At 36.8% G+C, this 144,179-nt stretch overlaps 1 long non-coding RNA gene across 1 annotated transcript; it reads right to left on the minus strand.

Moving 5' to 3' along the window:
• Positions 1-29,476: 29,476 nt before the first annotated feature.
• LOC141543145 (uncharacterized) lies at positions 29,477-92,135 on the minus strand. Its single transcript, XR_012482350.1, has 3 exons — positions 91,999-92,135; positions 36,480-36,687; positions 29,477-30,262 (listed from the first exon to the last, which is right to left on the minus strand). It is a non-coding gene; the product is annotated as an uncharacterized LOC141543145 (long non-coding RNA).
• Between the last annotated feature and the right edge of the window lie 52,044 nt (positions 92,136-144,179).

Below are 144,179 nucleotides of genomic sequence, written 5' to 3' on the forward strand. Positions count from 1 at the left end.
ATTACAGATTGAGGAAATGAATCGGTGAAAATTAAACAACTTTGTCAGGATCCCATAGTTAGTATATGGGATGGGATTTGAACCCACGTCCTCTGGATTCCAGTTCATTATTCATGACTTCATGATATGTTTCAATTGGCCACTATCAATAAGAATATCTCTTCCCTCCTTTTCAACTTTGAAGGCATAACAGCTTCCAAGATTTCATGCTAACATAAAGCACTGTTATCCAGCACAATGAAAAGTGAATAGACTCAATCTATTCCAGACTGTGACAAAGGTATCAAAAAATGAGTGAAGTCCAAGAACTCAGATCTCTGACATTTGTTATCTGTTTAACTTTGGGCAAGTAACTCAGCCTTTGGACACCAAACTTCTTCATCTATAAAGATAGTCTCTAAATATCCTTTCAGCTGTAAACCTATGAACCTAAAACTCCCAAATGGGGACAAGAACTAGATTAAATGCTTAACAAAATAAATAAAATATACTACAATAAAAATAATATTAATTTTTTATCTATAATCCAATATGCTACTGGCAGAAATCCATTCCTTGTGAGACTGACACCACTTTTACTATATTCCCCAGGATTTCACCTGACTTGTTCAGAAGAATTGGTGCAACTATGCCCAAAGGGCTATAAAACTGTCCATACTCTTTGATTCAGCAGTATCTGTATCCCAAAGAGATCATAGAAGAGGGAAAAGGACCCATATATGCAAAGCTGTTTGTAGCAGTTCTTTTTGTAGTGTCAGGGAAATGGAAATTGAGTGGATGTCCATCAGTTGGGGAATGACTGAATAAATTATGGCATATGAATGTTATAAAATGTTATTGTTCTATAAGAAACGACCAGCAGAATGATTTCAGAAAGGCCTGGAGAGATTTTCATGAACTGATGCTAAGTGAAGTGAATAGAATCAAGAAAATATCATACATAGCAACAACAAAATGTGGTAGCTCTCTTCAACAATGAGATAACTAAAAAAAAAATTAAATAATGTTTTTATTTTGAATATAACTGAGGAAAATTATTAAATAAATAAAAAATTTGTAAAACCACAGTAAGATGATTCAAGCCAATTCCAATAGACTTGTGATGAAGGGAGCCATCTGCATTGAGAGAGAACTGAGGACTGAATGTGAATCACAACATAGTATTTTCACCTTTTGTTGTTGTAGTTTGCTTGCTTGCTTTTTTTTTTCTTTTTGATCTGATTTTTCTCATCAATGTTTACAGTTTTAAAAAAAACTGTACATGTTTAACTTACATTGGATTACTTTCCCTACCTTTGCATATATTTTAAAAAATAAAAAGTTATTGTAAAAAAATAAAAATAAATAAAAGGAAGGGGATAAGCATTTATAAAGTACCAACTGTGTTCCAGGCTATGTGCCAAATGCTTTGCAAATATTATCTCATTTCATTCTCACAAAAGTCCTTCAAGGTAGGGCTGTTATGACCCCAAAGGGAACCATTAAACTTTCATTTCAGGAAAATTTCATATCATCTCCATTCACTTCCTTCCCTGGCTCCTTGACTATAAAGATGCCATTATAACAGAGCCAGAAGAAAGAGTTAAGATCTGTGTTTGGTACTTTCCTCTGGAAGTTGTTAGGCCCTTGCAATAGCTTAACTAGAGTTGTGGCTGGTGTTTTTCCAACTCCTGAAAATGCTGACAGACTGACTTAACTAAGGAGTCATCTTAAATCCTATGGCAGGCTAATTAAATCCTACACATTGACATATTTTGGCTAAAAATGCTAACTATGCTAATTAGCGCGTTAGAAACCTGTTCGTATCTCATTGTGCCAAATGAGAGGGAATTCCTCATAATTATTCCTCGAGGATCACATGTGACTGGCATGGAGGTGACTGGATTGCCAGCATCCACCAGCTTCATCCAAATCCCTTCACTCTACTTAAAGATCCCAATGCTGAGAGTACAGTGAGGATGGAGGAGGTGGAAGAGGATCTGTCTCCCAGCATCCAAGCTCATTATCCCTCCACTCTCAACTTTTAGGAACTTAATGAGTTTTTGGAAGCGATAATGCTGTGGCCCCTGACTTCTTACCCATTCTGCACTGTCTGGGGAGGGAAGGATGCCAAAACTGTGGCAATGAGCATGCTGCGCAGACAATTAAAAACATCGTGAGCCTTTATATTAAGAAGTTGTTAAAGCTATACGATTTTATTTGCATGCAAGGAAATAGAGCCCATTAAGGGCTTTCAAGAAATCATTGACGCAGATGAAATCAGTAAGGATTTGCTAAATGTCAGGCAGTGAAATTAAAATGTCATCGTATGACATGGAGGTCAAAATAGACTTGATCAAATGAAACTAAATTAACTCCATGATTGTGATCCTCCAAAACCCCTCAACTTTTGCATCTGAGGCAGGATGGGGGATGGGGTAGGCAAAGGTTAAAAATAAGGTGTGGTTTCCTGACTATGAGTGACAAAAGTCATTTAAATGAAGCTTTTGTGCATTTTATTCCTTCTGAAAGAGTAATAACTTATTCCCATAGCCTATTGAGTTCTAAAGAGTAATACCACTAGCAATACCAATATCAGTACCAATTGCCAAAGGGTAATAATACGTATTACAAGCTGCCAAGATAGCTCAAAAATAACTATCTTCCTTTTACAGAAGGGAAAATTGAGGTTCAGAGAATGACTTGTCCAATGAGTGTTAGGACCAGAATCTGAATAGAAATCTCTCTCGATTCCTGTCTAGAATATTGTCCATGATCTCATACTGCTTCTCAACCACAGAAAACAAAGTGGCTCATCTCTGGTAGTTGAAACATATAGTCTCCCCCCCCTCCCCATCACACCCTCTGCCTCTTCTCTGGACCTTGTTGTTCTTCCCTAATTTCTTCCTTTTAAAATTTTACTTATTCTTCAAAATCCTACTCTACTATCAATCTCATCCTCAAGTTTTCTCTTATCAATCCAAGAAAGAGCATATCTCTGTCTCTTTAAATCTATAATAGTGTTTTGTTTTTCTCCATCCTTATTTCACTTCCTGCCATAATTATTTACATATAACTTTTGTCTCTGCTATAAGATTGTAAGTTATATAAAAGCAGGATTGTTATTTCATCTTTATATCCTCCAGAACCTAGACTATTGGGCACTGAATAAATACCTATCAAATTCAGTCATGGTCATAGTATACATTACAATCGTTGTCATATTACATAATACATATGTACAAGACCAAAAGAAAAATAATAACTTTGTTTGGCCTGTGCTGTTTAACATAACTATCAATTGCTTGGATGAAAGCATTAATAGAATGCTTATCCAATCTGCAAATGATTCAGAGCCAAGCAAGCTAGCTAATACATTTGAATGACATGATCAGGAAACAAAGAGATCTTCAAAGGCTAGAACAATGAGCCAAATTTAATAAGATGAAATTTATTAAATATGAATGGTATGTCTGACATAGCCTTAAAAATTAATTTCTTGTGAGCAAAAGCAAGAGAACAGAGTAACAACAAGATTATATAATGTTCAACTATAATGGACTTGGCTCTTTTTAACATTGAGGTGATTCAATACAATTCCAATAGATTTGTGATGGAAAGTACCATCCACATTCAGAGAGGGAACTATGGAGAGTGAATGTGGATCAAAGCAGAGTATTTTCACCTTTTGTTGTTTGTTGGTTTTGTTAGCTTATTTTTTTTCTTTCTTGTGTTTTTTTTCCTTTTTGATTAGATATTTTTGTACAACATCATAAATATGGAACTATGGTTTGAAGGATTGCATGTTTAGCCAGTATCAGATTGCTTGCTCTCTTGGGGAGTGAAGAGGGGGAAGGAGAGGAAGAAAAATTTGGAACACGAGGTTTTTCAAGGGTGAATGTTGAAAACTATCTTTGTTTGTATTTGAAAAAATAAAATGCTATTTGAAAATTCATTTCTCAAGCACAAAATGGATGAGATGTGACTACACAAGAGTCTTCATGAAAAAGATGTAGATAGATGAGTAGACAGCAAGCTCAAGATGACTCAAAACTGTGATATGATACTCCAAAAAGAAAGTGCAACCTTGGGCAGAAGATGGAAGATGATCCATCTTCCTATGCCCCATCCTAGGCAGATTACATCTGGAATTTATTGTGTTCATTTCTTAGTGCCACATTTTAGGAAGGACATTGAGAGAATATGAAAAGGAGGACAAGCAGGGTGGTCAAAGGCTTGGACACAATGATATACAAAGATGAGTTGAAAAAAATGAGCACATTTTAGCTCAGAAAAGAGAAAGCTGGAGTTGGAGAGTGAGGGAGGGGAATGGAATAATAGTGACCTTCAATGTTTAAATTGTTATGAAGAAGAGGGATCACAACCATCTGGAGAGCAATATGGAACTATGCCCAAAGGGCTATCAAACTGTGCATATCTTCTGATCCAGCAGTTCATAAAAGAGGGGAGAGGAAGAAGGAGGAGGAGGAGGAGGAAGAAAAAGAGAAGGAAGAGGAGGAAGAAGAAAAGCAGGAGGAAGAGGAGCAGGAGAAGGATGAGAAAAAGGATGAAGAGGAGGACAAGGAGGAAGAGAAAGTTGTATCTAGCACTTCAAGGTTTTTACAATATTTTTCATCTGTAATCTCATTTTATCCTTATAACAATCCTAAGAGATAAGTGCTACTATTATCTCTATTTTACAAATGAGGAAATTGACAACTAGAGAGGTTTACTAAGGTCCTCTGAGACAAGATTTAAACGCAGGTCTTCCTGACTCCAAGTTAATTACTCCTAGATGCCACCTAGCTCTCTTGATGCATCCATTTTTTAAGATCATAGCCTTAGAAGTCTTCACAGACCATCTAACCAAATCTCATCTTTTTACAGATGGGGAAACTGAGGCTGAAATGTTAAGTGACTTGCCCAACATTCCATCGGTATTAAACAATAGAATCAAGGTTCAAAGTCAACTCTCCTGAGTTCAAGGATCCTTTCCATAGTTCTATATTTCCAGCGGTCCTTTTCTCTATGCTTACTATAACTACTACAAAGCAAGATGACCAAATATTCCATAAAAACACTATGAATGACCCAAAGAGCAGGAACCCTTCATTATCTCCCAATTTGGATGTTGCAGATCAGATTCTGTATTTGGGAAGAGAGTTTTGCTAGGTGTATATTTCAACATTGGCTAAGATCACTGGATATTGTCATATGAATTTTCTACTTTGGTGATTTAATTTCACATTTTTATTTTTAAAGAGAAGAAATCTGGATGAATGTTCTAATGTGGTAATTAGCAGTTGCATTAATAGAATTGATTTCACATTACTCTAATCATATTTCTCTTTAAATAATTTTTCAGACCATAATCTCCTACTCAGACAACTTTGATATCCTGAACAACCTCTCCTCCCTATGAAACACCCTAAATTAGCGATGTTGTCAAGTCTTTTTTTAACCAGGCAATCACAGCTAAAGAACACTCCAAAGAGTCTGGTGTCAGTTTGTTCCCTCCAATTCAATCAGCAAAAGAACAAAACAGCTTTGCAGACCAACTTTAGGAGCAGCCGTATGACGTGTCCTATATGGTGGGTTTGGGATGGAGGGAATGCTTGGCAGACCTCTTAGCTTAAAAAGATTTTCCCCCAACAGTAATCAAGATGGTACCTGAAATTCACCATTAAAGTAAGCAGGTGCAGAGGGAAGAACAATGCATTTGGAGCTATAAGACTGATTTAAGCTGGGAGATTATTGGCCAGTCCTTATCCTTTTATGTACCTCATTTTTCTCATCTGCATTACAAGAGAGTTAAACAGGTTATCTCTAAAATGAGGGGTTAGGCTAGTTGGGCCTCTGAGGTCCCATCAACTAACATCCCTTGAGCTCTAAATTCTATGAGAAGTCATTAATTAAAACGTAAATTATTTTTATTTTAAAGTTTTACTAAAATTAAGTAACTAGGGAGCATAGTGGATAAAGTGTTGAACCTCAAATGAGAAAGATCAAAGTTTGAATCTAGCCTCAGACAATTACTAGCTCTGTGACTTGGGGTAATTTCCCATAGAGGGACATCTCTGGTCATCCTGATTTTTATCTTGCCACTAGACCTGGATAAATCCAAAGGAGAAAGTGGGGTTGGTGACTTTGCACAGCTTTCCCTCACTTAAATCCAATTCATTTGCAAGTTATGACATCACCTCCAATAATAACCTCCTTTAGCCTTAATTTCCTCCGCTGAAAAAAGGGGATAATAATAGCACCTACCTCCCTAGGTTGTTGTAATGATCATATGAGATAACAGATGGAAAGCTTTTGTACACCTTAAAGTGCGATCTAAATGCTAGTCATTATTTGATAAACTAATGGACTGAAAATGAGAACTCCCATAGTCTGCTATCCCAAAAATCACCGGATGCTTATCAACAAATTACTTATCTTTCTCCATCCCTAAAATGAGCTTGATGAAGATGAGACCTGCCCTCAAACCCATCCCTGAGCAAAAATAAATTCCACAGTATCAATTAATATACTCTGAATTTCTTGCCTGTGTGCTGTAAGCCTCAAATACTACAGATTCACTGCCAAATCTTCTCTTTCTCAAATCAGCCAAGTTTAAATGATGATTTTCTCTTCTTTGACATGAAGAGTGGAAGTTTTATCTCATTTTAGAATAAATGAAATAACAGTCATTGTTTAGATGAGAGTTTTGGCTGGGACTCTTGGGCTGAGGTCTTACTCCCATGTCCACTGGAATGCTTTCCCCCAAGAAACATTTATGAGCAACTTAGGCAGGTAAGGACATTATTATTGATCTCAGAAGAGCTTGTCAAAAAAAAGGAAAGTGATAAATATTGGAAAGGATGTGGGAAATTTGGGATATTAACACATTATTGGTGGAGCTGAGAACTTATCCAATCTTTCTGGAGAGCAATTTAGAACTAATCCCACAAGGCAACTAAACATGCACAGGTAAAGACTATGCAATGGTCAGTTGACAATCGTTTACAAAACCCATTCGCCCGGACCCTTTATGCTCCTATATGGTTCCCCAATAACCAAGACCTCCCAGAAAGAAAGGGCAGATTACCCAGAGCCACCAAAGCCAAGTATCAAACCAAGTCCTCTAAACCCAAATTTAATGTTCTTTCCATGATACCATATAGGAACCAGTTTGACAAGGTAGATTGGAGCCATGTTGCTATGGGGTTAAATGCCACGCTGAATTTATTTTATAAACTAAAGTTTATAGTAGTAAAGTAGTAAAGAACCACTGAAGATTTTTGAGTAAGGAGAAGACATGGAAGAAATCTGGCAACCATCAAGTTCAACCTCCTCATTTTATAGATAAAGACCCTCAGAGATTAGATCACTGGCTCAGGCTCACACAGATGATCCATATGTGAGGTAGTACATGAACCTATAACTTCCTAACTTCAAATCCAGTGCCCTTTAGACTATATCTTGAAGCACAAGTTTCTCTTCCTAAGGTGAGGGAATTTGAAAGAAAATCAAGTGGTAAAGAAAGGGAAGGACAATATTCCAGGCATAAAGAACCTTTGCATGGGCAAAGGCAGAAAGATGGCAAAGTCCAGGGAGTGTTTGGGGCAAAAGGAATAAGTAACTAGAACAATTTGGTGGAACCTAGAGTATGTTGAGAGAGTTCTTCTTCCTCTGTGGAAAAGCTCTCATATCTATTACTTCCTTCCAAATGTTTGGTTGTTCTCTTTTCTTCCCATTCACTTTCTACATCACATTCTTTTCATTGTCCAACCTCATACTTTCATTTTGTGTTAAAAACAAAACAATGAGTTTCAAACTATTAAGTTCCCTTACTCAGGGGGACTATTGACAGACCTAAGTCTCAAACCCAGGTTTTGTAGTTGCTGCTTTTAATTGTATATTATTGCTACTCTTTGTTTTTATATCACCTTCCTTCCCAATTATATCTTTCCTTCCCTCCTCTACTGAGTGAGATACCTTTATAATAAAGGTTAGAAAGGAAAGTGCTGGAGGGGCAAAACTTTGCAAAGCTAATCAACACATCATTCAACCAACAGGCATTTATCAAGTACGTATAATGTGCTAAACATCATACTAAGCTCTATCAGTTGTGTCTGATCATATAAATTGTGTCTGACAGTATATGTAACAATTCACACCCTAATTCTGAAGAAAAAAAAAGAAAAGAAAGGAAATATAAGAAAGAAAGGAAATGCATTTTTTTTTTGGAGCCAAAGTTAAGGATTATTTCATTTTTTACACTTGTATCCCCAAAGTTTAGTGCAATACCTAGTACAGAGTAGGTCCTTAATAAATAAATGTTGATTGTTTGATCTTCAGACTCAAAGTCCAAGCTCCCATCCCTAACACTATGCCCTTTTTCCTAAGTATTTCAATTTGTTACCATAAAAGCTGTTATTTTACAATATTAAGAATGGAACAGGAAGAGGGAACATCCATTATTTATAGTAGACATGTTAAGAGGAAGCTCTCTTAAGTTAGTATTCAGATGTCACATGCATTTGTTGATCATCAAAATGCTCTCTGGAAGGGGCAGAGAGTGAGAAAGCAAAAATGGGATGCCCACTGCGTTTCTGTTTACTGATGATCATTTAAAGGTAGAGCTTGCTGTTATTGAAATAAGTTAAACTGGGGAGAAAAATATCAAAATAAGCCTATTACTTTGGGCCTCAGCCATTATAGGCAATAGAATCATACAATAAATCCTTTGAAATGAAGAAATATAGCGAGAGGCCCTCAAAGACTGAGAGGTTTTGTCACCAAATTGCAGCATTAATAGCATTTGGACACTTCCCGCTAAATTGTCTATTTCTGACACTGAAAACGAAGATTAGAAAAAATCATCCTTATTTTATGGTGACTCGTTAGCAGGAAGCCTGCAAATAAAATGGTATTTTAAAACCATAAATTCCTTTTATAACTAACTGTGAATCTGATAACATGAGTAGAAGGAAATGAATCAAAAGGGAAGAGGTGATTTGTAAACTGGTTTTTGTTTTGTTTTGTTTTGTTTTCTAATCAGGAACTCAAATGAAGCACTATCTTATCAACGGTGGGATTAATCCCATTTAGAACATTAAATAGAACACTGAATTCTGGTGACATGACTCCTCTAATAACGAGGGGAAGCTGGAACTCATAAGAAAACAAGTTATTCCTTTTTTCATTATCAGCAAGGTCGCAGTACCAATTTCCATATGCTTACCATTTTGTATCATTTTTTGTGTTTGACAGATGTATTGAGTTATACCTTTTTAATGAGATTCCATTATTCCCATTAAATACCTAGTTCATATTACTTCCCACACATTGTACATTTCGGGCAACCTTGAATTTACTGGATAATACCAATACCTGATAATTCATTTCCCTTCTTCAAGAATTTGCACATTGAAGTGTTCTTTCTCATCTGTACCTCTTGGAATTCTTGGAATCCTGTCTCCAAAATTCAGCTCAAATGTAGCCTTGTACAGTAAAAAAAAAAAAATCCTTTTCTGCTTCCCCCTAATTATTAGTGTCCTTTGCAAAAATTGTCTCTTGTGTATGTGAGACAATAGAGTTAGAAATGAAAGGGGACTATCTAGTCTAACCATTTCATTTTACAATTAAGGAAAATGAAGGCCAAATAGGTTAAGTGCCTTAATTAAAGTCATATAACTATTAAATGGCAGAGCCAAGACTCCAACTTAAGTCTTTAGATGATGTATTCTCTTCCCACTAATCCATACTACCTCCTTTATTTATTGTTTACATGTTTAGAAAGTCAATCTTAGAGTTGGAAAAACCCAGATCATGTACTGGTTCTGTCATTCAGAACAAATCACTTAACTTTTCAGTGGCTCCAAGCAAAAGTCTAAATTAGGATTCTTGACTTTTCATTATGAATCCTAAGGATTCCTTCTCGAAATTAAATAGGATAAAATACATAGGATTACAGAGAAAAAAACAATTAAATTAAAATAAAGATTGAAAAAATTTAAAATTTTTCTCATCTAATATTAATCAATCATGAATTGTATCCATGAAACTTAAGTTTTATAAAAGCAGGTCTAAAAATTGCAAATTGCAGAGATGATGTAATTTTCAATAGTAAAGGGAATTTCCTCATTGGATGCATCTCACACTGATGATTGAAAGACAGACAGACAGTTAGAAAGATAGAGAAAGATATGAGAGAGAGAGAGAGAGAGAGAGAGAGAGAGAGAGAGAGAGAGAGAGAGAGAGAGAGAGAGAGAGAGAGAGAGAGAGAGAGAGAGAGAGAGAGAGAGAGAGAGAGAGAGAGAGAGAGAGAGAGAGAGAGAGAGAGAGAAGGAAAGAGGGAAGAAGACCTAGGGGAAGGAAGAGAGAGAGAGAGATTACTTCTTCCTGACAGAGAGTTCCTTGAGGAGAGACAGACTGTTTGATTTTTTTCTTTGTATCCCCAGTGCCATCCATAGTGCTAAAATACAGTCATGTGCTTAATTCTATTGAATTGAGTCAAACACTACAAATTTACAGAAGGAAACTGAAGGAATTTGTCAATATAGAGGCAGTTGACTCCCTTGGAAAGGCCTTAAGGATTTCTAGTTCAGGTTCAAGCTCTTACTCTCCTGTCTCTGTTGCCCAGTTTAAGATGCCTGTTTATTACCTAATCTTCTTTAATTTGTAAGCAGAAATCAAAGTCATGACTCATCTGAAACATGGAAGCATTTGAGTACTATGTGGATTTGCAGATATACTAAGTGATGCTCTAATGAGATATATCAAACTCATTTTTCTTCCTGTTAGTTCTAATTCAAGCTCATTGCACCCAAGTATTTCTATAGAATGTGTGTCTATGTGAAAACTTTATTTTATAATTATTGCATTGCTAGTGCAGTGGAAAGAGTGCCGTGTTTGGTTTCCAAGGACTTGAATTTGCACTTTTGCTCTGTGATTCTGGGCAGGTTATTTCATCTCTGTTTCATTTTCCTCATCAGTAAAAAAGAAGGACATGGATTAGAATAGAGTTTCACTAAGTACCTTTTTTTAGCTCTCAATCTTTGGCCCCCTGACCTTGCTATATCCAGTTGGGCTTCTCAGAGTCAGACCTTATAGAGGAGATTATCATAAACAAATACTAGGAAATCTTGTAGGAATATATGTTTGGAGGCTGCAACAGCAGGGAATTGTGGACATAAGAATGGATTGAAAATAAAAGAGAGAGATTGAAATACTCTCTCATCATCAACTCTCACTTCTCTGGACTTTGATTGCATTTGTAAAATGGAAGGGTTGGACTAGATTCCTTTGAACGTCCTGTTCATTCTTGAGCCTCCAGTCTTCCCATCAAGCAGAAGGCAGCAAGCCTCTTACAGGGCCCTACCTTTCTTACTATGAATATATTTAGAAAGATGTTTCCTACAGGCAGAGCCATAGGGAATTTTTATATATATTTTACAGCATTCTTTCTTCTCATTCCCTACTCCTAGACTCTCTTCTTAACTCCGCAGGATACGCTGGTCCAAATCAAACCCATTAGCAAGAAGTAAGCTGATTATGTCTCCATGCTATAGACAGAGAACCACTGACTATTGAAGGGAGAAAAAAAACCTGACTGTAATTTCTATGTATTATAAAGCAATGATTAATCTTCCAGGAACCCTAGGGGGTCATCTTGATGAAACTTTGTGAGACTCTCCATTATTTGTCCATCCATCAAGTCTACCATTCTCTTTAACTGTTGGTTTCATACTTAGTAATACTAGGTGTCTTTGTCCAAATCCCCAGAGAGTGATCCTTACAATGGCAGAGTTGCTATTACTGCACACTTAGTTGGATATAGGTAGAGGGAAAAGCATGCCATTGTCATTTTCTAGTGGGTGGCTATAAGCTTGAGATTTTTTTGTGGTTAGCTTAGTGTTAGACTTTCTAGTCCCTACTAATTTTCTTGTCCCCCTCAATGTCAAAAGGAAAAAAAGAAGGATAAAAAAAATAAGATTTTGATCCCAAGCTTATTCTGTAGCCCAGCTAAAGCTCCCATCTTCTGGGTGGGTATTGCTCCCATCACCCATGCTCAGATAAAAGTCCTAGTTTCCCCAAACCCAAGAGAGATATTGTCCCTGTTCCTCTTATTACCTATGTGGCTTAGTGCTCTATCCCTGAACTACTTCCAGCTGTTTCCTTAGAAACAAATGTCTCTGAGAAGAATACAGAATATGTGCAAGACACTCTCCTCTGTCTGCATTTATGCCCTGCTCCCCACTCTGTCCTCCATGGACCAAAGGGATGAGGGACAGTGTCATCCATAAATTTATAGCCCTCCACATTGATATGCATTAAGCCAACCATTTCCAGTCACATCAGCTCTTTAAATAATATACCTTCCTTGAAGGAAAATGCTTGAAGCTGATTCCCACCAAGACCCAGTTTGAGGAATTAATTGTATTGGGCATCTTCCCCAGGCTACACTTAAGGAAAATAAATGGTTAATGAAATTCTCCTCACTTGGTGAATTTTCCATATCTCATTCTGATGGAGCTACATGTCTCTATTATAAGTAGTCGATGCTTTCTGGCTTGATGTGGTAGCAATTAATGAACTGCCAATTTCATAAACTTTTTTCAGACATATATAGGGCTGGGGAACTGGCCCAATTAAAAAGTTTTTATCCATTTGGCTGATCTGCACAAAGGACCCTCTACAGGGAGATAAATATCTCTGACTCAGTGAGCCTTTAAAAAAGGTCCAAATGGCTTTGTAATGTCGTTTATAAATATTATAGTAATAGCATTTATAGAGATGGTTAAAGTTTGCAAAGCAGTTTAAATGTGCTATCTCATTTGATCCTCACAACAACCCTATGAAATAGGAGCTTTTATAATCCCCATTTTATAGACAAGGGAACTAGACCTTTATTGGAACCTGGATAATAGAAGCAAATTTGAGGAGATTAAATGACTATTATATGGTCCTATTGTTAGTAAGGGAGTTTAGATTTGAACACAGGTCTTCCTGACTGTGCCAATGAGCATTTGTCAAGCATCTGCTTGTTCCAGACATTATCATAGGTCCTGGGGAATACATTAAAAAAAACATAAAATAGTTCCTCAAAGAGCCGATATGTTATTGAGGGAGACAATATATTGTTTAGTAACATTTCAATTGTGTTCAACTATTCATGACCCCATTTGGTTTTGGTTTTGGTTTGTTTAGCAAAAATACTGGGATGGTTTACCATTTCCTTCTCTGGCTCATTTTACAAATGAGGAAGCTGAAGCAAAAGGGATTAAGTTTAAGACTTGTTTAGGGTTACACAACCAGTAAGTGTCTGAGGTCCCATTTGAACTCAAGATGAGTGTTCACAATTCCAGCCCCAGTGCTCTGTATACTGTGGTTCTCTAAAACAACATGTTCACATTCAAAATATAGGCTAGAGACCAGGCCTTTAAATTCATTGGCACAGGGAACTCCCAAATGAAGAAATCCACTTTACCAAAATGGTGGCCGGTTGTTGCTCTTATCACCTACTTGACAGGTAGTGGTCAATTTTCTCTGCAACTTCTAGTCTTACAGAGTTGCCCAGGCTCTGAAAGATTATTTGATTTGCCCAGAGTCTTACAGACAATATGTGACAATGGAAGGACATTAAACCAGATTTTACTGACTTTTGCTGACTTTTTCTGTTGGAAATAAGGCAATTGGAAGGTGGAACCAAGATGGCAGAGAGAGGACACATCTTTATCTGAGCCCTTCCTGACGTCCCTCAGATGAGCACCAAATCAAGCCTCTGAACTTGTTTTGGAGTGACAGAAAATAAAGCAATTATGAAAGGTAAGGAAATTGTAGCTTCAAGATTACAATTCTCTTGATATTGCAAGTAAACCACTGGATTATACAAGGTGTCTGTTACTTATCCCTCACTCTTACCACTTGACTAGCTCATCTTAGCATCCTGGATCTAAAGCTAGATATAAGGGACATCACAAGATATCTAGTATCCTTCTTACTATATTAAGCTAGTCTTTAAAGCCTCTGCTATCTAACTCAGATCTACTTCTCCAATCTTATTTCTGATCACTCTCCTTCATACACTCTATATTCTGGCTAAATAGCTATACTGGCTACATCTGGATTAGACACATCTGCTCCTGCCTTTGTACATTGGCTGGCTAAAGGCAGGCAAAATTTCAAATGCATTTCAAATAAGGAATTACAATGGGAAATAGTATAAGGATGTCACCAAGGAAATATGTGATCAAGGAAGTAAGATCGTATGGCAAAAAGAGCATCGACTTTGGATTCAAAATTCCATTCCTGATATTCACTACATGAGTGATCTTGGGTTAGTAAACTCTCCAAATAATGGGGATATTACCAAAAAAACATTGTAGTGAAAAATCAAATGTATATAATTCTCTTTGAGGAAATTATAACCCCCAAATAATTATACAAGCATAGTTTTCCACTATAGTCTTTATTAAATTAGTCCTCAGATATAGTATTTTTAAATAGCCTACCAAATTTAATAAAATGAGATTTCTAGACAATCTTTAAAGATCCACCAAACAAGTTTGGAGGTGAGGAATAGAGGTTCAGGGGCTTATTTTTTAAGTTATTTTTAGACCTAAATCTTCTTCTCTGACCTCCTTGGCACTACTGCAAAGAAACTCTTTAAGAAAGAGCTGAGAATTATGTTTCAGAGAAGCCAAAGTTCGAACAAATGAGGATTCCATTCCACTTAACTGCACATAAAGAAAATCGGCTTTGGAAAATTACCTTAGCCCTCAGGACTATGTTGCCTCTTGCCAGTCAACCTTGTTTCTTTAATGTGTATTTGTAAGCAGACATCTTCGGTTTTAACTTACACTGGACTGAACAAATTCTCATTAATAAAACTGGCCTCAAGCTGCTCTTGAGGAGACCACTAACCATTTTCTATGCGATGAGAGATGTTGCACAGCATCTAAAATGCTGGTGTTTCTGCCGGAGTACTTCCACCCCGGGATCATGGCCTATTGGAGCCAAAAGATTCATTGGAATCAGTCAGAACCTCTCTTCAGACTAATTCCAATTCAGGAATCTCATCCTCAGGTTATTAAATAGAGCAGGACTTTAGACCTCATTATGCAATAAAAGAAAGGCATTTTTCCAGGATTTCTAGTTTGTATCCCAGAGAGATTAAAGAAAGAGGGAAAGGATGCAAACATACACACAAAAAAAACAAACAAACAAACAAAAAAAAACCATTTATAATAGCGTTTACATATATGGGCAAAGTCTAAAAACTAAGGAATTGTCCATTATCTGAGAAATGGCTAAATAAATCACGGTATATAAATATGATGAGAATGTCATTGTTCCATAAGGAATTATGAAATCATGAACATGGAGAAAATAAATATATTTGAAAAAATAAGTCCATGAATTCTAAATGTCTTTCTAAGTCCTTGAATTTCTCTTAATTCTAGTTCTTCATTTCTGGCTGTCATTGGAACTCTGTTCCTCAAAGTACTGATAATTTTTCCAAATTAATATGGCCAAAACTGATAAAAATAATAATACAAAATTAAGGACTTGAATGAAATTTTTTTAATTAGGTGTGATAAACTATTAAAATTTTTTAAAAATTAGGTGTGATAGACCTTTTGTGATTAATAAATGGGAATAAAAAAAGTATACAAATATCTTAGTTATGCATGGCAACTTGACAAAAGCTGATCATGTATCAGGACATAAAAATCTCACAAATACAGAAAAACAGAAATATTATACATATTTTTTTACAAGTACAATGTTCCAAAAGTAAAGTAAAGGAGCACTGAAAGTATGAAAAACAATTGGTAGATCAAAGAACAAAGCCTAGAAATGGGAGCTTTTTCCATTAAAAGTAATAACAAAAATGAGACAACATACCAAATTTGGGAGGATGCAATGAAAGTAATACTTAGGGAGAAATGTATATCCCTTAGAAAAAACTATCAAGAAGAACAAAAAAAGAAAAAAGAAAGAAAGATCAATGAACTGGGAATGCAACTAAAAATACTCAAAAAATATATTTTTTAAAACCTAGTTAATTACTAAAATAGAAATCCTTTTTTTTCCCTCAGTAGTATTGTATTTTTTAAACTAAATGTAGATAACCTTCAACATTCATTTCCAAAAGATTTTGAGCTCCAAATCCTTTTTCTCTCCCAAGACAGCAAGCAATCTAGATTATACATATGCAATCTTTTTTTTTTTTTTTTTTTTTAAATCTGAGACAACTGGGGTTAAGTGACTTGCCCAGGATCACCCAGGTAGGAAGTATTAAGTGTCCAAGACCAGATTTCAACTCAAGTCCTCCTGACTTCAGGTCTTTATCCACTGTGCCACCTAGCTAATCCATATGCAATCATTTTAAACATATTTCCATATTTATTGTGTTGTGAAAGAAAAATCAGAACAAAAGGGGAAAAAAATCCGTGAGAAGGAAAAAGCAAACAAAGGCAAAAAATAATGTGTTTTAATCCACATTTAGTTTCCATAGTTCTCCTTCTGTATGTGGATGGAATTTTCTATCCCAAGTCTATTGGAACTGTCTTGCATCACCACATTGCTGAGAAGAGTTAAGTCTCATAGTTGATTATCACATAATTCTTGCTGTTACTGTATGCAATGTTCTCCTGGTTCTGTTCACATCACCCCACATCAGTTTATATAAATCTCTTCAGGCTTTTCTGAAATTAGCCTGCTCATCATTTCTTATAAAACTTATAATTTATTATTATCATATTTCATTATTTTCATATAGCAAACTTATTTAGCCATTCCCCAATTGATGGACATTCACTCAATTGTCAAATTCCTACCACTACAAAAAGAGCTGCTACAAATATTTTTGCCTATGTGGATCCTTTTCCCTCTTTTATGATCTCTTTGGAATACTATGGTAATACTATTGAATTAAAGGATATGCACAATTTGATAGCCCTTTGGGAAATAGTTCCAGATTGCTCTCCAAAATGGTTGAATCAGTTCACAACTCCATCAACAATGCATTAGTATCCTAATTTTCCCTCATCCCCTCCAACATTTATTATCTTTTCCTGTCATCTTACTCAATCTGATAGATGTGAGGTGGTACCTTAGAGTTGTTTTAATTTACATTTCTCTAATCAATAGTTATTTAGAGCATTTTTTCATTTGAGTATAATTGGGAAAGGGAAAATTAGTGAGAAATGAAAAAGAAATAAAGGATATTTTAATAAACCATTTTGCCCAACTATTTATGTCAACAAAACCAACAATTTTAATGAAATAAATATTTACAAAAAATAAAGATATACAATCACCAGAACAAGAAATAGAAGTTTCAGAGGAAGAAATTAAATAAGCCAAAGTGAATTTCCCAAAAGAAAAAAATTTCTGGGCTAGGTATATTCAGAAGTCAATTTTATCAAACATTCAAAACAGTTTATTTCCCATATGCTACATAAGCTGTTTGCAAGAATAGCAAAAGAAGCAAATGCCTTTTGTGACATAGATATAGTCATGACACATAATCCAGGTGGTGTCTATAGAAAAAATATATATAGAAAAAATGTTCCTAAAGAACATTGATGACAAAAAAAATTGAAATAAAATAATAGCAAAAAAGCTATACTGTTGCTAGTTTAAATTTCTTCCAGGAATTCAAATTTCCAGATCAAGGATAAAATACTACAAGCAACCAGAAAGACAAAACTTAAATGTTGTAAAGCTACAGTCAAGATTACACAAGATCTAGCAGCTATTACATTAAAAGACCAAAGAGAATGAACATTATATTACAAAGAGCAAAGGAGCTGGATTTATAACCAAGAATAACTTACCCAGCAGAGCTGGATGTCATACATTGGAGAGGGGGGAGAAAGAATAGATATTTTAATGAATTAAATAATTTTCAGGTGTTTACGAGGAAAAATACCAAAACCAAACAGAAAATATGATCTATGAAAATCAGGAGAAACAAAAGAATGCAAACATGAAAGAACAATTATAAGGGATAATACGGTCTGTTCATTTCTTATGTGGGTAAAATGTTATCTGTAACTCTTGAGAATATTATCATTATTACATTAATTTGGAAAAACATATATAGATAAAAGGCATGAAAATGAAATAAGTATGATGACATGATCCTAAAAAACAAATTGGATAGGTAAAAGTAAAATGAAGAAATTATCTCATGCAAATGGTAGTAAGGAAATACAGCTACAGTGAAGGGCAGGAGGAAGTGGAGGGCTGATAGTGCTAAAACCTTATTCTTATCAAAACTGGGTTAAAAATGGAAGAACGTCGTTATCTAGAAGGGCATAAAAGTTTTAACTTACAGAGAATTAAGAGGAGTAAAGGATAGAATAAGGGAGTAATTCTTAGAGGGACATGCAGATTAAGAAATAAGAAGCAGGGAGATAAGATAAGGGAAGAACTAATAAACAATGAGGAAAAATAGGATGAATGGAAACAAACATCCAACTAATAATTATAATTTATGGAGCAGCTAGGTGGAAGAGTTCTATAGATAATGAAATAATACCAATACTAAATCTATATACTTCAAACATTATAACAACCAAACTTTTAAAGGAAAAGTTAAATGAATTTACAGGTAGAAATAGATCACAAAACTATAATAATGGAAAACTTCAGCCTTCTCCTCTCAGAAATAGATAATTCTAACCACAAATAAATAAGAAGTCAAGGAAATGAATAGAATCTTAGGTAAGCTAAATATGACAAAAACCTAGAGAAAATTGAATGGGAATAGAAAGGAATAAATCTTTTTCTCAGTGGCATATGGTGCCTTTACAAAAATTGACCATATATTGGAGCATTAAAAACTTTATAATTAAATGCAAAAAAATATTGAATTCATCTTTTCCAGATCAGGATGCAGTAAAAATGATATTTAATTAGGGATCATAAAAAACATTAAAAATTAACTGGAGACTATGTAGCCTAATATTAAAAGAATGAATGGGTTAAAAAAAAACAAGTCAAAAAGACCCTTGCAAAACCTTTTGTTCCAAATTTTTCCCTCTTTCCCCCCAACCCCTCCCCTAACTGGCAGGTAGACAAATATGTGTTCAATATGTTGAAATACATGTTAGATCCAATATATTTATACATATTTATACAGTTATCTTGTTGCACAAGAAAGATCAAATCAAAAAGGAAGAAAAAGAAAAACTGAGAAAGAAAAAATAATGCAAGCAAATAATAACAAAAAGAGTGAGAATCCTATGTTGTGGTCCACATTCAGTTTTCACAGTCCTCTCTCTGGGTGTAGATGGCTCTCTTCATCACAAGATCAATGGAACTGGTTTGAATCATCTCATTGTTGAAGAGAACCATGTCCATCAAAATTGATCATTGTTTAGTCTTCTTGTTGCCTTGTACAATGATCTCCTGGTTCTGCTCATTTCATTCAGCATCAGTTCATGCAGGTCTCTCCAAGCCTCTCTGAAATCATTCTGCTGATCGTTTCTCACAAAACAATAATATTCCATAACATTCATATGCCATATTCAGCCATTCCCCAGCTGATGGACATCTACTCAGTTTCCAGTTTCTTGCCACTACAAAGAGGGCTTCCACAAACATTTTTCCACATATGGGTCCCTTTCCCTTCTTTAAGATCTCTTTGGGATATAAGCCCAGTAGAAACACTGCTGGGTCAAAGGGTATGCACAATTTAATAACTTTTTGAGCATAGTTCCAAATTGCTCTCCAGAATGGTTGGATGCATTCACAGTTCCACTAACAATGACAGTGTCCCAATTTTCCCACATCTTGAGTTGTTTAATTAAAAAAAATAAATAAATCAGATAAACCATTGCTTTATACGATTTTTAAAAGAGACAACAAAACCAAATCATTGTTATTAACAATAAAAAAATACTAACATACCACTATGGTATGGAGGGGAAATCAATTATTAGGAGTTATATTGCCCAAATACATGCCAGAAAGTTTAATGATTTAAATAAAAGAGAAAAATATATATATATAAACTGCCTAAATTAACAAAACAGAACAGGCCATAAATGAGTTTCTAAAAAAAAAAAGACAGTAGGACCAGATGGATATACAATTCTATAAAAATTTTAAGATCAATTAATTCCAAAACAAAATAAATTATTTAGAACAACAGGCAAAAAAGGAGTCCTACCAAACTCCTTTTATGAAACAAATGTGGTGCTAATATCTAAACCAGTAAAAGCAAAATCAGAGAAAGAAAATAGTGGAGCAATTTCATTAATGAATATGAATGCCAAAATTCTAAATAAAACTAGGTAGGAAATTACAATATATCAAAAGGATCATATGTTGTGATCAAGTGGGACTTATACCAGAAATATAGGAATAGTTTCACATAAGGGAAACTATTAATATCATTAATTTAAGAACACGAATCATCCCCAATTGACAACTGGTGAAAAGATATGAATAGGCAGTTTATCAAAGAAGAAATTATAGTTATATGTAATCATATGAAAAAAATGTTCTAGATCATTATTGATTATAAATACAAACTAAAATAACTTTGGGATATCATCTCATACCCATAAGAATGGATAAAATGGTTAAAGAGGAAAATATCCAATGTTAGAGAGGATATGGGAAAATTGGGAAACTAATATATGCTTGGTGGAACTAGAACTGATCCAATCATTTTGGAGAGCATTCTGGAATTATACTCAAAGAGTTATAAAACTATATACCTAGTAATATCACCATTGGGTCAATTTTCCAAAATGATCAGGAAAAAAGGAAAATAATATTTATAGTAGTTCTCTTTGTGGTGGCAAGGAGCTGGAAATTGAGGAAATGCCTGCCTATTAGGGAATGTCAAACAAATTGGGGAATATAATTGTGATGGAATATTACTGTGTTGTAATAAATGAGGAAGAGGATGATTTTAGAAAAATAATGAAGAGTGAAATGAACAGAGCCAAGAGGACCTTATATACAGTAACAGCAATTTTGCTAGAAGAATAACTTAATGACTGAGCTATTCTAAGTATTAAAAATTTAAAATTAACTTATAAAGGAAGATCTTTTGTTGTTGAGTTTTCAGTCATGTTTTCACAAATCCAATTAAAGATATTATGGGAGTATAATTGTTATTCAGTCATTTCAGTAATGTCTAATTCTTCATGATTCTTTTGGGGATTTTTTTTTTTTTTTGACAAAGATATTGGAATGGTTGGCCATTTCCTTCTCCAGCTCATTTTTGCAGATAAGAAATCGGAAGCTAATAGGGTCAAGTGACTTGTGAAGGTCACACAGCTAATAAATATCTAAGGCAAAATTTTAACTCAGAAAGAGTCTTCTTACTGATTCCAGGCCCAGTGTCCACTGATTGGATATCTACCTCTAGGGGAAAAAAAAAATAGCTGTTAAATAGCAGTAGGCATAGTATGGTTTTGCTTATATATGTATGTGTGTGTGCACATGCACATGTGAAATGGCCTTTTTTAATGGGAGTGGGGAATGAGAGGAGACAATTTGGAACATAACATGTAACCCAAAATATATTTAATTTAATTTTTAAAATAAAATCAAAAGATGTAGATTTGAGTGCTGGCCCTCTTATTTCCTGACAGACATTTGGACAAGCCACTTGAGTTCCTTACCCATAGATTCTCTGTTCAAATCCCAGAATAAAACATTTTGAAAAGTTTGGATTATTCTATTTTCCAGGGAACAAAAGCTTTCTGGAATAACCAGAGTCTCACCTCACGAACCCAGAAATTCACTTGGCAAAGAACTAAGGTCTTAATGGCCCACCAGTTTAATATTAATCACTATGATATGATTCCTTATCTTTAAAATAAGATATTAAACGCAAAGGTTTCTAAAGTCTCTTCCCACTCTAAATCTAGATCTATGAATGAATGCATGAATGAATGAATGAGCATTTAATATAAGCAAATTCTGGGCAAATGAGGGAGGGTTTTATGAAATTCCTTGTTCTATTTTTTCTTATTTATGCACATAACTAAATTATAACAAAGATATGAACTCTAATCAGAGAATTATACCAGATATTTTGCTCACTGGACCATAAGAGAAAAGATTTAGATATGGATTGAAGACCTTGGAAGAGAAAAATTACTAGTAAAATGTTTTAAAACACATTGAAGCAAACAAAAATGACATTTAGAAAGAGAAATAAAGAAATGGAGCAGTTTTGGTACCTTGTTAAATTTAATTTATGCTTTTTAAATTTTTTTAGGTTAAACATGAAATTCTTCTAAATATATGCCCATATTCCTCATGTTGCACAAGAAAAATCAGATCAAAACTGAAATAAAAATACAAAATAGAAAAAACAAACAACAAAAGTGAAAATACTATGCTTTGATCCACATTCAGTCCTATAATTCTCTCTGGATGCGATTGTTACTTTCACAAGTTTATTGGAATTGCCTTAAATCACCTCATTGTTGAAAAGAACCTAGTTCATCATAGTTGATCATCAATAATCTTGTTGTTGCTGTATACACTTTTTAAAATAAGACAAATTATATAACAAAAGTTGGTAGTTTCACATACAGGCTTCTTTTGGTCTATTGGTATACAGATATATATGGAATTCTTTAAGGTCTTAAATTAAAAAAAAAAAAAAAGATTTTAGATAGCATCAAATCCAATCCTGCTATTTTTGTAGATGAGAAAATTTAATTCCAGGAGATTGAGTGACTTGCTCTAAGACACACAAGTTGGTGAATCTCAGAGATGACATTTGAACTCACACCTTCTGACTTTTCATCCTGTGATCTCTCTACTAAGTAATACTGCATACAGAAATGACTGTACTTGCCCATTCTCATGAGTCTTGAGGAGAAAAAAGTAAAAACAGGATTTTTAATGGAGAAGTGTAATGGATGACCAATATAAGCTGTAATCTTTTTAGATCTTCAATAATAAAGCAGGTGGGTGCTCAGTGGAGGGAACTCTCTTTTTAGGGTCACTTAGAACTGAAATCAATTCTTGAATTAGACACTTCTTAGCTAAGTGATCCTGGGCAAGTCATTTAATCTATTTAACCACTCTGGACTTCAGAGTCCTCATCTCTAAAAAAGATTTGAGTGTCAGACCCAATGACCTTAAGAGACCTTTCTAATTCTAAATTTATAATACTATGCCTTCTCACTTCTAAAAACTTCCACAACGGAGACTCAAAGAATGGTCAAGTGATAAGACCATAGTCATATAGTTGACAAGACCAAAGTCATATAGTTATTTAGGGTTAGAACGAGGGTTAGAGTCCATTTCCTTTTATTCTTTGAACAAGGATTTTCCAACTCAATGATTTTGTTTCCCCAATTCTCCTTTGCTAGGATTTGGAAATAAGACATATATGAGATGCGATATAAAATACAGAGAGAAGATCATGGCTCTGAAATCAGAAATCTTGGATTCCAACCTTGCTTATTTCCTCATCTGTAAAATGAGGGAGTTGTACTTAATGGCCTCTGAACCTCTGATTCTTTTTTTTTTTTTGCAATAATATTTTATTTTTTAAATAAATATGAAATAATTTTCAACATTTATTTTTGCAAGACTTTGCATTCCAAATTTTTCTCCCTTCCCCAAGATATCAAGTAATCTGATATAGGTTAAATGTGTACAATTCTTTTAAACATAATTCCATGTTAGTCATATTTGGCAACAGAAATTAGACCAACAGGGAAAAAACCACAAAAAATAAAACAACAAAAAGGTGAAAATACTTTGTTTCCATCCATACTTAGTCTCCATAATTCTCTCTCTAGCTTCAGATAGCATTTTCCAGCCCAAGTTTAATAGAAATTTCCCAGAATCACCACATGGTTGAGAAGAACCAAGTCCCTCAATATTGATCACCACATTATCTTGTTGTTGCTGTGTACTTGTTCTCTTAGTTCTGTTCAGTTCATTTGTTATCAGTTTATGTAAATCTTTCCAGGATTTTCTGAAATCAGCCTAGAGCCTCTGATTTTTTCCCCTTCTATAACTATAATCCTTTCTTATTAGTCAATCAAAGATTATTTCTTTATTAAGGGTTTACTCCATGCCCTTCCTCCTCTAAATCTCTGAATAGACAAGTAAGACCTTCCTGAAAGCCAGACAGAAGGGTAGAAATTATTTACTCCAAATTGGAAATATACCTAATGCATACTGACTTTCTGTGTGGGGTACACAATAGCTGTAACATTATCAGGCCTGTCTGATACACAACAGTCTAAAGTGATGAACAATGGGATGTAACCTTTGGTAATGTCGACACTCAACAGACACCAGATCTCTCATTTTAGGTTCATACCATAGTATACTTTCTAGAATCCAGCTAAAACAGCAAGTTTGCAATTTCATTGACTAGGAATGCTAATTAGAAGCGTTTTAAAGATTTCTCTCATCCACTGAGGCTGCTAAATAATCTCCACATGTTTAAGGCTCTATAATCACACCATTGTCTCATTGACTATAAAAGTCAGGGGATGGAGCCAGGTTAGAAGAGCTATGGAGAGCCATGTGAGAGAGCTTAATAGAATCCCAAATCAAGCATGTACCTGAGCCCACTCAGCTTTTTTATCATGACAGAAACTCACCCTTTCTGATCATTAAATAATAAAAAGCATTTTCTTGACCAGCATCCCCCTCTCATCCCCTTCCCCACCATCTGCTTTTAAATACATCTTTTGTTAGATATTAAAGCTTATAAAATATTCATCAATGCAAGCCACTGTAATTTTTTTCTGCTGACCTAACCCCAGAGCTTCTCAAGTGGAAATTAGATTTCTTCTTTTTTTTGTTGTTAACTTGGTGAAACTGCATTTGCTGGATTTCCTAAGGAGCAGAGGAAAGTAATTCTGTGGGATTAATAAGGGCAGTGAACATTTTTATTCCAAAAAGGACACAGAAAGGAAGGGGGAAATGCCATTCATTTAGAATAATTGTATTGTAACCAAGAGTTCTGACTAAGCTCATTGTGTTTGGAACTGGCCCACGGGTTCTTTGAATCTCTGAAGAGAAAGGCCTGTGTATCATTAACTCCTTACCTGGAATTAACTAAGAGTTTCAGGGACCTTGTGAAATGTAAGAGGCTTGGAATGATAATCAGCAAACACTGTTTGATTGAACTGGGAGAAGAGGAAAAAAGACTGAATAGCACTGAGTCTTTGTGAGGGATCTATCAGAATAGCTGTGTCTGAATCCAATCTCTTCTATGTATGACCTTGGACAAGTCATTAAGCCTTTATTAAAATGATGGTTTAGACAGGGTAAGCTTTAAGACTTTTTCCATCTCTATGACCTATGATCTTTTCTCTTTCAGTCAACAAAGGAGTATTGATTAAGGGCTTACTATGTTCCCAGTACTGGAAACAAAAGAGAAAACTTCAAGAAGCTTTTCTTTTATCAGAGAAGTTAATATGAATATATCCTAAGTCTATTATCTCATCATTTCATCAATCAGCAAGCATTTATAAAGGCTCTGTGCTCTCTATACTACACTGCCTAAAAATGAAAAGGTATCATAAACCATGGCAGACTTTCTGAAGGAAAGTTTGGAGCCAGCATTCCTAGGCTTAAAGGATTTCCAACTGGAAGAAAAAAACAAAAGCGAGAAAAAGAGGAAGAAGACATGTATAGGAACCAAAGCTAATAGGTGAGTGATTTTTTTTTTGGAAGGGGAGGAGTTAGGTTCTGTTTTATCCAGCAGAGGAAAGACTTCAGTGTTATTCAGTGTTTTTTCCTCTTCTCCCAGCCCAATGATCATCCCAAGCTTCTTGCAAGGCTAGGGATGCAAAGAAAGGAAAAAAATAATCCCTGTCCTTAAGGATCATACATTCTAATGTCTATTATACAAGTGAATTTGTTGTTCAATCATTTCTCTTGTGTGTTCAAATTTCCATAACCCCATTTGGTGATTTCCTGACAAAGATACCAAAGTGGTTTGCCATTCCTTCTCTAGCTCATTTTACAAATAAGGAAACTGAAATAAACAGGGCTAAGTGACCAACCTAGTGTCTAAGGCCAGATTTGAACTCAGGAAAATGCCAAGTCTGGCCCTCTGCACTGTGGGACCATCTAGTGAATAAAGAATATATACCAATGGATTGGAAAGGTTGCCATAGAGGAGAATAAACTCAGTGGCAACCAGTATAGTGCAGAGATTCAAGATCATGTCCCATAAAGTAGATGGAACTCAAGTTTAACATGTAGCAGAGACTGCTTAGGGTGAAGACGGCTGTCTTCAAGAATTAAAAGTGGCAACATGGCCTGTTTTTAGCCAATTGCTCAATTATTAAGCATCTATTATGTGTTAGACACTGGGCTAAATGTGTGGTCCCAATGGATGGGAGTAACAGAGACAAATATTGGCTTGACCTAAGGGAAAATGTCCTAATGAGAAGAGCAATCCCCACATAAAAAGGAGATATCATAGGATCATAATTTTAAGGGACTCTAAAGGACATCTAGTCCAATCCCCTCATTTTAGAAAGGAGGAAACTACTAATTTTTGTTTGTTTTTTGTTGAGGCAATTAGGGTTAAGTGACTTATCCAGGGTCACACAACTAGGAAGTATTGAGTTTGAGTTCAGATTTGAACTCAGGTCCTCCTGACTTAAGGGCTGGTGCTCCATCCATGGAAACTACTAGTTTCAAGAAGGTTAAGGCATGATTTTATTCTATTCCATAGTTGGGATCTATTCCACAGTTGTGAATACTTGAAGAGTTCATCAGAGCTCTTAAAAGAAAGGTGGGATGACCACTTCTTAGGAATACTGTAGAAGGATTTGCCTTCAGGTACAGATCTGAGATCTAGGGTTCTGAGATTCTATGACAGTGAAAGTTTCTAATACCAATGTAGTTATCACTAGCACCCTTCTCTTCATTCATAAAGCTTCTCCCCTAGACCAAGACCTCACTAAGCTCAGCAAAACTCTTAATTCATCTCCCTGCCTTAGCTTCTTCTCTCTTTAATCAATTGTAAGACAATCATAAGCATTGTACCAAGAAAGAACATAACAGCTCAAAGGATCATAAGTTAAGCAGCTTATTACTCACAGGCATGTAAATGGGGTCAGTGTCTATAGAGCAAGTCTGGAGTCAGGAAGACCACTCTTGCTCAATTCAAAACTGGCCTCAAATACTTACTAGCTATGGGATCTTGCTCAAGTCATTTAATCCAGTTTGTCTCACTTTCCTGATCTGTAAAATGAACTGGAGAAGGAAACAGGAAACCATTCTAGTATCTTTGCCAAGAAAATGGGATCCTGGGGCAGCTAGGTAATACAATAGTTAGAGCACTAGCCCTGAAGTCAGGAGGAGTTGAGTTCAAATCTGGTCTTGGACACATAACACTTCCTAGCTGTGTGACCCTGGGCAAGTCACTTAACCCCAATTGCAAAAGAAAGGAAGGAAGGAAGGAAGGAAGGAAGGAAGGAAGGAAGGAAGGAAGGAAGGAAGGAAGGAAGGAAGGAAGGAAGGAAGGAAGGAAAGGAAGAAAAGGAAAGAAAAAGAAAGAAAGAAAGAAAGAAAGAAAGAAAGAAAGAAAGAAAGAAAGAAAGAAAGAAAGAAAGAAAGAAAGAAAGAAAGAAAGAAAGAAAGAAAGAAAGAAAGAAAGAAAGAAAGAAAGAAAGAAAGAAAGAAAGAAAGAAAGAAAGAAAGAAAAGGGAGGGAGGGAGGGAGGGAGGGAGGGAGGGAGGGAGGGAGGGAGGGAGGGAGAAAGAAGATCCTAAAGAGTTGAACAGGGCTGAAAAATTACTGACCACAATGTAAATGTGCAACATCTAGCTCTGTATAAATGAATGCTATAGATTGGACATACAGTAGGATGTGTTCCCCAAAGGAAAGTTCAGACACCTGAGTTTCTGCCCTTATGTCTGATTATTGTTGCTGGGCAGATTCATACACACTAAGAGGGACCTGCAATGCAGTCTGGACTGTGACCTTGTCTTATGACTCCATGTGCATTGTGATTAGGAAAGTCTGCTACTTGGATCTGATGAAGTTTGCTAAGTTGATTATAACCAAGAGAACCTTATATTCCTTGCTTACATAAAGCTGATTAAGCCAATATTTTGAGTATAATATGGGAACTTCCTGCTGAATAGGCAGGTCAATTAGTGATCAAATATAGAGTCACTTCTGTCAGGTGGAGTCTACCAAGAGGTCAGTCCTCACATTGATGTTCCACATAACTCTCAAACTGAAGTTCCTAAAATATAATTATGGGAGAGGCAATGGGACTATGTCTATAGCCCATAAGATGCTGGCTATGGAGTCAGCAAATCCCACCCCAGATACATAATAGCTATGTGGTCCTGAGTAAATCTTTCTGGGGTTCAGTTTCTTCATCTGTAAAATGACAAGGTTGCCTTTGACCCTAAGATTCCTTCAAGCTCTAAATCAGCCTTTCCTCAAAAATCTTCAGTGGCTCTGTTGGGCCATCATTCAGTGGTCTTCACTTTGTTCTTGCCACTGGACTCTGATGGTTCTGGAGGAAAGAGTGAGACTAAGAACTGCACAGCACTTAGATTCAAAGCACTTGAAAATCAATTCCTCACCATCTTGATGCCATGAGTTCTCTCTTTTCTATATAGAGCTTTTCATTTACAAGATATATTCATGGGTAATTTTTTTCAGCATTGACAATTGCCAAACCTTTTGTTCCAATTTTTCCCCTTCTTCCCCCTACCCCCTCCCCCAGATGGCAGGTTGACCAATACATGTTAAATACGTTAAAGTATATGCTAAATACACTATATGTATACATATCCACACAGTTGCTTTGCTGCACAAGAAGAATCAGACTTTGAAATAATGAACAATTAACCTGTGAAGGAAATCAAAAATGCAAGTGGACCAAAACAGAAGGATTGGAAATGCTATGTAGTGGTTCACACTCATTTCCATGGGTTCTCTCAAAGGTCGAACAATAACGATGGTTTTCTGTTGCTTTTAGGATAAAATACAAAATCCTTAGCCTAGGATTTCAAGCCCCCAATCTGGACCCTCTTTTACCTTCCAACTTCCATTTCCTATTTCACCAAACTCCATGTATCTTTCATCTTAGTTAAATGGCTCTTCCTGCTCTTGCCTATTCCCAGCCTTCCTCTCTTGCCTTTCACTTTTGTGCATGTACTTTTTCCTATCAGAAATCTACTCCCTCTTCACCTCTATCTCACTGAATTTCTAGTTTCCTTCAAGGCACCTCTAGAATTCCCAGCTTCCTTCTCAGGGAAGATTCAGCTCAATCATTATCCCTATATAACAATTTCTTTGATCACTTCTCCATTTATTAAACCTGTCTCTTTGTATTTTTATATTACTTACTTACAACTACATGTTTCCTTCATGCCTAACCCAGAAGAATGTAAGCTTTTTGAGGGAAACACTGTTTCCCTTTTTGACCTTTGCATCCCTAGCCTTATCATGGTGTCCAACACAGAGGATTATGAGACCATAAATATAAGGTAAGGACCTCAGAGGCCATCTAATCCAACTCCCTCATTTTACAGATGAGAAAATGGAGGCGAGTCTATAAAGGTTACGACTTGACCAAAGTGATAAGAGCAGTAAGTGGCAAAGATAGAATTTGCATCCAGATCCTCCAATTCCAAATCTGGAGAATTCTCTCCATTGTCTCTCATCTCTATCGTTAAAAGACACTTAACAAATTTTTGTTCAATTGAATTAATTGAAAGGAATGAAATACATCAGAAACCAAAGTCAATCTAGGTAGTCCTCATCTATTCCTCCACCCCTAGCATCCCAGTGAGGTGAATTTTTCAGGCAGATGGCAAGGGGAGAATATAACTGCACAGGCAAAGGACTTTGCTGATACCCTGGCAATGTCAGAAAAAGCTAAGGAGGTTGGAAGGACCTCCAGGAGTTGAATAGGATGGGATATATGGACAGATTGTGACCTCTCTCTTTGGAGAAAACAACCACATGGATGAGATCACAGATTCAGTGATGTATTTGAGTACTTGTTGACAACACTTTTCCTGATCTGTGCTAAAATCAATCAAACTGTCTTCTCTGCCCCTCACAGCAAGTACTCTATCTCTCCTTTCTGTCCTTCTGCATCAGCTGTCTCCCCATCATGCACTGTACTTCCAATTCTTCTTAAAAAAAAAACTTTCAACAAAAACTCTTTCCTGATCCCTCCCCCAACTTCTAGTGCCCTTTTCCCCAAACTACCTTGTATTACTTACTGTGTGGCCCTGGACACGTCAGTTAACTCAGCTTGCCTCAGTTTCCTCATCTGCAAAATGAACTGCAAAAGGAAATGGCAGGTCACTTAGTATCTTTGCCAAGATAACTCCAAATGGAATCAAAGATCAATCATGACTAAAGAATATCTGAACAACATTTATCTTTATACTACCTATACTTACATATATAGTAGCTGTCTTAAGACATGTAATTAATTGGAATGATTTCATCTGCATCTGGCATATTACTGGACATATAGTCGGAGCTTAATAAATACTTACTTGTATATGTATTAAGTGATCAGAGGATGGGGGGAAAGGCTGAGTAAATTGTCCAAAATGCCCAAAGCAAATCCTGCTAGAGCTGGGGAAGAGATCTGGTTCCCGTGACTCTTGGTTGTATGTCTCCAGTATGCAGCCCGGCTGCCTTTTGTCTTCTCATTTTAATGAGATTTTAATTTTCTCTCATTAGAAGAGAAAGAAAACAGCTCAGCATTTAAGTCAGAGAAGAGATGGCAACTTTAGGCTATGAAAGAAAAAGGGGTTGGGGATGAAGAGTGCTTTTCTATTACCAGCAGTTGCGTGTTTCCCACTTGCCCAGGACCTAATTCTACAAGGATTGAGATTTATGTTATTGATTATTAAGAAAACTGTGCTGGGTCATCTGAAAATACAGTGTGGTCTGCCCCTGATGCTGAGGGGTTCTGGTTTAGCTTTGGAGGTCCTCAAGGACATTTGTGACACCTGCTCAAAACCTTCTCCATCCCTGTGGTAACCTTAGCAACAGGGGAGGGACAGCCTGTGGTTATTTTTGCTGACATCTTGTCAGATTGACAAAGATGTTTACATTTGTCTGGTGACGTGGGACAAGGAGGAATATTGTGAAACCCTCTCACTGATGGCTTAACCTTGTTCCTTTCCTTTTTTTTTTTTTTTTTTTTTTTTTAAATCTCCTGCTCTCACTCAATTCCCACCTCCTGTTTGGAATTCCCAAAAATGGAGTCTGTACTCTACTGATTGGGCACAGTGAAGAGAAATCCGGGCCTAAGTTTGAATTCCACTTCAGATACTTATCAGCTGATTGAATGAACAACTTGTTTTTACCTTTTCAGGACCTCCATTTTCTCATCTATAAAATGGGGGCAATGAAGGTGCTTCCCTGTCAAGGTCATTATGAGCATCCAGCGAACACTAAAAGTTGCAAAATTTCTTGGCAATCAAACCACTTTCTAAATATAAGTTATTATAATATGTTTAATCAAGCTCAAACCCAGTGCTTCCTAAACTCTAGTAACACATTTATCTGGACTCCTCAAATATTTGACCTAAACATCTACTCCTTGCTTTCTCTCTTTTTGCCAAACTGTGATTTAATTGTTGTAGAAAACCCCAAATTTGGAAACAAACTCCATCAATACAGATTTGTCCTCCCCTCTAGAATGGGTGTTGTGTAATATGGCCTAAGAGATCTGGACCTGGAAAAATAATTTGCCCAGGGTCATAATAGGAGGTACCACATGAAAGGTGGGATCTGAGTGAGTGTTCAAGATTGGTTTTTCATACAATATAACATGTTGTCTCTGTCATGTAATTTGGAAGGGGTTTGTGTGAGAGAAAGACAAATAGACAGAGACAGACAGAGAAACAAAGAGAGAGACAGAGATTGGATCTTAAAACTGGAAATGACCTCCATGGGTATCCAACTCAACTCTAATCTATAGTATGAATGTGTATCTTCTGAATGTATATCTTCTTAGACCAGTTTCTGCAGTCATCACACATTAAAAAACACATTAAACCAAGCCCATAATTGCTATTAAATCACAGAGTTTTGGACCAACTGCTAGCAATGTTCCTAAAGTGATCATGTCACTTCCCTACTCAATAGTGAACTTCGATAATTCCCTATTTTCCATACAGCATCAGCTATAAACTTTTATTTTGGGGCATTTAAAACTTCTCACAACCTGGGTGCAACCTATCTCTCCAGCCTTATTATCCAAAGATCATTTATTAAATACTTACTATCATCCGGGCACATGCCAGACGTGGAAATACAAATAATAGAACAATCCCAACTCTCAAAGGGTTTATAGTCCACTCACAATGACCCTCTTACTTTGCCACACATACAACACTCTTCTATCTCCAAGTCTTTGTACAGGCTGCTCCCCATGCCTAGCATCTACTTTGTCCTTACTTCTTAGAATCCTGAGTTTCCTTCAAGCTCAGCTCAGTCTATATTACCTTCATGAGATCTCTCTGTCTCTCTCTGTCTCTCTCTATCTTTCTGTCTGTCTCTCTGTTTCTCTGTCTCTGTCTCTCTGTCTGTCTCTCTCGTTCAGTCAGTAATTATTTTTTAAGCACTTACTACATGCTTGACACTATGCAAAGTGCTAAGAATATGAATACAAGCTGAAATATGGTCCCCTCCTTCAAGGAGATTGCATTCTAATGGAGAAAAAAAGGACTCCTAAAGAGAACTTGAAACATAGACCACTGCAATAGTCTAGTCCAGCAGTGGAGAGGGCCTGAACTGAGGTAGCTGGGTGAGGAAGATCAAAGGTCACATGTGAAAACTGTATGGAGCAATGGCTAGATCCAGAATGTCTGGGATGAGGGAGAGTGAGGAGTCCAGCATGACTCCAAGTTGATACAACTGAGAGAGTGGAAGAATTGTCGTATCTTTGATAGAAATGGAAACAGTGAGGGAGAGCTGGATGGCACAGCATCATCAGAATGCACCTGAAATAATCCAAGGTAATTTTAGGGAGGAGATAATAACAGCTGGGAGAAGAGATTCTCTCTCTCTCTCTCTCTCTCTCTCTCTCTCTCTCTCTCTCTCTCTCTCTCTCTCTCTCTCTCTCTCTCTCTCTCTCTCTCTCTCTCTCTTTCTCTCCCTTCCTCCCTCCCTTCCTCCCTCCTTCTCTCCCTCCCTCTTTCTCTCTCTGTCTCTCCCTTTCTCTCTCTGTCTCTCTCTTTCTCTCTCTGTCTCTCTCTGGTCTTTCTCTGTCTGTCTGTCTCTGTCTCTGTCTGTCTGTCTCTCTGGCTTTTGCCCTTTCCTTCTCCCCTCTAATACCTTCCTCACTTGTTTGGGGAGTAACCAATGAGGAAACGCCTTCTCCCTAAAAAGGTCTCCACTTCCCTTGCAATTTTCAGTCTCAGAAAGCCACCTGGAGGGGTTAAGTAACTTGCTTAAGGAATCATGCCCAAGATATATCAGAGGCAAGAACCTAAGTCTTCCTTACTTTGAGACTAGTTCTCTACCCACCGCACCATGCTACTGCTTTGATTCTAGTTATTTGGGTTTGTATCTTATTTCCTTAAAGAAAATACAAAGTTCTGAGGGACAGAGTCTGTCTCATCTACATGATCTCTCTCATATAATACTTCAGAACTATAAAGTTCCAGGATACATTGATATAATCACTCCCCTGGCCTACACTGATCCCAATCCCTCTTCAACTCATCATGGAAGTCTGCAAACACTATTGGGTACGCCAAGCTCATCCCCATATGGTCCACCTGGTCCTGAACCTCTCTAAATTCACATGTACTGGTCCTTGGACAAAATCCTCAGCCCAGAGTCTAACACCTTTCCAGATTGGAAGGACCTGTCCTTTGAAGCACCCCCTGACCCAGACTTAGGAGCCATCTAGAACCTACCCTTATGCCAAAATGGGCCACCAGAGTAGAAGTCTCTTAGAGATTACCTGTAATAACTTCTCCCTAAATATTTATTGAATTCATTTGTTGACTAAGCTCGCTTTCTTGGGTCTAACTACATTTCCTCTTGCAGCAAACTGTAACATCTGGGGGAGTATCATCATTAAGTCTTCCCATGCTCCAAGGGAATAATTGTTGCTATTTAGCCTTAATATTCTTTTTTTTTTTAACTTACTAAGACGTTCATAGGTTCTAAAGAAGTCGGGCCTCCCAAGGAAACCCCCCAAATGATCATGAAGTTCTCTAACAAAATCTTTCTTGTTTCTGTCTGCCTTTGTATACAAGCATTTACTTAATTCAGTTCCTGGAACAGAATACAAGCTTAACAAAGGCTTGTTGACTGTCTGATTACAGGATAGTGCACTCTGGAATAAGTAAGCCCTAATGGAATTAAAGCATTTTTGATTATGGGTAATAATAACAGGCATTTCCATAATGTCTTTGGGTTTGCAAAGTGTTTTAAATAAGAAAATGGCTTTAGAGCTCAAAGGGACTTTCAAAGTCATGGAATGGAATTCAATGTCATCCTTTTACAGATGAATAAATTGAGGTTCAGGGAGGTTGTGAACTTGTTCAAGGTCAAGACAATAAATAGCTTGGACAAGATTTGAATCCAGGCAGGACTTCCTGATGCTCTGCCCAGAACTATTTCCCATTATGCCATGCTAAGGCCAAATAGATGGCAAGTATCTGGAGCATAATTCAAACTCAGATGAAAAGGGAGCATGCAAAGAAAATTAGCCCCCAAAATTACCAAGAGTCCACGGTCCAATGGCCAGCATGTCACAATTATAATAAGAAAGATATGGGTTCAAGTCCTGCCCTGATACTTGTTAGCTGTACAAGTTCTTTATGACCTCAATTTCTTCCAGGAACACTGTATCTATGATCCTATAACTTCCAAGTATAATGCAAGAATTTCCAAAAGTTTTAGTGGCAGTTGAAGCTTTTTGTTGTTTTTCAGTGTTTCAGTCATGTTGTACCCCTACTTGGGATTTTCTCGGCAAAGATACTGGATAGATTTGCCATTTCCTTCTCTAGATCATTTGTCAGACAAGGAAACAGAGGCAAGTAGGATTAAGGAACTTGCCCAAAGTCACACAGCTAATCTATGTCTGAGGGTGGATTTGAACTCAGGAAGAAGAATCTTTCGGACTCCATCCTGGCACTCTACTATACTACCTGGCTGCCCCTTTTAAGGCTATTATAGCTTAATATTTAAGCCATAATAAACAATGTTAATATTTCATCTAAAATACCATAAAATAGCACTAAGGGTTTTGGAACATCCTATATAGTGAAAGCCCCAAAGTTCAAGAGACCAGTCCCTGATAGTCTACAGTTCTGGCAGAGTAACATCTGGTCAGATGGCAAATGGGCAATAACATATTCTGAATTTGAATCAAAGGGCCAGAAGAGGAGCAGAAATTGGTTATAAGATGACAGAGGAACTCCCTTAGTGGTATAACACTTCATCCTCACAATAAAAGCTAATACACTAAATCCCTTTTCTGAAAGAGCTGTTTCTGTGTGTGTGTCTCTTTCTGTCTCTGTGTGTCTCTATCTGTGTCGCTGTGCCTCTGTCTCTCAGTCTCTGTGTGCCTCTCTGTGTGTCTCTCTTTGTCTCTGTTTCTGTCTCTGTTTGTATTTCTGTCTCTCTGTGTGTGTCTGTCTGTCTGATGAGGTTAGTGGCATTGAAGAGAATTGTAGGAATCCCCCTTTTGGTCACCACAGGTCCTTTGTGAAAGAATTCATGAACCCAAAATATTGAATGGCAAAAGGGAAATTTATTGTTGGATGAGAAGTCAGCTTTGCTAGGAAGACTGACTTCTGAGTGGCAAAGTCCTATTAGGGAAATGGAGGCTGGCACTGAGAAGAGAAAGTCTTCTCAGCGGGCAGGAGTCCTGGCAGGCAGTATGCCCTACTCCAGACTTCTGCAAGGATCAGGAGTTTAGAAATATCCTTTAATAGGAAAATCTGAGGTCCCCAGGCCTAGATATTTATGAATATCAGGCCCAGAGCTCCAATTGAATGGAAATCACTTTTAAGGCTTCCGGAATGAGAATCAGGCTATCAATGTGTGAGGAAGGATTTGCCTTAGGAAAGGCCAGCCAGGAGGATATGCTCTTTCTCATAGACTCTCTGGAGTCAGGGAGGCCAGAAATCAAAGGGACAGAATTTCAGAGATTTAATTTTACAGATCAAAAGGGGACAGTTGTTTTACAGGGTTTACCGGCATTATGTCTGTCTTCATCTCTGTGTGTCTCTATCTGTCTTTCTCGGTCTCTGTCTCTGAATATGTCTGTGTGTGTGTGTCTTTTCTCTCTGTCTCTGTCTCTCTCTGTCTCTATCTCTGTATCTCTCTCTTTCTCTGTGTGTGTGTGTCTCTCTTCCTCTGTCTCTGAGTCTGTCTCTCTCAATCTCTCTCCCTCTCTCCCTTCTTCTCCCTTTCCTTGCCTCTCCTTCTCTCTCTGTCTCTGTTTTTTCTCTGTGTCTCTCATCTCTCTGTCTCTGTCTCTCTCTCTTTCTCTCTCTCTCTCTGCTGAACCCTACCTGAATCCAGGTGAGCTGCTTGATTCAAAAGTTCTCCAATCTCACACACCCCCATCAGAAAGGTGGGGGTTCAAAGGTCACAGGGGTGAGACCCAAATTCTCTCTGCAGAAATCCTTCCAGCCTCAGAGGGTCAGCACCTACGGGCTCTCAGGCATTCCTGAAGACTTTAGGGAAATTTGGTGATTCTGCCCCCACCAAACTGCATCCCTGGAGGAAAAGAAGAGATTGGAAAGCTTTAGCAAGTCAGCCCCACTTCTATTACAGTTTCCTTATTCATTGCTTCGCAAATGAGTTGCAAGAATTTGCCCTGGAGACAAGGGGATGCAAATACAAACTACCCAGAATGGTAATAACATAAACTGTTATGAAACAATGCAAACCAGTTGGGCCCCCCATAGAGAAATAATCCCCAAGCTCCTTTCCGGAATTGTCTTTATGGAAATTTCTTTAAAATTTGCCATTATTAAAACTGAGTAGCAATTATTTCACTCTTTGGTTCACCAGTTATGAAAAAAATTAATTGTTTTCTTCCCTGTTTCCTATTGTAGGTTTTCTTCTTCTTTTCCTCCCCTTTTTCTTCTTGCTTTCCCCAAGAAACAATACAAACCCAGTTGGGTTTGGAGCCTGTGTTGACGGCACCAGGTGGGGAGGCGGAAGGACCTGTGAACATTAGCACAGATGTGGCCTTTGGAGGTAGAAGTAGTTAAGTGAGTGGTAGAAGCAGATGCGCCCACAGCTAACAAGTCGCCTGTAGCCAGCCAAAGCTATTAAGGTATGTTGACATAACATTTGCAAGCTTCACATGGGGCCATCATTGTAAATTAGATATAATATTGATCAGTCAGTTCACAATCAGGGCCAGAAGAAAATTGGACACAGAGTTCTTAGTGAAAATTGGCTCACAGGCTTCTGCCATCTAATTAACATAGAACAGAAAATCTAGGGCCTGCCTGGCTGACCTCATGGGGCAGGACCGCTTCCCCGGTCCCCAGGGCCATCTGGGAAGCTACAGCAATGTGCACTGAGGTTCCCTTTTCTCTCCCAGAAAAAAAAGAAAAAAAGAACTCCTGTTTCTGGGCTTAGGCTAAGGGAGAGAGAAGGGGTGAAAGGCTTGTCAGGGAAGAAATGGCCACCTAAGTGAAGGGTGCCTCATTCCTAATCATTATATCTAAGAGCATACGACCTTTGGGTTCATGCTCTGTACCTAGCTTGGTTTTTTGAAACAAAGGAACCGTTTGCTTTCAGTAACAAGAATGAGCCTGGGAGACAGCATTAAAAATTGCTCCAGCAAGCTGTCCAGGTGCCAGGGTAGAATTACCCTGCAGGTTCCTTCTACAGGCAAAAAGAAAGATCCACTCTAAAGGGGCAGCAAGAAAATGCCATCCCAGTTGCAAGTCTGTATGTCTGTCTCTGTTTTTCTGTCTCTCTCTCTCATCACTCTGTCCCTGTCTCTGTCCTCTCCATCTCTTTCTCTCTGTCTCTGTCTCTGTTTCTCTTTGTCTGTGTCTGTCTCTCTGTATCTCCATCTCTGTCTCTCTCTGTCTCTGTCTTTTTGTTGTCTCTGTCTCTTCATCGCTTTCACTCTGTCTCTATCTCTCTGTTTCTCTCCATCTCTGTTTCTCTGTCTGTCTCTGTGTGTGTCTCCTGGAAACCAGATGCAAGAAGAAATGCTGTGTTTTTTTTTAATTATTATTATAGCTTCTTATTTACCAGATACATGCATGGGTAATTTTTCAGCATTGACAGTTGCAAAACCTTTTGTTCCAATTTTCCCTGCCTTCCTCCCACCCCCTTCCTGAGATGGCAGGTTGATCAATACGTGTTAAATATGGTAAAGTATATGTTAAATACAATATATGTATACATGTCCATACAGTTGTTTTGCTGTACAAGAAGAATCAGACTTTAAAATAATGTGCAATTAGCCTATGAAGGAAATAAAAATGCAGGTGGACAAAAACAGAGGGACTGAAAATGCTATGTTGTGGTTCACACTCATTTCCCAGAGTTCTTTCTCTGGGTGTAGCTGTTTCTGTTCATTATTGAACAAATGGAACTGATTTGGTTCATCTCATTGTTGAAGAGAGGGCCACTTCCATCAGAATTGTTCATCATATAGTATTGTTGAAGTATATAATGATCTCCTGGTCCTGCTCACTTCATTCAGCATCAGTTCATGTAAGTCTCTCCAGGCCTCTCTAAAGTCATCTTGCTGGTCATTTCTTACAGAACAATAATATTCCATAATATTCATATACTACAATTTATTCAGCCAATTGGAGAATTGATGGGCATCCATTAATTTTCCAGTTTCTAGCCACTACAAAGAGGGCTGCCACAAACATTTTGGCACATACAGGTCCCTTTTCCATCTTTAGTATTTCTTTGAGACATAAGTCCAGTAATAACCCTGCTGGATCAAAGGATGTGCACAGTTGGATAATTTTTTGAGCATAGTTCCAAATTGCTCTCCAGAATGGCTGGATGTATTCACAATTCCACCAACAATGTATCAGTGTCCCTGTTTTCCCACATCCCTTCCAACATTCAGCATTATCTTTTCCTGTCATCCTAGCCAATCTGACAGGTGTGTAGTGGTATCTCAGAATTGTCTTAATTTACATTTCTCTGATTAATAATGACTTGGAGCATCTTTTCATATAGCTAGAAATAGTTCCAATTTCTTCATCTGAAAATTATCCTTTGACCATTTACCAATTAGAGAATGGCTTGATTTCTTATAAATTAGAGTCAGTTCTCAATATATTTTGGAAATGAGGCCTTTATCAGAACCTTTGATTGTAAAAATGCTTTTCCAGTTTATTGCTTCCCTTCTAATTTTGTCTGCATTAGTTTTGTTTGTACAAAAACTTTTCAATTTGATATAATCAAAATTTTCTATTTGTGATCAATAATGATGTCTAGTTCTTCTTTGGTCACAAATTCCTTCCTGCTCCACAGGCCTGAGAGGTAAACTATCCTATGTTCTTCTAATTTATTTATTCTTTATGCCTAAATCATGACCCATTTTGACCTTATCTTAGTGTTAAGTGTGGGTCAATTTCCAATTTTCCCAGCAGCTTTTGTCAAACAGTGAGTTCTTATCCCAAAAGCTGGGGTCTTTGGGTTTGTCAAACACTAGATAATTAAGGTTATTTACTATTTTGTCTTTTGAATCTAACCTATTCCACTGATCAACTAGTCTATTTCTTAGCCATTCCAAATGGATTTGATGACAGCTGTTTTATAATATAGTTTTAGATCTGGTACAGCTAGGACACCAAGAAGAAATACTGTTAAGGAAAATTTATTAATTGATCATGGGGATTCATAAGCATAGACAGAACATTCCCAGATCTTTGCCTCACCCCCATCCAAACCATGAATCTTCTCAGCAACATTCCTAGCAAAGATTTATCCAACTTCTGTAGGGTTATTTAAGTAGTTTAGTGGTAAAAGCTTGAAGCCAGAAAAACTGGGTTTCAATCTTGCCTCCAAGCAATGACCACCAAGCATTTATTAAGTACCTAGTATATGCTGTTGGACTGTGGACAGAGATAAAAAATGAAACAATCATTTGCTCTCAAATAGCTTGAACCTGTGAAGTGAATACACTGCTGGGACTGGCATCTGGAAGACCTGTATTCTACTTTACTTGTGTGATCTTGAGCACCTCATTTAATCTTTTTCTGTCTCAGTTTTTTCAACTGTAAACTAGTACCTTCCTTTCTGGATTATTGTAAGGATCAAATGAGATTATACAGGCAAAATGTGATTTTTAAAATGCTATTATTATTCATAGGAGAGACAATTATATACACTAGATGTTCAAAAAATCAGTTCCATTTTGAGCTGCTGAAGCTATAAAAGCTTAAAAACTGCACTAAGACTTTTGGGATGTTCAATATGCTTAATATAAATATAAATTCATATATGATAGTTGAGACAGTAACTAAGTGGCAGAGATTAGAGCACTGGACCTAGACCCAGAAAGACCAGAATTCAAATCTAATAAATACTTACTACCTCTGTGACTTAATCCTGCCTTCATAAAACTGAAGAAGGAAATGGTAAACTACTCCAGTCTCTTTGCCAAGAAAATCCCTAATGGGGTCACAAAGAGACAGACACAACTGAACAAAACTACTTCTGAACAGGTAGTTGGAGAGGAAGACCCCTGACAATTAAAGGAATAGGAGAGGGTTCATGGAGAAGTTAGTACTTGAGTACAGTTTTAAAGGAAGACTCTCTCAGGAAGAAATGAGGAGGAAGTACCTTAAAAGTATGAGTAACAGCATAGGCCAAGGCAGGGAGACAGGCAATGTGGGACCATGTGCAAGGAATGAAACTTATTCAAGACTGTAGAATATGGAAGGAGGAACAATATGCAATATGTATGGAAGTGTAGTTTGGAGTCTGGTTGTGAAAGATTTTAAAAGATTTAAAGAAGAAGAATATTTATTCCTATAGAAAATAAAGAATCTACTACAGTTTAATGAATCAGGGTAGACCTACATTTAAGCCAAAGCACTACCGATAGATTGATTCCAGTGGGTAGAGACTTGAGGGAGACACTAGGTAAGAAATCTTTACAACATTCTAGGTAAGAGATGATTAGGGCCTGAATTGAAGTAGAAATGTGAAGAGAGAGAAGAGATCAAATTCAAAAAAATATTATAGATAGAGGTAGAGTAGCCAGAATACATTAAAGAGCTGGAGTTGACAAATTACAGCCTGACAGTCAAATCCCATTGCTGCCTGTTTTTACAGGTATAAACTAAGAATTTTCATGCATGTCTGTATGGATATGTATAGATAGATATAGATATATAGATATTATTTGTTTTTAGCTTTGGGGTTTTTTTAGGTAATCAGATTAAGTGACTTGCCCAGGATAAGAGAACTAGTAAATGTCTGAGGTCAGATTTTAATTCAGATCCTCCTGACTCCAGGGCCAGTACTCTATACACTATACCACCTAGCTGCCCCTATATTTTATTTATTTTTTCTTACTGAGGCAATTGGGATTAAGTGATTTGCCCAGGATCACACAGCCAGAATGTGTTAAATGTCTGAGGCCAGATTTGAACTCAGGTCCTCCTGACTTCAGGGCTGGTACTCTATCCATTGCATCACCTAGCTGCCCCTACCCCCATATTTTAAAGAAAATAAAGCATTACTTTAAAATATAAAAACTATTTTTAGTCCCCTTATAGTAAAAAAAAAATGAGATCTGATATGGCCTATAGGAATAGTTTGCTGACCCCTGTGATAGAGACAAAAAATGGCAAGATTTTACAATTGATAGAATCTCTGAGATGAGAGAGACTAGGGAGTTGGGGCAAGCAAGAGGCTCTAAGAATTGTAGTGCCTTTGATTAGAAATGGGAAACATCAGGAGAAACTTGGAGTTGGGGCAAAAAAGAGTACATTCTGGTTTTGCCTCAGTAAGTTTGGGCTATCAATGGGACATCCAGTCTGAAAAGTCCAATAGACAATTGGTGATGTGGGAATACAGTTCAGGACTAAGGAGAGACCAGTGATGGGTAGATAGATAGATAGATAGATAGATAGATAGATAGATAGATAGATAGATAGACAGACAGACAGACAAATGGATAAATGGGTAAATAGGACAGATGGATAAATGGGTAAATAGATGGATGGATAGATATGTAGATGGATAGATGGGAGATAGATGGATGGATGGATGGATGGATGGATGGATGGATGGACAGATAGATAAATAGGTAGATAGATAGCTGGATAGGTGGTTGGATGAATGGATAGAGAGATATGTTTCACAGTTAGAAACAATAGTTAATCCCATAAGAAGTAACTGATGAAGTCACCAAGAGAGAAGAGAAATGAACCCCAAACAGAGTCCTGGCAAACACTCTCACTTGAGGGCATGAGATGAAGATCCAACGAAGGAGGCTGAGAAAGAAAAGTTAGACAAGTAGAAGGAGAAGGAATCCCAGGACAGCCCAGAAAGGAGAGAGCATGTCTTCAGGAAGAAAAGATGAATAAGAATGATAAATGTTACATAGGTCAAAAAAAAATGAGCATAGGCCATCTGATTTAGCTTAAGTTGTTTCATCTCAGTAAAGGGTCAAGGAGGAAGATGAGAATTTGGAAGAATTATTGTATATAATATGCTTCCAGTTCTCTATATCACACTGTCTCCCCATTGGTTGTGTAGTTCTGGACAAATCCCTTCCCCTCTGGATATGTGTTCTTGTCCCACCACTCATGGCTAATACTTGTAGGACCTTGAAGAAATGATATAATATCCCTGAGTTTGGGGTTCTTCATCTGTAAAATGAGCAGGTTAATCTAGATTGTCCCTAAAATCTCTTCCAGTTTTGAATGTGTGATCCAATCATTGGCCTGGATGACCTATTTTGTCTCAGATTCTTCATCTATAAAGTGAAGAAGTTTAGACTAGATGGTCCCTGAGGCCCCTTCTTATTCTTAATATGGGATCCTACAATGCTATTTCAGACTTCTTAATTGTCTTTCAATAGAGGGGTCGAGAAAGGTCCCTTTCCTTATTCTCCCTTCCAGAGTAACTGGCCAGCATCTCCAGCCACTGCTGCCTTTGTTCATTTCTCTCTAAGCAGGGAAGTAGAGAGAGAATTTTGAGGTGAGAAAAGCATTAGACATCTGAAGCCACTAACAATTATCACTAAAAATAGATCCAGAATCCTCTCCTCCAGAAAACTTTCTCAGTCCCAGCTCCTGCAGGCTGATGGGACTGCCTTCTAAACTAATTGCACAGCTCCTAGTCTCTGACCAGGGCCACCGAGCCGCAGTTCTCCATAGGAAGGAAGAAGCAGGGAAGCAGGAGGAAAAGAACAAGTCCTAGGGTGAATCTGACTGTCCTATTTATTATTTAGGAAATGTCTTCCTTCTGAGTCCCCTGAGTGCCTTTCAGGAAGGGATCAGCGTGCTGTGTTACTGCAGGGCTTACTGTGTCTGTGTTCTGAGCTCTCCTTCAGGGGCAGCCATCACCTTCCCTTCTGAAAAGCTGACATTCTGCTGTGAGTGCAGTTTTCTTCTTCAAATAACAGTGATTTTCCTCAGCCTTCCCTGCAGCTTCAGTTCCCCTTGCCTCGTTCTGACCGTTTGTCATTTTCTTCTCTCATCCATCATACAGCCATAATATAGAACTGAAGGGGACTTTCAAAGTCATCTAGTTTAAGACCCCTCATTTTCCAGATGAGGAAACTGAGGCCCAAAGAGGTCATAGAACCAAGTCTCAGGCTGAAAGGAATCTTCAAGGTCATCTAGTTAAATCTCTTCATTTCAAAGATGAGGAGGTTAAAATCCAGAGAAATCTAAAACTTCGAGGGGTCTAGGAGGCTTTCTAGTCCAATCCCCTAATTTTCCACATGGAAAACTGAAGTCCAGAGAGGTAAAAGACTTGCCCAAAATTATACATTTAACAAATAGCGAAACAAGGACCCTTCATGCAATTCTCCCAAAGCAGATTTTGTTCATAATTAAAACTACACATTTCAATTTTCTTCTAACCCAGTACATATTCATGACAGTTTCAGTTAATATCTATAAAGTGAGTAATTCTAGGTGTTCATCAGTGACCAGAAAATTAAATAGGTTGGACCAGTTTGACCCATCCTTCTAAATCTAATGCTTTGGTTATTTATCTGCCCTAATTAGGACTCAATCACCTTTTTTTTTAATTGCCTTGGGAACACATGAATAAACACAAGTACGGGACAGCAGTTTTTCAAAAGCATGAAGCACCATTTAAAGTAATCACAGCCTGTAGCAGAGATAAAAATCATCAGATAATAAGTAAATTGGGAACAGAAGCATGAGAACAGGTACCATCTACTACTTCACTGATAATAGATACTAGTTACAGGGTAATCACTCAATTTTTATTCTCCCAATATCAGACTGTTAGTTTTGCTCTTGATTTAATATGTACTTGGAAGGGAACATTATATCAACCAAAAGAATTACATTGCTTTGATTCTCAGCACTTTGATTCAAGACACATGTACATCATCATAGAAACTCTGCTATATGAAAGCCTGGAAAGACTTACATGAACTGATATTAAGTGAAATGAGCAGAATCAGGAGAACATTGTACACAGTAATAACAAAATTATATGATAATCAACCATGACAGACTTAGCTCTTCTCAGCAATACAGTGATCCAAGACAGTTCTGATAGACTTGCAATAGAAAATATCATCCGCATCCAGAAAGAGAACTATGGAGATTGAATGAGGATCAAAGCACACTATATTCACCTTTCTTTTGTTAGCTTTTTCTTTCTCATGGTTCTTTCTTTTATTCTGATTTTTCGTGGAAATATTTCTAAAATGATTGTACATATATAATCTAATCTATATCAGATTGCTTGCAGTCTTGGGGAGGGAGGAGATAAGAAATGGGCAGAAAGAAATTTGGAACTCAAAATCTTGCAAAAGTGAATGAAAACTATCTTTACATGTAATTGGAAAAAATAAATTGATTAAAATTAAAAATTGATAAAATTAAATTTAATTAAAAATTTAAAAATAAATTAAAAATTAAAAATAAATTGATTAGAAAACACTGTTGTGCTTAAAGAGATCTGAGTTCAAATGCCTCTCATCTGGAAAATGAGGGAGTTGAATTAGATGGTCTCGAATTTCTCTTCCAGCTCTAACTCTATGATACTATGATTCTACATTTATCCCTGGCCCTAAATAATGAGGGTATTTCATTATATCTTGCTTTCAATGTTCTAGAGAGATCATAAGATTCCAGAATCTCAGAATTCATCCAGCTCAACTTATACCTCAACAAAGAATCTCATTCATAGCAGCCCCAACAAGTAGGTCTTCTAGTCTCTTCTTGAAGTCCCCCAGTGAGTAGAACATTCTTCTTCATTTTTCTCATTCACAAAATAAGAGAATATCTCAAATACTGAGCAAAGGGTCCCACACTCTGCCAGACACTGAAGAGACTTATTCTTTCTTCATTTTTGAAGATGATCAATAACTTCAGAGGATGATGTCTTGACTTGCTCACAAATTGAATTTAAATGAAGCAAAATTGCACAGTCATCAACCTCATTCTCTCTCCTGTAGGCACTGAAGTTCAGTGACAAGACAAAGTCAGGACAACTGATGATGGCCCAAGATGAAATAGATGCTCTTTGCATCTATGATAGTTGACCAAGCTCTAAGCACTCCCTACATGACCATTGGAACAAATTGTTCTCATCTGCCCATTCTGCTGGAGGAAGTTTTTGCATGCTTGGGATAGACATCCCCCTAATTTGCTGACAGATTTGAGGCCCATTAGTTACCCTCAACATCTATGGAGATAGTTTTACTGGTTGGAGCCACAGGTAAGAGTTAGATGAAAGGTAGATACCAAAGGTGGATGAGCAGCCCTGAAAGGGCTTGGTAAATCCTCACACCACAGGTGCTGAGGATACTATGCTGCAGAATAAAGCAACTCCCTGCTTTCAGGGAAATTATCTTTTCTACTTGGGGTTACAATATTTGGACACAAACCTATTGCCTTTTTATATGTTATAAACATATAAATATATATGTTATAAACAAAGAAAGCAAATGGATCATAGGATTTGGAAGAAGGCTCTGAGGTCATCTTGAGTCCCCTTGGATTTGATGTGTTTAGTAGATCATGGAACATGCATGCCTTTGGAAATCTTCAGTAGGCAACTGATGATGTGGGACTCATCTCATCAAATCTCCTTTCACAAATAAGGAAACTGATGTTAGGGAAGAAAAATGAACACATCCAAAATCACACAGGCAAGTAAGTGACAGAGTTAGAATATGGCTTATAAATCCAGTGGTATGGATTGTCCTGAACCATCTTGCCTCCTTCAATATGAAAATAGGCTGTCTTTTTCAATACTTGGATCATTCTTTTCTAATTTTGTCTTTGGACAGCTAGGTGGCGTGATGAATAGGCACTAGGCTTAGAGACAGGAAAACTCATCTTCATGAGTTCAAATCTGGCCTTAGACACTTGGTCGACATTTAGACACCCAGACCCTGGGTAAGTCACTTAATCTTATTTGCCTCTGTTTCCTCGTCTGCAAAAATAAGTTGGAGAAGGAAATGGCAAAATGTTCCAGAATCTTTGCCAAGAAAACCCCAAATTATGTCACAAAAGTCAGACACTACTGAAAAAGAACTTAACAATTAATTTTGTTTTGTTCTCACACTATACATTTTGTATACATCTTATTGAAAGTTATGCTGACTCATTAACCTAAAGTTCTCAGATCTGATTATCAGTGTTGGGAGAGGTATCTCTCACTCTACAACTTTGTTGTACCTGATAACTGTCACATAGTAAGTCATGCTTTCACTTGTCTGTATCTGGAAATGATCACATACTTGATTCCTTGGAAAACTGAGGTGCAATGTTTCCTCCCCTTTTGCTGATGTCAACCTGATTTGTCTTTATCTCATTACAAAAGTTATCTCTATCTTGAAGCTGTTGCTGATCTCCTGGGATCAGCCTATCAACATGTTACTACCTTGACATATTTAATAAACTCCTTTTAATTTTCTGAGTTTTGTCTCCTTAATTGAGATGAAAGTCTGAACAAAATTTTCTTAACAAATTTCCTTCCAACAATTATAAATACTTACATTTTATGTCCATCTACATTGTAAATATAAATATTTTATATACATCCATAATGTAAACACCTTATCACATTTACATTTGTATGTTATTTTCTCCTGTAGAATGGAAGCTCCTTGAAAGCAGAAACTGTTTCCTTTCTTAATTTGTATATTCAGCACCTAGGACAGCAGCTAGGCCATATTCAATGCTTTTTGATTGAATGATTATTATACTTAGAAATTTTTCCTTTTTCAGTAGAGAAAGGAAGGAAATAGTATTTATCCATTCTGTCTTGCTAAGGGCTTTAGTAGATCTGCTCCACCTGATAGAAAGATTACTTCAGTATCTGATTTTCTTTTCTATTTTTTAAGATAAACAAAATTTATTAATTATATTAATAAATATGAATAAAAACATTGTGTTTGATGCATACATACATAGCTAGACTACATCAAAGTTGGGGTTTTTCTCTATTATTAATCCTCTGTATATATTTGTGTGACAGAGAAATAAAGAAAAAAAGAGAAAGTTCAGATTTGTTTTATATTCCTATGTATTTTCTTAGGTATGAACACTCTAATTGTTCTTTCCCCTACTAGTAAGCAGGCCCAAACTTCATCTAAAAGCATGTGTATGGTCTGGTGAGAATTAGTATCCACTTGGACCTAATTTTCCTCTTACAAAATCTTCCTCTGAATTTCCAATGAATGCCCTGTCCCTTTTTCCTTCCTGGAAAGGCTCTCTGACCTTAGGCACTTCTAAAAAAGACCTAGATTGGCCTCTTCACTTTGATCCTCAGAACCACTTCCCCATTTCTCGTGAAGATGGGCTGACTCTTTGGAGTGAATAAACAGAAACTTGCTGAGGACAAATGGGACTAACTACTGGCTCTATAACTCAAGCCTTAAAAATTTCTGGGCCTTTCTCTATAAGCTCTTAATTAGTTTTTTCCATAATTTCATTTCTGAAGTCTTATAAAAAGGTTTAAACTGATACAGAAGGTATTTTCATACTCACTACATTTATGAGGTTTTTCTCAAGGGTGAATCAGCTGATGTTGCATAAAGTATGAGAAGAAACTGAATTCTATTTAAGTATAGGATTATTCTCCAGTATGACTCCTCTGGTGGTTCATGACACAAAAAGATCTCCCCATATTCATCATATTTATAAGGATGAATTGTATGATGTACTTTAAGGACTGAGCTCTGAATGAAGCCTTTCAGTAAACTGACAAAGTAAATATCCAGTTTGAATTCTCCGACATATAATAAAGCTTAAATTATGAGCAATGCTTTCTGACATTCATTATGCTTATTCATCCTGAAGAATATGACCCAACTGATGCAGGATAAGTCTCACCTTTCTAGAGAATACTTTCTCACATAAATGACATTTATGCAGTTTCTCTTTAGCATAAATCTTCTGATATCATGTCAAGTTGGATTTTTATAAATTGATAGAACTTTGCAAAAAAAAAAAAAAAAAGGTGGGTATTGAGGAGAGCCATCAAGCCTGAGTAAACTATCAGGCTCTGTAAAGAATCGGGAAATGTAAAAATAAAGACAGGAAACTTTGAGAAGACATTTAAGTGAACAGCTAGGTGTTGCAGTGGATAGAATACCTTGCCTTAGAGACAGGATTACCTAAATTCAAATCTGGCCTTAGACACTTAACACTTAACTAGTTCTATGGGCAAGTCACTCAAGCCTTGTCAAAAAGGGTCCAGGGAATCTTGAAAGAACTAAGAAAAATGGTGGAATCTGGTAGAAATTGGGTATAGACTGGTCAGGGGTTTTTTGAAAAAGAGAAGATTTAAAGTGAATTGGGTATCTGAAAGACTGTCAGAAGAATCAGGGTATAAATAGATTCAGCTCTTCATAAGGAAAAACTCACCAATATTCAGAATTGTCCAGAAATATTCTCTTCAGTTTTATTTGAGGAAGTCCTATGGATTGATGAGTGTAGAGAACTCCTAGTATGAAATTTTCCTCTACCAATGCAAATTGGCACATTCTGAAAATTATAGTTTTATAAAGTTGCCTGAATCACTGAGGCTTTCTGTCTAGAATCATACAGCCAAAATGTATCAGAGGTAAGATTTGAACTCAGGTCTTCCTAGCTTGGAAGCCAACTCATTTCTATATCAATCTGTCTTTTACTAAAACCATATTAGGCACAAGAATAGAGATAGGGCTTAGACTTCTGAATTTACTGGTAGAGGAAAATCCCAAGAGAAGAAAATTCCTCTACTGATACAGAAAGGTAACTTCTCAGTAACTTTTGCGTCTTACACCTGTAAAATTCAATGACTTACCCAGGGATAGCCAAACACTAGCTGTGTGACCTTGGACAAGCCATTTAACCTCTGTTTATCTCAATTTCTTCCATTCTAAAAGTAGGATAATAATCTTACCACCATATTGTAAGGATCAAAGGAGGTAATATTTGTAAAGTACTTATCCATTGCCTGGCACAGAATAAGTGCTTCATAAATTTATTTATTTGTTACTATTACTCATTTTTTCATATTATCATAGTTAATTTTCTTATGTCATGTTGTTTTTCTGTCTCATTATGAGAGGTCTTTCACTGGAGAACACGTAACTATTTAGCAATGATTTCATAGAAGAAGTTATCTTCAGTAAGGGCGAGAAGAACAACTAGCTGGTGTAGTGAAAAGAATCACGCCTGAGGTCCTGAGTTAAAATCCAGCCTCAGACATTCACTAGCTGTATGACCCTGGATAAGTCACTTATCCCTGATTGTTTCATCTTATCTGAGAGATGAGTTGGAGAAGGAAATTGCAAAGCACTCTAGTATCTTTTCCAAGAAAACCCCAAATGGGGTCACAAAAAGTGAAATATGACTGAAAAACGACTTTTACAATGGGTTAGTTAGGGTTATGGCCTGGAGATCCTACCAGCTGTAGGATTCTATGCTGAAAGTCACCAGTTTGGATAGTTTCAATGAAAAAGGAATTTTGACCAAGTCTTCTAAGCTTAGATTTCCCCCTGTGCAGAATTTCTGATAATGCTGCCCAGTTAGGTAAGGGAAAACATTTTTTTTTTCTCTTGTTCAATTACTGCAATTTCAATTATGGCCTTTAAAAACCATATTTTGAACATAATAAACCTACTAACCAGTTAATAATGGGGTTGAAATGTTCTATAGAAAAAGAAAAAGCTCAAAGGATATGAACAGACAATTCTCAGAGGAAGAAATTGAAACTATATCCACTCACATGAAAGAGTGTTCCAAATCACTACTGATCAGAGAAATGCAAATTAAGACCACTCTGAGATACCACTACACACCTGTCAGATTGGCTAAGATGACAGGAACAAATAATGACAAATGTTGGAGGGGATGTGGGGAAATTGGGACACTAATACATTGCTGGTGGAGTTGTGAAAGAATCCAGCCATTCTGGAGAGCAATCTGGAATTATGCCCAAAAAGTTATCAAACTGTGCATACCCTTTGACCCAGCAGCGCTACTACTGGGATTATATCCCAAAGAAATACTAAAGAGCGGAAAGAGACATATATGTGCCAAAATGTTTGTGGCAGCTCTTTTTGTTGTAGCTAGAAACTGGAAGATGAATGGATGTCCATCAGTTGGAGAATGGTTGGGTAAATTGTGGTATATGAAGGTTATGGAATATTATTGCTCAGTAAGAAATGACCAGCAGGAGGAATACAGAGAGGGTTGGAGAGACTTAAATCAACTGATGCTGAGTGAAATGAGCAGAACCAGAAGATCACTGTATACTTCAACAACGATACTGTATGAGGATGTATTCTGATGGAAGTGGAAATCTTCAACATAAAGAAGATCCAACTCACTTCCAGTTGATCAATGATGGACAGAGGTAGATACACCCAGAGAAGAAACACTGGGAGGGGAATGTAAATTGTTAGCACTAATATCTGTCTGCCCAGGTTGCATGTACCTTCGGATTCTAATGTTTATTGTGCAACAAGAAAATGATATTCACACACATGTATTGTACTTAGACTATATTGTAACACATGTAAAATGTATGGTATTGCCTGTCGTCGGGGGGAGGGAATAAGGGAGGGGGGGTAATTTGGAAAAATGAATACAAGGGATAATATTATAAAAAAAATATATATATATATATATATATATATATATATATATATATATATATAATAAAAAAAAAAATAAAAAAAAAATAAAAAAAAAAAAAAAAAAGAAAAAGAAAAAGCAGCCAGTCTCTCAAAAGTTAATGCAACAGCCAACATAGGGTGGAATGGAGAGACAATGGACAGCCAGGGATGGGAGAGAGCGAGATAAGGAAAATAATATTAAGAACAGAAGAGCATTAGGGAAAGGACAAGAGAGGGATAGAGCAAGCATGAGGTTACATGGGTCCAGCTACATTATGCTATTCTTTTCAAGGGCTAGAAAAGGCAGAAGGGAATACCTAGTATGCTCAAGGCATTTGTGTAAGATAAGGAATGAAAAAACTTCCTGTCTTGAAGGGATGACCTAGTGCACACACTCAACAATAACACAAAGAAAATAATGAGATTAAGTGACTAAAACTTTAAACCTTTAACTCAGAAACTTCTGTACTAAGAATAGACCCAATGGAGTACACTGCAAAAAGAGAAAGGCCTTGAATTTCTGGCCATTTCCTAGCCAGTTTTTCAAATAGGCAATCAAGCTTCAGGATAACTCTTTCATCCCCAGAAATCCCACCCTAATCCCCAAGGTCCTGATTAATGGTTGTCTCAATCAAACTATACCTTGGCTCAGTTCTAGTCCATCCATCATGCTCCAATGATTTCCTTACTCTCTACCTTTCTCCAGAACTAGTTTTATAGTTCTGGAGCCATAATCAAAACAATTACTTTCTATATAAACAAACATTTATAGCAGCTTTTTTCTCAGGGCAAAGAATTGGAAATTGAGATGATTAAGGGGATGCCATCAACTGGGGAACGGCTGAATAAATTGTAGTATATGATTATGATGGGATATTATTGTTCTATAAGAAATGATGAGCAGGATGCTATCAGAAAAACCTGGAAAGTACTCCATGAGCTCAAATAAAATGAAATGTATGTGTATATGGTAATAGCTTTGCTATTCTCAGCAATACAATTCCAAGATACTTTGAAGGACTTAGAATGAAAAATGCTATCCATAACCAGAAAAAGAACTGATTGTGTCTAAATACAGTCTGAAGTATACCTTCTTAAACTTTTTTAGGGTTTTTTTTTTTGAAGGGGGAAGATGGAAAGAGCTGTTTTTCCCACAACATGACTTTTATGGAAATGTTTCACATAACTTCACATGTGCTTTTGTAGGGTAGGAAGAAAGCAGGAGAATTTAAAACTCAAAGTTTTAAAAAACAAATGTAAAATTTGTATTGCATTTAAATGGGTAAAAATTAAAATAAAAAACAGAAAAAAATCAATTGTCTTTGCTCCTGGATAGGGTATATCAATCCTACTCACTTATGATTCCATTTATTATTCCTGCACCTTTCCAAACTAAAATACCATTGCTTCTCTCCCCCATGTAAACTATGTATCCCTATTACTTATGATTCCATTTATTATTCCTGCACTTTTCCAAACTAAAATACCATTGCTTCTCTCCCCCATGTAAACTATGTATCCCTAACAGAATTAGGGAACATCTAGGTTGGCATCATGGATAGAGTTCCAGGCCTGTATGTAGCAGGAGAACTAATCTTCAAAGATTAGTTCCTGAGTTTAAATCTGACCTTAGACACTTTCCTAGCTGTGTGACCAAGTCACTTTGCCCTGTTTGCCTCAGTTTCCTCATCTGCAAAAAACTAGAGAAGGAAATGGCAAACTTCTCCAGTATCTTTGCCAAGAAAACCCCAAATGGGATCACAAAGTTGAGCACAACTAAACAACAGAAACAGATATCTGTCCCTTCCAATTTGAAGAATCAGGGAAGGCTTCCCAGAAAAAGTGTCATGTTCCCTTCCAGTGGCACTTGAAGGATGGGCAGTATATTAGGTAAAGGCAATGAGCATCATGAGGAAGATACAGAGATAGGGAAGCATCAAATATGTTTGGGGATACTATGTAACAAGTTCTAGCTGTGTTTCCATGAGTAAATCACTTCATCAGTCCTAGTTGATCTCAAGCCACTCTCTTAAGACCATAAGTAATAGATGAGTTGACAGTCTTTATCAATGAAGGGAGTTTCCCCCACAGAAATCAGATGTAGGAGGGAATTTTTTTTTAACCAGAGAACAATAACATACATTAAAACAACACTGAAAGCAGCCAAACTCAAAGTAACTGGGGGGAAAAAAAACAATTTTGGTCCCAAGGGCACATGGTAACAAAAAACATTGGATTTTAAATCTGAAATGTGAGGTTCAAATCTAGACTCTCATTCCCTATATGACATTGGGCATATCACTTTGCCTCTAGCCTTCCACTTCTCTGGATAATGGAGAAATTGGACCAAATAACGTCTAAGTTTTATTCTAGTTTGAAATCAGACAAACAACAAAATGATAAATTGATCCTAATATATAGTTTATCAATTTCTGAAATATCAATGCTTACACTGAAAATTTAACAATCATCTCACAAGAACTTGTATAAGCTATCTCCAAAACAGCCCTGGGTATATCAGAGAATGAAACTGCTACAAAAATAAACAAAGACATCCAAAAAAACCTCTTTAGCTTAGTAATTCTATATTTTTTAAACTTATAGAAGTTGTAGCCATCTAAATGAGGTAATAATGATAGCCAAGAGCTAGTGTTTATATGGGATTTTGGGGTTTGCAAACCATTTTGCATATATTATCTCATTCGATTCTGATCATCCCTCACATTTCCCCTCCTGTCATAAGAAGCAACATAGAATAGTGTGCTAGAGCTGGAGAAAGAAAGATGTGGTTCAAATCTGATCTCTGATACTATTCATTAAAATGTGAGTTTCTTAAGATCAAATACTGGGTTTTTGCTTTTGTAACCTTCGTGCTTAGCACAGTGTCTCGAACTGAATGAGCATTTAATCAGTGCTTGCTGAATGGCTGGCTGATTGATGCTATAAAGTTATAACTTCTCTAAGTCTCAGTTTCCCAATTTGTAAAATGAGATGGTCAGACTTATCAGTCTCTAAGGTCATTTCCAGCTCTACATCTCTCCTCCTCCTTTATTAAGTATCATGAAGCTAGTGCCTGGTACTTCCCTAGTCCATCCAAACTAAGAACTGAGTTCCATACTCCAGCCAGCAATGACACATCCTCTACATCAAAGGTTAAGGATTTCTTATGGCTTCATCCTTTCCTTCAGTTAATCGTAACTATTTTAAGAACAGGGGAGTTGTAGAAGTAATCAATTTAATTGATCAGTTTGACTTTGAGGTACTGGATGAAGAACCCCAGCGGAGACAAACAAGGCAATGGGGAAAAGGTACTCTGAAAGCAAACATAGAAAACAATGTGAGAATCATCTACAAGGAGATGAAAGCTGAAATTATTTTAGGAGATAAAATTGCCAAGGAGAAAGGGTCGTGAGAAGACAGAAAAGCCAAGGACCAAAGGCAGTTGTGAAGAATTTTAAATTGTCAATAAGTGTTCCCACTCATTCTTTCAGTAACTCTTGACCAAAATCTATAAATATATATTAGATAAATTTTCCTATCAGTTTGAGCTTTGTGACCATGATAGTAACTGACACCAGGCAATCTCATTCAGATTGTATTTTGTTGCTCTCTCTATTAGTTGGCTATTTAATAAAATTGAAAATATTTTAGTTCCTAGATACAGATAGAAGATACTTGCACTGTCCTTCTGCTTTAGCACACATTCAGCTCAATGGTGCATGAACCATTTGGTTGATTAGCCAAGTCAACCTAAGTTGATATTTTTGTATGCAAGCTTCTTTCATGACCATCCTCTCTTTAACTGTCCCCAACTCTTCACATGATGGAAAGCTGAGCAAGTTCCTTTTCACCAGCCTCAGGAAATCCAGCAACTGGCTGATTTTCACCTGAATCTGTGACTGAGCTGCAAATGGAAACTAGGTTCTCGGGTTCTGGTTAAGTGCCTGAGCTGCCAGATTTGGATGGTCCCCAGTAGTAGGGTCATTTTCTTTTTTCCTTCCTGAACAGTTCTGATGAGGCACCCTGCACTTTACCACTCTGCAGCAGGCAGGGAGACTAATGAATACTGAAATGAGCCTGGAGTTGACATGCTGGGCAGTGGAAAATAGATGGACTTCAGAGTGGCTGCTTGCCTGGAGGATCTGGCAAGCAGCAAACCCTCACTGTAGGGATAAGCAATAGAATCCTGAAGCCCTAAGAGTGCAAGGGACTTAGGGACAGGAGCCTGTTGCTTAAATGAGACCAATCCAAGTTTTCCAGCTCTTCCTTTGTTATTAAAATCTGATCCTAAGACAAGGGCTAGACTTAAATGATATTTTCAGTATCTCTAATTCCCAGATCCTAGTGCCATTAAGGAACTAGTTATAGATGTCTTTCAACAGCTTAGAGAAAAATGACTCTTTCCTAAATTTCCCTAGACTCATTTCCCAAAGATTCCATGGTATTGTTCACCGTGTTCTTTTTTTTTCTCATAAAAGAACTTTCTCTAAGTGTAACCTTCCTTTATTGTCATTTTTGGTGCTTTTAGACTGAACTGCCTCCTGCTGAACAATGTGAGACAATATTAGATCACTTTTAATAGTCTGAGACCAAGCTTTAATCGCTAGAGTTATTTACAAAATACTACCTCTTTTTCATTCAGCTTAATGGTGTTTTGTCCATGGTTTCCATCATAACAGCTCTTCACTTGACTTATTGGAAGACTATATTAAATGTCAAGAGACCTCGCCAGACTCATAAAATGCTACCTTCCCAAGTGTATTTTAGTTTTGGGTGAGGAAATAATAAATACGATAAATATTGAACGCTTTGACACTAATTGATGAAAAAACACCTGCTTTTCTAGTGGTATCAGATTCCTGTTGGCATAAAAAAGAGACTAGTGACAATTTATTGCCCCATCTGATGACCTTTACATAATTTTATAACTCTTCATAGTTTTGTCACTGAGATATAATCAGCCTTTCCTCTGCCTAGGCCGAGGTTATGACTTAGAATACAGGTTAAAAATACAATAGCTTAATTTTCAGATTCAGATCATAGAATCATAGACTTGGTGATGAAGGGGACCTTAGATATCATTCATCAAAAAATCAATCAACGATCATTTAAGGGCTTACTATGTGCCAGGCAATGAACCAATCAATTAAGAAACAGGAGAACAGCACTGGAATAGACTTCAGAGATGATCTAGTTCAATATCTTTATTTTACAAAAAAGGAAACCGAGACCTGGAGAGGTTCAGCATTTAAATGCCTATAAGGGTCACATTTAAGAGAAGCAACCTCCATTTTTTTCCAGATCACATTAGTAGTCAGAGGCAGAGTTCGATTTTTAACTCTAAAGTTTTTTTGTTGTTTTGTTTTTTCTTATTTTTTCTCTAACTCTTCTAGATCCAAATCCATTTTTTCCCTACTGCCCATGCTATCTCTTGTAATAGATCTAGATCTTATCAAAGTTCCAAGATGTTTTTCTAAAACATCTAAATTTCTTTGGCACATACATTTTTTAAACAAATAAAAAGAAAAAAATTATACAATCACAGAACAAGGAACACAGAAGAGGTCTTCTTACCATATGTCAAGTGAATGACATATTATTCAAAGCTCTGCAACAGTGACAATAACTGACTTCTATTAACACTTACAAGGGTTCAATTGGTGAAATACTTTAAAATGTACCACATATATTAAAGCAGGACTTAAATTTTTTTTTACTTGTGACCTCTTTTTGCCTGAGAAATTTTTACATAACCCTGGGTATATAAATTAGATAGACAATTCAAACATTTACTGATAATAAATCATATTATATTTGTGATTCTCCATTCATTTATCTCCATTATTTAAACCATGGTTTAAGAAGTTGGGCATTAGAACGACACAGTAAGATATAGGAGAAAGGACAAGGCAAGAGATCTAGATCTAATCCTCATTCTGTCATTTACTAACTATGTGACCTCGGGTAAATAAGTCTCTTTACTTCTCTAGTTATGTTTCCTCATATTTAAAATAAGGAGATTGAATTGGATGTTCCCTGCCATCTCTATACCAATGAATGAATCCTGAATGTAGCTCTACAAGTCCCCTCTACCCCCTTTACTTTATTTTATTTTATTTTTTTAAGGCTGGGGTTAAGTGACCTGCCCAGGGTCACACAACTAGAACGTGTTAAGTGTCTGAGACCAGATTTGAACTCAGGTTCTCCTGAATTCAAGGCTGGTGCTCTATCCACTGCTCCACCTAGCTGCCCCCTATCCCCTTTATTATAGAAAAGCGGAGGAAGTTGAGGCTTAAGGAGACAAAGTAGGGAGATTGCCCAAGATCACCCAAGTAGTAGACATTCTCCCAAGACAGGCCCTACAAATCTGATTGTTCTATTTTATAGATGAGATGAAGTTTCACAGAATAAGTATCAGAGTTAGTATTTGGATACAGGTTTTCCTGACTGTTTTCAGCATTTTACATAGCTTCTCTCTCTTGATATGAAATGAAAAGTGCTTTTGAAATCTTGAAGTCCTGTAGACCGGCACCTGTGATTTCATAGGTATAGAGAACACCCAGAGGAGGAAAGAACCTCTAATAATTCAGGGCTTCACCTTTTCTGAAATATATATTCTTAGAGAATTGCCTACAACGTGGATCACACAGTTTGTTTGTGTCAAAGACAGAATATAGACCAGGTCTTCATACACTAGTTTTCTCTGTTTCCATGCTGTCTCACTCACTGCATAAAGGTTTGGGACTTCCGTAGCAATGATGACAGTTGTAGCTTGTTGCCTGGTTTGGGGTTATTTTGAGAATGGGTTTCCCTATCTCCTCTAGGCCAGAAGTAGGGCATCCCATTACAGACTGGCACAAAATTTGTGACCTGGGTCAGATTACCACTTCTCAGAGGGGCTGATGACTTCTGCTCTCGGGGACTCACCATATTTGTGTCATATTTAGACCAGATACTAAATCATCTTTAGCCTTGCTGAAACTCAAAATTCCCAAGTTCAAGCAAATTACCAGCCTTCAGTAGCAAGGATTATAGTATGTGACACCATGCCCAGCTTATATAATGTTATTATTATCATTATTAATTACTAACTTCATTAACAATTCCTTTGAACCAAAATCCTTAGCAATGTTTTTTACAAGTTAAATCTCTACTTCACTATTTCCTTCTCTTGTAAATAAAAAATAAATAAGTAAATAAATAGTTATTCTGAGGAATACTACAGGGAACTGATAGGGAACTCTCAACTTTCTCTTCTTAGGTTAGATGATGCTAATGGATTTTTCACTAACTAATCCACAGAATTTCCCAGTCTTCAAGATATCACTCTTTGTTAGGTTGATCCAGAATTGCTTACATATTACAAGCTAGAAAATTCCTACTTCGTTTATTCCTAATTATATATCACATATGGTATTCTATTCAGTTGTTTAATAGTGTTTACATATTGGTCAGTTGTTGGTCCCCTCTCAGGTCTCCTTTAATTTGGACATTATTTCTCCCCCTACATTAAATGAGTATGAGATGTTTTGTTTTTAGCAGAGTCCTTTAAGATTACAGCTGTGAAGATACTATAAGGCACTAAGGTAACTGTTTTGAGGCAGGGAAGGGGGGGTGGAGGAGGGAAAGAATTCATGATTCCCTCTCGAGGGGCCATCTTCCATGTTCTTTCAATGACATGTTGATGGGAACTGTGCTGAAGTCCTTGACACTTATTAAAATGGTACAGCTGAGGTACAGACAACTCAAAGCTTTCTGTAAATCACCATTTTAGGAAAGCTTTGCAAAGTGATGTCTGTACAAGGACGTGCTACCAATTACAAAGAGAAACTCAAGACAGAAAAATACCTCCAGTCGGTTTCTCTAGCCAAAATTAGCATCTCCATGAAAGATCAGATGGCCACAGTCAGTCTTCTCCCATCATTTTACCAGTTGGATATTAGACTGCAATGTAACATAAGGCTTTTAAATCAAACAAGAACACATTTCTTTGATTTACACAGCCCACAGATAAACAAATTATAATTTCATAGAATCTCAGGCTTGAAAGGGACTTTAGAAGCCATCTAGTCCAATATATATCTGGGCAAGAATTCCCTACACATGCTACCCAACAAAGCGGTCATCCAATTTTAGTTTAAAGACTTTCAATGAGGGGAAAATGCATTTTCTTCTAAGGAAGAATATTGAACATTTGGATTAGAATACAAAAGTATGCTGGTAAATGTTTTTAAAACCTTGTAGTTTGCATGTTTATGCTTGAGATACTTTGGTATTTATGTTTAACCTACACTATTAACTAACATTTTCTTAAGTCTGGGTAACTTACAAAATAATTAAATCAAGCCTGGATTTGTAGTGTCCCTTCAAACTGCTGTGAACACATCATCCGATGCTTTATTAATAGCAGATTTGGGGGGGGGGGACTTGGGGTTACTTTGTTTTTTAATACATCGAGTTTAAATGTGCTTCCTCATAACTTCTATTTATTGCTCAAAGCTTTCTCCTCTGGGGCTGAGGAGAATAAACCTCATCTATATATAAAGATAGCTCTCTTCATCCATCTGCCTCCCTCTAAGTGTGGATATACCACCTCCCTCTGGCCAAGGTCCTTTTTTACTTCTTTCACTCTTGATACTCGAATTCATCACTTGATACAAACTAAGACTCCTAACTTTATATGACCAACTGTGATCTCTCTCCTGAACTTCAGTCCCATATTTCCAACTATCTATCAGATATGGACATCCCACTGGCATCTCAAACTCTCAACATATGAAAATAGAACTCCACATTTCTCTCTTTAAGTCTTTTTTTCTTTTATAAACTCTGTTAAAAATATAGCCACTCTTCCAAAAGCCCGGGTTTGTAACCTTGGGATCATGAATGAATCAATTCATGGATAAATAAAATTCATTGACAAGTAAAAACCCATTTAAGGGAAGACACTGTGTTATGTTCTAGGGATATCTAGACTATCTCCAAAATCCAACCAGTTGCCTCTTCCTTTCAGTTAAACTTTCAAATCTCTTGTCAAATATATCCCCTTTTCTTTATACACAAGGGTACCATCTTAATTTTGCTTTTTATGACTATGGTGATAGTCTAACTGCTTTCCCTGCTTCAAGTTTGTTCCATTTCTAATGTATCCTTCACACCATTGCTAAAATAATCTTCCTAAGGCACCAACCTGACTGTGTCACTCAACAACCTTCAGTGATTCCCTCTGCCCTCTAGAATAAAATACAAACTCTTTACTTTGACATTCAAGGCCCTTCACTTCTCCACTATACTACACACTTCTTCAGCCTTATTTCCCTAATTCTTCATTCCAGCCAAACTGTCCTTCTATTCCCCAAAATCAACAGCTTATCCTCTGCCTCTATATATATATTTTCAGAATTGTACCCTATACTTCCTCATCATCTCTAACCTACATTATTCTTCTTTTCTTTCAAGGATTAGCTTCTCCATGAAACAAGTTCTCCCTTGGTTCTCCCCTTATCTATAGACCTCTCCTCTGTGGCCTTTGCTAGATCATCATCTATTTTCCATCTCCTTAGGGGTGGGTGTCCCTGAAGATTCTGTCTTGGGTCTTATTCTGCTCTGTATTCATTGGTGCTCTCTTCTGCTCCCTTGGGTTCAGTTATCACTTTTATACAAATGAGTATCTAATCTTTAATCTATAGAAGATCTCTTTACATACACATTCCCAATCATTAATGAGTTCTTCCTCCTCAAAATCACCTTTTATTATAATTTCCTTTTTCTATTTTCTATCCTAGGATAAATAGAAAATTATATTAATTTCCTATTTTCTATATCCACAAGCAAGTTCCTTGAAGAAAGGGGCTCTTTTATTTTTGTGTTTGATTAAGGTAGGCAGTTTTGTTTCCCCCTCCAATTAATGTAATTAGTTAAGATTCAGAATGTAATCTTCAGTATTAAGTAGTTTTCTGATAATCCAACAACTGTGAATAAATCCTTAATCAATTTAGAAGGATTATAGGAACTTGATCATTGAATAAAGGCGATAGGACTCATCCTGTGATTAGCTGAGAGAATTACTCACACCCATGGGCCAAGGTATAAAAGAAACAAGTCATTCAACACTAGAAAGGCACAGGTTAGGATGTCTTTGTGGAGGCAGACCCCTTCACTTATGTCGGAGGAGAGCAAATCGTAGTTAAGGACTTTCTTCTCTTCTTCCCATCAGTCATACCATAGAAGCTCTCGGAACAATCAGAGATGATGCATCCAGCCAGGAAGACAGAAGCTCACACAATATGGACAAGGAACAGAGAAATCGTCACCTTAAAGAAGGAATAGTCTCCAGGATCATGACCCCTCATAACAGAGAAACATGACAGCTATAAAGAAGAAAGCCCTGGGAACCCAGCTAAGTGTTCCACACAGTAGGGTCTCTGCTACTAAAAGGAGTGTGTAAGAACTGCACTAGGAGCAATAGAACTTGCAGGTCCTGCTATAAAAGGAATTGTGGGTGACCTCTGCCATAGATATATACTATACATGTGCTTCAGTGCTGTTGAACCCCCTTTTATCTTGGGTGCTATGTTTATTTATAGGAAAGCACACGGTGAGATCTTGTGGGAAATGACTTGTACCAAATGTTCTTATTATAGTAGATCATCTTAACAAATGCCTTTGCTAAAAAAAAAAAAAAAAATCTATTTTAGTCTACTGGCTGACTATTAATACAAAGCTTTCTGGTGAGTACTCATTAGCTAATGTGGTTAGGAGCAACCAGCTGAAAGGTTACTTCTAGAACCAAGATAATTAATAACTACCCTCTGGGAAATGGAGGCAGTTAGAGGGATAACCTCGAGGGAATGTTCTATTTGAATCCTAACACAGCACCTGGCACATATTGAGCAATTAGTAGATGCTCACTGATGGATTCTATTTGCATTGTTTGCTGGACATCCTCCGTGAGAATGCACGTAATTAGTATTTGTTGAATTAAGTTGAGCTAGCAGTGATAAGATGAAAGGATAAGTTAAACCCAACAGAGTGGGAAAGGGAAAGCTATGAGGGACCCAAGGCCAGTTTAACCAGAGCAAAGCATGGGGGAGACAGAAATATGGAAATGATGCAGGAATAATCAGCTCCATATACGGGCAAGGGGGTAAGGTCAAAGAGACGCTTATGGGCAATGGCAAGAGTTATAATTAGCAAGCTGTCCCAGAAACCTATTAGTCATTAGCAAAGGCTAATGATTGCTAAAAATTGCCAATTAGTAGCTAAAAGTAAAGCACAGCTGCATAAGTTATACCCATTCTGCTGTGGAACGTTCCCATGCTTGGTAGAGTTATGTAAGCTTGAAAGGGAGGGCCCAAGGTCCACTTGGGACCTACTCATTCTCTCTGCCAGAGGCAACATAAGAAAGGTGAATTAAGGTGCTAAATCATTCTTTCCTCTGCCCTTTGCCTTCCAGGGCCATTTCTATGCTATCCTGGAAATAGCAGCAGCTTCTTGAAGGGAAATAAGTTTCTATCACCCACCTAAGAAAAAGAGCAAGCACTTTAGCCTCACTGAAGGTACAGGAACACCTACGACTGAGGACAGTTAAGGGTCACCTGGAGGATTCTCCCGGAGAATCCTCTGCAGGGAGGGATAATGGCTAACACTAGGATATTTCTACTAAAGAGCTTAGCCTTTGAGGAAGCTTGTAGGCCCTGTAGATTTCTCTGAGGAATCTCTATCCTTTGTGCATGGAGAAAGGGATAGAAAATCTAAGCTCTAAGATTAAAAAAAAAATCTCAAGCGACACTACAATGTAATGCCTTTTCTAGAACCATACTGTTCAACTCAAACTTATATTCTGGGTCCCCCCAGGATGAAGTTACTCTGTCGATCTCCACTTCATGAGCCCCCACAAGCATTTACCTTTAAGTCAGTCACTTGATACAACTGACTCAAGAGAAAAGTATTTACTGACATGACTTCAGAAGACTATAGATATAAAATATTCCCTTCAGGATCCACCCTAAGGGGGAAGAGCTGGTATTTGTGTCATTACACTGAACAGAAAAATAGACTTAAGGAAAATACGTGGTCAAGGCAAATCAAGACTCCGATCTGTAAGAACCTGATGTTTTCCTCTGTTCACGGTGCTCTCGTAGATCTCCCCCATCCCCAGCCCAAGTACAGTGCCTCTGTTAAACAAATTATTCATTTGAATTTTCTGGACTAGCTCTTCTCCAAAGTTCAACTCCCAAATGTCAGAGCTAATTCTCAAGTCTCTAACTATACTCTCCAAACCTATTCTCTGTTGGGTAAACTCCTGACAGAGTCGGTTACTCCACGGCAATATAACATTGTTGATGGTAAGGGAAAGAAGAGGAAGAAAGAGAAATTCCCCCCTCCCAACAATAAGCAAGGAAAAATTTCCTCTCGAGGTTAAGCTGGCTTTCTTCTTGACCACAATATTTTATATTTCTCAAAACTATCTTCTATTGACTTACTCCCTAAAAAGTATAATATGCCTTTTTTTAAACTTATTTCCACTTAATAATATTTTATTTTTCCAATTACAGGTTAAGATCGTTTTCAACATTCATTTTTATAAGATTTTGAGTTTCAACATTTTCTTCCTCTCTCCATCCTTCCTCCTTCCCCAAGACAGCAAGCAATCTGATATAGGTTATACAGGAGTAATCATGACTATCATTTTTTAAATTACCAGTTTTCATAACTGATACTTTGGCCAGCTAATGGTCAGGCACGTTTTCATTTCATTATATTGGAGATTTTTTTCAATTGTCCTTAAGCAGATCTTAACATAAGATTGCAAACTTGTTTGTTCTATTACTTTGATAATTCTAATATCAAGGTTTCCTTATAATTCTATGTACTTTATTTCATGCATTTCAAAAGCATTATTCTGGAAAAGGATCCAAAAGCCTAATCAGATTAGAGTTAAGGACCATGATTTTAACAAAATAACGATATACAAACATTTTTATGCTTTCCTTAAGATTTTAGTTCATCGTTGTTTCTTGCACCTTCCCCTTATTGTCTATAATTTCAACTAGGCTAAGAGAAAATCAGTTGATCAGGGCTACCTTTATCAACTTTCCCCACATTACAATGAAAAAACAGTATAAATGAAGGGGATCATATATTAAACTATATTGTCCTTCTTTCTCTTTCTCTCCCTCTCTCCTCTTTGTGAGTCAGTCTCTTTTTCAGCCTATGTCTGTCTGTCTCTCCACTTTCTCCTTCCCTCTCTCCCTCCATCTTCTCTCTCTCTCTCTCTCTCTCTCTCTCTCTCTCTCTCTCTCTCTCTCTCTCTCTCTCTCTCTCTCTCTCTCTTTCTCTCTCTCTCTCTCTCTCTTCCTCCCTTCTCTCTGTCTCTATTTCTCCATCTTTCTCTCTGTGTATCTCTCTCTCTTTTTCTCCCTCCCTCCCTCCTCTCTCAGACTCTGTCTTTCTGTGTCTTTCCCAAATGTTCCATGACCTGATATAGAGGTATGAGCCCAGGAGAAGTATTGATTGTGTGACTTTATTCTAACCTCTCTACAGAACTGCTGTGTGTCTGTATCTTTATGAATATTATTAAGAAATATATTCTCAATTTATAGTAGTTCTTTTTGATAGATTTGCATATTAGTGCTGAACTTGAAACTTCCCAATAAGTCCATGTGCTTGCAAATTCTCATTAAATATCTCTCTCCCATTCTCTTGAGCAAAGATTTCTTCATTTATTGAGTGGGCTTCTTTGTCCCACAGGTCACTGGTAAAGGATACCAAGGGTTGCTGACTAGGAAGAAAAGACAACTGTACTCTCAAATCCCTCCCGGAGCAGTGTTCCAAACTGCCTTGCCAGAAGCTATTGCTCCCATCTCTCAACTCTCAAAGATGAAGGTCTTACCTCTTTTGCTGCACTTTGACATTCTATTTCTATTATTCCTATTCACAAACATGTCAAAGAAGGTATCAGGAAAAGTTCGCATAAAGGGATGGACTAGTCCAATAAAGCCAAGCTCAAATTTCATATTTGTTTGAGAGTTACTCTAATCATCTGTACCATTAGTCTCTCAATCTTTAGTTTACTTACACTTGGGGTTCAACAAACATTTGCTAAATACTTGCTATATGCTAGGCTCCTCACTGGGTACACTGCTTATAAAGAAAAAAAGGAAACAATCCTGGGGCAGCTAGGTGGTGCAGTGGATAGAGTACCAACCCTGAAGTCAGGAAGACCTGAGTTCAAATCCAACCTCAGACACTTAATATTTCCTAGCTGTGTGACCCTGGGCAAGTCACTTAACCCCAATTGCCTCAAAACACACACACCCAAAAAATCTTTGCACTAAAGAAGCTTGCATTCTCCTAAAGTAAAATGTAAATAGAGAAACATTCAAAATCTGTAATTATATATATACATATATACATATACATGTGTGTATACATACATAAGAAGCAACTAAAGTCTTAAGGAAAGTATAAAGAAACGTTTTTTAAACTTTGTACATATACAAATAGATATTAATATAAAATTTATCTTGGAAAAGCTGCTAACAAAGTGAATGCAAGTTATGGATTTGAGAACTGAGAATTAGGAAATAACAAGATCTCACATTTTTCTAAGACTTACTTTGGGGTTTAAAAAGTACTTTTGGAAAAAGTTGTCATGAATGTACCAATTCTGCACCAGTCCCCAGTCCCTAGCATATAATAGGCATTTGATAAATTCCTTTTGAATGAATTCATATACAATCTTCCACAGAGAAGCACTTTTAAATGCATAAAAAAGAACTAAAGGAAGCTCAAAAGCAAATAACACAGCTTTGAAAATAGTGAGAATTTAATATATACTTTTTAAATAACAAGCTGAATGATATTTTCATATAATACTCTATTTAACTTTATATGTAATTTTTTTTGGTTTTCATTAAATTCAGAATAAAAATAAATAAAAGAAAATACTCCCTCCATTAACATGGATCCCAAACCCCCTGTAGTAGAAGGTCTTACAGAGTTGTGGTAGCAAATAATAATAATAATAATAATAATAATAATAATAATAATAAAGTCATGCTGCAGCCAACCTGCTGGTGAACAATTTTGATCTTTGGATAACAACAGGCCTACAGCCCATCAGTAGACCCATATTTAAAGTCCCTCTGTTTGGTAATAATCTAGCCTTAATGGATATAGGTTTGTTGTTGTTTTTTTAATGGAGACATCTTCAAATGAAAAAACAAGTCATCATTACACATTGGTTGCCCCAATATTTCTTGTTTGAAAGAAACTTTTATTTGAAGTTTAATCTGCTCCCCCTCTCCCTGCAAAATGTCCCAGATAAACGTTGCAGTTTCAATCATGACCAACTCTTTCACCCCATTTGGGGATTTCTTAGCAAAGATAGAGCAATGTCATTTCCTTCTCCAGCTCATTTTGCAGATGGGAAAACTGAGGTAAACAAGATGAAGTGACTGGCCAAGGGCCCCACAACTAGCAAGTATCTGAAGCCAGATATGAACTCAGGAAGAAGAATTTTTCTGACTTCAGCCCCACTACTCTATCCACTGTGTCATTTAACTGCCCAAATAAATAATATACACCATTAAGAATATCTCTGCAAAGAAATAGAACTCTACATAAAAAACCTGAGCAGGTTGACAACAGCAATAAACATCCTATATATTCCAAAATATTCATAGCTACTCTTGTTGTTGTGGAGAGCTAGGAACAAAGATGGTACCCATCATTTGGGGAATGTCAGAATAAATTGTGAACATGGAGCCAGAATATTACACTGATATCCATCATAATGGCAGGAGAAACTGAGGAAGGTCCCTGTAACGTTCAGGGTAGGACGTGAGTGAAAAAATTGGTTTAGCTGGGCAGATATGGAAGGGTTGCAATATGTTTCACTGGAGCAAATGTCTAAAATAATGAAATTGTAGGTCCATTTGAGCATATGAATCTGTGAATACAATGCAATGTTCTCATCATAAGAAATGATGACTATAAGAATTTTTTTAAATGGGGATGTATTATTAAGTGCAAAGTGAAGTAAGAACAAATAATAAAACATGTAAAAGCATGATTATAGGAAGAAACTAACAAAAAGAACAATACAATTAAGTTAAAGGCTGTATAATTACAATTATACAATTATAATTGGCCCTGGAGAAAAGATGAAGGAATATTACTACCTCCTTTTGTTGGTGTATAGTGGGAGAGGGAAAAAGTATGGAATGTTTTATATAATGTCAAAGCAGACACTGTGTTAAGTTGATTGTCTTATTTTTCCTATTTCAAAAAGGAAGGTTCTTGGGGAGGTCTAAATGCAGAAATTAGTCAGTATTAACAATCAGAAAGTATCTATGTTCCAGGAACTGTGTTAGGTTCTGGGGACCCCTCTCCAAAAAAAAAAAACAAAAAAACAGTCCCATCCTTCAAAGTGTTTATATTCTAATGGATAAAGCAACACATATTTGATAACTGTTTAAAAAACAAAAATATTAAAATATTTCTATTGATTTATTTTTAAGAAATGTAATCATTTAAACTATGCTGAAAGGCTATCAAATTGTGCATACCATAAGATCACAACTCCATTGGATCATATTGTCCAATAAAGTTTCCTTGACAAAGACATGGAATGCTTTGAAATCTCCTTATATCCCAAAGAGATCTTAAAGAAAATTTAAAAAATTTGTGGCAGCCCTTTTTGTAGTGGCAAGAAGATGGAAACTGAATGGAAATGCCCATCAACTGGAGAATGGCTGAATAAGTCATGATATATGAATGTTATGCAATATTATTGTTCTGTAAGAACTGACCAGCAGGAGGATTTCAAAGAGGCCTGGAGAGACTGACATGAACTGATGCTGAGTGAAGTGAGCAGAACCAGGAAAACCTTGTATATAGCAACAACAAAATTATGTGATGATCTAATTCTGATGGATGTGGCTCTTTTCAAAAAGGTGATTCAGGTCAATTCCAATAGACTTGTGAGGGAGAGAGCCATCTGCATTCAGAGAGAAGACTGTGGGGACTGAATATGGATCACAACATAGTATTTTCACCTTTTTGTTGTTGTTTGCTTGCATTTTGTTTTCTTTCTCATTTTTTTCCTTTTTGATCTGATTTTTCTTGTGCAGCAAAATTGTAGAAATATGTATAGAAGAATTGTACATGTTTAACATACTGGATTACTTGCTGTCTGGGAAAAAAATTTGGAATACAATGTTATGCAAGGGTGAATGCTAAAAAACTATCTTTGCATATATTTTGAAAATTAAAAAAGTTATTATTTTAAAAGGTAAAAAAGAAATTTAACCATTCAAAACTGGTACAAAGAACTTTTGGTTCTTTGAAATGGGTACAGATACAAGGAAAGGATCATGGCAGGTATCCAGCAGGAAATAACATCGATACAAAGTTGAGTTGGATTTGAGGTAGTAACAGAGTCTTATTGTTGTTTAGTCATTTAGTTGTGTGTAACTCTTCACAACTCCATTGGATCATATTGTCCAATAAAGTTTCCTTGGCAAAGATATGGAATGCTTTGAAATTTCCTTTTTTAGTGGAATTAGGCAAACAGAGGTTAAGTCACTTGCCCAAAGTCACAAAGCTGGTAATGTTTGAACATGAGTGTTCCTGACTCCAGGCACAGTGCTTTATTCACTAAAACACCCTGATGCCTCTTAAGCAAACCAGTTAATTTACTTGCCCAGGTCACACAGATACCAAGTATCTGAGGCTGGATTTGAATTCAATTCCTCCTGACTAAGACTAGTGCTCTATCCACTGAACCATCTAGCTACCCACACTGAACTGAGCTTCCTTCTTTCTAATCCATAGATAGACTATAGAAAGAAACTATACCAAATGTTTACATCATAAAATATTCACATGGTTTTGCATACCTAAAGAACCATGACTTCTGGGATAAGGATGTGGCAGGAACTAACATCAATGTCCATCATCTCTAAAACAGAACTAAATACCAGCTCATTCCATAAGGAAAATTGTAATATGAATGGATGTGAATTAAAATTTAAAGTTATCAAAATGTTCCCATTATAAAGATGTACATAAGTAATAAAAATATCCACAGTGTCACAATGTTTCAGATTAAAAAGGGACCTCAGAAATCACCTGGTCCACACTGATCTTAGATAAGTATCCATCTGCATCTCCAAATGGTCCACACTGACCCTGGATGAGCATCTTCATTTATAACAGGATTTAAAGACCTCCAGAAAGGGACAGCTAGATGGCACATGGATAGAGCAACAGCCCTGAAATCAGGAGGACCTGAATTCAAATCCAGACTCAGATATTTAATACTTCCTAGCTGTGTGGCCCTCAGCAAGTCACTTAACCCCAATTACTTTATGAAAAAAGACCCTCAGAAAGAGGAAATCTTCTACCTTTTGAGGCATGTCCCCTTTTGGACAGAGCCCATTATTAGTATGTTTTACCTTTCCAAAACCTAAATTTTCCTCTTTTCAGCCCCCACCTACATCTGCCCTTTGGTTTATCTGTATCATCTGGTACTATCCTTTGAAACCAAGTAAGATGAGAGCTCTTTAACCCTGGAAATTTCTCAGTACATTGCCTGTTCAATTCTTCCCCCACCCCAGCTCATCCTTCATCTGCAAAGAGATCATTCTTCCCTCTATCAACTGTATTTTCAGTCAGTCAATAATATTAATGGTTCACTTTCTGTCTGCAAAGTCATGGCACAAGGTTGTAAAGCCATTGTCTATTAAGAGTTCAACAATTTCCTCCTTTCCTGGTTTTTTTTTTCCTTATTCAGCTCAAATATCTCTTTTTCAGAAAATTTCATAGTAAAGCACCAGTCTCTTCCTCTCTTCCCTTCCTACTTTCCTAGTCATCTAGGTCTTTGATTTTTCTTTCCTGACTCATCTTCATCCCTTTCACCCAAATTTACCTCCAACTCAGAATTCTGGAGTTTCTTATAGGGGGAGGATTGGCTATATGGACCTACAAAGGTTCTTAATAAATATTTGTTGATTGGTTGATTGATCTAATACAATCTTCTCATTTTACAGATGAGAAAATAGAGACTCAGAGAGTTTAAGCGATTTAATATTCATGGATTCTTAATTAGAAGAGATCCATGGAGACCATCAAGTCCATCTAATACCCTTATTTTACAAATAAATAAAATAAGGTCCCGAGTGGTTGAGTAGTAAGCATGTATAGTAAGCAAATAGCAGCAACGGGATTTGAATTCAGATTCTGTGATAAGTGAAATTTGAAATAATTAAGGAAACAAAGGTTCAAGCTTCCAAGCATATTGATTTATTAAGCATTGCGTGCCACTTATATAACAAATCAGGCCCGGGCTCCCTCAGCTTGGCATTGAACCCTGAATACACACAGAAACAGATTTTTAAGAAATAAAAGAAATTAACAGGCAATAAACCAAAATACAAGATTAGTCACCTATTTTCTAATTGGAGGAAAGATCAGGGATTTTTCCAATGGGAAGGGAAGAGCAACAGATATAATTCCCTGAAATCAGAAAAAGAGGCGTCTGACTCCCCTTCAAATATGTGTCTTCAACTGATTGACTATTACAGGACCAGTCTTCAGATTGTTTCAAGTGTTCCATGGTGAGAAAATCCCTTGAATCAATAGATCTGACTGGTTTTCTGATCAACACAGCTTATGTCCTTATTTAAGGACAGGAGGGAGAAGCAGTCCGGTTTCCCAGCCATGTAGAGCTGTTGTTGTAATCCCTGTCCTTGTCATCTTGATCACTGTTGTCATCGCTGCCACTGATGTTTGAAATTTTTTCCAACCAGAGACCCTTCTCATTCCCATTGCCCCTCCAATTTTCTATTCCCCAGAAATGATAAGCAAAAAAGAGCAATCTGTTCAGCAAATAGTGATAGAAACCACTGTCTTCTCTCCAAGCAAATACTGATACCTCCCACTTTTTAAGCTTTCAAAAAAATAAACAAAAATAGTCAGGGAATCCATGAATCCCATTATCATGCAACAAGCACATCTAATTGTCAAGAATTAATAATGAGAAATAAGTATAGATAATGGTTCAGCTGACACTGTCATATTTTAGTACAATATGTTCTGAAATATTTGCTCTTTGGGGCTAGGAAGATGCTATTTTTGTCACTAATAGGTTTATTGAGCCCTAGTGGAAATTAGAAGTTCTCGCAAAGAAAGTTGTAAGTTCTAAGATTTCCTGAGGAAGGCTAAGGGTCAATGTGCTTGTAGTTTCTGGGCTTCATTAAAATTCCACTTTGGTGCTGTATAATGTGAGTAATATTAATTTTCTAAACATTGATGTACAGCAGCTGCTAACTAATTTCCATAATGGGGCATCTATTCTAAGGGCATTAAACATGGAGAGAGAGGAAAAAAGAAGAGTGGATCCGAATGGGAAAAGTATAGCTGATGGCTGGCTGGCCGCCAAAATAAAAGATGCTTGGGGATATAACATTCCTGGAATCACTGAAGGTACATTTTTGATCTAATATTCACATTCTGGGCCACGTGTCGACAGTTTGACAGTAGGAAGGGGAAATATTGACACCGTGGCACACCTGGGAATTTAATTTTAGAGGTCTTTATGTAAAGGGCTACACTGCCAAAGAATAATGCAGGTAGAATTTAGAGTTGTTCAAGGGAAATAATCAAAAGGAAGAGAGACAGGGGTGGCTTCCCAAAGGGCATGAAAGGACAGGTCTTAATAGCATTCTCCTCTCTAAAGTCAAGAATAACCAGATGCTTTGCCCCTGGGAAAGTACACCTTGGCTCATGATTCCTAGCTTCTGATACTCAGCGTTTTCTCATGTCAATTGCCAGGATTTCTCAGTAAATTGTTGACATTTCTCTTCAATTCATCAGTCGATCCTTTCTGTGAGTATCTATCATATGGCCGATAAAGAAGGGAGAAGAAACGTAGAAAGATCCGACCTTCATGGAACATAAAGTCAATCAACAAATATTTATTAAGCAATTAGCTTATATCAGGAACTATACAAAATATTGAAAATCCAAAGGTTAAAAAACTGACCCCAAAGAGCTTACCTTCTAATGGAAGAGACAACATTTATATAAATAGGTATGTATATAATACATGCAGAGTATATACAAGATATCCCAGGCTGAGCCTAACTCAGGCTGGTCCCCTGATAATTTCTCTCTGACACTGAAACAAAATAAGACAATTATAGGTCTCAATAGTTTACAAATGGAAGCTTACTTAGCTGCAGTAGGTGGAGGCTATCCCCAAAAGGATATTCAGTGAGGATACCCCATTGATTCAGCTGATTATAGCTTCCTGCAATGGTTATCTTCTATGTCCATAATCGGAGCTTCAGAGAGGGAGTTGGAATGCCTTGCTTCCTGCTATAATCCAGGCATCTGGGGATCTGTATTAATAGTTTGAGCCACTCCTCTGAGTCAACTGAGTCTCAAAGAGTTTCCATATTTCCTAAGGAACAGACTTAGCCTAATTGGCATGGGATAAGGACTAGGGAAGCTAGCTCAGGCTACATGACTGGACCCTGAGAAATATTGCTCTTCTCTCAAGACAGATGGAGGAACCTGCTGCAAAAGTGGACACAAGTTGAGTTTTGTAGGAAGACGTGTATTCTACAAAGTAGAGGTAGAAAGGGAGAGTGTTCCAGGTATCAGAGAAAGTCTCCTGAAAGCATGGAAACAAGTGTGTTATATAAAGAATATAAGAATATGTCAGGAAACAAAGATTAATCCACCCAGATAATATAGTGCTTTATAGGTGGGGCTGGTGTTGGATGGGACTTTAGAGCTATCTAGTTCAGCTACCTCATTTTATAGATGAAGGAACTGAGACCCAGAGAGATAAAAAGGTTTGTCCAAGGTAATAAATGAAAAATTATATCGGAACTCAAGTCTTTTGACAAAAAAAGCCAATATTTTCTCTTGATGCGGTATGGCTACTACTACAGCATGTGAGTCATCCATCAGTTATCCATAGTTCTTACTACATGACTGAGCCATTCTTTTGTTCAGTTGTACATTTCACTAATTATATTTTAACACCCCTTTTTCTGTGCAGTTAATAAGGTGCATTGTATTCACATCCACCAATCTCTCCATTGTTATTTGGGTGACTTGAGTTTTATTCTTCAGAGAATGTAATATTCTTTGCTTCGTATAGCAGTCACATAGCATTACTAGAAGAATAATGGCCTTAATAAGATGGCCCTTTGTTTCAGGAAGAATGTTCAGAATATTAGAACTTTGCCATTTTCCAAAGACAACCTAGCTTTCTCCTGCTACTCAATTCTGAGACCAAACCTTTGTCCATTTGCAGTTTCTGTCCATATGACTGATAGGCTAATTCTATAGCTTACCCAACCAATTATAAATCATAATCTGGGTTGTAGGCATTCCTCATCCACTTCATTTTCTTGTGTGAGTAGTTACAATTAGTTATACAATCAACAATTGTAGTCGTCATTTAGAAGACTCTGTAAGTATTCCTGGGCTTCATACAATCAACAAAAAGTCAACAAGAGCATCTTGAGATCTATCTACAAGGTATCCATCCTAGACTGTTGTCCACCTCCTTCTTCTTCTAGATGAAGGGTCTCCCTTCTTCCCTGGGTCTTTTTGACACTGCTGTGTTATAATTATCTTCCAATCCCATTGAAATTATCCTTGGTATTCTTTAGAGAATTATCATTCTTTCTTTATTTATGGGTATGCCTAGTAATAGTAGTAGTAGTAGTAATAGTAGTAGTAATAATAGTAGTAATAGTGTAATAGTAGTAGTAGTAGTAGTAGTAGTAGTAGTAGTAGTAGTAATATGTTAGATTCTAGAAAATTGTTAAGTACCGACTTAGCACTTAGTAAAAACCTAATATCTCATTATCTCATTAGCACTTAGTAAGAACCTAACAGTAATAGTAGTAGGAGTAGGAGTAATAATAGTAGTAGGAGTAGTAATAGTAGTAGTAGTAATAGGAGTAGGAGTAGGAGTAGTAGTAGTAGTAATAGTAGTAGTAGTAGTAATAATAGTAGGAGTAGGAGGAGGAGTAATAATAATACTCCTACTCCTCCTACTCCTACTATTAGTAGTAATAATAATAGTAGTAGTAATAGTAGTAGTAGTAGTAGGAGGAGGAGGAGGAGGAGGAGGAGTTGATATTGTTGTTGACCCCAAAAACTGAGGTCTTTGGGTTTATCAAACACTAGATTACTATAGTTATTGACTATTTTGTTCTGTGACCCTAACCTATTCCACTGATCAACTACTCTATTTCAAGGCCAGTACCAAATGGGTTTTGATCACTACTGTTTTATAATATAGTTTTACGTCCGGTACAGCTAGGCCACCTTCATTTGCATTTTGTTATTAATTCCCTTGAATTTCTTGACCTTTTATTCTTCCAGATGAACTTTGTTATTATTTTTCTAGATTTGTAAAATAATTTCTTGGGAATTTGATTGGTATGGCATTGAATAAGTAGATTAACTTAGGTAGTATTGTCATTTTTATTATATTCACTCAGCCTACACATGAGCACTTTATATTTTTCTAATTTATTAGATCTGATTTTATTTATATGGAAAATGTAGTCGCAGTAGTAGTTCTTTTTATCCTTTTCTTTGTGTCTCTGTTTCTCTATGTCTCTGTCTGTCTCTGACTCTGTCTTTCTGTCTCTCTGTTTCTCAATGACTAAGTAGAAACAAAATTAGTGGCTATGAATTTTTTGGTACATAATCACTTAAGTAAAAAGAAGAGGCGTCAAAACATGAGTCACAAAAAAATGAGTTGGATCAGTCATGAAGCAAGAAAGAATTAACAAATGTAGAGTACCGGAGTCTTAGAAGACTAAAGGAAAGAGCTCCAGTGAATTCAGTAAATTCTCTGCATATAATCAATGCGAGAATAATAAACTTAGAACCAGAAGGGGCTTCAGGTGCCACTGAGTTCAATCACATCTTCATTTTACAGATAAAGAAAATGAGAATTAAATGGGGGGGTATAAAATAACACATTTATGATTGCACAAAATTTGAGAAATATTTCAAATGCAGCTCCTCTAATTCCAAATCCTACACTCTTTCCATGCACCAAACTTCTACATGATAAAAATTCATGAATGGATTTCAATCCTATATTAGTGAAGGAACTACTGACAATGAAGAGTTGACAGATTTACATAATGTTGAAGTAAATTTCCTATTATTAATTGTAGTTATATTAAATAGCACAACACATTAAGAAGCTCTAATTTTGTCAATATAAATAACTCCTCTATAAATACAAGTTCTAATCCCTTTTAAACAGAGTAGATGAAATTTCGTGAACACTGTGATTCTCTTAATGCAGCCTAAGATTGTATTACCTTTTAATCTGTCATAGCAAAACTCTCAGCTCATATTGAATTTGCAGTCCACTAGAACTCCCAGATCTTTTTCATATTAACTCCTATCTTCCTACATCTCCCCCATATTCACCCAGGTCAGCCTTCTCATCTTCTGGAAGAGAGTGTGCACAAAAAGTTTAGCCACTGATATGAAGATATTCTAAGGTATCTCATTTCCCTGAGCAATAATCACAATCATAAATGAACTCAGGACACTGTGTTTTCTGAGCTATTCTAGATGCAAAGGATCCTGGCCTCCAATGGGAAGGGTTAGACTTCTTTTCTAATACCCTTTGGCTCATTAAACACACACATACACACACACACACACACACACACACACACACCCTAACCCTGCTACCTTAGGGAAAACTAGTTAAAGCTAAGATTGAAGAGTTCTGACCAGAGCTGCATATTAGGAAAATTAATATGGCAGCATAGTTTGGAACTAATGGAAGATAAAGAAACTAGAATCAATGAGACAAAAATCTATTTCTGAAGCCTAAATAAGAGATAAGGAAGGTCAAAACTATATTAGAAGAGAGCATAAAGGAATAGGATCAGGACATTTGGTCCAGTCCCCTTACTTTAATGATGAGGAAACTGAATCAAGTGACTTGCCCAGGATCACACAGTTAGATTTGAATTCAGGTCTTCCTGACTACATCCAGCATGCTATCTACTATCTATTACTCTATCTACCCAGTTGCTTTTGCTGATACCCTAATTAAGTCAAAGATTGAGAGATATTATGGTACAATCAGAGAACCTGGATTCAACATTTACATCTGTGATCTGCAAATTATGCATCAAAATTTCTGAGCTGATTCACATGGAGATATATATATTTTTAAAATGAATGTACATGTATAACCAAATGTTATTTTTTACATAGAAATAGGGAAAATAATTTTTAAATCTCTGAGCCTTAGTTCCTTCAATGATAGAAAAGGCTGAGATGTATTTTACAATCCCTTTCAACTCCAAGATGATAATCCTATGTTAGAACCAAATGTCCACTATAAAACAAAATTTTAACAACAACATTCTTTGTGGTAAGCAAAGAACTAGAAACAATGTGAGTGTCCTTGATTGAAGAATTGGCCCCAAACAGTACAATATATGAAGCTAACACATTTTGCTGCACAATAATATATGAAAAAACATGAAAAATCCAGAGAAAATTCATTATATTTATAAAATGATAAAGCAAAATGAGAACTGAGACAACTATGCACACAATGACTGTACATGAACTTAAAAATCACTAACAGAAGTCAGACATTGAGTTGGGGTTTTTTTGAAGCAATTAGGGTTAAGTGACTTGCCCAGGGACACACAGTTTGTTTGAAAACACATTTGAACTCAGATTCTTTGGACTCCAGAGTTAGTACACTATTCATTACATTACTGATGTAGGTTCATCTAGAGAAGAAGTAAAATGAATACAGGAGGATCAATAGAATATACTTTCAAAAGTAAATGGAGTGATGCTAGTTGAAAATGAATAAAGAAATAAAGAACTATTGAGAGGGAGAAAGAAAATGAATGAGATAAGCATAGAAGGATGAAGTACAAATAAATTCATCATCCCCAGCAACAGATGGGATATGAATGAATAGTGAGAAAGGAGTCAATATCTTGACTCCTTTCAAGATTATGGGCATGGGTAGCTTTAAGAACAGTGGCTAAGATTTTATTTGTAAATAGAAGGGACTTGAAAGGTTACTTAATTAAAAGCTTCATTTTACAAAAAAGAGAAACTGATACTTAAGTGAGGTTTACCCATGAAGCAGAATAAAGATCTGAACCTCCAAATTTCAAATCCTGGAATCTTTTCCTTCCACCCAAGCCACTAAAACAGAGGTAAAGTTCTTTGAGTGGAGTGATTCTTCCATGTTTTGGCTTTTTATCCCCAGGATTTAGCTCACTGTCTGGCACTTAATAGCTATTTGTTGATGGTTTGTTTGGGAAATTCAGCCAAGAGAAGGGTTAGGCAGGACAAAGGAGTTTAACCTCAAGTGTGTTATTTTGGTTCCTGGCGAGACATCCAGACGTAACTTCCCCACACACTGGTAGAATTTTAGGGCTAGTTTTCAGGGTAGGAGGCTACTTTGAGCATAGCAATTCAGGAATCCTCCTCAAAATGGAAATAAGTGATGCCATTTTCTCAACCTTCACCACTGATTCTCACTTCTTTGTTGCTTTAGAATCTTTCCTTCCTTCTCATATTGACTTGAGTTCACAGCCTGTCCCCAGCGTGACTGGATTTCTCAAGATGTCATCCTCATTTGAGATGAGAAGTCCCCAATGCAAAAGTGCCATGTGGAAATGAGGATATCTCATCTGAAAAAGTTGGGAAAGTTCAAGAGATGGCTCCCATGTTAGCGGTAATTAACTGCTTAAGTTAAATAGAAGAGAGAAAGAGAAGGGAAGGGAGGATATAGAGAGATAGGTAGGTAAATAGACAGACAAATGGAAAGATGATAGATAAATAGATAGATGATAGATTATAAAAAGGTAGGCAGACAGATGCATAGATAGACTGATTGATGATAGAGATAGGTAAGTAGATAAATTATAAAAAGATAAAAGCAGACAGACAGACAGATGGATAGACAGATTGATTTGATTGATTTTAAAGATAGATAAGTCGATAGATAGATAGATAGATAGATAGATAGATAGAAAGATAGATAGATAGATAGATGATAGATAGATAGATGAGGGAGAGAGAGAAAGAGATAGATAGGTAGATAGATAGATAGATAGATAGATAGATAGATAGATAGATAGATAGATAGATAGATAGATGAGGGAGAGAGAGAAAGAGATAGATAGGTAGATAAATAGATAGATAGATAGATAGATGAAAGAGAGAGAAAGAGATAGATAGATAGATAGATAGATAGATAGATAGATAGATAGATAGATAGATAATAGAAAGACATAGGGTAAGTAGGTAGGCGAATAGACAGACAGATGGGGGGAGACAGAGAGAGAACAAGAGACAGAGAAAGAGAAAGAGTTATTTTAAAGTACTTACTATATGCCAGGTACTGTTAAATCCCAAGAATTCAAAAACAAACAGAAAGAAAGACAGCCATCATCTTCAAGGATGCATTGTAACAAGTAAAAATAACACATAAAGAAGAATCAGAACATTAGGGGAAAGTAGCTACTAGTGAGGAGAGGACACTGAATCAAAAATGAAATAAGTTATGTTTGAGGGGTCCCTTTTGATCTGGTGGTTCAGTTCAAGGACTAATCAATTAAGAGTCTCCATGGAGGAATTCCAAGAGGGCAAAGCTGCCTATGAGAAGGTGAAAAGTTCAAGGAAAGAGTTGAGTCAGGAATATCATTTTTTCAAATGACTCTAGATTTCATTTTAACCTCAATACCTTCCAGCCTCCTTCCCCATAACCCTATGTTACTTCATTCCTCTAATCCAGTGTCATCATATGATGAATGGAAATGTATATAATATTCACTTGATGAGGGTGATGTGAGGATAAAATGAGATATTAAGCATCTTCTATGTGCAAGTCATGTCCTGTGAACTGAAAATACATTAACACAATGAATGAACTCTACCCTCAAGGAGCTTATCTGCATAATTTGTTTTACAAACCTTCAAGGGGTATATAAATGATACCTATTATCATATTTAAATACAAATAAAAATAAATAAGTCTACCTACAAACTCCCACTAAGGCCAATTAAGTCACTGAAGACTATATCAACATCATATCTTTTAAGGGGAAAGAGGAGAATATTTATTCCTTTTATTAAAGGTGTCATCTTGATCATTAACAAAGAAAAGAGCTTTTGCTATTTATTTATTTTTTGTTTTTCATGAGGTAGCATAGTGTATTGGACAGAAAGCCAGGTATATGTAGACTCATGAAGACTGGTTCTTCCAATTTGCCATCAAATTTGTAGGTCCTTTCTCTATAGCATTAAATCATTCCCAGTATTCTCATCTATTTAAAAAAAAAAACTTTTTATTAAATCCTACTATTCCCTTTAACTTTCCTGCTATAATTTTCCACTCTTTCTCAGCCAAAGTTCTTTTTTTTCTTCCCCCCCCCCGGGGGGAGGGGGATGGAGAGGGAGGAAGTAAGGAACAGCTAAACCTAGTATCTTTACTTTCACTCCTCTCATTCAGTTGGTGACCCTTTTTAATCTGGTACCCATCCTCATCACTCAATTTAAACTATTCTTTCCAAAGTTACTAATAATCTCTTGCCAAATTTGATAATCTTTCAATAAACATTTATTGAATTGACTTTAAGTTCACAGGATCAAAAGACTAGGGCTGGAGATGAATTAGTCCAACCTTCTTAGTTTACAGATAAGGAAACTGAGTGGAAACTGAGACCTGAGGAACTCAAGTTATTTACCACCCTGTTAGTAAAAATCAGAATCAGAATTCAAAATCAGGTCTCATAATCTGACAATCAACACTGTACAACTTTGACTGAACTGATGTCAATGAGACGCTCTGATAATATTTGTCAACTCAAAAATTATTAAATCTGGAGCCAGAGGATCTGAGTGTGAATTTCCCATGTTTGCACAAGTCATTTCACCACCCCAGGCCTTATTTCCTTTACTGTAAAATGTCTTATTACATTATTTCCCCCCATAAATCCATGATGCTGCAAAGCAAGATTTTTTAAGCAAAAAATGCTCATATAAGTAATGTCAATAAGATTTATTAAGTATTTAATAAGTAACAGGCACTATATGAAGCACTGAAGATACAAAGAAAGGAAAAAGACAGACTCCACTTCCAAGTGGAGTCAGAACAACAAATTAATTGGAGATAATCTCAGAGCAGAGTCACTTAAAGGAACTGGGAAAAACAAAAGTATGATTTAAGTTGAAATTTGAAGGAATCCAAGAAAACCAGAAAATGGAATTGAGGAAAGTGTACTAGGAACTAGGGACACTCCATGAAAATGCCTGGAACCTAGAGATGGAGTATCTGTGTGTGACTGTTATTCAGTCATGTCTAACTCTTCATGACCCCATTTAGGGTTTTCTTGGCAAAGATACCAGATTAGTTTGCCATTTCTTTCACCAGCTCATTTTATAGGAAAAGAAATTAAAGCAAACAGGGTTAAATGACTTGCCCAGGATAGCAAAGCTAGTAAATGTCTACTGCCAGATATGAATCCAGGTCTTCTTGACTACAGGCAAAGCACACTAAAAATTGCACCAATATGTAAGCTAGTATTTCAAATGCACTATTTAATTAGGTAGACAGAGTAGGAAGGCGTACAGTCAATCTCTCCTGCCCGATAATATTCTTCTACTCCTACACATTGAAGTACCCAAAACCTCACCCTTAGATGTATATTCCTGTGGAGCCTGAGGGGCTTTTTTGGTCTTTAAATATTAGTAGTTTGCATACACAGTAAGAGATCAAGAAATATCTCCTGGAAAATATTGATGGTCAGAGTCATTTATTAAAATGTAAACTGCTACAATATCTAAAAAAGGATGCTGATAAAATAATTGAAAAAAAAATCAGTGACAATCCTGGAGTATAGAGAAAGAAATGTTCCTTCCTCCTAAGGACCAAGCGGTGGAAACTTCTAAGCATAAAATTCCCACCACTGTGGAGATGAGAGAATCAGGATTAGAAGCTTTTACTTAATTGGTTTTATTTGTTAAAAAGTAAAACTCCAATACTAGGAAAATGGGGAAAATCAGAATCAATATGACAAAAAAAGATAAATGATACCAATAAAACATATTTTTATAGTAACTGAATAAATTAATATATAAAATAACCCTGGGACGGATAACACAATAACCAGCCTTAAGGATGATAAATCAGAGGATCATAGGTTTAAAGCTAAAAGAAACTGCAAAATCTATCCAATCCAACCCCTTGTTTGGAAAATGAGGGAACTGAAGCAAAGAACTTAAGTGATTTGATCAAAGTTGCCCAGCTAGTAAGTGTCAGTGCACTTGAATCCAGGTCTCTCTGAAGCCAGTTACAATGCATTCACTATACCACAGGTGAGATGAACAACATTAAATGTCTGTTAATTTAAAAAAAGATTCCAGGTATCCTAGTACCTGGAATACTAGGTTAGGGCATTGGAGCAGGAGGGATATAGGAGGTTATCAAAGATAAACTCCACTTACTTCCCAGTTTTGCCTGGGACTTGTCCCATTTGCACAGAAGGTGAGCTCCAGAGCATCCATGTTTTTTCTCAATATGCAAATAAGCATCTATTAGAACTGTGTTATTGGATCATTACATGCCCATTCGTATATGCATACACACAAAACTCTGAAATTTACAATACTGAGCTCAGCAGGAAAGGCCATCAGACCTCTGGGATCCCATTTAATGCCATCTTAAAGAGCACGGTTTGATATTTCTCTCACCCATTGTTAGCTTCATTTCCTAACCTGGTTTTTTGTTTTTTTTTCAAGTTTCAAAAATCCTCAGTCCAAACCACATAGACACACTCTCTGCTTACCAGGAGCTTGGGAATTCAAGTGGTTATTGAGTTATCTGAATGCAAATAAGATCCTTAAATGTTCTCATAAGAGGTAAAATGCCCCATTTATTCACACACTTGTCACTCAAAAGTGGCTGAACAGACGCTCACCAAACTTGGCAACAATTTACTCTGAGACTGAAGACAAAGATGAGAAATCACTCCTCCGGAAATTATTTTGGCAATATGTATAGGCCACTGAAAATGAGAATGTTAGGACTGGAGTGCTGTAATAATATATGGTGGTAATTATGTTAACTGGGGAAATTCCATCCCACTTCAGCACTTTCAGCCGCTGGCACCCAAATGAATAATGAGCAAAGGCAAAGATGCTGAAAGGGTACACGAAAGATGAGGGGAAACAGCATTCGCCAAATTTAGAACTTGCTTCAGAGCTGCAGAAACATGAGTTGGAAAGGAAGTCCACTATTTCAGAGGTGGAAAGGAGTTTAGAGGTCCCCTAATGTTCAACTCGTACCTGAAGAAAAAGTCTGCTGCTATTGCCCTGACAAATGGGCATCCAGGGAAGGGGAAGTCACTACCTCCAAAGGCAGCCTGTTCAACTTTGGCCAAGTTCTCATTGTTTAGAAATCTTTCTTTTCATCAAATAGAACTCGCTTCTTTGCACCATATACCCATTGGTCCTAGATCTCTGCTCTCCTCTCTGTCTCTGTCTCTATTTCTCTCACACTCTCACTCTCCTTCTCTGTCTCTATCATCTCTCTGATTCTCTGTCTCTTTCTGTCTCTGTTTCTGTGTGTCTCTCATCACTCTCTGTTTCTCTGTCTTTCCGTCTCTTTGTGTGTGTGTCTCTCTGTTTCTCTGTCTCTCTCTGTATCTCTCCTTCTCTCTCTCTTTCTGGCTCTCTGGCTCTGGTTCTCTTGCTTTTTCTCCATTTCTGTGTCTCTCTGTCTCTGCCCTCCCAACCTCCTTCATCTTCCCCTCCTCTCTATAACCATCCCAGTACAAGTCATTATTATCTGCTTAGACTAGAGTGAGAGTCTGTCTCTTTTTCTCCATCCCTCTCTCTTTCTGTGTGTGTGTGTGTGTCTCTTTCTCTGGCTCTGGTTCTCTTGCTTTTTCTCCATTTCTGTGTCTCTCTGTCTCTGCCCTCCCAACCTCCTTCATCTTCCCCTCCTCTCTATAATCACTGTCTCACCACCCTAGTAAAGTCCTTTTTATTATCTGCTCCCAACTAAATTTCTTAGCTTCCGCTGTTCTTCCTCCAATTCATCTTTATCTATGTCTATGCTATCTCCCAAATAATTGATTGATAGGATCAGAACATCATCTCATTTATAATTGCGTTCAACAAAAATATAAAAAAAATACCATTTTAAAAAAGGAAACTTTAGGGGGTTATTAACAAAAAATATTCAAGCAGACAGGATTACTAGTTGTCTGCTAGAGTACACAGTGGATTATTTATCAAAAGGCAAAGAATAGGAGCAGACTAAGTTCCTTTCTATGGCTAGAATTCTGTGCTCCTAGGTCCTGCCAAGACACCGAACTTGTTGGCAATGTGAGAGAGCTAATCAGAACAGCAAGTGGAAGACACCAAAAAAGCATTCTTTGCCCTTTGTTGATTCCTTACTCTGATCTGAAAAGTCAAATTTCTTAAGAGAAATAGAAATGTCTACTCATAATACTCCCAGTTTCTCTTTGCATCCTGAAAAAGAGTTGATTTTTTGACTCGTTCTAAATTCAGATTTTATGAGGCAAAAAAGTATCCTGTGTTTTCCGTTAAAATAACTGTTTGGATGCTCTGGGTTTAGTTACAAACTTTATTGAAGCTGTAATTTCAGTTAATTGTATCTGGGCTTCCTGAAGGGTCTCGATTCCCCTGCTGGAAGGTTTAAGGTTTCTTGGGGGGAAAAAAACCATACCTTCTTTTTTTGAATGTTCTTCCTTTCATCTACTTTTTGATGGCTTTTTTATTCATTTAAATTACTTTTTTTTCTAAAATCACATTAACAGACTTTTTTCTTAATTCTATAATCTTTTCAACTCTTGCCTCCTTTGTGAGTAATGTTACGGCTAGCCTTTTTCATTCCCAGTTCCTTTCATGTGATGTCCTTTTTGTTTTTTGCCCCTAGGAACATTATTGTCTTCATTTCTTTTATTTTTAGGCTTATGCTCTACCAGATGACCCAATGCTAAAGAGAAAGAGAAGACAAAGAGCTGTTGGCCACATCACAACAAAAAGGAAGAAAACCATTTGAAAAGAAAAGGTGGCTTTGAGACCTGATTTCCCCCTTCCATTTCTGAAACACCACATCTTTGAAGAAAGGAAAATAATGTTATTTAGTGAGCAACTAGTATGTCCAATAGGACTTGGAGAAAGTAGTAATATCTGGAATAGAAGACATTTAAATAGGATTTAACTTGGGTTTCTGGTTCACTCAGTCTTGTAAACTTTGGGGACATGAATGACATCATTTCTTTCCCAAAGAGGCAAAACTGGATTTTACTCTGGGATTTATCTTGAAATGAACCCATTATTAAACTTCAGAATTTTGATTAGATTTAATTAATGTCACTTTCTGTCAAGATTTCCAAAGCAAGCCTGCTAGAAATAAGCAACAGTAATAACAACAATAATTATGGCTGAAATAAATGTGTATGACACTTGAAGGTGTGTAAAGGCTGCTCAATTCAAAGAAAGAAGTTAATATTAAGAAGTCCTTAATTTGGCAGCTGAAGTTTGAATCCTGACTTTCCTAGCTGGGCATCTCTAGGCAAGTTTCTTGCCTCAGTTTCTCTAGACCTCAGTTTCCTTGAATGTAAAATAATGGGGTTGAATTAGATGACATCAAAGGTTCCTTCTCCCTTTGAAGCTGCAATATATAAATCATTATATATATATATATATATATATATATGTATACACACATGCAAATATATGTCTAAATTTAATTCTAGTTGCATTTGTGAGTTCACCTGACAATTGTTTTGCTTCTATCATTGGTCTTCTCCTACCCAACTATCAATACATGCCCTTTTATATCTCTCTAAGAAGCACTATCTCAAAAGTGAAATTCCAAATGAATGAGTTGCTCTTTCTTGAGAGTGAACAATTTATACTTTGAACCATTTTCACTCTTTAGGAAGCTCTGTGGTATAGTGAATAGAATGGATATTCCAGAGTCAAGGACAGTGGGTCAGTTTCTTAACCTCTAAGTGTTTCAGTTTCCTCATCTGTAAAATGGGACTAATGATAGCACCCACCTCCTAAATTTGCTATGAGAATCAAATAAGATTAATATTATAAAGCAATTTGCAAATTTTAAAGCATTATGTAAATGCTGCCTATTAATTTTAAATGCCAGTGATTATCTTCTGTCGGTGATTCTATAAGAAAGTATTCCAAAATATGAAGGCTGGAAGTATTACAGATGCCATTGAGTCAAATCTTTATAAGAGCAAGAGTTACCTCTACAATATACCCAAAGTCATTATTCAGGCTTTATTTGTTGGAAAATGTCCACTATCTGCCAAAAACACATAGATAAAAAATGGGGGTCACAGGGACAACAATTAGTATATTTTTCAGATGTTTGAGCTATATCAGAGTTTTTTAATGTGGAGTCTGCAAACCTGATACACATACACACATACATAAACATACACACACATATAATATGAAAGAAGGAAGAGATACAATTTGGAATTCAAAGCTTTAAATAAAATGTATTTAAAGTTGAAAATATATATTGATAACTATATTTCAATAGAATTGATTTCCTTCGTAGGCCTCTATATTTTGTTTTGAATTTTAATTTATTTTTCTGAAAAGGGATCCTCAAGCTCCCCCTAGAACAGCCAGATAGATCTGGGACCCAAAAAAGTTTAAAAACCTCACCATCTTAAGAACATAGTGCCAACATATACCAAGCTAAGAAATGGTCAATTGAATTTTCCTTTGCCACAAAAACAGAATAAAAAGGAGATGTGTTTTTCCTTATGCGTTCCAATCACTCCTATCCCTTTTACTTTACTTGTCCTCTACCTTCCAATCTCATTTTCCTTATCCTTAGATGCTATTCTATTTTGTTTAGTTTAATTTGTCTAAATGTCATGTCCTTAAGTCATTGAATTTCCCTTGCATTCCTACTGGATTAATTTGATTGCTTTTAAATAATTTGCACCTGCTCTTAATTCTCCCATCTGCTTGGCTTCCTCTATTGCTTAGCGTGGCCCAGTTTTGTCTGGGGGATATTGTCCATACTGTTCTTTCCTTTCCATATCGGGCCTACAAAGCAGTATGTAGAATCTCTCTCATTCCCTTCCTCCCTCCCTCCCATCCTTCTGAATAGGGATGAATATAGCAACCTAATGAAGCAGAAAAAGAGAAAGATTTAGAGTCTCTTATAATCATAACATTCTGCCTCCACACCTCTGTCTCCTGGCTTCCCTGGATCTTTTCAAGGCTCAATCCAAATCCCACTTTCAGCAAAAGGTTCTTCCCCATCCACTTTGCTGCTAGCACCTTCTTCTGAGATTACTTCCAATTTATGCTCTGTATGTCTTATATGTACATTCTTATTGTCTCATCCCTTAGAAAGTAATGTTTTTGCCTTTTTGTATTCCCTTGATCTCTCTGTGCCTCAGTTTCTTCATCTGTAAAGTGAGGCTATACCAGATGGTCTTAGAGGTCCATTCTAGTTTTAAATATATAATTCTAGGGTGTTTACTGTGTGACATTGTGCAAGTCAACACCATTCTGTGCCTCTGTTCCCTCAATTTCCTCACCTTAAAATGAAAGAGACTCAACGACCAGTATGGATCAGAAACAGTACTTGAACCCGACTCTTCCTGGTCCAAGGCCAGCCTTCTATCTACAACATCACATTGTAGTATTTCTCTCATCCCCAACACTTTATTTTTTTTCCGAAACTGTCTAGGATTCCATCTGTGAAGGGAATTCCCAGTAAGGAAACTTCCTTTGTCTAATCTGGGCAGATATTCATCTGGAGTTCAGAGTGTTGGAGAATTATTAGAACACTAAGAAGTAAATTAACCAGAGTCACACAGTCAGTCAGTACCTGTCGGAGGTAAGTCTTGTACTGTGATTTTAAGGTCATCCCTGAATCCATCCCACACATCACATATCATTCCAGAAATGGAGCTGTGCCTTTAATTTGGTCTCAGGTAGCAAATGAATCAAAATCCCATTGTTCTTTGGGTAATTGGAGGAGGCTTCTCTTTTCCTCCCCATCTGAGTGCTTCCGACAGAGAGAGTCCTTATAATCCCCAGCGATGTTTACATCAATCTGATATTAAAACCATTCTAAAGACAGATTTTTCATAGTAAATATTCCCAGCTGCTGACTGGGGTCGTGTTGATTTGATTAGTTGGCTCTGTGTTGAATTGCATTAGGACTGGTTTCTTCCAATAATGCTTTCCACCCACTAGAGGAAAAAAAAAAACCTCATAAATTACCATCTCTCTGATCCACTTTGCTCAGAACTGATGAGCTGATGGGGTTAACCCATTTTTAGAGAAATATAATGGGGGGAATGATGAGTTCTCAAGTTTTGATGTTTATTAAAGAGTTTATTGGAATCTTATAGAACAGTAACAAATGATCTAATAATACAAATTAGATTAAACATTTCCAGTAAACAAAACCATAATAAAATTCTTGGAGGAGTTGAAGTCAACCATTTTTATTTTCCTGAATTCCTTCAAAAATCAAATTAATATTTCTAAATCTTGTCAGGAGTATTGGAATTAAGGGTATATTTGAAGAATACTGTGTATCACTTTGAAATGCCTATCTTTTTATTGCTGCTTTCATCTGAAGAAATATTTGGGCTTGTTTGCAAACTTTCTAAATGAGGACAGTCTTTTATCTGTTACTATGAAGAAAAGAGGGTCTAAACTTGAGACAAGCTATTAGCAAATGCATGGCGGTACTGACCAACCGTATCTCTGAAGTTGCTATGGAGAAATAAAAGCCAGTTAAATGAATTTGGGCAATAGGAGGAGGAATCTCAGTTAGCTTTTAAAGAAAAACATCCCAAGGGAAGTACTGTGGAAAAACTGGGGGCATAGCCAACCTGGAAAGCTTTGAAAATAGGATAGGTGCTGATCACTCTGAAACTCTTGAGATAGAAATAGTCAATACTTGGAGGAGCAGTGGGTAGACAGGCTCATTAATGTCCTGTTGCTGGAGCTATGAATTGACATAAGCAATCTTGAGAACAATTTGGAGTTATGCTTGAAAAGTTACTAAACTAGCAAAAAGAAAGTGAGTGGAAAAACACGATGGTTTCTTGCTGCAGTGGAATAATCTAGTCGATCAGGATTCAAATTTTTCTGTTTGAGTTTGGACAAATCACTTAAACTCTCTTTAAAATAAATGTAAAACGATGATCATGCGAATATTGTTGTACCATTAGAAACAATGAACTTTATAGGAATGTTTAATCCAGAGCAAAGAAAACAGAACAAGAACAATATATATAATGATTAAAATAAAGCAACTGATGAATTGCTACGGCTGGGGAAATTCCTCTCCAAACATCATCAAAGTTGGCCATCAAGTGAAAGACAAACTCTCATTGGCCCCAACCTCAAGCCTTTGCAAATCAGGAGAAGCTGTCAGAGATTGTCTGGAGAAACTTGTTTTACCTTCCCACCTTGATAAAGGTTTAACAAAGGGCTCTGAGTCCTTCATTTGCAAAATGGCCCAAATATGAAAGAAAGGCAAGAAAAAAATCATTTAAGACATGGTTCTGAATGTCAAATGATGGAAACAACGTTTAGAAATGGAAGAGACCTTAAAGTTTAATCCCCCCATTCTATAGCTGGGAAGACAGAGGCTGACAAAGATTGAATTATTTGCCTTTTATTCACAGCTAGTAAACACCTAAGGTAGACTTTGAATCCAGATCTTCCTTACTCCAAGTTCAGTGCCCTCTCACACTGTATCAAATAATCATCAAATAAGTATGAAACAATGAGCAGGGATACGATTTTTCTTGAAATGCACACTTTGTTAAAAATAAATAAATAAAGGGAGAGTCTTTTGTCATGGGTTTGCATTCCCAGCACTTTTACTGATGGGAGAGAATGATTATAAAATATAAATATCTAATATACATATTAGATATATAATATATCATAATGGGATATATAATATATATTAATGATATATATAATATATAATAATGATAAATAAATAAAAGGAGAAAGATTGATGGTGACACACGTATCCTGATTTTTTATTATTCAAAACTTTTAAACATTTTCTGAACTCTAAATACCATTGTCTAGACACCTCGCTTCCCTGTATAATTTGAACTTTAAATGGTCAGTTCTCTTATTCTCCAAATATAAATACACATATTGTGACTAACGAGGCAGTTAGAGTACTTCTACACAAACAATTTTTCAATTATACAGGACCGAGGTACCTAATGAGTGCCTCTGACTCGGTGTCAGCAAGCAGCCTTTTCTGGTTTTATGTAGCTAGGTTAGCAATTATTCTGTAACACTTAATTTCCTGTTACTAATGCTTTCCCAGAAGCACTTAAAACATGATGGCCTTATGAATGTAATTATAAAGGGGGACGGTGTTCAGTGTTTGTATTCTTTTGGAAATTTGATAAAGATAATATTCCTCCAAAGGTTATTGTCCAGATGAGAAGCCATTTTCTCAGCAGCCCTCAATTTCAGCCAGCTGTCATTAGGAGTGTCTCGTTAGGCAGTGAAGAGCTTTGTAGCTAGGTCAGGGCCATTGAAGTCTAGGACAAGGTTGCTAAGGTAACAAATATGTCCAAAGATTCTTCTTCAGCATCAACCTTTCATCATGTTAAATTTATATAGGCAAAGCAGTGTGAGATGAATGCTAATGGACTGTATAACTGGAACAACAGAGCAGAGATATTTTTGAGAGATTGATTCATGTGTGCTCAAGCTCATTTATAAGAAAAGGCTACAAATGGGGCTTTAGAGATGTCCCTAAAAATTGACAGAATTAACAAGGGCCCCTATTTGCATTTGAAATCTGGGGGAGCTTCAAGTCCAACTGGGGATCATAAGGGCAAAGATTTCAAGCTGGAAAAGATCTCAGAGGTCTTTTACTCTAACCCTGCCATCTAACACATAAGAAAGGTAGGGCCCAAAGAGCTGAATTTACTTATCTAAGTTCACATGTGTAATACATGAAAGAGACAGGATTCAAATGCAGAATCCGTGGCTTCAAACTCAATGTTCTTTCCACTCATCAAGTGTTTAAAGACTACACGAGCCTGGAGAGGTTCAAGTTCTTTAGGAGCTCAGCACAGTGATTTTGAGATTCAATTCAATCAAAGTCAATCAGTCAATAAACATAAAGCTCCTACTGTGTGTCAAGCAAACACTCTGCTAAGTGTTGTAAATACAAGGAAAGGCCAAAAAAAAAAAAGTCCCTGATGTCAAGAAGCTGACATTCTAATATGATAGAAGAATTCCTTTTTGCAATTTAATTTTTTAAATTAACAGGTATTTACTTTCTCTTCTTCCCATCTCTTTCTGCCCATTGAAAATAAAAAGAAAATCCTAGTAACAAACATGCATATTCATAATCAAACAAAACAAATTCCCCCATTGACTGGATCCAAAAAATGTCTGGCTCATTCGGCAATCTTAAGCTAATAGAGAATTTTCCTGTCTGAAATTAAAGGCTTTTGCAAAAAGGAGTGAATTTGGTTTACAAAAAAAAAACTTATTAAAACTGAGTCCATACCTTTTTAAAAGCAATCACCTTTGACTGCAAATCCAGTCCAATTTCATTTCTCTTGACATTGTGCTCAGTTTCCACCTCATACACTAAGCCTTTTTTCATACTCCCAACATCTTGTGCCCTCCACTAGTGCCCTCAAAATGTACCTTGTATTATTTCATAGTTAGCATATTTATTTTTTTCTTTATTACAGCTTTTTATTTTTCAAGACATATGCACGGACAATTTTTCAACAATTCTTGCAAAACCTTGTGTTCCAATTTCCCTCCTTCCCCTACCCTCTCCCCTAACTAGCAAGTAGTCCAATATAGATTACATATGATAGAAATATATAGCATATACTTCTTTGTGAATTTTTATCTCCACCAAAAAGCTCCTTGAGGTCAGGAATTGTGTCAATAGAGTGTCACACAATAGGTATTTAATAATTTCCTGTTGGTTGATTGATTAGAAAGATATTTGTTTCTCAAAGTGCAAGGCTGGATCTCCAGGGCCTTCACTGCTCTCGAATATTTCCTATATCAGAAGTAGCAATGCTATTTTGTCACAAGTGTCCTTACCTCCAGAAAGTTGAGAGACTGGATTGGTTTTAGGATCAGCTAAAATGCCAGAATTCCTACAAAGCATTGTTAGAGAAGACTTAATTTAGCCATGTGTCTTGAATTATGAGAATATGGCTTATTGTGAAACTTGTCCCAAAAGAAGGAAAATTGTTTTAAAACTAAGGCATTCTTTTAACTAGCCAGGTGTTTCTAAACCACCAAAATTTTGTTAATAAAATTTTCCCCCTAAATAAAAGTTTACTACCAAAGATCTTTATTGCTTAAAAATCTACAAATTTGAAAAGCTAAATTTTCCTTCTCTAACACCTGGGACGCCGCTCCATCCACTTTGACAAAAAAGGGGATTCCTTGCCCCGCAGTGAAATCTTACAGCTCTGATTTAAAGAGGGGTAGCATGGAAATGATTCTGAGCAGCCCAGGGAACACGTAAGCCATCATAGAACATGTAATCCATCTCTGCCCACTAAGGCCACATAATTTAAGACAAACAAACCACCCTGAGGCCAATAGACATAGACAGGACCAACCTCAGAGAAAGTGGAGCAGGACTCAGGAGAAATGAGAAGTAAGCGCCTCTCTTCAGTCTCTTGGCCAGGATTTTCTGCAACCGTAGTGGAAAATACTGGATCTGTTAGCTCCAGGCAAGAGTCTTTTTTTCTCTGAAGCTCAAGTTTTCAATGATAGAATCAAAGAGACTCCCAGAATCTCCGCAGCCATCTGCTCTGACCCCTCCCCTAAGCATCCCCAGCAAGTCTGAGGACCTCTGAATGTGGGGAAACCAAAAACTCCAAGGCAGCTCAGTCCAACTTGAGTTGGCCCTATTTCAGAGGAAGGTTTTCCTGACATCCAGATGAGATTTAGCCCTTTTCAGCTTTTACCTGGTTCTAGTTCACCTGCCCTTTGGGATGGGCAGAAGAAGCTGATATGCTTTTGTAGGTAACAGCCCTGCAAAAAATGATCTTGGTCTCCCTTCCCTCCTCTCCTTTTCCTCCTCCATCACCTCATCTTTCCCTCACTCTCCCTCCTTCCCCCTGCCAAGTTCTCTCTTTTCTGAGATAAATCATGGAATGGCTTATTTCCAAAACTGGGACCACTCTACTCAGGTTTTCCTTAGTCCTTGGTGTTTCCTATCATCAAAAACATAATGTAGTATTTTTTTCTGTTTCCAGAGCTAAATAGATTAATGTAACATGTTGGCTAGCAATTCAAGTGTTTACAACATGACAGCAGGGTGTCGAGTTGCCAGAACCATGAAAATGGGTTCAAATCCCACTTTTGAAACACATACTTGGGTCCTGGGCAAGCCACTTAAACTCTCGGTGTTTGAACTCCTCTCTAAGATTAAACATCAGAGAAAGCGCCAGTCTAAATTGGTAGGAAGAATTCTCTTTATCCATGAATCTCAGGTCCTTAGGTGCAAGCAATTGTGCTGGACACTGGTGATACAAAGACTCCTCAAGGAGCTTACATTCTTACTGGGGGTACAGAGGAAAAGCCTACTATTTTGCTGAATTATTTCAATTGTGTCCAACTTTCTGCGTTCCCTTTTGGGGTTTTCTTGGTCAGAAATACTCAAGTGGTTCACTATTTCCTTCTTCAGTTCACTTTACAAATGAGGAAACTGAGGCGGAGTTAAGTGACCTGCCCAGGGTCATATAGCTAGTGAGTTAGATTAGAATCCAGGTTAGCCTGACTCCAGGGCCAATGTTTTAGCTGCCCTGAAAGCCCTAGATTTAAAGGAGTTTATGATGTGCTTTTCAAGGAGGAAAAAAGACTCAAAGGGGGAAGTGGAGCACATTCCAAGCATTAGGGGATATCCCTGAAAAGCATATCCTTGCTCAATCAATATGTCAAGAAGAGGGGAGTCTTGATTATAAGTTATATATTTGTTAATAAATATACCCACCTCCTTTTTTCTTAGTATGTTACAGGTAATAGTTTGTATGCTTTGGAGGCAGATAGGTGGTGAAAAAAAGTATGGATCCTGGAAAACTCATCTTCCTGAATTCAAATCTGGCCCTGTAAGACTGGAGAAATCGCTTCACCCTGTTTGCCTCAGTTTCCTCATCTGTAAATGAGGTTCTCATCTAGAGAAGGAAATGGCAAACCACTCCAGTATCTTTGCCAAGAAAATCCTAAGTGGGGTCACATGAAATGACTCACCAACAAACATATATGCTTAATGTAGTTCAACGCAGGGACTTTCTTTTACCTCCTTTTTTCATCCCCAAGGCTTAGCACAATACCTGGCACATAGTAGGTACCTAATAAATGTTTACTGATTGATGCATTTTAAAGTCACACTCACCCATGTATGTCCTAGAGAATGAGCTGGACTCTGAGTCAAGTTAAGAGGGTTAAAGCCCTGCCCCTGATACCTATTAGCTGTGTGACGGTGAGCAAATCACTTAACCTGTCAGTGGCCCTAGGTAACTCACTAAGATTACAAATTGCAGACACGCCAGTGGCTTATTGCATTGATAAAGGGAGTTTCTTCCCAGGAGTTCCATATGCTGATTAGATTACGGGTCCAGACCAAAATTTAAGGGGGGAAAAGCCTTCAGTCATTAGTTGTGTGTCAGGGGGCCTCCGGAGATAATACATCGATCTTCATTTGTGACAGTGGATGCACCCATGGTTCATAAATGGTGATAAATGAATTGTCAGGCTGTCCCTCTAGTATAATACTGTTATTCCCCATTCCTGCTACATTAATAAATGTTCAGATCTTTGAAATGAGTGATCCAACATTTGCCTCTTCTTGGTTACCATAGAAGAATGATAATTTCAAGTCTCAACACAGTGTCATTTGTGTTCAATATGTAAATCAGCAAGCAACGTAGCCTAACAACAAGAAAGCAGGGCAAAAATTAACTCGTGCTACTCCTCTGAAGCTCAGAGATTGAAAATGTTAATTGACTCTGTTTCTTGGCAGATGAAACAAGAGAAGCATTGAAAGGTTCAGTGACCTGCCCTGGACATGGACCAACCACGGAATGAAGAGTGGGAAAGCATCAGGAGAATTTTGCAGTCTGCCTAATGGGCTTTTGAATGGATGGGCTGGTTTTGAACCCAGCTGCAAGAGGGGTAATCATTCAGGGGTTTTCATTGAGATTAAATGCTTGTTTGTTCATGATTGTCCGTGTTCATTGCTTTAGTGCCAACTCTCAATTTCTCAAGGGCTAATGAGGCAGATGCCCACTCGAGTCCTCCTCCAAAGTCTCATCAGGGCAAAGCGGTGAGCCTACATTCTCAAAACACATGCCAGCAGAATGCCAGCCCTGCCAAGTCCTACCACGCCGAATGGCTTTGGATGGCAGCCCAGCGATAACATCTACCTCTTGTCTGAGGACCGGTCTCACTAAGGTGGGAGAGGTTTATTGCTAGATTGACCACAGATTAAATTTAAAGCTGGAAAGAATCTTAGAAACCACTTAGTCCAAGTCCCTCATTTTATAGATGAGAAAACTGAGATTCAGAGAAGTTAAGTAATCTTTCCCCAAGGTCACACAGATAGGAAATGGCACAGCCAATATTTGAATTTCCCAACTAAATCCAACCACAAAGTCTCTCAAAGACCATCTCTTAAATCTATAATTTGGATAATGGCTCCATGGGACAACAGAATATTACTGTGAGAAACAAAGAACATGGAGAAACTTTGAAAGATGCAGGAGCTCATAAAAAATGAGGAGAGATGGTCTGGACTATCATGAGGGTCTTGTCATGGTCTTCAGTACAAAAGGAGGGGTCTCAGGAGAGGAGACAGCTTTAGGTTGGGAAGGCTTTTGTCACAAAGAACCAAAAGAGACAGGAGCACAACTGGAAGAGAGGTAAACACAGATGTCCTGGGTTCTTTTTGGTATAGCTTGCACAGATAGTCATCAGAGGAATAACCATGGTTGGGGGGGGGGGAATGCATCTTTAGGGAGATTAGACTACTCAAAGAGAAGGAAAATATCATATTGAAGAATAAGGAGTGAAGCTAGGTGAGAACCAAAATAATCATGTGTTCCATGTATTATCTAGACTCCAGCTTCCTTTTTTTAATTATTATAGCTTTCTATTAACAGAACATAAGCATGGGTAATTTTTCAACATTGACCCTTGCAATCACTTCTAGACTCCAGCTTTTTTATGCTAAGGGTTGCTACTCCAAACGGGGTCTCCTAACTAAATGTGTGAAATTATGATTTATTATCAATATATGTTTGATTTGTATATACCTATATACCAAGAACCATGTAAAAATTTCTTGAGTGAAAAAGGCTCACCAGTGGAAAAGGTTTAAGAAGGCTTAAAAGACTATTACAACAATCTAAGTAAGAGGTGATGCTAGCCTTAACTGGAGTGGTGCTCTTGTGAGTGGAGAGAAGAAGTATATGAGAAAAGTTTCAGAGATAAAAATGACCAGATTTGACAATGCTTACATATGTAGATGAGGGGAATCAAAATGTAAATAATGACTCCAAATTTCCAATTTGGGTGTTTTGAAAAATAGTGCTTAATAGTAAGAAGGAAGTTCTGTAAAGGAGAGTAAGTTCTCTTTTAGACAACTTAAGTGGGAAATGCCTACAGGAAAAGCTTTTAGAAATGCCTAATAAGTGATGTGGGACAGAAGCTCAAGAGGGACACTGGTACTGGACATAAAAATCTGAGAGTGATCTGCATAGAGATCATAAATGAGCTCATGGGGCCTGAGAAGATCACTAAATGAAAGAATAAAGATAGAAAAGAGAAGGTTCAGGATAAAGCATTATTGGGTGTGAAATGCTTGAAAATCCAGCAAAGAAGCCTGAAAAGAAGTTTTCATTCTGGTAGATGAAAACCAAGATAGAAGAAAACCTAGGGAGGAGAAAGTATCCAGAAGCAAAGCGTAATCAAGAATACCCAAGGCAACAGAAAGGTGAAGAAGGATGAGAAGCAGAAAGAGACCATTAGACTTGGTAATTAAGAGCTCACTGGTAACTCTGGGAAGAAAAGTTTCTGTTGAATGATGAGATTGAAAGCCCAATTACAGAGGATTTAGAAGAGAGGAGAAGTGTAAATGACTTTTTTAATTAGTTTAACTTAAAAGTAAAAAAAAAAACTACAAAAGAAAGTAAAAAGAGATATAGGACACTCAGAATGGGATGGTAGTTTTTCAACGAGAGATCATTTTGGTATTTTTGAAGGCAGTAAAGAATAAAGTACTACAGATAATATTAGAGAAAGATAAGGGATAATAAGAGTGATAAACTTCTGGAGGAGTTAAGAGGGGGAAGAAGCAAAGAAGCCTTAGCAAGGAGAAGAGAGAAAACTGTAAATAGAAAGATAAATGATTATAATCAGATGAAGCAAATTCAGAGATCTTAAATGTGAAAGAGGAATACAAATAACAATGAGGGTATGACCATTCCTGTGTGTAATTGAGGTGAAATGGAAGAGTATATGATGAGAGCAGAGTAGATTAAAAACTAGAAAGTGTGTTTGAAGGAACATCAACATATATGTTGAAATCTCCTGAAATGAGAGTAGTAGTTGAGAAAAACCATGAGCTCTTTATTGATTTCATTGGGAAATGTCAATGTCCTAAGTGTCCGTTGATAATGGCCAGCAGAATCTGGATTAGGTGATAAATTTAGGTAAAATGAAATGGAAAGAGAGATTCCAAAATGTTAGAAGTTTAAAAGTAACAATGGAGATATAAGTCTATTCTGACTTCCCCCCCCTTAGGACCAACAAGTGGGAGGAGAGTTTAAGAGAAGGTGTAGAGGAAAAAGTATAAAATGAAAGGAAATTTGTTAATTATAGACCAGAGGTTCCAGAGAGCAGAGTGGAAGACAAATCCAGAATGGAACATCAGTGGGGTAGGATTGGGGTAGATGGAGATGAGACAATGGACAACTGGGGTTTCTTTGGAACTCGGGGGTTCAGTATCACTGGGATGGGGAGACAAGGAGGAGATGGTTAACAGTTAGGAAGGAGTTCAGGCAGAGCAATAGTGAAGGCCGATGGATTATAAGGTTCAAGGAAGGCATATGCTAGTAACTGGTTAACAAATGACTCTCTAGGGAAATTGATGTGTTCCCAACACACTTAAATTTAATCAGCATTTTTAACATTTTCTTCATCACTTTCTTATGTCTCGACAATCAGCAAAATAATAAATCAAGCCCTAATGTATAGCATTTAACAATTCCCAAAGTGTATAGACACACAATGTAAATTTAACAAATGCCTCTCAAGAAGCAGAACAACTGGACTCCAGGACCCCCTGATTCAAGGTTACTCCTTTCTCTGGTCCTAGACATCCAGGTCAGTGTTGCTCTGTTCCAGGTATATATGTGAGGCAAAAGGGCTGGCTATATTCTAGGGCATGAAGAAAAGTAATATCAGGGCAAAGTGCTTAGAGCTCTGATTCTATCTAACCTTGTGATTGCAGCTATGACTCTTTTAAATTCTGGGACAATGAGTAAGTCATTTCAGCATTGGGGGGGCTTTCATTCTTTCATTCATAAAACAAGTAAGATTGCAAACATAATGATCACTAAAAATCTTTCCAGCTCTACAGACTTTATGATTTTTAATGCATAATTTTCATATAATGAATTGATGAGCAGACATGTAGGTATAGGTAAAAAAAAAAAATCACCAAAAAGGAAACAAGGGGTGTCAGGAAGGCCTGCTGTTGCCATGTTTGTGGTAGAAGTGAATCTTTTTGATCTCATATGGTTTGGAGAATAACAAGTGGCACTAGAAAGCAACCAGGCTGGCTTTAAACTTCAAATGTAGAAGCCAAACAGAACAGGTGACAGTCCTGGAAGCAGTGGTCCTCTGGGGCCAGCTGTCTCTACAACTCTCAGAAAGAAAAAAAGACCAGAGGAAAACACTCAACTGACAAAGTCAGTGATTTATTGTCTCTCATTCCCATAAAATGACTCTCGTTATTCTTGAGAGCTTAGGATCTGAAACAAGCTGTAATGGGCCATTGGGCTAAAAATGAAGTGCAGATTTATTTCCTTAATCACAGCCAGCCAAGACCTTCCTTGGGAAATAACAAACTGGGTTTTTAAAGGCCTGGAATACCTTTAGAATACTTGAGATTTATCTCTGGAATACTATGTGTGTTGCTCAGGGAAATCTGGAACTATGTGAGTTCTGAATGTCCCCACTGGCACCTCAGGGAGAGTTAGGCAGACAAAGACACAAATTCTGTCTCTTGTTTATGCTCGGTTCTCTGGGATTCTGAGCTTTGAGAGATCACAAGCAAACAGCCATGATGAATACGGGATCACTGTCTTGCTGCTTTAACAGCTGCAAAAGCAGAAGAACCAAACCAACATTTAAATGGAATTTGGTGCACAGATTCTGCCATTTACACCTGGGGAACCCGTGCTTCAATTTCCTTATCTGTAAAATGGGGGAAGGGGGGGGGGACTCAATGAAGTGTAAGGTCCTTTCCATAACAAAATCTATGATCACACAGTATAATCTTCTTACTGCTCACTGATTTCTCCTCATTCTAAGCACCTAAGTTGGACATTAATTCTAGAAAAGGTAGGAATAAGGATAAGGACTGGATCAGTGATGTCATTGATCTAAGGAACTCCCAGGTAAAGAAACTCTTTCGACCAATGCATGTCTCTGACATAGTTAAACCATATATTTTGCCAATACGGCATTGTATTTGTCACAATGATCATGTTTCTTTTTTTTTCCCAATGAGTAGGAAGGCATGAAAATAAATGCTTGCTAATTGAAAAATAAAAATTTGAAATATTCTGAATAATTTTAAATGATTTCTATTCATAGAGCTACGTATTGTTGGCACCTAGATCTCTGATGTCATTGATGTAGTGAACTCTCAGTAAGGAAATTTCCTTCAGAATTCAGAATTTCAATTCTGTAGTTTATAGTCTTAGCAGACTGGGGAACTGATGGTTGAGATGGTGCTGGCTCTGGTGCTGATTCTAGTGGTGGTGCTAGTGATGCTGATGGTGGCGTTGGTGGAATACAGTAGCCAGGATGTGTCATAAGCAGTCCATTCAGGTTTTCTTGACCTAAAGGTAACCATTATGACAAACTCCCTCTTCTATCAGCTTCTCCATATGAATCTAAATCATACAAGATTACACCTGGAAATTATGGAAGAGAGCATTTTATTTTATAGAAGAAGAGAGATAGAGAGAGATTAAATGACCTGGCCCAAATTAACTTGCTATTTATTGAATGAGTCAGGACTAGGAGCCAATTATAGAGAGGTCTGCAGACCTACAGTATCTTATACTTTCCATCATAACCTGCCTACCTTCAGGAAGTAAGGAATTCAAGAAATAATACAAGATGGAAACACTGAGAGATAGTGGAAATAAAGTGGATATAGCTTTAGGGGAAAATGACCTGTCTTCAAATCCCAGCTTTGCTGCCTATAATCTGTGAGACTTTGAGAATATCTCTTCACTTTTTTGAACCCCAGTTTCCTCATATATAACATGACCAGGTCCTATTCAGCTCACAATCTAAGGTTCTTTTAAACTTATTTTAAATGAATCTCTCACAAAGATGACAAACACAGTCCTAGAACTTTAAGGGACAGATATTGTCAAGAAACAGTATATTCTTAATTAATTAATTTCAAAGCATTTAAGTACAAATTGCATTTAAGTGTAAAGCAACATGTTAAGGACTGGAAATCCAAAAAGAAAAGTAAGAAAATCTCTGCTCTGAAGGAACTCACATTCTAATAAGAGAGATAACACATAATGTTTCTTGTACAAGTTAGATGGAAAGTTTCCATAGTCCTTAGGGTGCTACTGCAAAGCAGATATTAATGCATCATCTTTAATGTCATTACCACTTATAAAGCCTTATTAGTTTCTGGTATTAGATCATTTGACAGGACCAGGGAGAATTTTCTTTTCTTGGTCTTCAGTAGCTATGGTTGCAGAATCCACAGAAGTTACTGTTAGGCAGCATGTCCATAAAAATGCTTCCCAGGATGAAAATTTTGAGATCAGGGCTGGAAGCAAGACCGGTGGGCTGCTTTCACTCTCAGGAGTTTGGGGTTGTATGATTATAGATGACAGTTGTTCAGCAGTTGCCATTAGTGATGGTAGTATCAAGGAAAGAAAGTAGAAGCTATGTGATTTCTTCCCATCAATAATGGTGGCAGGGTCCGAGTTGAAAGTACCTTACTGGGTCGGGTAAGGTACTACTGTTTCTAAGTTTCCTGTTTCAGAATCCTGGGGTATCTGCCTTGGGAACTGAGAGAAGATGGTGATAACGTATAGATTGTCTCCTGTCTTTCCTTGCTGCAGCAGGGGTGACTTACCTTCCCTGCCATGGCAGTTAACCTGTGAAAAGAAGTTTTCTTGCATGTAATGGATTAGGGATCTCACATAGTAAGAATGCATCCTCCGGTCCCACTTCTGAAGCCCACACCCCAGATTCTCATCATTTGCTCTGGGCTGTCCATTTCCCTCACTTGCCAAATGAATCTTTTTTCTTTAATGATTTATAGCTGGTCTAAGGCAAAACTCGATTACTGCAAGAATAATTAATATGCTGAACTTAAAGAATTTGTGCTAATTACTAAAGGTTAAAACTGCATCGTGCTGAGAAATTAATCAGAAGCCCCAAGGGAATAGAGCAACATGGACAAATTTCACTGTAGAAACTAGAAAATGCTAGTCGAGAAAGTTAGGGGTAGAGTAGGGATGGGGGAGATCTGCCTTTTGGTCTCAATGGATTAGAAAATTGAAGTGCCTTCACTCTGTCCCTAGAGCAGGAGTTTAACCTGGATTTGTGAACTTTCAAAAAAATATCTTTGTAACTGCATTTCAATATATTTGGTTTTCTTTGACATTCTATGTCTTTTTTATGTGTTTAACAATGCTATTCTGAGAAATATGCTTCACTAGATTGCCAAAAAATATCCACGACACACACAAAAAAGTTAAGAACCTTGCTCTTGGCAGATATGTCCAATAAGCATCTAGGAAATAAAAAATAAATATGGCAGCAATAATAAACAATACCACCCCAGTGCCTTTGCCTAGCACCTAATACCTTCCAAGCACTTTCGCATCCATTATCGATCTCATTTTTATCCTCACAACAACCCTGAGCGGTAGTTATGCTTATACTATAATATGCTGAACACGGTCTGATTCATCTGCTGTGTTTAATTTTGCTTTTATTGGAAGCACTGAAAGGATAGTTAAGTATTTGCAAATGAAAGCATATTCCTGCATCTGGTTCCTCGCATCATCTGCACCTCTAAGTCTCCCTCAGCCACAGCAGCATGGAAAAGTTAAAGCCAAACCTGAAAGTCATTCTTTGATAATTCTGCCAGATGCAGAAGGGCTCCAGAACCCTCGAGGAACTGGTTAGGATTCTGTTATATTTAGTACATCAAAAGCCAAAATGTACAAAAATGACACTTAATCGAATATGGAGCACTGAAAAGCAGGCATCATGTAGCTATTTCCTTCCTCCTTTCCTTCATCCAGCAAACATTTATTAACCACCTACAGGGTTGGAGCCCCATGTAAAGTAGTCAAGACCACGGGTTTGGATATGGGGCAAAGGAATGAGCATTTATTGAGCACTTACTATGTAATTTGTTAAACACAACAAATATTATCTCATCTGATCTTCACAATAACCCGGAGGCAAATTCTGTTACTTTCCCCATTTTGCAATAAGGGAAATTGAGGCAAAAAGAAGCTTAATGACTTGTTCACAAAGATCCTTACAATACCCCAGTGGTAAGAGTATTATCCCACTTTTAGAGTGGAAGAAATTGAGATAAATAGAGGTTAAGTGACTTATCCAGGGTCACACAGCTAGTGTTTGGGTATCCCTGTTAGTTGGTCTGAGGCCAGATTTGAACTTAAATCTGATTCCAGAGCTACCTATACCATGCCACTTAACTGCAATCACATAGGCTTGAGAAGATATGCTCCCTCCCATTGCAGAGATGGAGATATATGGGTGTGAAACACTGCATCAGATCATTTTGGGTATTAATTAGTTGTGCCCAGATTTTTCTTTCTGTTGTTCATTTTTAAAAAACTGAGTTATAAGGCTTAGTTCTCTGGAAGTGGGGAGTCAGAGAAATACAGGGAGATATGTGATTTATGCCCAAGAAAACTCCAGAAGATATGTCCCCTCAGATCTAATCAATTGGAAAAAATCAAGTGCTCATGGATATTACGAGCTAACATAATGAAAAAGGCAATACTACTTAATCTATTTATTCAGTGCCACACCAATCAAACTCCCAAGAAATTGTTTTCAGAACTAGGAAAAATAATAATAAAGTCCTTCTGGAAGAACAAAAGTTCAACAATTTCAAGGGAATTAATGAAAAAAATACAAATGAAGGTGGTCTAGCTATACCAGACCTGAAATTATATTATAAAGTAATGTCCATCAAAACCTTTTGGTACTGGCTTAGAAATGGAGTTGTCAATCAGTGGAATAGATTAGATTCACAAGACACAATAGTCAAAAACTATAGTAACTTAGTGTTTGATAAACTCAAAGACCCCAACTTTTGGGATAAAACCTCACTATTTGACAAAAATTGTTGGGAAAATTGGAAATTAACATGGCAGAAAGTTGGCATTAGCCCACACCTAATACCGTATACCAAGATAAGGGTAAAATGAGTTCATGATTTAGACATAGAGTGACACTATAAGCAAAGTAGAAGAACAATGGATAAATAGTCTACCTCTCAGATCTGGGGAGATGCAAGGAATTTGTGACCAAAGAACTAGAGTACATTATGGAGGGCAAAATGGATAATTTGGGATTATATTAAGTTAAAACATTTTTGTACAAACAAAATCAATGTAAAAAAGGTTAGAAGGGAAGTAATAAACTTGGGAGGGGGGAGGGGGAATTACACCCAAACATTCTAATAAAGGCCTCACTTCTAAAATATAGAGAGAATTGACTCAAATTTATAAGAATTTAAAGCATTCTCCAATTGACAAATGGTCAAAGGAAACAAACAATTTTCAGATGAAGAAATTAAAACTACCTCTAGTCATATGAAAAAATTCTCTAAATCACTATTAAACAGAGAAATGCAAATTAAGACAACTCTGAGATACCACTACACACGTATCAGATTGGCTAAGATGACAGGAAAAGACAATGATGAATGTTGGAGGGGATGTGGGAAAACCAGGACACTAATATATTGTTAGTGGAGTTGTGAACTGATCCAACCATTCTGAAGAGCAATTTGGAACTATGTCCAAAGTGCTATTAAACTGTGCATGCCCTGTGATCCAGCAATATTACTACTGGGCCTATATTCCAAAGAGAACATAAAAATGGAAAAGGACCCATTTGTGCAAAAATATTTGCAGCAGCTCTTTTTTGTAGTGGCAAGAAACTGGAAACTGAGTGGATGCCCATCAGTTGAAGAATGGTTATAACAAGTTATGATAAATAAATATTGTGTAATATTATTGTTCTGTTAGAAACAAGCAGCAGGATGATTTCAGAGAGGCCTGGAGAGGCTTATATGAACTGATGTTAAGTGAAGTGAATAGAACCAAGAGAATATTGTACACAGCAACAGTAAGATTATATGATGATCAGTTCTGACAGATGTGGCTCTTTTTAACAGGGAGGTGATTCAAGCCAATTCCAATGGTCTTGTGATGGAGAGAACCATCTGCATCCAGACTGTGGGAACTCAATGTGGATCACAACATAGCATTTTCACTTTTTTGTTGTTGTTTGTTGGCATTTTGTTTTCTTTCTCATTTTTTTCCTTTTTGATCTCATTTTTCTTTTATCTATCTACAATGATAATTGTAGAAATATATATGGAAGAATCACACATGTTTAACATATATTGGATTACTTGCCATCTAGAAGAGGGAGGCAAAAGGGATTTCAAAAACCATCTTTCCAATTAATCAATCCAATCAGCAAGCACTCAAGAGCTTGCTTGAGAAAATTGAAGCCTAAATAGGTTAATAGCAATAATAATACCAGCATTTAATTGAGCAGGCTTGATTTCAGAAAAGCCTGGAAAGACTTACATGAACTGATGCTAAGTGAAGTGAGCAGAACCAAGAGCACATCATACATACAAGATTATGTGATAATCAGTTACAATGGAGTTTGCTCTTTTCAACAGTGCAATGATTCAAAGCAATTCCAATAGATTTGTAATGGAAAGTCCATCTGCCTCCAGAGAGAACTATGGAGATTAAAAGTGGATTGAAACTTTTTGGTGGTGTTGATTTGTTTGTTTTTTTCTCATGTTTTCCCCCTTTTGGTCTGATTTCTTGACAAATATGGAAATATGTTTTAAAAGAATTGCATGTATATGACCTATATCAGATGGTTTGCTATCTTGGAGAGGGGAAAGGGAAGAGAGGTAGGGAGAAAAGTTTGGAAAATAAAGTCCCACCAAAAAAAATGAATCTTGAAAACTATCTCACTTGTATTTGGGGAAATAAAATACTATTGAATATAAAAATTTTAAATAATGCTAGCATTTATATAACCCCTACTGTATACCATGAATTACGGATATGACCTCATAACAACTCTGGAAAGTAGGTGCTATTATATCTCCATTTTACAATGGAAGAAATTGAGGTAGACAACAAACCCTACCCAAATTCACCCAGCTGGTAAGCATCTCGTTTCTTCATTGAGTGATTACTCCTTCTTTCCTTTCTATGGGGTCTTCCTTACGCCATTAAATAAAACTATTCCACAGACCCCCCCCTTTAACTACATTCCCAGCTTTTCACACATCTTACAGCCTCTGCCTTTCACTAACAAGTTGAGCTGCCTGCACCTTCTCTGCAGACACCAAACAGTCTTTTTTTTTCTGGTTTGACCCATTTCTTCTGCCCTCTTCTGTCATCTTGTTTTTCAGGCTCCCCTCCAGCGTCAGTCCCCCCATTGCTTAGCAGCACTGTGTGGGGTGTAAGTAGTGTTTAATGTTCTTTATATGGAAATGGAATCTGCATTGTATTGAGCACTTTATAGGAACAGGGCCATAGAAACTAACTGAGTAAGAAACTCAGAGGGCATTAGAGAGAACTCCAAAATTACAACACGGAAGGTAATCATTACCCTGTGAACTGCAGAGCCGAGTGAAATGAGATCCAACACAAAAATGGCACAGAAAAGGGCTTGTTTCCCCATCCCCATTTTATTAAAAGCCATATTCCCAGAAAGAGAGTGTGTGTGTATTCACATGTATATACCTGTAAACTTCCCAGAACCTTCAGGGTTAGTAAATCCCTGCTCACCTAAAACAAGTCAGCTTTGGAGGCGGATGCCGGGCTGAGAACCGTGTAAACAATATTTAGCTGTCTCTTTGTTCTCTAGAAAGTCTGGGAGTTATTTGTTTTTGGACTCTGCTCAAAGATATTGCCATGGGTATCATTTTTCCAGCTCTGAGACCATTCATTCTTGCACTCCGTAGATATTTGTTGATATACTGGAGTAGACCACTGGGCCTGGTCATCTGGGACCTGAATTTGAATTTCACCTTAGCCATTCCCTAGCATTATTATCATGTACAAATCACGCACTGTCTCAGACTGTTGGTATTTGTAAAGGCCTGGAGACCAAAGACTAGATTTCAATTCCCCCTTAGTCATTCCCTACCATTATGATTATGAGCAAATCACTAAGTGGCTCAGAAGCTTGGTTTCACAGTACCTGGAACGTAGGTCTTCCTGGTTATGAAGCCAGTGCTCTAACATGGAAATAATAATCAAGTGGTATCAACTACAGAATATTTACCCACTTATTTTCAAAATAATTAATGACCTTGGATAGCTAGGTGGTGCAGTGGATAGAGCACCAGTCCTAAAGTCAGGAGGACTTGAATTCAAATCTGATCTCAGACACTTAACAATTCCTGGCTGTGTGGCCCTGGGCAAGTCACTTAACCCTAATTGCCTCAGCAAAAAAATAATAATAATTAATGATCCTGAAATATAGAACTTCAAAGTGACTGGCTCTGAATCACAAAAAATAGAAAGTGGCAATACTAGGATTGGAACACCATCCTCCCACACTCCAACTTTAAATCCAAGACTTTTTCTATCCAATTACAGAACTATCATCATAATAGGGGGGAAATTTTTACTTAATTGTCAAGAATTTGGAGGAGTTGAATTATATTATTATTGATGGAATTGGAGATCCTAGAAGAGCTTCCTTCCTTTCTTCCTTCTTCTGAAATGCTATTTCCAAGAGAGTAGGTAGGGCACAGATTATAAAACATATTTGCAGAAAGATGCATTTCTTTGTTCTGAAATTCTTGGCATGACTCCTAGGGCATTTTTCCACTGATAAACTTCATAAATGTTACCATTAATGGTGATTAGGGCTTTAAATAAATGGAATGAAGAAATGGGACTTGCTCTCTACCCACCAAGTACAGGTTCATTAGCCAGGTGAATAGAGTACAGAGCCTGGAGCCAGAAAGACTCATCTTCTTCAGTTCAAATCTAGCCTCAGACACTTTCTATCTGGGTGACCTGGGACGTCACTTGATCCTCCCTGCCTCAGTTTCCTCATCTGGAAAATGAGCTGGAGAAGGAAACAGGAAATCACTCCACTGTCTTTGAGAAGAAAACCTCAGATGGGTCAAGAGAGTCAGATGTGACTAAAACAACTCAACTGCAAAACAATCAATAATACAGAAATTATAAAGAATAAGCAAGATTCAGCTAGGTAGCACAGTGAATGGAGAACCAGCCCTGAAGTCAGGAGGACCTGAGTTCAAATCTGGTCTCAAACACTTAATACTTCCTAGCCATGTGACCCTAGGCAAGTCACTTAATCCCAATTACCTCAGGAAAAAAAAAAAGCTTCAAAAAAAAGAGATATGAGAGGACAATTCCAACCCAGCTCTTCATGGAAGTGGGAGGAGCATAGTTATTGCACATTTCATGTTTTGGATATTTGGATATTTTCAATGTATTGATCATTGATCATTTTGTATGTTTTTCCTTCTCTTTCTTTCTCTGTATTTAAAAAATATAATTTGCTATTTGGGATAGCTTTCTGGGAGGAGAAACAGGAGGAATATTGAGGGAAACTATGGTGATGTAAAAAAATAAGACACATAAATACTTTTCTTTTAAAGTGCTACTGAATGACCTTCAAGTCCAAGTAAAATCCAAATGAAGGTCGCTAGCCTATAATTTACAGATTTATTTTTTCCTTTTTATGAAAATCCACTCTCCATGGTTCTGAAAAGGTCACCAGTAAAGTCCCAGCAAGCACATTTGCAAGGCAATACTGTACTCTGGCAAGTCACTTATCTGTCCCACTATGTAATCCAACCCCCTCATTTATAGATTGTAATACATTTTATTATAGATAAGGCAACAGAGATAAAGGTATTTGCCCACTATGACACAATCAGTAAGCAGCAGAGCTGGAATTTGAACCTAGGTCTTCTAATTCTAAATTCAGTGATCTATCCACTGCATCACACTATCTAACCCCCCCTATTCACTTGAAACAATTGGGAGTAACTTGGTGATCTACCACCATCTCCTTTTTTATCTTTCACTCCATTCATTGTAGCCAATTTGTTCTATTGATCCCTATTTGTAGATCAGTTTATTAGGAAGAGGAAACAGAAGAGAGAGAAAGAGAGATAGAAACAGAGAGAGAGAGAGGAGAGACAGAAAAGAGAGAGGAAGGATTCAGAGAGACAGAGACAAAGAGAGACAGACACAAAGAAACAGACAGCAAAGAATGAAACAGAGGGGAGGAAGGGAAGAAAGGAGAGGAAACACAGACAGAGAAATAGAGACAGAGAGGGAGAGACAAACACACAGAGAAACAGAAAAGGACAGAGATAAAGAGAGACAGAGAGAGAAAGGCCTCATCTCCAAAATATACAGAGAATTGACTTTAATTTATAAGAAATCAAGCCATTCTCCAATTGAAAAATGGTCAAAGGATATGAACAGACAATTCTCAGATGATGAAATTAAAACTATTTCCACTCATATGAAAGAGTGTTCCAAATCACTATTGATCAGAGAAATGCAAATTAAGACAAACTCTGAGATACCACTACACACCTGTCAGATCCGCTAAGATGACAGGAATAAATAATGATGAATGTTGGAAGGGATGTGGAAAAACTGGGACACTGAAGCATTGTTGGTGGAGTTGTGAAAGAATCCAACCATTCTGGAGAGCAATCTGGAATTATGCTCAAAAAGTTATCAAAATGTGCATACCCTTTAACCCAGCAAACTGTGCATACCCTTTGACCAGTTACTGGGCTTATATCCCAAGGAAATACAAAAGAAAGGAAAGGGACCTGTGTGTGCCAAAATGTTTGTGGCAGCCCTTTTTGTAGTGGCTAGAAACTGGAAAATGAACGAATGCCCATCAATTGGAGAATGGTTGGGTAAATTATGGTATATGAATGTTATGGAATATTATTGTTCTGTAAGAAATGACCAACAGGAGGAATACAGAGAGGCTTGGAGAGACTTACATCAACTGATGCTGAGTGAAGTGAGCTGAACCAGGAGATCACTATACACTTCAACAAGTATCCTGTATGAGGATGTATTCTGATGGAAGTGGATATCTTCAACATAGAGAAGAGCTAATCCAATTCCAAATGATCAATTATGGTCAGAATCCGCTACACCCAAAAAAGGAACATTGGAAAATGAATGTAAACTGTGAGCATTTTTTTTGTTTTTCTTCCCATATTATTTTTACCTTCCGAATACAATTCTTCCTTTGCAACAACAACAACAACAAAATTCAGTTCTGCACATATATATATATATTGTACTTAGGATATACTATAAGATATTTAATATGTAATATGCCTGCCATCTAGGGAAGGGGGTGGAAGGAAGGAGGGGAAAAATTCAGAACAGAAGGGAGTACAAGGGATAATGTTGTAAAAAAAAAAATTACCTATGCATATGTACTGTCAAAAAATGTTATTAATTATAAATTAATTATAAAATTAATTTTTAAAAAAAGAGAGACAGAGAAATCAGAGAGACAGACAGAGACTCAGAGACACAAAGTAACATAAATTCAGAGAAACAGAGACAAAGAAACAGAAAGAAAGAGACAAAAAGAGACAGAGATAGAGAAAGAGACAGAGAAGGAAGTTGAGTAGTTCTGTCTTCTGTCCACCACCTATTATTATCTTTTTAACTCCACACCCCAGAAAGGTTCCTATCTCTTCTCTGATCTTCCCCTTGTCACCAACACAGTTTAAAAAGCCTTTATATTTCAGTAAGACTGAGTAAAGCCTTTGAAGGTCTTCAAGAACAGAAAAGATTGTCTTTTCTCTGAAGTTGTCAAATGTTACAGGAGGGATTGACATATAGAGACTGCAGCAAAAGATAATAGATAATCTTAAAAATCCTTCTAGCTTGAAAAATCTAAAGTTTTATAACAGTTTTAATGTCATGAACCACTTCAGCTGTCTTGTATAGTCTATGGACTCCTTCTTAGACTAATGTTTTTCAATGCACAAATAAAATATATAGGATTATAAAGGAAATCGATAATACTAAAATATAGTTATTTCAGAAGTTAGGCAATACATTGAATAGAATGTCTGGTCTGGAATCAGGGATTTGGGACAAAGAAAAGCAAATTGTTTAGCGCAAGGCAAACCCAAAGTAAGAGGAAACAATTTGAGCCTGTCAAGTTTGATGATGCAGCCTGGGAAGAAGAGTGAACAATGACCAAAATCTGGCCTGAGATACTTACTAGTTGTGTGACCCTGGACAAGTCACTTAATCCTATTTGCTTCAGTTTCTTTCTCTAAAATGAATGGTAGAAAGAATTGGCAAATTATTCCAGTATATCTACCTAGAAAACCCCAGTGGGGTCACAAAGCATTGGAGATGATGAAGAATGACTGAATAGCATAGTTATCAAAAAAAATCTGTTTAAAAACACAAGTTCATGGTCCCCAGATAAAGAATGAATGAATGAAGTGTTTATTAAGTGCTTGTAATGTACAAAGCACTGAGAAAAGTACTGGAGATAAAGAGATAGAAAAATAAGACAGCCCTGGCTGTCAAGGAGCTCACGCCTGAGGGAGGAAACAACCCAGATGGAAGGTTTCAATTGCAAGTCAGATGGGAAAATCCCATGATGCTTAGAGTTCAGAAGCAAAGCAGATGGTGATATCTCTTCTCTAATGTCATTTCCACTTATAAAATCATATCTGTTTCTGAAGTTGAACCATTTGACAATACCAAAGACTTCAGTGGCGAGGATTTCTTTGGGGTTCTTCAGGAGCTATGATTTGGACACTTGCAGAAATTGGTTGTGTCTCCCCAGGAGCTACTTCCTAAGATGATGATCAAGGCTGGAAGCACTATTATTCTTTGGGTTCAGGGTCCAGGGTGGAACTTATTATGGTCTGAAGGAAAGAGTGAAAGTGGAATTTTGATTTGCCTTTCACATAGTGCTTCTTATCTCTCCCTCATGAAGTCTTGCTGGTAACAGGCAATTCCCTTTCCTTGTATGGTAGTTGGGTGGAAATCAGTGGGGAAAAACTTTAAGCACAAAATAAATGTCAATTACTATTATTACTGAGGTATTCAGGTGATGCCATTGATAGAGCACTTTGCCCTAGACTCAGAAGGACTCATCTTCCTGAGTTCCTTAAACACTTACTAGTTGTATGACCCTGGGCAAGTCACTTAATCCCGTTTATCTCAGTATCCTCATTTGTAAAATGAGCTGGAGAAGGAAATGACAAATTGCTTTAATAGCTCTGCCAAGAAAACCCCAAATGGGGTCATGAAAACTTAGATACAATTGAAAAATAACAACATTATTATTATGATTCTGTATTTTTATTATTATCATCTTAGAGATGTGGGAATTTCAGATTTAAAGAACAGACTTCCTTTGTCTTTACTTTAAGAAAACTTTCCCCTAGCATAGAAAAGCAGTAATATCCTCATTAACAAGCAGACAGCTACCTTCCTTAAAAGACCTGCTCTGACCTTAATATTTGTTACAGGGTATTGGCAGAAATTAGAATGTTGGAAAATTGTTGTGGGAGGTCTAGCATCTTAATTAAACAGTCTAAAAAGACTGATAGCTTTTGGATGCTGTTAAGAAGAAAGAAAAGAGGCAAAGCGAATAGAGTCAGCTCTGAGTTATAAGGACCTAAATTCAAATCCCGATTCAGATTCCTGTGATCAGGTACTGGAAATTGAAGGCTGCTATAGGTGGCTTCTATTGAGGCCTGCTGGAGTTTGCAGACCAAGAAAGGCAAATAGTTTAATTCATCTTAAACTCAAGGCAAAAGGAAATAATCTGAACCTATAATCTTGATAGGGATGGGATGGAATGGGAATGATGGGAGTCTGGGAAGAAGATTTAACATTGACCAAAAGTTGTAAAACTTTTGTTTATTCTTCAGTAGAGGAAGGGTCCCCCCTGGGAATGTTCTCCATATCAATGAAATCACAGGTCTGGGTCTCAAAAAAGAAAGCAGAAATATTCTATTCATCAAGAGCTCTTTAATCAAGAAACATGGATATATTAGTACATAGCAAACCCTTCCTTTTTGGTCCCATTTTTTTATGTTCTCTGGGCCTTTCCTTAAAGACAAAGCAAATTAGGGAACTGTTCTCTCACCAAACCCCATCCTTTGGCAATTTCACAAGGACTTCCTGGATTGTATAATTCCAATGTAAAGCCTTTTCCAGCCAAAATTCCCATATTTATTAAGTCCCTACTTTATGCAAAGCATTATGGTGGGCACTAGGGAAATTAGGTGGCACCGTAGTGCAGATAGCTCTGGGCCTAGAGCTTTAAAGACTTATCTTCTTGAGTTCAAATCTAGCCTCAGATACTTACTAGCAATATGATCCTGAGCAAGCTACTAATCGTATTTGCCTCAGTTTCGCCATTTGCAAAATGAGCTAACTTTGAACAAACCATTCTGGTGTCATTGCTAAGAAAACCCAAATAGGATCACAAAGTGTGAGACATGATGAAAACAACTGCCCCACAAAAATGATGAACACTAGGAGAAAAAAAAAGTCAACCAAATGAACACACAAACAAAGAATGAGATGATCCTTACTTTCAAGAAATTTATATTTCAGTGCTATGAAAGATAATAAAGTAATCTGGGTCATGAGAGAGTCAGCAGCAGAAGGAGGGACCAAGGTGATGGCACCTGAGTTGAGGGTTAAGGGAAACTTAAAAGGTAGAAAAGAAGGGAGCATTAATTTTGGCATTGGAGTGAGTGATGGTCAAAGGCTGCTAGCATTCCCTCTGTATAAAGCTATAACAAAGTAATTATATAACAAACTAGCATGCTTGCTTCCCCAGGGCAAGAATTTGGTAAGCATTCTTTATTTTTCTGGCATGCCTCTTCTCTCTTCTCCTATCCTTCTTCCCATCCTTGTAGATATTTTCTTCTCTTCTGCATAAGCTAACTAGCTGTGTGTAGGGCCAGAATAGAGCCACCATGCATCTTAATCAAGGATCAGAATTTATTTTGGAAAAGAGAGACGGGCACCCTGTGGGGATTGTCTGTGGAATGAGTTATGCCAAATTCTGGCCTGTAGAGTACAGACTAACTTTGCATAAATTTTTTCTAGACCTAATTTACTTTAGTTCTTCTAAAATTCTAGGTAGATGCCATCTAGGGGAAGAGGTGGAGGGAAGGAGGGGAAATTTTGGAACAGAAGGCAAGAGTCAATGTTGAAAAATTACCCATGCATATGTTTTGTAAATAAAAAGATATAATAAAAAAAATTTGTAAATAAAAAAATAAAATAAAATTCTAGATAGAATCCTATTTCAAAATCTCAGTTCAGACATATTTATACATCTCAGACCCCTACTCCAAATTTTAGCAGCCTTATTTTAATAAAAGAGAAGAAAATTAGATAACCTTGGAGGCATCCATAACTCCCTCTTCTCTCTCATCTCTTATGTCTAGTTAGTCATCAAATCATTTGGAAGTTTTTCCTTCAAAAAGATCTCATTTCCATCCCGCTATCACCATTCTTACTACTTAGTGCTATCATTAAAGCTCATCTTTGCTACCTTGCACTTGCAAGACTGCCTCAAGTAGGCAGCTCCGTGGCACAGTAGATAGAGCATTGGACTTATAGTCAGGAAAATCTGGGTTTAAATCTAATCTCAGATACTTATAGCTGTGTGGTCCATGGAAAGTCACTAAATCTCTCAGGCTGAATTTCCTCATCAGAAAATGGACATAATTATAGCACTTACCTGTCAGGGTTGTCATGAAGATCAGATAATATATGTAAAGTGTCATATAAAGCTTAAAGCTTTATGTACATGTTAACTATTTTATTGTTTTTTTATTACTATTATTAACAGGACCTTTATATGATCTCTGCCCCAATTGCATTATTTCCCTTTCCCACATTCCAGTCCATTCTCCACACCTCAGCAAAAGTAATTTTCCTTAAATATTTTCATCCTTTCACTTGACATATTCAAAACCTTACATACAAGAGGGAAATGGAAGAAATTTTTTTGAATAATAAAACTTCAGAGGGAGGAAACTTCCAGATCATCTAGTCTCATGAGGTTTCTCTCATTTTTGAGATGAAGAAGCTAAAACCCAGAAAGGTGAGTGTGTTGCACACAATAATCCAGCTAGCTCAGCAACAGTGAAACCTGTGTCTTCTGCCTACCATTTCAGTGATCTTTCCATTATGGTGTGCCTATTTTATCAAATCTAAACCTGGTCAGGCTCTCAAGAAATTCTTTAATCTAGTTGCCATCTTAGTATCCAACCTCATTTTTCACTAATTCCCAACGTACACTCTTCTCTAGTCAAGCTATTAAGCTAACTTCCTGATTTTCCCATAAATGCACTTATTTCAACTCATCTGCCTTTGTTCATGATTTTCTCCTCACCTTGGATGCCTTCCCCTCTTCTAGTCACCTGTTGGAAGATCAATTAATTATACTTGAAGTTCCTGTTTATACCTGCATATCTTCTGCATAAAGATTTCTCTTCTTATTTAAGCCCTCATTATTATTCCTCTTCTCTGTATTTTTCCTGTACTTTTCCTTTTTAATTAATTTTTTCAGTAAAAAGGTATTTTTCTCCCTCCTACCTTTGGCTCAGGAAAAAAATTACTAGGCCTAAAAGCCAAGGGATCAAAGAAAGAGGAAAGGGACCCAAATGTACAAAAATATTTATAGCAGTTCTTTTCTTGGTAACAAAGAAACTGGACATTTAAGGTACTAGACATCAAATGGAGAACAGCTGAACAAATTATGGCATATGAATGTAATGGAAAATTATTGTATTATATAAGAAATAAAGAAGGGGATAAAGGAGTCAATGGACACAAACAAAGGGAGTGAGCAAAACTAAGAGCATACTATAGAAACATTTTTTAATGAACATCTATGAAAACTTAAGAACTCTATTCAATGCAAAGACTAATCATTATCTGAGAATACCCAAAATTAAGCACGCTAACTTGACTGATTTTTCTTTACTTTTCAGCACCTTGCTGTGGACAGCAGCCCAACCAAAGTCTAGCAGGGACAATAAAGACAAAAAAGAAAGACAAAATAGCTTACCAGTAGGAAGTCTCAAACTAGCAAGAACCATTTAGTGTAGAAAGAGAGAGTATGCAAGTATCATTATTCAAAAAGACATAACTGGGGTTATTTCCTAAATCTCCAATCAAACCAGAGGAAACAAACAGAGATCAAATAAGGAAACTAAGGGCCAGTGTTCAGAACTACATCCCAAACAGGAAAATGCAGTTTAATTCAACTTAATTTACTTCATTAAGAATTTCTTAAGGATATACCATGATATATGAAAAGATGTTCTAAATCACTATTAATCAGAGAAATGCAAATTAAGACAACTCTGAGATACCACTACATACCTCTGAGATTGACTAAGATGACAGGAAAAGATAATGACAAATGGAGGGGATGTGGGAAAACTGGAACACATTCATTGCTGGTGGAACTGTGAATGGATCTAGCCATTCTGGAGAGCAATTTGGAATTATGCTCAAAAAGTTGTCAAACTGTGCATACCCATTGATCCAGCAGTGTTATTACTGGGCTTATATCCCAAAGAGATCTTAAAAGAGGGAAAGAGACCCACATGTGCAAAAATGTTTGTGGCAGCCTTTTTCATAGTGGAAAGAAACTAGAAACTGAGTGGATGCCCAGTTGGAGAATGGCTGAATAAATTATGGTATATGAATGATATAGAATATTATTGTTCTATAAGAAATAATCAGTAGGATGATTTCAGAAAAGCCTGGAGAGACTTACAGGAACTGATGCTGAGTGAAATGAGCAGAACCAGGAGATCATTGTACACAGCAACATCAATATTATATAATGACCAATTTTCTTTTTGATATGATTTTTCTTGTGCAACATGATAATTGTATAAATCAATGTATATATATTAGATTTAACATACATTATAACATGTTTAATATATAATTGTATTACTTGCTATCTAGGAGTGAAGGTGTGGGGAAAAGGAGAAAAATTTGGAACACAAAGTTTTGCAAGAGTCACTGTTGCTATCCTTGCATATGTTTTGAAAATAAAAAGCTTTAATGAAAAAAAAGAGAGCAGAAGGAGTTGATCTCAGCTGATCAATAAAAAATAAATAAATGAAGATAAAGATGAAACAAAAAACAGGCTCTGCTTTCTCTAAAAAGAGCTATAGCACAGGTCCACAAACAGGTGTTACTATGTAAAGATCAAACAAGTCAAGAACATGGACAGAGGAGAAGACAAGGATCCATATCTCCAGGTCTGGTAGAGAGAGGCAGACAGGCCCATATAATTAAATTAAATTTATTAAATTCAATTATTTATTAAATAAGCATTTACTCTATGCTAGATACTAAGGAAACAAAAGGAAAAGATGAAAAATGTTCCCTGACCTCAAGGAGCTTACATTCTACTGGTACACATAACAGTCTGACCAAAGTACTTGTTCCTAAAATAGAGACCCTCTGTCCTAGTTCTAAGCAACTTCCTAAAGCCAGGTTAGTACAAGCAAGAAAGTGCCACTCTTTTGCAGATATCAGGATTAGATAGGTACAAAATAGGCCACAGTCTGGGATCTTCAAAAAATTCTAAAATTTCAAGTCCTCTGATAGCATCTTCATGATTCTAACTGGGCTGTGAGTTCCTTGAAGACAGCAACTAAACATTCCTTGCAAGATCTCTCCCCTTTCCCTACCATGAGCCTAGCCTACTGCTGAAGACAAAGTAGGGGCTTAATAAATGTTCTTGGATTGATTAGGAAACTTAGAATTCATGTTCCAAATTCAAATTCTTAGCCCTAAGCTTCTGCTGATACCCCCTAAAAAAAATTCCAGCCCTAGTCCATATCCATCATAGAAACTTAAGTTTCTATCTGGCTATTTCCATTAATCTTTATAAGCTATAAATTTGTGTCCAGAAAAAAAAAAAAGCAAATTAAGTTTCCAAATGGACTGCCAACTCCACAATCATGCAGTCATTATATGATAAACTTAAAACTGGAATTATAAAAGTCATTCAATTTAATTTCTTCCTTTTACATATAAGGAAACTGAGGCACAAAGAGGTTAAGTGACTATGGTGACATGGGTAGTAAAGGGTAGGATTAGAACTCAGGTTCAGTGGCACTGCATTTAACATTCTTTCCACTGCAAAATATGGTCTTGAAAAAATAAATATGGAGAAAGATACAGTATAATCAAATAATAAATATATGCAAAGAAAACTTTGTTCCTGTTGAAGAATTCGATCTCTATATGATTGCCTAAACTCAATTTGCAGTCAGAGAAAGTGATATTCATTTTAAGGCAGCTTATTCCTGAAAATGAATCATAAATCGGCTGACTGGTGAGACTTCGAGGGAATAAGAACAGAGGTAATTCAAAGTCCAACTGTTCTACTAATGATATGAAATCTTTGCTTTCAAAGCATTTGTTTAAATTTCTTTTAAAGTTTACTCAAATTGTAAAACATCCATTTGTGGGAAAATGAAACTTTGATGCCTCTAAAGCTGATTTATATATTTGTGAGGTATTTCCTGCCAACTTTCTCCCCTCCAAGAGCCCCTTTTAATGCTAAGAAAAGCCTTAGAAAGCACAAGTGATAAGCGGAGAAAATCTTAATGATTGTAATATATTTGGCAAATATATTTTCTCAATGGAGAAGATTTCTTCTGAGATTTTCCCCTGTTTTCTTGGCTTTGGACTTTTTTCTATTTTCTCCCTATTCTATTCTACTTGTACCACTTTTTGTTTATTGAAAATATATTTTTTCCTCATTCTCTTCTTTTTTTCATTTTCATTTAATCATTCCCCCATCCCTTTCTTGGGACACTAAAATGTTGTAAAACTCTTGCTAATTACAGTATTTTTTCCTTTGCCGAAGTAGAAAGAGGAACAGGGACAGAGAGGGAGGAAAGGAGAAGGGGAAGAGGAAGAAAGAAAAAGAGAGGGGCAGGGAAAGAGGGAGAGGATGGGATAGGGGATGGGATAGGGGAGAGAGAGAGACATAGATGTGGCAGTGACAGAGAGGCAAGGAGGGAAGAAATAAGGAATGGAGAGAGAGCAAGAAAGAAAGAGAAAATGCAGAGAGAAGGATGGAGGGATCTTTGCCTGATTCCCTCACTTGTGGTCTCTGCCTTCCCCAAATTGAATCTATCTCTGTAAATGTGATCTTGGGTAGAATATAACCTCCTTGCAATTAAGTATTGGTTTATTTTGGCTTTTGTTTTGATTTGCTTTGTTTTGTCATAGTACTTTGTATCTAGTAGAAGCTTAATAAATGCTTTTTTGAATGAAATATAAATAAATGCTTACAAATTGTCTAAAAAAGATGGGATTTCTAATCTGAATCCACTACCATCACTTCCCAATACCACAACAAAAGCAGAAGAGAGCCATGTCAGAATCAGGGCTATTGTGCAGGTCTCTGTTTCAGAGGGTGCCAGGACCAAAGAAATCATATCTGGAGGCCAGTCTAGGAGACATGAGACTTTCCTTACTAAACTAGACTATTTCTTAAACATAGTCTGTCATCCAACTCATACTCCAAACATTTGCAGGATCTGGCAGACCTTATGATCCAGTCTTTGAGAGTGCAAGGCCAGGTGGCCACCAATAGTACAGTGCATAGAGTGCTGAGTTCAAATCCACCCTCAAACCCTTAACAGATGTGTGACCATGAGCAAGTAATTCAACCTCTGTCTCAGCATCCTCATTGATAAAATGGGAATAAAATAGCATCTCTCACAGGATTGTTTGGAGAATCAAATGAGATAATATTTGTGAAAAATGCTTATCACAGCCCCCAACACATAGTAGGTGCTGTTGTTGTTGTTTGTTTTTCATTATTGAAGAGGATCGTGACATCAGAGATCTGATCATTAAATTGGATTTAAGTGAGAGAGAGCTGTGCAAAGTCACCAGTCTCCTCTAGAGCCATCTTGGTCCAGTGGCAAGATAATAGGTCAGGATGACTGGAGATGGTCCTGAATGGGAAAACTTGATCTTTTTAAGTTAAGGTCTTTAATGGGTCTCAGTTTGAATGAAGCAGCAGCCAATCAACGATTAAGACTAGGTAAGAAATGAGGCAAAGAAGGGCCTCTTTTATCTACTATATAAATTTACATTGATATGTAAACACACATATATGTACATATGTATAAATCCAAGCACATGTATATGTATGTATATAAGCATATATGTATTGTGTTGTAGTGTATCTATATTTGTATGCATATATATGTGTGTGTATATATATATGTATATGTGTGTGTATGTGTGTTTGTGTGTATCTAGGAGGGTAAGACCTTCAGGGTTTCTGACCAAAACAGAAACAATAGCTATTTGCATTCTCTCTGAGCCAATCAGGACCCAAACAATGACCAAATGGGGACCTAATGTTGGTCAATCAATGAGAGCCAGAGTGACTATAAATACTTATTCTCCTAATTTTTTTTGCTCCAGGATGATCTAGCTGCAGTTTCAATGGTAGACTATCCCTCCAAAAAATAATACAATGCATCCCCAAGTCAAGCCTCATTATTTGTGAATGATTGGAATCACTACAACTCTCCAAGAATAACAAGAATTTAAAATTGAGTGTGTCTGACAAAATTTTCTTATGCAGAGATAGTGTTCCTTATGGTGTTGGCTGCTGTGAATGAATGGAGCATACTTGATGACTTCTGGTTCCTTCAACATTGAATATGTAGGCAGTAGGACAGGGTAGTTTGTTGTTCAGTCATTTTTCGGTCATGTCCAATTGCTCATGGTTCCATTTGGGATTTTCTTGGCAAAGATACTGGAGTGGTCTGCCATTTTCTTCTCCAGCTCATTTTACACATGAGGAAGCTAAGGTAAGCAAGGTTAAGGGATTTGCCCAGAAACTTAGAAAGTGTCTGAGACTGGATTTAAACTCATACATATTAGTCTTTTTTTACTGTAGAAATGGCATTCTGTGCACCATGGTGCTACCTAATTCCCTATAGTAAGGTAGAAAGAGCTTTAAATTGGGAGTCAGAGTACCAGAGAGATACAATAGAAAAATCATGAACTTCAGAATCACAGGACCTGGATTCAAATTCTGTTGTTTCTGGTCTCTCTCCCCTCTCCACCATATCACACATCACTCCTACTCCCTAATCAATAAACTCCAATGGTTCCCTATCATCTGCAGGATGAAATATAAAATACTCTGGTTGCCATCTGATGCTCTTTCCAAACTATCTCCCTTTTTCTTTTCCAGTCTTCTTTAATTTTCCTCCTTTCTCTATACACTAGGATCTAGCTGTACTGGCCATCTTGCTGATTCTCACACACACAGCACCCAATCTTGTCTTACCATTCCTCCCACACTGATTCCCTCAATTCCTGGAATACTTTTCTTCTTTGTCTATGTCTGCTATCTTCACTGGTTTCCTTCAAGAAAAAGCTCAATCCCTATCTTCTGATGGAGATCTTTTCTGGTCTCCACCCACCTACTGCCTGTACTTGTTGCCTTCCCCTTAGAAATTATCTTCCATCTACTCTGCATATTGTATATGTAGTTTGTTTTTTACATGCTGTCTCCATCATTAAAGTAAGCACTCTGAGAGCAGGTACTTCTTGAAGAAGTGTTTAATTTTAATTTAACTTTTTAATTTTCTTTGTACATTCAGTTTTTAGCATAGTGCTTGGAATTTAGTAAATGGCAGATGGGTGATTACTAGGTGACTTTGGACAAGTCACAACCTTCCTGGGCTATATCTTCATTTATAAAATGAATAGGGTTGCACTGGAGGAGCTCTGAGGTCCTTGATCTCATCAAGAGATGAGCTCTTGAGATCCATGAGCCTATGGTTTCATGAGTTAAATTAGTTCAAGTTCTAGCTCAGTCACTTACAACCTGTTTCTTCAATCAAGTCAAGTCATTTCTCTGCACTTCATTTTCTCTATATGAAGTGAGAGCATTGGATTTGAAGACATCCAGCATGCAGTCCACCTCTAACTCTAAACTCCTTTGGTTAAAGATTCATGGATTCATAGTGTTAGAGCTTGAAAAGATCCAATCTGATGACCCCCTCATCTAACAGACAAGGAAATTAAGTCTCTAGGTGACTTTCCCATAGTTATATTAGCTGATAGAAAAGGCTTTGGCTGGCATCCATGATTATCACTTGCCAAGTCACTCTCTCCCATCCTGCCTCTCAGTCTACAGTACACTTTTTGCCTCAACTGTGTGGCCCCATCTTTGATGGTCCCAGCTGGATCTGCCAGCTAAGTTACCAGCCTCTTCATGCCTAATTGATGGTTGCCTGTAGCTATTTGAGTATATTATGGAGATGATAGATGATATGACATTTAAAATGCCTTTCCTAGGACCTGAAGGCACTTCATGAAATCTAACTAAAAGCTTCCTAACTCTCCTGTGGAAAGCAGGGAAAGTATTTTTAAATAATGTTAACTTATTCATCTGTTTTTCTGCCCAGTAACAAAGGCTCAGATTACCCAGGAGGAGGTCATGTGTACACATATGTTGGGCTGACCCAGACAACAGTTCTCTTTTCATCCAAAAATCAGCATAGTATTGTGGGGGAAATGTAGAACTTGACTTTTGAAGTAGAAGAGCCTTGGGTCTGAATCCTAGCCCTGGCACTTACTGTCCATGTGGCGATAATCAATTCACATCTCTTGAGCTACAATTTCTTTATCTATAAAATGGAGATCATACAACTCAGTATCTGCTTCCTAGACTTGTTGAGGAAACACTTTGCAAACCATGAAGCTCTAGATAGATGTAAGATGAGGTAATGTTGTACTAGTCTTTGAAGTCCAAAAGACCGAAGTTCAAGTCCTGCCTCCGATACTCAGTCACTGTGTGATTATGAACAACTCACTTCATTTCCCTGGGTCCCAGATTTCTCATCTATAAAATGGGGATATTACCTATATATTTATGAGAACTTTGAATTCCATTGTTCTATGCTGCTCAGCAAGTGGATTAATTTCTCAGTCTCAAATTCTCAGTATGTGAAATAGAGATTACAATGACATCTAATTCACAGGGTTTTTGTGAAGACCAAAAATGATAGTATAAATAAAATCCTTAGCAAACTAAATGGGATTGAAAGAAAATGCAGTAATAAATTGGGAAAATATTTTTACATTCAAAGGTTCTGATAAAGGCTTCATTTCTAAAATATATAGAGAATTGACTCAAATTTATAAGAATTCAAGCCATTTATATCCCAAAGAGATTTTAAAGAAGGGAAAGGGACCTGTATGTGCAAGAATGTTTGTGGCAGCCCTCTTTGTAGTGACCAGAAACTGGAAACTGAGTGGATGCCCATCAGTTGGAGAATGGCTGAATAAATTGAGGTATATAAATGTTATAGAATATTATTGTTCTGTAAGAAATGACCAGCAGGATGATTTTGGAAAGGTCTGGAGAGACTTACAGGAACTGATGCTGAGTGAAATGAGCAGGACCAGGAGATCATTCTATACTTCAACAACAATACTATATGAGGATCAATTCTGATGGACGAGGCCCTTTTTGACAATGAGATGAACCAAATCAGTTCCAATAGAGAAGTAATGAATTGAACTAACTACACACAGCAGAAAAACTCAGGGAAATGAGTGTGAACCACTATATAGAATTCCCAATCCCTCTATTTTTGTCCGTCTGCATTTTTTTTCCTTCACAGGCTAATTGTACACTATTTCAAAGTCCAATTCTTCTTGTATAGCAAAATAACTGTATGGACATGTATACATATATTGTATTTAACGCATACTTTAACATATTTAACATGTATTGGTCTACCTGCCATCTGGGAGAGGGGATGGTGGGAAGGAGGGGGAAAATTGGAACAAAAGGTTTTGCAATGTCAATGCTGAAAAATTATCCATGCATACATCTTGTAAATAAAAAGCTATAATAATAAAAAAAAGAAAGAAAGAAACGATCAGGAGGATGATTTCAGAAAGGTCTAGAGATGTTAAGTGAAATGAGCAGAACCAGAAGTTCATTATATATGGCAACAAGACTATATATGAGGATCAATTCTGATGGACAGGGCTCTCTTCAACAATGAGATGATTCAAACTGGTTCCAATTGTTCAGTGATGAAGAGAGCCATCTACACCCAGAGAGAGAACTGTGGGAACTGAGTGTGGACCACAACATAGCATTCTCAGTCTTTCTATTGTTTGCTTGCATTTTGTTTTCTTTCTCAGGTTTTTTTCCCTTCTTGATCTGATTTTTCTTGTACAACAAGAACTGCATAAATATGTATACATATATTGTGCAAATTATTAAGTTTACAAATTAAACAAATATGTTAAAATGGTTTAACATATTTAACATGGATTGGACTACCTGCCATCTAGAGGAGGAGGTGGGGGAAAGGGGATAATTTCAAACAGAAGGCTTTGCAAGGATCAGTGTTGAAAAATTACCCATGCATATGTTTTGTCAGTAAAAAGCATTAATTTTAAAAAAGAAAGAAAGAAAATACAGTTTATTCAATGCTTATTATTTGCCAAGCATTGTAATAATCATTAGGGATACAATACCAAATTGTTGAAATCTATTTGCATGCCTTAAAACTATTTTTAAAATACTGAGATAAGTGGGGAGAGCTCTGACAGTTACTACTTGTGTGGTTTTGGAAAGTTGCTAAATCCCCCCACCCCGAGTTTCCTCAATTGTAAAATGAAAGAATTGGGCTGAATGGCTTCGGAAAAGGGGAAAAGAAAAAACCCTATATGTTCTAAAATATTTTGTAGTTCTTTGTGATGGCAAAAAATTGGAAATTACAATGATGTCCAGCAACTGGGGAATGGCTGAACAAGTTGTAGTTTATGATTGTGATGGAATACTACTATGTGTAAGAAATGATGAGCTCAATGATCTTAGAAAAGCATGGAGAGATTTGCATGAAGCAAGGAAGAGCCAAATGAAGAGAACCAAGAGAATATTGTATAGAATAATAGCAATATTATTTTAAGATGAATTTTAATGAATAAGTCATCTTACTGTTATAAATACCCAAATTAACTGCAAAGTACATAGGAAGATACTATCTGCATCCAAAGAAAGAACTAATAGAAGTATGTGGTTTTATGTACACAGTCACATAATTTGTGCCTAATGGTAGCCATCTTTAGGGATGGAGAAAGAGAAAAAAAGGAAGGAAGAGTTACATAATAACTTTATCATATATTTAAAAGGAAATAGTGATTTATACATAATAGATTTGCAGTTTATGTATAATCACCTTTTTTCTACTCTATTATGTTATGGGAACACTTGTTTTATTTCTTAAGTTCAGAATAAAATAAATAATTTTTAAAAGAACTTACTGACTTGACCTTACTAGCTGTGGGACCTAGGACAAGACACATCCCCTCTCTGCTCTAATAATACACAGATTTGTAGTGAGGTTCACATGGGAGAATGTATGGGAAAGCTTTGCCCACCTTAACACATGACAAATAAATGTCAGGTATGATTATTCCAGGTTGAGAGTGATTTCTGCTTTCTCTCAGACCTTAAACTGCCCCTTGGCTTTCTCCCTTCTTGGGTATAGTTGAGTGATCAAAAGAGAGAACCATTTATCTCCCCGGTTGCATTTAGACCAGGACCAGCTGCACCTGGCTGGTCCTGTCTCCAAAACTCCATGCTATCGAGCACCTGAGTTTCTAGGACCTGAAAGGGGCTTTCACTCTCAACAAATGCAAAACCTGGGAGGCTTTGCCTGTGATGAATGAGCTCTCTGCTCTTACCCAGATAGCAGCCGTCTGCTTTTCCTAGTGTCCTAGCTCAGCTTGATGCTGAATGCATAAAAACCTGGCTGTATCATTAGCCTTTCAGCTGACATTTATCACTACAGAAACTGTATAAACACCTCTCCAACCAAATGTCTGTAGATTTTAGCATCTCTCTTCCTCCCTTTTTTTCTCTCATCCCCAGACAGCCTCTGGCATCTATCCACAGACCCAGACACACCATCTTTTCCTTTCTTTATTTTCCTACAAACAGAAACACGGCAAGGGAAAAGTCAACTGGTCTTAGGGACTTTGGGGCGCAGAGAATTTCCCCTAGACATCTTAGCTGATTGAAAATCAATTTTTCCCCAACAGCTTCAGATTAAGAAAGTGACATCTTCTGAAATTACTAACTAAGGCCAGGTCACGCTCAACTTCTGACATATTCTTGGCCCCCTTTCTTGGAAAGGAGAAGTTTCATTTGCATGACATGAAATAGATCTGACTGATGAGAGATCTTGATTCTGGAAGTGGTCCTTACCGTTGCTATTGTTCAATCATGTCTAAATCTCCATGACCCATTTGGGATTTTCATACAAAGACACTGGAATGGTTGGTGATTTTCTTCTCCAGTTCATTTTCCAGATGAGGAAACTGAGGCAGCTATCCTGACTGTTATCTTGGTATCTCCTAGCTATATTTATTACTCCTATAGGTATGTTCTAGCTACCTTTATAAAATGATAGATAGGTGGTACAGTGAAAAGACCAGTGGACCCAGAGCCAAGAAGACCTAAGTTCAATCTGGCTTAGGCTGTGTGATGCTGGGCAAATCACTTAACTTCTGTCTGCCTTAGATTCCTCATCTGAAAATAACAACAATAATAATAATAGCATCTCCCTCCCGGAAATATTTGTTAAGTGCTTGGTTTGAAACAATATATAAATGTTCATTATCATTATTATTAAGGATGTTGACCTTGGGGGAGGTGATGACTAGGTTATAATTTGAACTGTCTTTTTAACAACAGTAAAAAAAATAAATAAATAACAATTTCCTAATATATGTCCTGGGATGCAATATGGTACCATGAGAAAATCCCATCTCTGATCCTGACTGAGTGACTTTGAGCAAGATGTCCAAGAGTCTCAGAGACTTTGTTCATAAAATGAGAAGGTTGCTTTAGAACAAAGCTTCTTAAACTGTGATTCACAACCTCATGTGAGGTTGCTTAACTGAATATGAGATTGTGAAGTTATGATTTCTTATCAGTAAATGGTTTGTAAATCTATTTTCTATATCTATATATCTGGACTAGCACAAGAATTTCTCTGGTGAAAGAGGTCATGAGTGGAAAAAGTTTTAGAAGTCCTACTTTAGAATTCTGTAAAGATCTTTCCCAGCTCTAGATGTATAATCTGTGCACAATGACCTATTTTTTCCAGGAAGTACTGAGAGTCTGATAAACAAAGGCAACCAAGATAGCAGGAACTAAAGATTTAGCAAAAGGATTGGTACGTAATAATTCATAGGTCCCTTTTGTACTAAGTGAAGATTGCCACCCGATGGGTCAATTATTCACCTGATCAATTAACAATTTATTAAGAGTCTACTGTGTGACAGATAGGTGGCATAGTGGATAGAGTGCTGGGTCTAGAGTCAAGAAGACCTAAGTTCAACTTCAACTTCAGGCATTAGCTATGTGGCCCTAGGCAAGCTATTTAAACCTGTTTGCCTCAGTTTTCTCATCTGTAAAATGAACTGGAGAAGAAAATGGCAAACCATTCCAGGGTCTTTGGGAAAAAAGAATGGGGTCACAAGGAGTCAGCCATGAATAAAATGGATGAAACAATCGACCAGACGCTGTCCTAGGTGCTAGACATTTAAGTGCAAAGAATTGTTGCATTCTTTGTAATTTCATTAGAAATTGTTTCATTTCGGGGCAGCTAGTTGGTGCAGTGGATAGAGGACCATCCCTGAAGTTAGGAGGACCAAAGTTCAAGTCTGGAATTAGGCACTTAATACCTAACAGTGTGATCCTGGGCAAGTCACTTAACCCCAATTGCTTCAGGAAAAAAAAAGAAAGAAAGAAAGAAAGAAATTGTTTCATTTCTACTCAGAAGGAGTTGACATTCTAATGAAGAAGACAATGAGTTCACATATAAATATATACAATATAAATATTAGGTGAAAAAATCCAAATATGTGCAAATCACTTAATTTCTGTCTGCCTCCAGACACAAGTGTAGCTTGAGATGGAGAACACTAGCACTCAGGGACATCAGGAAAGATTTCAAGAGAAGAATACTATAAGGAATAATAATAGCTCACATTTACAGTCCCTTGAAGTTTATAAAGTTCTTTTCCTCCTAGAAACCTTAGGAACTAAGTGATAGAAAAATAGATTCTATAGGTCACCCATCTAGGGATTTAGAGATCCCTCACTATTTCCCACGTTCTGTGAATTGTTTGGTGTCTGAGTTTCTGCCAATAGCATCTCAGTGGCAGACCATGCAAAATAAACATAAACTTAATGACAAAAAGCATTTAATTATGACAGAATATCAAAGTAAATAACAGGGAAGTGAATCAGATAGTGAGCAGTTGGTTGGTATGATAGAGTGCTGGGTTTAGAATCAGGAAGACTCAACTTCATGAGTTCAATTCCTGCCTCAGCCATCAATAGTTATTCCACCTAGATAAATCACTTAATCCTATTTTCTTCAAGAACCAAATACAAACTCCTTTGGCATGTCTTCCCAGCATGACACTAACTCTCTTTGCAGCCTTCTTACATGTTATTATAGTCGTCTCTATGTACTTTATACTTCCACTACACTGGCTTACACTGCCACTTACACTGGCATTTCTCACAGATAATGTTCTGTCTTCCACCTTTGCACTGGCTGTCTTCCTGCTTGGAAAATTCTCTCTTTTCAGGTCCACTACAGGAGATCTTTCCTGGTCCCCCAAACTAAGGTTGCTTTAAATCCATCCTACTTAGTTATGTCTGTGTGAGTGTAAAACTATGTCATGTAACAAAGAACAAACTCACCTGTATTTATCAATTTATACTTATTTACACTAATAGTGTGTGTGTGTGTGTGTGTGTGTGTGTGTGTGTGTATATATATATATATATACATATATATATATATCAATGCACAGATGTGAATTGTCTCTCTCCATTAGAAAGTAACTCATTGAATTTTAGAGAAGGAAATTTTAATCTGTTTTTGCTTGTATGTTATATTCCAATCACTTAGCACAGTGCCTGTTACACTGTAGGTGCTTAATAAATGTTTATTGATTGATTACACTTGAAAGAATTGCTGATTAACGGACCGATTGATTTACTGGGAGTCATTTGTCCTATTTTATCCTGTGTATACCTGTTCATAATTCTTCACATGTTAATTCCCCACCCCCATTAGATTAGGAACTCTTTAAATACAGATTCTATCTTTTGTCTTGACAGAGAGAAAAAAAATCTGCCAAAAGAAGAAAGCTAAAGTGAGTTCCTTTAGAGAGACACCTAAACAAAGGCTCTATGACCTTAGAAATCCATTCATTCTTTTTCTTATTAGTATGATTTAACCTTGACCATGCATCAGTGGCTATCTCACTGATAGCTATACTTTATTTAAACTTTAGTTGACTATTCAAAGTTGTAGGAGCAGATTTTAAAAATTCAAGCAGTGGGTCAGTCTGAGGTTTGCTTTTTTTTCCCCTTCCTTCCTTCCTTTCTTTTTTTTTTTTTTTTGAAGGATCAAAAGGTTTCCAGGGCTCCCTCGACAGTTTTGCAAACTAGCATATCTTATTAAATATGCAGTCTCAAAATTACCATGCAGCTGGGCCCCTCACAGCTCTCCTCTTCTTGTGGAGTTCCCTTTGAAATCAATTGAGTGTGTTTAAAGGTGCCATGCCATGTAGCAGAGAACAAAGCTCACCTGTATTTATCAGTTTACACTAATTTCTACACACACTACAATTTGCTACACTCTAGGTTGTCTGCTCAAAGAGAATTCAAAAACAGGCAGCCTTTTTGAAAAACACATTCAGAAGCTATTCTAGGCTAGAAACAAAGGGATAAGGAAGGCAACCATTTTCAACTGAGATGCACCCTTATTTTCAAAAGGACTTGACAATTAGAACTTCGGTCCTAAGATGTCCACTAGCCTAAAGGACCTGGGGGAAATGTAAAGTTTTGTACTTGGGTTCAAAAAAGTCAACTTCCAAAGTACAAGTGAGGAGAGAAATGTGTTGATTTCCTTGTGTCTAAAAAAGATATAGAGCTTTCAGTGAATTGTAAGTTCAATAACAGTGTAAGGTGACAGTCTAAAAAAGATCTAATGAGAATTTGAGCTTCACTAAGAGGAGTACAGATTGCAGGAATCAAGGAGTGATGGTCCTGTATGAACCATTCTTTGATCAAAATATATTTGGAGGACTGTTCAGTTTGGGTTTAATTTAGGAAGAATATCAGTGAATGGGAGATTAAATGGCAGAGGGCAACCAGGATGGGCTTGGAGAGCAAACTATATGAGAACTGTTTGAAGGAGTTGGGGATCATAGATTTAGAATTGTAAAGGGTCTGAGAGATCATTGAGTCTAAACCCATCCTTTTATAAATAAGGAAACTGAGGCCCAAACGGGTTAAACCACTTACTCAGAATGTTTATTCTGAAGGACAGAAGACTCAGGTAGAAATAATGGTTGTCTTCAAATAGTATCATAAGAACATAAAATAAAAATGGGATAAATTCTCAAAAGTCATACTGTGTATTTTCAGATGCTGAAATTGAAACTATTTCTACTCATATATATGAAAGAGTGTTCCAACTGGGAAAGGAATGTAAATTGTTAGCACTACTGTCTATCTACCCAGGTTACTTATACTTTCGGAATCTAATACTTAACGTGCAACAAGAAAATTGGATTTACACACATATATTATATCTATGTTATACTGTAACACATGTAAAATGTATGGGATTGCCTGTCAACTAGGGGAGGGAGTATAGGGAGGGAGGGGAAATTTTGGAAAAATGAATACAAGGGATAATATTATTTAAAAAATTACTCATGCATATATACTGTCAAAAAATATAATTATAAAATTAAAAAAATAAAAATAAAAAATAAAATAAAATAAAATTTTCAGTATACCACCAAAAAAAGTGTTCCAAATCACTATTGATCAGAGAAATGCAAATTAAGACAACTCTGAGATACCACTACACATCTGTCAGATTGGCTAAGATGACAGGAAAAGATAATGATGGATGTTGGAGGGGATGTGGGAAAACTGGGACACTGATGCATTATTGGTGGAGTTGTGAATGAATCCAACCATTCTGGAGAGCAATCTGGAATTATGCCCAAAAAGTTATCAAACTGTGCATACCCTTTGATCCAGCAGTGATACTACTGGCTCATATCCCAAGGAAATACTAAAGAAGGGAAAGGGACCTCTATGTGCCAAAATGTTTGTGGCAGCCCTTTTTGTAGTGGCCAGAAACTGGAAAATGAATGGATGTCCATCAGTTGGAGAATGGTTGGGTAAATTATGGTATATGAAGGTTATGGAATATTATTGCTCTGTAAGAAATGACCAGCAGGATGAATACAGAGAGGTTTGGAGAGACTTACATCAACTGATGCTGAGTGAAATGAGCAGAACCAGAAGATCACTATACACTTCAACAACAATACTGTATGAGGATGTATTCTGATGGAAGTGGATATTTTCAACAAAGAGAAGATCTAATTCAGTTCCAATTGATCAATGATGGACAGAATCAGCTACACCCAGAAAAGGAACACTGGGAAATGAGTGTAAACTGTTTGCATTTTTGTTTTTCTTCCCAGGTTATTTTTGCCTTCTGAATCCAATTCTTCCTGTGCAGCAAGAGAACTGTTTGTTTCTGCACATATAGAATGTATCTAAGATATACTATAACACATTTAACTTGTATAAGACTACTTGCCATCTAGGAGAGGGGGTGGAGGGAGGGAAGGGAAAAGTGGGAACAGAAGTGAGTGCAAGGGATAATGTTGTAAAAAATTACCCATGCATATGTACTGTCAATAAAAAGTTATAATAAAAAAGTCATACTGTCTAACATCTTAATTTTATAGATGAGGAAACCAAAGTTCTAAGACTTTTCCAAGATTAAGAGAATTGTCCAAGATAATACAGGTAATAAAGATCAAAGCCTCTAGAGCAATGGTTCTATGTAGCATATGGAAAAGAGATTTCCCTTTTTCTGCCTGATTCTTACAGGCAATAATAGGAGACCAATGAGTGATAAAAAGACAAATGGAGGTTTTATGTCAAGGAAACCTTTCTAATAATTAGAGCTATGTAAAGGTAAAATGAATTGCTTCAGAACATGATGAGTTCCCATTTCTGGAGCCTTGAAGCAGAAATCTATTGGTTGGGCACATTGTGCAAGGGATTTTGAGTCAGGTTAGGGTTAAATTAGATGCCAGCTAAGATCTCCTTCAACTCAACTTCTGTGATTTCATAAAATTTCGGCAAAAAAATAGGATTTTCAATTTTTAATCCACTTACAATATTTTTCTCTCTTATTATTCATGAATCTCGCTTAAACCCCTCTTCTAACATATTTTTGGAGTGTGGAAGTGGCTCTTATTTTTTGAACAATGGAATTTTTGAACAAATGGAATTTAAAAATATCTCAAAAGACAAAGCAAATTTTAAGGTCAATTGCTAAACCCAATCCATCTAGATTAAAGGCTATTCTAACCTAGAAAAGGCTTTTTAACTGGTTTCCAAATTGGAGAGGATTTGAGAACGGGTCTAATGATAGAACAAAGACCAAGCAAATTTGTTTCAGAATTTTGACCACAGGTGATAGCCTTAACCTTAAAATTATTCAGTATGAAAGGACTCACAGATGGGCTACCAAGACAAAATAAGGTATTCCTTGTCTCAAGGAAGTACTTTTAAAAATAGCTAATCTTTAAAGTATTTAAATATTAATCCTTAAAAACTTGAACATCATTACTAAAAATGATGTTCTAAGACTTTATAATAAGAGGTGGGGAAAGCACAAGATTGGGAGTCAAAGCATCTAGATTTGAATTCTGGCTGGTATGGATTGACATACATTTACCATCTTGTGAACTTGGTCTCTTGACCTCTCTGAGTCTCAGCTCTACATCTATTAAATTAAGGAATGGGACTAAAGGACCATTAAGATCCCTGCCAATTCAAAATCAATTATATTATGGACAATCAATGGATTTGGAGTCAGAGGACTTAAGCTCAGACTCCTCCTCTAGAAATTTCTTCCTATGTGACCTTGGGCAAATCATTCACTGGTTCCAAGTTTCTCATCCATAAAATGAAGGAGTGGCAAGATGCAAAACACATGGATATAGCCATCTCATGAATTTGTTTTGCTATATCTATATTTGTTTTTTTCTGTTTTCTAATACATGTAGAGGATGTGGGTGGGAGCAAAAATAAATACCTATTAAAGAAGTAAAAGAAATGATTTTTTTTAAATAAAGTGAAGGACAAGGCAATTCCAATAGATGTGATGGAAAGAGCCATCCACATACCAAGGAGAAGTAGGGAGACTGATGTGAACTAAAGCATAGTAGTTCACATTTGTTGTTGTTGTTTGTTTATTGTTGTTTTCTTTTGTTTTTTATCTGATTTTTTAATAGTATGACAAATATGGAAATGTTTTGAAAAATTATACATGTTTAACCTATATTGGATTGCTTGCTGTCTAGGGGAGGAGGATTGGGGGGAAGAATGGGAGAAAAATTTAGAATGTAAGGTTTTGCAAGGGTAAATGTTGAAAACTATCTATTTAGAAAAATAAATAGCTATCAAAAAATAAAGTGAAGAAGTTGAACTAGATCAAGGGTTTTAAATCTTTTTTGTGTGACAAACCTTTTTGGTAGTCTAGCAAAACCCATGAACCCATTCTCAGAAAAATGTTTTTAAATGCATAAAATACATAAGATACAAATGAAATAATCATACTGAAATGCAGTTATCCAAATATTTTTTTAAAATAAATTCAAGGAACCAAAGTTAAGAGCCACTAGTTAGATGGACTTTGAGATTCCTTCCAGCCCTAAATTAATGATCCTATCATTTTATCTCTATAAGCATCTTGCCTAGCTGGGTACATCGCTGCTGGCAACCAAATTTTACTCATTAAATCTTGTAATCAATAATCCAACAGCTCAACCTGAAGTTGGCTATTTAAAAAAAATAAGAGAATTTTCCATTTAAAATGCCTCCAATTCAACTTACTCCCCATTATCTACCAGTAAATTAACTATTTTGTAAGTTATCTGCTGAATCCTAGCACATTCTACATCTAGAGGGTAATAAGAAAGGGAGGAGTAAAAGAGAGACTTTATGATCCCAGTCTTGCAAAAGAGACAAATATTGACCACATGACTCGTAATTAAAATACAGAAATAAGAATCATAAATTGAGACTCTGGATCTTCTTCCATTGCCCAAAAGATACAAGAATGAGAATTTATAAAATTTTTGTTCACACCTATACTCATATATTGTAAGCTTATTCCTTAAGAAGACAAGATGAAGAAAGAATGGCAACTCAACAAAAGGAGATTAATGAGAAAAATTGCTGCATATACTTTTTGAGATTGAAAAAGAAATCAAGAAATGATGAAAGAATTGTAAATGCAGCCAATAGCTAAATGTATCTAAAATTAGTGGGGGAAATGGAAAGACGAAGTGGAAGTAAGGGACATTTAAAGAATGCTAGGACCAATAATAGGCTAGAGACCCCAAGAAAAAGATCAGTGGGAAGATCATTCAGAAAAAGATATGAAATAAAAATAATTTCCTGGGCTTAATGCTTGGGAAAGAAAAAGGTTGTCAAATATATGCAAAAAATGTTAATAACTCTTTTTATGGTGACAAAGAACTAGAAACTAAGGAGATGCCCATCAGTTGGGATCATGGTATATGAATGAAATATAATATTTATTGTGCCATAAGTAAAGGAACATTTTCAAACAAATACAGGAAGATTTATATGAACCAATCCAGAGGGAAGTGATTAAATCCAGAGAATTTATACAAGAACAATAAAAATGTAAAAACAATTTTGAAAGAATAAAGTACTCTGATCAATTCAACAATCATCCAAGATTCAAGAGGATGGATGATGAAATATGTTACCCATATCCTGACAGAGTGGTGAAGGACTACATATGTATCTTTATTAAAAGAGTTTTGTTTTTCCTCTTTTTTCCCCAGTAGTGGGGACTGAGAAGTGAGAGGGATAGGAAACAAATGCTTATTAATTGGAAAAAATAAAATCTAATGTTAAAAGAAAATTAATAAAGTTTTCCAAAGCCCATGATTAGTTGCTGGGTTTAGTTTATGACTTAACATTCCTTGGAGGTTACATTTTAGCTGTTTAAGGAGGATCTCCTAAAAACTGAATTCTAAGGATATATCTTTTAATGAACACAGTGAGAAGGACCTTGGAACTTATTGGCATGTGAGAAAAACATATCTGCCAATCCAAGGCAGCCAGTGGAGTGCTTTCTGAAAAGGTTGAGAATTTATACTGCAATATTTCAAAAGATAAATGGTTTTTATCCCTATCATCAGTACTCCTTTGAGTGATCCACATAGGTAGGGTCTTCCTAGCTTAGAAGTTAGTCTTTATGGGTTGTCAGGATCAAATAAATTATCTGGTGGCCAACCTTCTATTGATGAAACTTTCCAAACTTAACAAGGTTGGTTTTTAAACAAGAGACAACGGAGTATCACTGAGTCCATACAAAAAGTCCTTCCAAATTGTTAAGTAAGGCCTGTCAAAGAGCTCACGTTGCTCACTAATGATGAGACATCAGAGTAGGATATTAGGTGCTCATTTCGAGAATTCATATATCCAGCAATTTAGCAATTAGCCAAAGAGAAATCAAGAAAGAAGGTAATTATTCCGACTCCTAGGAGAAACAAACTCATTTTTACTTGAATGAAAATAGCTTAAATTGTCCGAAATTCTATCTTGAGATTCTAAACAACAGGCCCTTCATCTTGAGTATAAAGGATAATCACCTGAGGCTGCTAAATAGAAGGGATCCATTGAATCTGGGTAATATGGATAACCAATTCATTTAATTCAAAGCAAACAATCCACTCTGAGTCCTTTGATTGTCTGGTTTGACTAGCTACATTTCCCATGTAAAATTGCCCATTTTACTTTTCTTAATGGAGAATTATGCTAAACTTCCAAAAAAAAAAACCCAAGGCTCCTCCTACATTCAACATCCATAGGGGATAGTCAAAGGTTCTTAACCTGTCAACTTTTTAAAAATTTCAATAACTATTTAATAACTAAATTTAATAAAATATTTCAATAATTATATTTAATAAAATATGTTAATGACTATATTTAACAAAATTATGCTTCTTTTATTTTACACATTCAATAATATTATGTGGAGAAGGGATCAATAGATGTCACCAGCCTGCCATAAGGATCCAATATACACAAAAAAAGATTAAGAACCCCTGGGATAATAGATATGCTATGACCCCTTTGCAAACTAGCCAATTTGTTTAAGTGTCAAGAAAAACTTGATTTAAGAGCTTAAAAAATAATAAAATCCTTTCTAATTTTATTATAAAATGGTGAACTCAAGATTGTTTTTTGCTTTTCTTTGTCTCCCCATCCTAGATTAGACTGTCTAATAAATAGTAAGCACTTAATAATGCTTATGGATTGATTAATATTGAGGATGACTGACCAGATGAGATTTATACCAAGAATTCTGGGTAGGTTCAATATTAGGAAAATTATTACCATAATTGACCATATCAATAACAAAACTAACATAAATCATGTGATTGACTGACTGATAAAAATTATAGCAACCCAATGGTAAATGAAGCCAAAGGCCTAAGCATATCAGCAATTATCACACTTTTTTTTTTAATTCCAGGAAAGAGAATATTTTAGGCCAAATGAAAATTATCTCTTTCCTGTTAACTTCATTTTCTAAATTCAGCCTGCTAACTCAAGAAAGGTTTTTTGTTTGTTTTCTTGCTTTTTAATTACCTCGTTCTTTAAGCCCTGAATGTCTGTACTTGGGTAGGTCCCATCTGTTGGTTTGTAAATGAGCCAATTTCTACACAGGGGCCTCAACATGCATAACCAGAGGGATTTTAACTGCTTAAATGCTGTGTTGTCACTCCTGCTGTGTGGGTGTGTGTTTTAACATTTCCTGCTCTTTCCTAATGTCTTTGACTAAATTTATCTGCACCTGGTCTCCAAGTAACCCAGGCGGAATTTGGACAAGGATCTGTTGCCCTTATTGGTTACCTTATTGGTAGCCCTTATTTGGACGAGAGAAGGACATGATAAGCAGTTCTCCCTGATATAAATCCAACCCCTTGCTTTGAAGCTGGTATGGAGGATGTTGCTATGGATGGGAAGGAGTTCTACCTTACTATTTTTATTTGTTTTTAGTTTTATTCATGTGTAAAATCTATTTTACAGCATCCTAATTATGGGTCTATTTTTGGCAAATAGGTAACTTTCAATTAAATAGTTTAATTAATCAAAAGATCCTATTCCATGGGAAGCAGCATGTCAAAAGATCTTAAGTTTAAGTTTCAGCCCTGACCCATCCTGACTGTGTGGCCCTGCTGGAGTAATTCACTCTCAGTGACTGAGATAACTAAAAAAAAAAAAAATTAAATTTAAAAAGTTGCAGAGAAGGTGACGATCATCATTGGTAAAGAGAGTTTCCTCACCAGGGACTTCCTTATGTCAATGAAATCACAAGTCTAGTCACTAACCTTTTCCCATTCCATTATGTTGTAGATAAAAAATAGTCCTTTAGGATCACAGAATACAAAGGTAGAAAGGATCTCAGATCTTCTATTTCAGGTCAATCTAATCAATGAGAAGATGAAACTAAGAGAGATCAGGTGATTTATCAGAGCAGTGAGAAGTGACTTCATAGATTCACATATGTTATAATAGTAATAATAATAATAATAATAATAGCTGGCTTTTATAAAGCACTTTAAGGTTTACAAAGTGCTTTTAAAATATTTTCCCATTTTATCCTCACAGCAATTCCCTGAGGTAGGTACTATTATTATTCCCATTTTACAGACGATAAAACTGAGGCTGAAATGTTAAATGACTTGTCCAGAGTCATACAGCTAGTATGTGTCTGAAGATGAATTTGTATTCTAGTCTTCCTGAACACAAATTCAACACTTTACTCACTGTGCCACCTCACTAGTAAAGCTGACCTTCAGATCCAAGACTCAAGCCCAATGCTCTTTCTATCAAACAATTTATAAGCATTTATTAAGCATCTGTTTTTATATTTCAATCACTGGTACTGCATGCTGGGGAGACAAAGACAAAACTGAAACAGTCCCTGTCTTCAGAGATTATAGTCTAACCACTGCACCACCATAACTCTCAAGATGACATTTTGCTTTTTTCTTAATTTTTTTTTTGGTTTTGGGTTGTGTTGTTTTGTTTTTTCATTGTCGTTTTTTGTTTGTTTGTTTCTTTGTTTTTTAACTATAAAAGCACCTACAGTTAATAGTAGCTTGCTCCTTCCCCCAATATACAACGCCTAAAGGAAAGGATATTTCTGTAACGTGCTAGATAAAGCTGAACCAGCCTCTACCTGGTCCTTTAGTGAAAACATTTCCAACATCTGAACTTTTAGGCCAATAAAATGGCTCAATTTTTTTTTTTATTACACTAAGGTTTCCTAAAAGAAACACAGTGGTTTAAGATTAACATCTGCCCTCTGGTCATTTAACTGGACCAGAAGTATGTGTGCTATGTGCCTCTGGACATCTACCTCTTAATGCCCTCCAAGACTATAAACAGCAGAAAATTTTCCAGTTTTCATTGGTGAAGGGAGTTTCCTCTTTAGACTTTCCTTATATTGATGAAATCAAAAATTCAGAAAAAAATGCAGATAAATATTTAAGATAATGCTATGTGTAATGAATAAAACATTGGACTTAGGGCCAGGAAGACCTGAGTTTTAATTCTTTTAGTATTCTTTTAATATTCTTAACCTCTCTAAGCCAGAATTCATTATCTGTCTGTAACCCAGGCTTCAAGCCTGGAAATCTGCATAAGATTCTCCTCACTGGTGGAGAGGCTGGTTGTCAAGAACTGGGAAAAGAATTGAATGCAAATGCACCGGCTTGAGACCCACATTATAAGTAGAATGAAGCAGTTGAACCAGATGGCCTCTAAGATCCTTTTTCAGTCCTGAGTCTATGAATCTATGATCTTATAGAGCCTTTCTCCAGAATAAGAAACGTATATTAAACGATGGAGAATTTTGTCAAGGTAGAAATCTTCCAGCGTGGGAGCTCCCTCTACCAAGGAAACCTATGGTTATTGGTAAATTCTAGATTAGTCTGTTATGTTAGGAAACTCAACAAAAAATGTATTCTGTAGGAAACAAACACTCCCCTCAAAGACAAACATTATAGAATGATCTGAACCTGTAAAGTTCTGAGATGAAAGCTGAAATTTAAAAGAGAGAAGAAACCCATCTGTCATTGTGTATGGGTGAAAATCTGCCTCATTACCAACTTTAAAAGAGAAAAAAAGAAATGGGAAGGAAGGAAGGAAGGAAGAGAGGAAGGAAGGAAGGAAGGAAGGAAGGAAGGAAGGAAGGAAGGAAGGAAGGAAGGAAGGAAGGAAGGAAGGAAGGAAGGAAGGGAAGGATGGAAGGGAAGGAAGGAAGGAAGGAAGGAAGGAAGGAAGGAAGGAAGGAAGGAAGGAAGGAAGGAAGGAAGGAAGGAAGGAAGGAAGGAAGGAAGGAAGGAAGGAAGGAAGGAAGGGAAGGAGGGAGAAGGATACAGATAGTAATTAGAGGTTCATAAAATTCCTGCCAAGATTCTAATAGATTACTATTTTTAATCTTTTCACTTGCCACAACAAAAAAGGGCAAACTTATACCATTATGTGACATTGATGCTTTGTTGATTTTCATATTTCTTAAACGGAATAATTTCCAACATTCTACCAAAAGCCACTAAAAAAAAAAAAAGAAAGAGAAGATCTGATAGGGGAAGATCTGATATCATTGCCACCTCCTGGAAAACCATGGGGCTATTGACTTTCCTGGAGCCAAGATGAACAATAAACAAACACAGAAAAAGAAAAACAAATAGAGGAAAGCAGAAACAGCCACTGACTTGTACATAGCTGCTTCTCTTTGTTTTTAACTTGAAAGACCAGCTTTGGTTACTTTATTTACTTTCTACAATGACTGTACCATTTCACTTTTCTTTCTTTTGATTTTCAGCATTTCTTGTTTTGTTTGTTTGTCTGCTAAGGGAATTGGGGTTAAGTGACTTGCCCAGGGTCACACAGTTAGAAAGTGTTAAGTGTCTGAGATCAGATTTGAATTCAGGTCCTCCTGAATTCAGGGCGGGTGCTCCATCCACTGTGCCACCTAGCTGGCCCCCAGCATTTATTTTTGTAATATTTTAAATTTCAAAATTTTCCTCTCCCTCTCTTACCCCTCCTTCCCCAACAGAGCAAGCAATCTGATATGATTACAAAATTTACATAGCTTTTTACAGAGTGGCCGACTCAAGTTCTCACCAAATAGTTTTGTTTTTGTAAACTGATGAAGAAATTCACTTTCATTTTATTATTTTTACTTTCCAGTTAAAATCCGGGGTTTTGAGAGTCCTCAAAAGCTTGTTAAAGTGGCTTCGGGTTGCTTTAAAAAGAAAGAAAAATCTTTCAGTTCCTTAGAAATTCATATTTTGCAAAAATCCCCAACCAGCTCATTGATAGAAAAAGTAGCTGAAAAGAAGATGACGCCTTCAGTGGAACAAAGGTTTTAATATTTTCATGAAGAACCATTCGTCTACTTCTTGGGCATTTGCCTTTCATTTTGTTTTATTGAATTAGGTCCAGAACCACTCAGGCATGGAGCTTTTTGTCATCTCTAACCAGGCTTGCATTGATTCCCTGTATCCATATGCCTTGCCTTGCTTTATTAATCTATACATCTACACTGGAGACAATAGAAAGCTCACTAATTTATTACATGAAAAGAGAAGCCTCTTCCACCCCAATTTCCATACAGGTATGTGCAAGCTTAGATACATTTGTTCAGGAGTAAAGGTGATTTCTTTTGTCTGGTGAAACACCTTAAGGGGAAAAAAGGGAGAATATTGAAGTTTTTCATGGTGAGACATGGGGCAGCCAGGACAAAGGGAGTCAGCATTTTTTTTGTTTTCTTTTCTTTTGTAAAAAATACCTTGTTCCAACTGCAAAATTGTAATAACTAAAATTGACCCTAAAGACAAAATATAAAAAAGGCATTTTCCTCAGTTCTTTAGAAAGATAGGAGACTTTGGGTATTCAACACAGCAAATGTCAGACTTTCTCACTGAACGTTTTCCCCTCCTTTTTTATTCCTTATTATGAAGATAGGCTTGGGGAAAAGGAAGAATACATTGAGAAATGTAAGTAATATAAAAATAGAAAATATCAATAAAATTTGTTTAAAAAAGCAAAATAAAATGTATATATCTTAATGGATCAGATTCATGTCAATATCAAGAATTCCCTTTGAATATTCTTTTTTTAAATGCCAGTTAGCTTTTCTAATTTGTGGCTCATCTGTATGGAGATGAAATATCCCATGGATATAGTGACTTTGCCCTTCAGATATCAGGAAGCCATTTTGTTTTGTAACTAAAGAACATTAATAATGTGATATTACATAGCATTGTATAGATGTGCGTGAGTTTCTCAAGTCCATACTAAGTAGACTTTGGTCTAGTTCCATGCAGATTTTGCTCTTATCAAAACTTTGTTTCTTCGGCACACATTAAGTATATTTCTTGTTATAATAAGCACTAGAATATTATCTTACTATATGTAATATAAGATATTATCTTATTCTATCCTCACAACTATCCTGAGAAATATATGCTATTATCCCCATTTTTCAGGAAAGGAAACTGAGGCTGACCAAGGTAAAGTGACTTACCCTACATCATAAAGGTAGTAAGTGTCTGAGGTCACAGTTAAACTTGGTTCATCCTGATTCCAAGCTCAGTGCTCTCATCACCTAGCTAGTCCAAAGAGACTAATTGACTTGCTAAATATAATAAGCATAAGAAGTGAGATTCGAATCCCAGTTCTCAGAGTCATTGCTGGTTCCTCTATACTACAATGCCCTCCAATAATAGATTCCAAAATAGCATGCGAGGACCTTAATTCTCTGCAGAAATGTAGAAGGAGGAAGGGAATTGGTTTGCCACCAATCTCACCTACTCCTCCTTCCACCATAGTTAATGTAGTTACAGAAATCAAAAAGGAGATAACAGAGATAATGAATTGTTAAAGTGTTAACAGTGTGTTAACAGCAGTGATCTCTTTATGATGTGTGAACATCCATCACTGCCAAAATCAGAATAGGTAATTTCCCTTTAATTGAACATGCCTTTTCAAGGCCTTAAATAACTAAAACCTGGACAAATTCAGCAATTTGGGGTGAATATAAACCAGAAATTTCTTGTGAAAGAGAAGTCAAAGTGAGGGGGTAAGAGAGAAAGACAAAAATATTAAAAGGCGTTTTCCCCTGGGGTCTTTAGAGAGGTAGGGAGTTTGGAGTATACAACACAACAGATGTCAGAGTTTTTTAGTATATTGGTTAGTTTTGCTGAACTTTTCCCCTTTCTTTTTATTCCTTATTAAGAATATAGGGTAGGTGGTGCAGTGGATAGAGCACTAGCCTTGAATTCAGGAGGACCTGAGTTCAAATCTGGTCTCAGACACTTAACACTTCCTAGCTGTGTGACCCTGGGCAAGTCACTTAACCCCAGCCTCAGGGGGAAAAAAAAAAGTAGAAAAAAATAGACTGGGGGGGGAAGGGAAGACTACATCAAGAAATATAAGTAATGTAAAAATGAAAAATATCAAGAAAATTTCTTTTTCAAGAACAAAACAAAATACAAAATTCTCAATGGATTGAGATTCTTCTCTCACCTCCGACCATAGAGTCTTGAAGGGAAAGTACTCAACAAGTAAAAAATTTCTGGAGAAATATTCTCCAGAGAGAGAGAGAGAGAGAGAGAGAGAGAGAGAGAGAGAGAGAGAGAGAGAGAGAGAGAGACAGAGACAGAGAGACACAGAGAGAGAGAAGAGAGAGAGAGAGAGAGAGAGAGAGAGAGAGAGAGAGAGAGAGAGAGAGAGAGAGAGAGAGAGAGAGGGAGAGGGAGAGGGAGAGAGGGAGGGAGGGAGGGAGGGAGAGGGGGAGGGAGGGAGAGGGAGAGAGAGAAAGAGGGAGAGAGAGAGAGAGACAGAGAGAGAGAGAGAGAGAGAGAGAGAGAGAGAGACAGAGAGAGACAGAGAGACAGAGAGAGACAGAGAGAGACAGAGAGACAGAGAGACAGAGAGACAGAGAGAGAGAGAGAGAGAGAGAGAGAGAGAGAGAGAGAGAGAGAGAGAGAGAGAGAGAGAGAGAGAGAATCATTTGAAGGAAGAAGCAGTTTCCAGGAGAGGGACCTCTGACAGCCAAGAAGTCAGTCAGTTGCAACTGGCCACCCAAGCAGCACCCACCCACTGAGTGCAAGTGCAAGTTTGGAGAGGAGTCCAGGGAGAATGTTCCAAAGGTAATAAATAATAGCCTCATCGTTTCTTCTTAGACAACTTGTCATGAATAATGATGCTTAAAAGGGGGTCATGTAGATAATTCAGGCTCTGAAAATTTTTTTCCCTTGTTGGGTTTCCCAGTTGAGAAAAGTATCTAAGAATCTCACTGCTACAAAGAGACTGTGACTTTTTAATCTCTGTATCCCCAGCTCCTGGTGCGTGTTTGACTCTTTGTTGTCATGTTTGACATTTGTTGAATTGAATTAATATTTGGCATTAATGCAACCTGAACCCTAATATATTATAACTGAGCCTCATCTAAGCTGTGAAAATCCCACGATAAAAGCTTTTGACCAGACGTTCTTTTATATCATTGAGCCTATGAAATTAGCTGTCCCCCTGTAATATTGTTTTAACCTAAAGTCAAACTTTCAAGTAACTCATTTAGACTTTAATTGGAGGGGAAAGGAGAAATCCCCTGTGGATGTTGTCAAGTCACCTTTGACTTGATGTGTGGCTTTGAGAAGAACAAAGGAAATTTAATTTTTCTTCAAAAGTCAGTTACTTTCCTTATCACTTGAATGGTAGGGAACTGAAGAGTTTAATTAACTTCTATCTGGTTCTCTTCACTTAACAACCAAAAGTGTGATAGATATTCAGACTCTATCCCAGATACTCACTATCTGTAAAATCGTGATGATATCTCAGAGTTGGCCATTTAACATTACACAGACTTGCTCATAGTGGGTACCCAATTAAAACAATTGCCGAATGAATAAATGGATTTTATATACTTATACATCCGGGGCCAGGCTGATATTCTTGTCCTTCGTTCTCAAAGAGCACCATGATATCAGGGAGGTGATACCCTGACAGGTGAGGGAGCAGTGGTAGAGACATCTGTCTCACTGTAAAAATTTATTGGGCGAAAGAAGTCTTGAGGTGGAAAAGTTTTAAGATGCCTTGCTCTACAATCTGGAATTATGCCCAAAAAGTTATCAGAATGTGCATACCCTTTGACCCAGCAGTGCTACTCCTGGGCTTATATCCCAAGGAAATACTAAAGAAGGGAAAGGGACCTGTGTGTGCCAAAATGTTTGTGGCAGCCCTTTTTTGTAGTGGCTAGAAACTGGAAGTTGAATGGATGTCCATCAGTTGGAGAATGGTTGGGTAAATTATGGTATATGAAGGTTATGGAATATTATTGTTCTATAAGAAATGACCAACTGGAGGAATACAGAGAGGCTTGGAGAGACTTATATCAACTGATGCTGAGTGAAACGAGTAGAACTAGGGGATCATTATACACTTCAACAATGATACTGTATGAGGATGTATTCTGATGGAAGTGAATATCTTCAACATAGAGAAGAGCTAATCCAATTCCAATTGATTCATGATGGACAGAATCAGCTACACCCAGAAAAGGAACACTGGGAAATGAGTGTAAACTGAGAGCAATGCTTTTTGTTTTGTTTTGTTTTGTTTTGTTTTGTTTTGTTTTGTTTTGTTTTGTTTCTCTTCCCAGATTATTTTTACCTTGCGAATACAATCCTTCCTTTGCAACAACAACAACAAAATTCGGTTCTGCACATATATATTGTACCTAGGATATACTATAAGATATTTAATATGTATGGGAATGCCTGCCATCTAGGGGAGGGGGTGGAGGGAAGGAGGGGAAAAGCTCAGAACAGAAGGGAGTACAAGGGATAATGTTGTAAAAAAAAAAAAAAAA

This window comes from Sminthopsis crassicaudata, chromosome 5 (genome assembly GCF_048593235.1).
Source record: "Sminthopsis crassicaudata isolate SCR6 chromosome 5, ASM4859323v1, whole genome shotgun sequence".
In the NCBI taxonomy this organism is placed as follows: Eukaryota; Metazoa; Chordata; class Mammalia; order Dasyuromorphia; family Dasyuridae; genus Sminthopsis; species Sminthopsis crassicaudata.